Source organism: Numenius arquata, chromosome 5 (genome assembly GCF_964106895.1).
Source record: "Numenius arquata chromosome 5, bNumArq3.hap1.1, whole genome shotgun sequence".
NCBI lineage: Eukaryota > Metazoa > Chordata > Aves > Charadriiformes > Scolopacidae > Numenius > Numenius arquata.
This window is the reverse complement of record NC_133580.1, coordinates 38,726,332-38,863,415: the sequence shown is the minus strand read 5'-3', so window position 1 is coordinate 38,863,415 and position 137,084 is coordinate 38,726,332. Positions and strand designations below refer to the sequence as shown.

Genomic DNA, 137,084 nt, shown 5'->3' with positions numbered 1-137,084 from the left:
TAAACTAATCTTTGTCCTTAAAAGAAAACCCACAGGGAACACCACCTGGTAGTCAGTAATGGAAGCGTTGTGCCCGCTGGCTGAACAGCAGTAACAAGCAGCTGAGACCATACTGCCTTCAAACAGCACAGGAAATAACTTCATGGAAAGATTATTATTTTATTTTATTTGCTTCAGCTCTGTCTGGAGCAGTTCAGCTACTCTCTGCCCTCAGCTGGCTGCTACCGCCCATCTAACGAGCTCTGGAATGGATCCTGTAGCGTTCCCACCCTGCGTCAATCCCGAGTCAGCTGGTTTGGCTTAAACGGCTGCTGCTGCTGAAGCTGGTTTGCAGTAAAGCCAGCGAGCTGCAGAAAAGGAAGTAGTCCTTCTGCTTTACCACCTCAGTCTTCTATGTCTTCAGTGTGGGAGGGTCACATCTTAAGCTGCCACAGCTGTTGCGTGGGCAAGGCAATGTTTGTAGGTAGAATTAACTCTAATAATGATGGACCTTCATGGTTGTAACAACACTATCTTCATTTCAGTGATCTTTTGTGCTCTAGTATCATACCACAGCTTTAGTTTGCTACAGTTTAATTCTCCTTGAAGGAAAAAAATTTCCACTTAATCCAAGGAGGATTGAGCTACAGCAAATATTGATTTACAAATATGGGCCGATTAAATTTGAGCAGCTGATACAATTATCACCCTCCAGTTTCCTTCCTTGCTCCATTCCTCGAGGTTGGGTCCCTGCCACAAGGACAGCTGAATTGGAGTACAGAGATGCTCTGGGAGCACCAGAGTTCACTGCCTTGCGTAGTGGAGTAGAGCGAGACCCACGAAGTGTTGCCTGAAGAGGCAGGGCTGGAGACTTCAGTGGTTTGAAAGTGGATTCCCGTGCTGTTCACCTGCCTACTAAATCAGAGGTGGCCACCTCCAGTAAAGGGGTGGGAGGATGGCTGCTTTCTGGCTGAGCGTGCTGGCTCACAAACAGCTGATCCCTTCTAAACTGGAACACATGAGCATTTAGCATGCTCTAACCAGCATCCCTTGCTTTCAAACAAGGTTGTGCTCGTGTCCATTTTTTACACTAGAAGACTTGGTAGATCTGAGTAGCTGGCAAGGGTCTTCATGACAAAAGAGACGTGTTGCGGATGTAGGAGGTAGCTAGTGCACTAAAAATTTGCACCTTTGCTTCCTTTGTGATAGTGTCATTGTGGCTGCTTCCACAGTCTTATGTGAAGCCATTTCTCTTTTTTGTGTAGGTCAGCGTGTCACTGAGAAGATGGGAAACAGCAGGGGTAGCTAAATATATTCAGGAGAGTAAAAATCTCAAGACTTAGAAATTTCTGTTTGTGGTTTCTGGAAGAAAAGGAGTGAGGTCATGAACATGGCAAAAGAGAGGGGAAGGAAAAGCTTAAGACGGGAACAGAGGAAAGAAGAAAAGGCTCTGAGAGGACCAACAAATGAAGAAGGTGGAAGAACACTTACAAGGTAAGCCTCACACTCACAGTAGGCAGAGCATCTGTAGAGTCCCAAAAATGTGGTATTTCTGGAAACACACCATAGTTGGGCAGTGCTTTCATATGACCTTTCTTGTTATAAAAGTGTTAGAGTGCCCTGGTCTCACAAAATACATGAATGCTGGGTTATGCATTAATACTGCCAGAACAACAGATAAGTAGGTCCATCTTACTTCCCCCCACTATCTTCATGCATGCTGTATCTGAATTCAGAACTTTGCTCTTTAGGCACTGCCTGACCTTGGCAACAGCAGGTTTTGGTTAGTGTTTCAGTGAGTGTGCCTGATTGAACATGATTCACATGTTTTCCTAGTGACTGCATGGGCTGCATGGGACATGGCTGTTTTTCTGAACTTGCTGTGATTCAATGGAATTCAAGCATTTTCACATTGAACATCTGTGACTTGGGGAGGATCCATGCGTTTTCTCAATGAATATGAATGGAACTGGCAAGGGCCTCTGTTTCCTTCTTGCTTCTATGCTTGTAATTATCACAATATAAAAATACACAGAGACTTTCTCAGAATGTGCCTAAGAAGATCTGACAAAATCTAGCTTTTGCTCAGCCCGGTCTCTCTATGTAAGGAGAAAAGTCAGATACAATGGATATGATCTCGAGTGTCTCCCCTCCTGTGCATGCAGATATGCACTAAGACTTCTAGACTTATTTTAGAACCTAATTCTCCCTCTTACTTGGATATGTGGAATTGTTAGGTTCCTTCTCTTCCCCTTCTCCTCCCCTGTGTGGATACATCAAGGGCTGTTGCAGCAGCTTTGCCCCCTCCTTGGGGAAGGGGTGCTCTGGCAGTGGCACTTATATAGTTCCTCCTTGACTAGGAAAAGTGGCAAACAGCAAACCAGCTGCTCTCCCAAGTGCCCCTTCATAGGAGAGGACTGAGTTACAGTAATTCCTCCTGCTACTTTGTTGTCTTTGCCCCGAATTTACTTATCTGTCCTAGGATCAATTTATTTTTCTCTGCCAGCCAGACTCCTGCCAAAAACGTGAAATTAAGTTTGGTAAAGGACTAGTGGGAACAGCAAGAAACTGGTAACTGTTGAAGTATTGTACTTAGCTTTCATGGAAAGGTGGATGTTGGTACTTAGCATTTATATGATGCTGTATATTCTGAGCGTCACTGAAGGGACACTAATTCATCCTTAGACCATTCCCATTTAGATACAGGACTCAGAAATGGTGAAAAAGGAAGGAAATTCTGGTTTTGCTGAAGCTGATGGAAGTTTCTACTTGGAGCTTACTTCTGGCAAAGGATTCCCTGCTGCGCTGAGCGCTATTTACTGATCTAATGCTAGGATAAGGAGCAAAGCCGTTCCAGGGAAAACGAGGAGCAGAATATTAAGGCGAGAAAAATCCTTGCCGCATTGAGCAACCCCCTTTATCCTCGCAGATTTCTGTCCCATTTAAATTCTCCTCCTTCAGGAGGCATGCCCCTGCACCCAGAGGCAGCCCGTGTGCCACTCACCGCTTCTCCCCAGCAGCGGCTGAGCCAGCCTCTCCCCCGAGGAATCAGTTTCGGCCAAGACCTCAGGGTGACTCCAGGGTGACCCTAGAGCAGCGCCGCACCACCCGTACCCTGCGCGACAGGTCCGCCCCCGGGCGCGGGTGGGCGGGCGGCGGCCCGGCAGCGCCGCGGGGGGCGGTGGGGCCCGGCGGGGCGGGGGCTGCGCGGGGCGGTGGGGAGCCGCCCTCCCCGCCCCCTCGCACAGCCTTGTCCTTCCCCGCACCGGCGGCGTGCAGGATTTCCTCCCGCGGCGGCGGGGCGAAGCCACCTGCCCGGCGGCGGCGGGAAGCGGCAGGTTGCCCGCGATGCCGGCTTAGCGGTGGAGGATGGCGCGGCGGCTGCGGGGCGGCAGGTGCCGGGGAGGGCGAGGCGGCGGCGGTCCCCCGACGGGGCGGGCGCTGGCGCTGCTGGTGCCCCTGTGGTGGCTGTGGGCGGCGGGCAGCGGCGCGGCTCCGGTGTACAACCTCAGCCTGGCGGTGGACGAGGGGCTGCCGGCCGAGACGCTGGTGGGGGACATCCGTGCAGGGCTGCCGGCGGGCGCGGGGCCGCCGGGGGGCTTCCTGCTGTCGGAGGGGAGCGGCGAGTCGGCGGTGCTGGCGGACTTCCACGTCGAGCCGGAGACGGGCATCATCCGCACGGCGCGGAGGCTGGACCGGGAGCGGCGGGCGCGCTACAGCTTCGCGGCGGCCACGCTGCGCGGCGAGGTGGTGCAGGTGGAGATCGCGGTCACCGACGTGAACGACCACCCGCCGCGCTTCCCGCGGGACTGCCTGCAGCTCAACGTCTCCGAGCTCAGCCCGCCCGGCACCGCCTTCCGCCTCCCCGCCGCCCGCGACCCCGACGCCGGCCGCTTCGGCACGCAGGGCTACGCGCTGCTGGAGGAGGGAGGCGCGGCGGGGGAGCCGCCGCTCTTCCAGCTGCGCTACGGGCGGCCGGAGCCGCTGGAGCTGGTGCTGCTGCGGCGGCTGGACCGGGAGCGGGCGGAGACGCACCAGCTCGTGGTGGAGGCGTGGGACGGCGGCAGCCCGCGGCGCCGCGGCCGCCTGCAGGTGTCGGTGCGGGTGCTGGATGAGAACGACAACGCGCCCGCCTTCAGCCGCGCCGAATACCGGGCGCGGCTGCGGGAAGACGCGCCGCCGGGCACCGTCGTCTGCCGCCTGCGGGCCACCGACCCCGATCTGGGAGCCAACGGGGAGGTGCGCTACGCCATCAACCGCCGGCAGAGCGACCCCGACGGCTACTTCGCGGTGGAGGAGCGCAGCGGCGTACTGCGCCTCCGCCGTCCGCTGGACCGGGAGGTGCGGGCCCTGCACCGGCTGGTGGTGGAGGCGCGGGACGGCGGCGCCCAGCCCGAGGTCTCCAGCGCCCTCGTCTCCGTGGCCGTACTGGACGTGAACGACAATCGCCCCGCCATCCGCCTGCTCTACCTCACCGAGAGCGGCGGCCCGCGGGTCTCCGAGGGGGCGCGGCCCGGCGACTACGTGGCCCGCGTCTCCGTGTCGGATGCCGACGAGGGCGGCGAGGCGGCGGCGGCGGAGGATGGCGGCGGGGGCATCGCGCTGGCCCTGCTGGGCGGCGACGGCGCCTTCGCGCTGCGGCCGGCCGGCGCCGGCGTCTTCTTCCTCTGCGTGGCGGGTCCGCTGGACCGCGAGACCCGCGACCTTTACGAGCTGCGGCTGGTGGCCACCGACGGCGGCGCCCCGCCGCTCTCCGCCGAGGAGCCGCTGCTGCTGCGCGTCGCCGACCTCAACGACGAGGCGCCCGCCTTCCCCCAGCCCCACTACCGCGCCGCCGTCTCCGAGGCCGCCTCCCCGGGCACCGCCGTCCTCCGCCTCAGCGCCTGGGACGCCGACGAGCCGGGCTCGCCAAACGCCGAGGTGCGGTACGCGCTGGAGGGGGACGCGGTCGCCCTGGCCCTGCTGAGCATCGACGCGCGGAGCGGGGCCGTCCGCACGCGCGCCCGCCTGGACCGGGAGCGGCAGGCGGCGCTGGAGCTGCGCGTGGTGGCGCGGGACGGCGGGCGGCCCCCGCGCGCCGCCGCCTGCCGCCTCAGCGTGCGGGTGGAGGACGCCAACGACAACGAGCCCCGCTTCGAGCGGCAGGTCTACCGGGGGAGCCTGCCCGAGCACGCCCGGCCCGGCCGCTGCCCGCTGCAGGTGAGCCCCCGCCCGACCCCGCCGCCGCCTTGGTGCCCGCCGGGAGGGGCGTCCAGCGCGGGGCTGAGGCGGCACCCAGCAGGCCTCGGGTTGGGGTCCCCGGTGGGCTGCGGCCCTGACATGCAGCGCCTCACGGCGTGGCCGCTGCTGTTCGGCGCTGTGATTGAGCACCGAAGCACAATCAGCGGAGCAGCTCCGTTAATGGGTGTGTTCATAATGCTGTAATCTTCACAGGTGCCCTTAAAAGTAGATTCCTTATCCCATAAAACTTGTAGCACAGAAGGTCAGATCATCAGAGATCTTCTGGTTAAATCCCAGAGGGCGTTAAACTGCCTGTGGTACTTCGGAGGACTTGAGGTGGTCCTCCTGAGTAAGACCCGTCTCCAAGGGTAGGTGTGACCCACACGACAGTGGAGAGGAGGCCAGAGTGTAAACGCAGAGGGACCTGAAATGAAAAAAGTGCTTCCGGGGCTTTGTATAATATTTCCTGAGAGCTCTGCTAATGAAGAGAATCAATTCACTCTACCTTCAGAGAAACTGATCAATGCTAATAGAAAAAGTGCTCTACTTGTCCATCGACCCCCTCTTTATGCATTGCAAGTGAGGTTGAATGGAGGCATTGCAGGGCCGGGAGTTGCCAGATAGCCCCTTCGCTTTTAGCTTGGAAGAACGTTTTAGAATGTATACTTTTATACCTTTGAACCGAGCAAAGGCTTTCCCACCAGTAGGAAATTCACAGCGGTTGACCCTAGGTGAAGGTACCAATGTGTCAGAGTTTGTGCAGAAACTTGCATGAATTTGAAGAAAAAACGTGCTTAAAGAGGAGACCTAGAGAGAGTTGCAATGCGTTTTCTCAGTACTTTTAAAGAAAAACTATTCTGCCTTTATCTGTGGGGGGGCCTACACTATTTATTTATTTATTTATTTATTTTAAAATCAGGAGTCATTGGTGATGTTTGGGACTAACCATCATTAACTTGAACAAAGAACATTAGAGCATTTTACCGTCTTTTTTTTTTTTTTTTTTTAATTGCACTCTGAGCTCAAAAGCACACAATTTGCCCAGCTCTAACAAAAAAACAATCTATAAAAAATTTGGGAAGGTCGAGCTCATGGAGCTTTCTGTTTCACATCCCAAACTGAAAAGAAAATCCCACCGCTGCCCTTTCTTTTTCCCTTCGACCCTGGGGACAAAAACAAAAACAAAAACAAAAAAAAAAAAAAAGAAGGGATGTCCTGCGCAGGTGACCCCGGGAAAGCCCAGCAGAAAGGTGGTAATGTCATTTTAGAAGTTCGCCTTCTCCCGGGGAGGAGCGAGGGGCACCGGGTTGCGCGTGTGCGCGCGTGTGCGCGCCGCCGGCGTCCGTGGTGCTGAAAGGCAGGGAGCGGGACAGGCGCCGCCGGGGTGCGCTGCCACCGCCCGCTACCGCGGCTGGGGTCGAGGAACAGCGGGTTTTGGGATTTGTTTTTGTTTTGTTTTGTTTTGTTGTTTTGTTTTTTCTTTTGATTTAATCGAATAGACGCATCCCGAAGGGTTCCTGAAGCGTTTTAAGGAAAATAACCCGTGGTTGTGGTTTTATTTATTTATTTATTTATTTTCTGGTAGGTTTTGGTATACGAGTAGTGCAGATTTTCTAGCTGGTCAAAGGTGTCTCGTACTGTGGATATCATGCGTGGTGTACTGGATTTTGAAAGCATCACTCTACTGCTGTAACCCTGTTTGGAGAGTAGAAAGAAATAGTTAGGTCCTGGTTGCTGAATGATCAAGTCTGGGATATCGAAGCCAAAAGTGAATAAGAATGAGGCACAAGAGATGTGTAGGAGGAATAGCAGATGAGCATCCCATGGACTGCCAGGGAAGGAAGCCGATGTTTCTACTTGCAGGTTAATCCTGGATCACCATCCAAGTTTCATACTGCCTTGTATAGTAGGCTTAAGCTTTAAACATACCCACCCTTTAAAATTATCCTCATGCCTTTCCCCCTATTTTCCTTCTAATTAACCATTGTGAGCAGGAAAAGCTATCATGAAACAGGTAGCTTCATTTCTGTTGCTCCAGGAGTTGCAGCTAGTTGTAAGAATGAAGAAAATAGGTTTTGGTTTGGCCAAACCATTCTTTTTAGGGCCTGTGGTGTGAGTCCTGTCTCTAACTGGACTCTTGAACTTAAAAGCTAGCATGAAAAGGAGGTGACCCCGGACTGTGTTATTGCTGCTCCTGGAGAACTGGAAATGAACCAAAGCACCAAAGGAGGCTACTCATGTCACTTAGTTTCCTCTGCTCCACAACCCCAGGGGCTGCAGAAGAGGACTATGGTTGTTTATCACACATTTGTGATAAACATTTATGCGCTGTTTTACGTTTAGATTACAACCATAATAGCTGGAAGTCTTCTAAACCATCCAGTCTTTTCCCTCTGCAGGCAGAGGGGCTCTTGCAGTGGTGCATCACTGAAGTCTTGTTCATTAGTAACCTTTGCTTGGGGACCAAGTGGTGATGAACCATCGCTTTATAGATCATGTGTCTAGAGCTTTCTGCCCTAGTGCTTTGCTGTAGCTCTGCCCAGCCAATTTATTCCCTTGGGTTCTTGACTGCATGTTGATAATAGGAGATTTCCTTCCTTCTACTCCTGCTGTGGTTATTACTTAGGTTATCTTCATTCCCTTCCTACTCTCCACAAAACTAGCCAATAATGTGGGCTACATTTATGAAGTGGATCAACTTGCACACGTCTGTCTTTTACCGATCTCTCCTACTCTGTAGGAATTCACTGGTTAGAAGAATTAACTGTGCACTTAGAAGACATAGTTTTCAGCCACTTCTGGAAACACTGCTTTATTCCAGGCATGTGTATGGGCTTTTCTGTGTTGACAAAAGGCGCTCACTTCCAGTGCAGATTGACCAGTAAGGGAGAATCCACCTCCTGAAAAATAAGTGGAATTTGTTTGCATCGGCTAACATCAGGAAGAAATGTGACAATGTAATGACTGCATCACTGGGGAAAAAAACACAGGTGGAGATCAGAAATCCAGGCAGACAAATGGGAGAAAATCTAAATGAGAAAGAGGGAAATTCAATGGGAAAGTAATGGGTTATCGGACATTAGAAAGTAGAGGAAAGGTATGCAGTGAAACGCATAAGATTTTTGAAGACATTAACCATGTTTGTCACATTTTTGTCCATTTTTGGATACTGAATTTCTGGTTTATTACCAGTTGTTGTAGGCACTTGATAAAATTTAAGCATTACTGGTGGGATGATTAAAAGGAAGCAAAACAAAAAAAGATATGAACACAGGAGGAAACGGTGAACACGGTTGGAGAGAAATTGTAGACCAAGGCAATTTGCAGTAACAAAAATGGAAGCAGTAGAAACATACTTCATGGATGATATTTCTAATTCAATTATTATCATGAAATTTCAGCATAATATGAATCTATTTCCTGAAGATCTTGAGCATGACCTAGAAAGGGGATAAGATGGAGGAATGAGTGAAAGCACCTTGGGCTTTCTCCTGTTTTTCTTTCTATGACTTTCATCCCATTCTCAAGGACCAAAGTGATTACAAATGCCTGTGGACTGTTGAGTGATGGTGATGATTATGTCCTATTTCTGCTCTCCTTGGTGTCAGCTTGGCAATTTTAGGTGGATTTAGTAGCTGATGATGTATACCTCTATAATGATTGCACCTCTGTGACCTAAGAGTGAGGATTGTGACAAAGTGTCTCTCTTCTGAGCCATTCTCTTAATGCAGTGAATGAATTAAGGAATAAAGCTTTGCTGTAGACCTGCTGTGCTAACATAGGTTTAATTCTGATTACAAATTTTAGTTTCAAGCTTTTTTAGGTGATTGCGGTGCTTCTCAGTAGGCATTCTTACATTTCTGTTTAGTGCAATATGATTGCAAATTATTGTACTGAGTTACTAGGTTTGTCAGGATTTTCAGTCTTCTAGCTGAAGCAGCAATATATTATCTTTCTCTCTCTCTCTCTCGTCAAGTAAGCTAAAACTTGATCTAAAGGGATATAATTCAGCACATCAGGTTGGCACCAGTTTTCCTTGTGTTCTACCTTTTACTTTGATGGGGTGGAAGGACCCTGTTCAGTTTCGTATCTTCCAAGGACTCCTGCATCAAAGAGTATTTCTCCCTTACTGTGCCGTGCAGAGCTTATCAATGGAAAGAGGTTTGGTGACTGTGGCAGCTCTCAGCTGAACTCATATTTTGAACTCAATGAAGGTGTTTATTTTGTGTTATACAGCATAGCGCATTCTGTATATGTTTGGGGCTTGTAGGTTAAACTTGCTTCCACTGCTGGGGTATGCTGTAGCTTGTAAGGTATTCTGTGGCATAAATGTCATTCACTTTATACTGCATGTGCCTTTTTATGAAAAGTATAATGAGTTATGTACCCATAATTGCATCTTGAAGAAAACATTAGTGACAGACATGTCAGTAGTTTTTTCCTAAATTTATTTTCTTTTATGGTTTATTAGAAAATACATGTTTATTGGCTTTAGTGTCATCTCTGACAGAGCAGAGGAGGAGAAAAAACATATGTTATCTGTCAAATGATAAAGACCCACATGCATTCCACTGTTATGACAACTTGCACTTTTGTGGTCCATTAAGGAGGCTGTTTTAACTCACTGGTTAGAGCTCGTCAGTTCTTTTATTTAAAAATAACAGACTTTCTGATGATGAGATTGTGGGGGGTTTGTAAATGCAATGACAGCAAAGAAAGATTTTGTTTAAAGCACTTAAAGCTAACATAGGTATACCAGAAATTATGGAATAATAAACCTGTGGATTTTTAGAAAATTATATTTAAAGGTATAATATATATAAGAAGAATGAATAGGTTTCAAGAATTTTTTTAAGCACTTATTATATTTGAGAGAAGTGGTTCATTCTTATTTGAAATACACATTTCCAAGAGGTACTTGCAGAATGAGAGAGTTATGAAATGGACTTTGCAACGTGCATCTTTTCCTAATTTTTCTCTGCCTCCTGCAAAAGAAAAAAACAAACTAAGAGGACAAGAAAGGATGGAGGATACATCCCTGCTGTGAGAGATGGAGACTTACAGACTGTAATCTGTCATTGAGCCAGTGAGCAAGTAGCAGCATTGGCTGCAGACTGCATTTTTCTTCCTTTTTGTTCTCTGATTGTTGAAGCAAGGAAAAGGACAGTCCTTCCTCTGATGGTTTTGTTTCTGGGTCATTTAGTCCACACTGCAATTACTGAAACCAGAAACGAAGCCAGCAAGCTAGGTTCACATAAATTTTAAGAGCTATAAAATGCAACTCATCGTAATTAGAGGTAAGAAGAAAAGAAGCTGGAAGAGATCAGGCCATGCATTCCTCCATTGGCTTCTTGAGCTTTTCAGGTGTAATTTTCTCTGCATCCGATTTAAAGAAGTCAGATGCAGAAAAGACAGATTTTTTTTTGTTGACTTAGAATGTTACTGTGTTTTAAATCTGATACAGTTGATAACAGGAAGACCAAACCCCAGACTGAATTACAGTTGCAGCAAATAAATTTATCATCTAAAACTATAAAGCAAAACTATTTGTTTGTTCGTCCAATCTGTATTATTATTTTACTGAGTCTGAAATCAGTTAACGTCATCATTTATCTATTAGGTGTATGATTTTGTAGGAATTATTTCTTTCTAAATTCACAACAAATATCCTTTTGCATGCCAGAAACCGTTCAGTAGATTCTCAGTAGATTATACCAGCTTTGTGGCTATAAAATCCCTTTTCATGGCTATGCACAACTTTCTGTAATCTTTAGTATGTAGCTTTGGAAGTATGGATGGTCTAGGCTCAGAAATTAATAAGTGTCTCTTTGAATCTGTGCAGTAGTCTGCTGATTGCAGTGCAGAGCTCATTGCAAGAAGGGAGAAAAATGAAGAGAATCAGAAACAAAATATATTATTTTGATCATTATTTTTAGGTAACTTTAATAGGATATCTACATATTTTTTTTTGCTTAAGAATTCTAATTATGGTGCCTTTCTAGCTTTTTAACAATAGGAAAACTGTTCCATTTAATAATTGGAATTTTTATGAGTCTGTTTCTTGATGCAGTCTTTTCAGTGCCAGCATCCAACACCGAATGGATGCTTTGTAGATGTAAGAAGCCCTGATCCTGAAAATGCAAGGATGTGAGAAATGAGAGGTAGAAACCTTTGACTTTTGCTGCTCTTAGTTTGTAGTTACTCTTAAACATGGCAAGTGTTAAATTTTCAGTGTCCAACACCTTCGAAAAACAGATCTCCAGAAGTAAGTAAATCCCTCCCGCCCCATACTGAATCTACAGCTGTTTGCTAACTAAACTCACCACTTAGAGAACATATGAAACACTGAAACATCAAAAACACTGACATGGAAACATTTGGCTTTTATTTGAGAATTAAAAATTATGTGAAAGTTTGAGAACAAAAACATTTTTTTAAATTACTGCAGAAAATTACCTTTTTTTCCCCCCCCAGGTCTCAGGGAAGTTTTTTAATTGACGTCAGCAAGCTGGGTCTGGCAAGAGGGAAAGTTTGAAGGCTTGTGTGTGGCTAAGTCTGAAATTGTCTGCACACTTCGGTCTGTAGCCAGGATGGGAAAAGAGACATGCATGATAAAAGTATTGTTGTTAGGGAAATTAGGTGTATCCATAGCTTTGGGGCAGTGGAAGAGGAGTAATGATATTAAATAGTTTTAATCACGTGCTTTCTACTGCAGAGATCTCTGTACTAAAATACTAGCTAAAAGACTACTCAAGAGCACCAGTGGCATACACAGACCCCTTGAATACCTTTGGCTGCTGAGTTTGTAGAGTTTTATGCAGCAAAATGAATAACTATTCAGTTAAGTGACCAGTAAGTCTTCATTCATGGCCACTCACCTTCTGGAGTAATGATTGTGAACTACTTTTTTAGATGGAAAGAATTCCAATTCAGAAATGTAGTGGGTTTTCTGGTGCTCGCTTTTATACAAAGAGCTGACTTCATCAGTTGTCTTATAACACACTCGAGCAAATTATTAATAAGCTGTAAATGGCTGAGTATGGCCTGTCCGTTCATTTATCAGATATTAATGTCAGTTTATCATCCATATAGACTTCCATAAATTGCTCAGTCAGCAGAAGGCTTAATCTTTCCTGGAAGGTTTTAAAGCATTGGGAAATAGATGAGTTAGGAATCTTTTAAGTTCCAGATTACTATGCAAACAGATTGACATGCTGCAGAATGAGCCTTTTTATTTTACTTCGCTGCTCAATTCATTCTTGAAAACAAACTTCTAATTGCATGCTGAAAATATATCAATGATTTACAGTGTCTGCATTTGTCTTTTAAAATGCATGTTTGATTTAGAACCTAGTCAGAAGCTTTATGGCTTCTGTGTGCATGTAGATAGCTTGGAGAAACTCATTCTGCAGTGCATTAACGATAGTTTGTCTGAGCAATCCCCACTCCACATTCAGTGTAAAATGTTAAGTAATATGAACACTACTGTAGTGAGGAGTGCTGTCTGTCCAACCGATTATCCAAATTCTGCTGCAGGCATCGGCGGTATGGAGGTCCAGATAGCAGCTAACAAAGCACACTGGGGAAAATATCACACAGCTCGCTTGGCACAGGTGCTACATGAAAGAGCCTGTGTATGTGTTTTGTTAGACCAATGTCCCATCTAGCCACGTATCCTTTTTCTCATAGATGCTAAAAGCATCTAAGACAAGTGTAAGAAGAGGGCAAACTCACTTGAATCTTTTCCTCATGGTTTCTTGGTGTTCAACCATTTTCAGCTCAAGGACATTCCAAGCAAGATAGAGTTTCTATGCATTTGTAACCCTGAATAGATTTTTTCCTGTGAAACATACTCAGGCCTCAGCTTTTCCCAAGTAGTGTCAGCCACAATATACTGTGGCAAGGGGTGTGCCGATCAGCTATCTGCTCCATGGGGAATTGCCCCTTGGCTTTGAACCTGGAGACAGGAGAATGATTGGTCCCAGCTACCCATGATTTCACACATCAACTCTCCATCTCATTTCCAGTACTCGTTAGCATTTGGCTAGCAGCTACTCTTGAACGCTGAATGCTGAAATGTGCCAATATTTCAACTGGTGAAAATATAAAATAAAGCATTTTTTACAAAGGTGATATAGTAGAATAAAGTTCACATTTCATAGAATTTGATAGAAAATGGTATCCTTGCCCTCAGTCTACGAAGGAAGTTTACTAATCTGTGTAAAAAGGTATTTCTTTTAGGAGGAGTAAAAGATTTTTAAAATACTACTTATAAATCACAATTCGTTCAATCAATTCTAAGCTCTTTGAGGCTCCTCTATAAGAAGCTGTACAAAATCAGGAGCTTTTAATTTCATTGGCACTTAGGTGAAATCATTCTTCTCTGGTGGATGTTGAATTGCAAGGGATTTATGTCATGCCTGGAGAACATGTCCAACAGTGGTGTATTTAGCATTGCAACAGAAGATGTGCAGATACCTCTCAGCGTTTTGTACTGAACTGCTCTCCTACATAAATTTGTATATATGATTTTATATATACATATAAATGTGCAGCAGATTAAACAGTTGTATCCTAGCTAACACATATATGACCAAATGTAGTAACTGCTAGCGTTTACGGTAACTGCTAATGCACTCTAATGCAGAAGGGATGTTTGTAAGGACCCGTGTGCTGGCCAGCTATGCTTGGATGTAAAATCTCTGCTGTTTCCTCTTTATAATTACTTGGTTAGGGTTTTCAGGGTAGATGTAGGAACTATGTGCCAAAGTCAGCAGATTACTGATGAAAATGTGCAGAAAGTCAGTTCCTATTCCTCACTCAGTCCCGTTTAAATCAAGCAGTGTAAATAAAGTTTTAACTAGGCTTTCTTTATGTGGGTAAACCTGACAGTGCAACCCAAAGCCCCACTCTTCCTGGTAGCATCTGACAGAGTTCACACAACATGTTTTAAGGGATGATGGTTATGTTGCAACCTTTTTTTGTGCCTATTTCCTTACTTTCACAAGCTTCCCACTGATATGTGGGTTAATCTAGATGGATCAAATCTATGTACTTTGAAATTGTGTTTTGTTTAGAAGTGGGGTTTTGTCCTGTAACTGAAAGTACAGCATTAGAGATGCAGCTCTAGGTTCTGTCTCTTCCTCTCCTTTGCACTAAATGACAAGCATTACATTTACGCCAGACTTCACTGGCTCCGTTTCCTGCTGGATGTGACTTAAAATAAAAATCAGAATACTGTCATGCCTATTTACTTGTGCTCACAGGCTGCACTGCTTTAAGCATGAAACTGTTGCAGTACCAACAATATTTGCTGTAATAAAAGCAAATGTACTAACTTCCAGCCTTGACAGATGTCTCAGTCTCCTGCACTGACCTGTGTAAAGTGTTTTTGTCTTCCCTTCCCCCTCTCTATCCCCAGCTACTTCCCTCATGCAGAGAATTAGGTTGTCATGCTTATGTCTGCTCCACTTCCACTGGCTTGTGCCTACATCTGGTACTGGGAAAGGGGTAACAGGAAGGGCAGTTTTTCAACTGATGTCTGACTAAACATATGCGAGACAAACAACTTGTGTATGCCCTGCTTTTTTTTATCAGTTATAAACAAACACATATGGTTTAATGCAGTGTCCAGGGAACTGGATGTATCCTGCCAGTTAGAGAAACTGCTGGAGATGTTTGCACGCAGCCTCTGTTAGATTACCTTCTACATGACCTTTTGTTTTCAAATGCGTAAAACCCAATAAATACAATTTTATACTACACATTCAGTTTTTCCTGCTATATGTTGTAGTTGCTTTGAATTTTGAACTTATGTCCAGACAAACCAGAGTAGTGATTTACCAAAGCCTTTTCTCCTAAGTGTCCTTCTGCAGTGTGGCTGCATTGATAATACACCTGTTGTTTGTATGAAACTATGTTTTTCTCATAGACTGTTATCAGTCTCAGACATACTGATATCTTTATGTCTGCTTCCATACACAAGTGGGGTTACATATTAAACATTCTCCATAGATATATAGACACCTGATTATTTTTACTTATTATTCATCTTTTGATAGGCTACTGCCTTGGACTTTTATCCAGTTTGATTCTGTGAGAAATACCCAACATTTTTATTAATTAGCTAATTTTATGGATACATTTCAGTTTGGTGCTTTTATCACTATGGTGCTTAATGACATTTCTGTAGGATCGATCTGGACTTACATGGGCATTGGCTCAATAAAACACATCCGCCGTTCTCTTCTGCAAAGATTTTCAGTTGTCTTAAGGTGCTCCCAAATGGAGAGAATAAGCTCTTTGAGACAGGGATTATCCCTTTGTTAATGCTTACGCTGTGCCTCGTACCATAAGTGCATGCTGTACGGATAGGTTTTTTGGTGTTCTGTTAGAAAATATGTTAATCTCAAGAATGTATCAACACAAAATTTAAACCTTAAAATTTGCAGTTATGTTTGGGGAAGGGGAGCAATAACCTGAATGTACCAACTCAGCGCTTGCTCAGTTTTCAACAGGTTGGTTCCTGTTCTGAGTGTTTTGTGCACTGTACTGTTACTTTTGCTCATGAAGACATGGAACGGAATTTGATTTTACAGGGTTTTCCAAAATTAAATCACTGAAAGCACTTCAGATTTCTTGGGGCATGTTGTGCTCACACTTGTTACTCTAGGGTGGCTCTGGAGTAGCTTGTTAGCACCATTAGTACCAAGGGTCAGTTGGTGTCTGGAGCCCCATCAGGATCCAGTCTCCAGCTCATGGTGCAAAAATAGGATGGGCAAAAATTGCCCGGGCTGAAGACTGGCTGTTTAACTTGGAGCACAAGATTCAGTAATGTTGGATTTTAAAAATGACCAAACCTGGTAATTCCTGCCTGCTTTCTGCTTTGTGTAGATCTATAAGCCTGTGCAAAGTAAGTGTAAAATGCTACCATATGGTAATACTATACAACAACATCTCACCAATTGATGGCTGCACAAGTTGTGAGGCAGTGGGGAACTGGGAGGCTCTTTTCAAAAAAGCTTTTGTTACACAAGTGTACAGGGAGCTTAGGAACATAAGCCACAATGAAATCAGCCACGACGTGTTCTTTGGGGTTTTTTCAGGTTCTCTGGATTTTGGAAATCCCAACTAATTTAAAGTGTGACTGTGGGTTTCTTTGGGGGGAGAGAGGACACTTTATGCATGACACTGTAGGAGCAAGGGGATGAAATAAACTCCAATACAAATGTGACCTGCTTTCCCAGAGCACAGAACTTTGTAATGTAACATATTTTACAACAATATGTGCTGCCATCACTAGTAATGGTAGAATAATTATTTTCCCCAAAAGTTTAATTTGAAAACAAAGTAACAACTTAGAAAACTCTTTTTTCTTTAGATTTACATTTGTATAATTTTTGAAGGATCTAAGAGAAAGCATTTCATTCTGGTTTTAAAAAGAAAGAGGAAAGGCAATTCCCCATATATTTGGCCTTTCTTGTTTGTTTGTTTGTTTGCTCCCTTTTGTTACTATTAAAACAAAACTCCATATCCTGGAATTTGTTTCTTCTTTTCTTTTTTTAGCTGTCTTTGAAGTTGATGTCTTTAGCAATAATTTTGGCAGTGCTGCAGTTTTGTAATGATTTTGTTCTGATACCAGGCTGCTTTTGTGTTATTCCATTGAAAAAAACAAACCCCAAATCCCTTAGGTTTGTAATTTCCAATTAAAGAAGTAAGGTTTAAATTTTCATGGAACTAATCAATAATTACTCTTTTCTTTTTTTCTTTTTTTTTTTTTTTAAATCTCCACTTGTGCCTGTATCTGAGGAGGGGTAAAAGACCTGACAGTTGAAACACACTTTTTGAAAGGCTGACTGCTTTTCATTTTCAAAAATGTTTGTCTGAAGGGAGGATTCAAGCCAATATTTGGGAGATAGACCAGAACATGTGTTACATTTCCAGAACCCTGTGGTTATGGGACACAAGTTATCCTGCAGTTTCTAAAACTCTGTTGTTGAAACGCCATGTTGAAAAACATTTATGTTTCCTGGGAGATTTTTGATGTCTATTGTATCTTATTGGAGGCCGCTTAAAGTGTACTTTTTGAGACTTTGATTTTATGCAATGGCGTTATTCTTACTAATTGTTCATAATGGAAACCATGTATTAAGCCTATAAGCATGCACTAAAATTGTGGTTATTTTTCCTAAAAAGCATGGATGAAAGTTAGAAACATAGCCCAGAATTATCAGATGCAAATCTCAGTACCCACCGTTCCCAAGGGCTCCCAGTGACTACACCTTCCCTTGCCCACCCCACATTTCTGGGAAGCGAAGCAGAACTGCTGCACTGTCTGATATGCATGGGCAGGCAGGTGTTGTCATCAAGTCTCTGGCTCTAGCTGACCAGTGGACCTCTCCTCCCCATCGTCTGTACTCAATATTTTCCAAATAGGAACTAACATGTTATTTGCACAGCAATGTTAATACTTAACTGGTAATATCTCACCTAAATCAGTTTGCATTTTTCTCTTTTTAGGCTGGATCACTTTTACTCATAGTCACCCCTGTATTTTTTTTTTCTCCTCTTCAGTTTCCAATGCATAAATTCCCAGCTTACAGCAAATAAATATTAGTTTGTTGGTATGTAATTTCATATTTTGTTGTTCTATTTTTATTACTTCAGTCTTCTAGTTCTCTATATATAAAGACCCTCTTGATCTACATTCACAGCACTTTCTAGTTTCAAGAACTGGTGAATGTTATTGAAGTGCTTGTATTCTGGGGTTTTTTTTCTGGTTAATGAATAGATTTAACAAGCTGGCTATCAATACAACCAACTCATTTGTTACTTCCTTTTTTCAAGGCATCTTGTTTTCGTTTCTTCTTTGCCTAGTTTCTTACCATATGATTCTTACCATATGACAACACTAGTAGCTGTGCTGTCTGTACTAAATAAAACGTAAAGAAATATGATTTCCATTGGTTGCTTTACTAAATCCAGGTAAACTTACCTGTGTGTCTAGAAAAATCTGTTATTGAAAAGATACTGAGGTACTTGGCAAAATGTTTTATCTTCTTTTCTATCTTCTCTTTATTCTTTGAAACTCATTCTAAAATTTGTATCTGTTTAGGTCAGGCTGATAGGATCATTGTGCCTACATTCAGTTGTTCTCCTGTTCTAAATGTCTCTCCATTTTCAAGACAGATGGTTTCATTAAGATCTAGAATGGTTATGGCTTCAGGATTGTAGTTTTATTTGTCAGTTCTTTAATAGTTCTAGGTTAGGTCCTCCCACTTTGAATGCTGTTTGAATTTTAACTTTAAGATGCCTAACTTCCATTCTTGTATTCTCTATTTATGATGTAAATAGAATGCCTCTATTCCCTGTATCTCTCTGTTTACGATGGCCACAATCATTCCTGATGGCAGAAGTGAGGAAGGTACTCCTTCAGCTCTAGCACAATGGCCAATTTTAACAGCATGCTATCTTCTCATCTTAGCACACCCATTTCTGCTTATTCTCTTCCGTTCATGAATACCTATATATTTTTATCACGATTGACTGAAGTCCCAGACGTCTCTCATATCCAAACCCCTTTATTTATTTGTCTTTGTTAACTGTTCATTTTGAACATTATGTATTTTTCATTTAGAAACTCTGAGATACAGACTAACTGTTGTTTATTCCTTCATTTAATTTAAACTTCAGTTATAATTACATGGTCTGAAGTATTCTTATCCAATGGCTTTATTATTTTCATTGATTTGTGAGTCTCTGAGAAGCAAAAACTCCTCATAAAGAAATTATTTCTGGTGAGATTCTTTGTCCCAGAGCATCATAATTCTGTCTGTATATCTTCAAACCTTCAAACCTGGGGCTGAGAAGGACTATGGCTGATGATACTTAGCTTTCTTCCGTGTGATGCTGAGGAAAAAGTCCTAACAACATATCCTGTGAGCATTAACTCAACACTTCACAGCTGTTAAAATCTCATCTTCTTGCTCTGAGGACTAACCATCTATGTTTCTTTTGGCTCGTAGACTTGCACGAGAGTTCATGCTGGGGTTTTGTTTTGTTTTTTAATAACATACAGGTTAACTAGGGTGGCTAGTGGAGTTCCTCTTCTGGTGGGACATTTCACTGGCTGATGTGTTAGGGATTTATTTCGTTAGGCCATTTATTCTTTAAGCCCCTGGAATCTGAACCTCTGTGGGGTCTCTAAGCACCTTCTGAAGATACCATAAATCTTTCAAGTAACTGTTGGGATTCAGCCCAGCTCCTCTTGGCTTCTGTACCTTCTGACTTTTCTTCATAACAAAGCTTTTCTCACATTTTGTTCTCACATGAATCTGATAGGTCTCCAACTTAATAAGACCACATATTCTTTCTCCTTTCTGAAAATTATGGAGATTGCCCCCTATGTAGGCTCTTCCTTCAGCTCTTTTCAAGCTTGTGTTTTATCCACTTTTGGTGAATCTGGCCTCTCCACTTCCTCCTTGTGGACAAACAGGAGAAAACTCATTCCCGACTTTAATGAGCCTCGCCCAGTGAAGCAATTGTTATTTTTAATGGCCAGTCATTCTGTCTGGTTGGGGTGGTATGTTTGGAAATGGTGTGTATGAGAGTTACTCAATGAAAAAACAATATTTATAAAACAATTCCCAAATGTCAGACAAAGTTAATGAGTCATTTACAGGGAAGATTCCTGGACTGTCACAGTGAGTGTGGATATTCTCACTGTGCAGTATTAAAATGGCTTTTCTTGGGTAGAATTGTTAATGAAGCCTTCAGAAAGCCTCAAGAGGCAGACAGTTATCTGTCATATTCCTCATCCTACTTTTAAAAATGCTCTAGAAAGTTCAGGACTTCTGAATATTTAGAATATCTGTAATCCTTTTTAGAATTAATATTTATTGAATTAAATAAGATGGATCCCTTAAAAGCAAGAAATTTGAACTGTGACTGGGGAGAATAAACTTCTCAGTTGTGTTCCTCTTGCATCTATGAAATTCTTAAGTCTGACTTTGAGGTCTTTGGTGGCTATCATTCAGCCTACTTTTGTCTATAACTTTGCTGTTGCATGTACCAAATGTGAGAAAAGAAGACCCAAGTAATTAAAGTACTAATGGAAGATAGAAAGAGTTGTAAGGTATAGAAGGAGGCAGACTAACAGAGACAGAGATGAGACTGGAATAGTAAGCTGCCATCAGCAGTAGCTAGGAAAAAAGGCATTTTGTCATTATCAAGACTTGGTGGTCAGAAGAGAAAGATGATCAGAGCCAAGGGGAACGTGATGAATTGTCTCTGAAAAGAGTCCTGCAGGGTGTTTACGTTTGTGTGAGGTTTTTTTTTTTTTTTTTTTTTAAATGTGTGCAATTACTGTGCTTAAAATACTTCAAAGGAAAAAAGAAGGAATTTTACTTTGAGGGTGAATGCTGTTGCACGAGTTTCACATGGTCGATAGGATGGAAGTTCTACAAACTACCAGAAATTTAATTAAACTTTCAGAGCAAAATGTTGATTACTTTTCTTTGTATGTAATGTAACACTGTCAAAGTGAAAAACACTCACCCAGAACAATTGTGTTACAAAGTTAAGGATTTGTGCAAATGGTTTGGTAATGAAGTGAAGCTACATATGATTAGCATTAAATATACGTGTCTGCAGACTGATCTATAAGAACACTCTTCTAGCTGCGAGACAGGAACTAACCATCAGTTGCAGCAGACTCTTTTGGAGACAGTCACAATTACAGGCACTTCATGTGCTCAATATATTCTGGTCATTTAAAAGAAAATAATGTAAGAGTGTAGGTATATGAAGCTTCTGTTTGATACAAATTTCTATTGTGTAACAAACTGCGATCTAAAAACAAACTCTGCAGTGAGTGGGTGGGGAAAAGGAGAGTAACACATTTCAGGGAAGAGATTTCCTCTCAAGGAGTAAATATTTTTGTTGCAAACCATAGAAGGAGATATGCTGATAAAGTGATAGACAGTCTGGCTTATTTTTGTTTCTTGCCGTAAAAAGATCCATCTCCAGAGACAGATGTTAAGCTGATATCCCCATTTAATACCGTATACATCTAGAACACTTTCTTCTCTTTACATATCCGTGTGCTTTCTAGCGTGTATACAGTAATCTGTCCATTCAAGATTCTTGCCATATTCTTTTGCAAAAATAAAGTGGTAGTGTTACTTCTCCTTTAAAAGATAATGAAAATAGGATTCAGTCAGATACAGAGCATAAGTTGAGCTCTAGTTATTTGGATAGTCTTGTTTAAAATGTGAACTTTAAGAACACTTTTTTTGATATAACTCCTCTAGAATTATTCAGCCTACTGGAATAGTGCACATCCTCCTCATATGTGCTGTCATCGTAGACCTTCTTGCAAACTGTAATGTAGTACATAGATTTAGATACTGGGAATAACGTGTGTATTTGTAATAATTCCAGGAGGATTTTATTTCTTCAGAGAGTTAGTAGGCTGTAAGCATATTAATCTCTTCTAGCTGTGGCATCAAGAATATGGATAATCTTTATGTGATAAATTATTCAAAAACTTAAAAGACAAACATTAATTTGGTAGAGCCATCTTTAATTTGTTCTTTCAATCTATGTATTTTGGGGTAATTTATCAATTTTCAGTAATTCTAGCACCATCGTTCAGAAGTTCTTTTGGGTTAATTTTTTTGTGTCATCAATATGGTTTTGACATTTAGACCAGCAGCACAGAATAAGTAGTAGCAGGATCAGGCTGTTATTGATATCTTCTCTGGTTCATATCCCCAGAGCTGTGGCTGCTGCTAGCTCTTTTATCACACTTACTCTGGTTCAGTGCTTCAGATCTTATCCTGCCTTGTCTGAGCTGAAAAATTAATACAGGTCTCCAGTTAGAATGAACCTGAATTTCATTTTATTGCTTTTTTTTTTCTATTTCAAATTAAATATGAAATTAACAAGGCTGAATGAAACATTGGTATTCTTTGGAAATAAAGCAAATTTTTTCATCCTTCAAGGAAAGCAAATAAATTAATAAGGTAAATGTTCTCTCTTTTTTTCTGATAGCTCCGTTGTTAATTCACTCATATAGGGACTGAGGCAGAAATCAAGCTCATATTTTCCATTTTCTGGAAGGGGGTGTGTGATATCCATAAGTGAAGGCTTTTCCTGATCATTAAAAACAGACACAATTCAGACTATATTTTCCACAATCACAGCTGTAGACTTGTGCTTGGAAAACATTTCTGGTCTTGAAGGTGTTCTTTGTGATACTGTTCTGGTGAGACACTGTAGCATGCCAGGATGTTTCCCAGGGAACTGATGATGAGACAATCAGATCATGGAATTCGTCTTGTGGAAATAAGACCTAAAAAACAAAAGTTGAAATAGAAGGAAAAGTCCTGGACAGTAAAGCAAAGTCTTTTTTATAAAGGAGAGGTTACTGTGAAATTTCAGTTTTCTTTATACTGTCACTGCTGTTGGTTTATTTCCCCCAGATGCCTATTTAATACTGAAAGCCTGACTTAATTATCTTGAATTAATTAGTTCAATATAAAGCGGAGGACACTGAATATCAGTGGTTGATTTTGGAGGGACCTGCAGTGAAGTTGTAGAAATAGCATAAAAATGTGAAAGCCTTCAGGAACGCTTCTGCAGGAGCACTTTCTGGGAATGGTAACATGGTACTTTGGGGCCTAATTGCTTTGTCCAGCTGCTCATCTTAAAGGGTACAGCCTCAGCTGCATTCACTGTAGTGGGATGTAACACTTTAGGAAGCTAATTGCCTAATAGAGTTAATTTCTGCAGGAGAGATTATTAATGTCCTCATTCCCGTTCCCTAGAAATTTCACCTGTTCAGCATTTAATGTTCTCCTTGCCTTTGCTTGCCACTTAGTGGAGTATTATATCACTGGCCTCTGCGTTAGTCTTTCTTTGGTTAGTATGTGTTCTGAGCAGGAAAAATGGATTACTTGAAACTTAAAACTGTATTGCAATTAAAACCTCAGTAAGTTTAGATAGCATCCTGAATGTCTGTTAATCACAAAGCTTTGGATTTTGGTAGTTGTATGTGGGAAAAGCCTTTAGTAATTTCAGGTACTTGTACACAGTATAAGTCTCACAGACTGTATTTTCCTTTAACAAGGATGGTATTTCAGTGAACTCTGCTTAACTAGGGTTCATACCGTTGTTCCCTGGGACTGGATATGGATGGGGTTTAAGAAGGTAGCAGTAGATGTCTTTAGCCATTTTGATAGTATCTGAAAGGTATTCGTAAGATGTGGTAAATGCATGCCCAGTTTAAAATCCCCAGGTTAGGCTAGAGACATCTTTAGGACAGCATGTTATGATGAGTCTGCTACCATGTGGAAGCAGTCAAGCATTCTGCTGTTCACAAGCTTTATTATTTGATTGGAAAGTCCCCTGGACATATAAATGTCAAGCTGTGGTGAGCCTGCACAGCAAAATTTAGGAGTTTTTACATCTTGGTAGAGGTGGTACCTAGAAAACTTATAGGAGTCCAGCAGATATTTGAAACAGATCTTATGGTGGGTTTTAGACATCCATATTTTCTATAGGAATTGTGAAAAAAACCCACTGATTTTTCTCTGACACTGATGTTTGTAATAAAGGGAATTAAAAATAATATTTAGTTACCTTTCTCACTCCTACCTATGCCAGGGTCTAGCTCTGACCCATCTAGCTTAGTGTAAAGCTTTTCATCTCTAAACCCAGCAATACAGAACATCGAGCGTGCCCAGGTTACCAAGGCTTTTCTGCAGTCCTGCTTCCAGGTAAGCCAGCGGTACTGAGCAGTGAGCGGGATGATTGATAGTGCTTAAATCGGAATGGGAGGGGGAGTTCTTTGCTCTCAGACCTCTACACAAGCTACAAAAACTAATTTTGTTTCTTCTTTTGTATTTTTAATTATTTTATCAAGGTGTGTAATATTTCTACCCTTTGACCATGTGACTAGTTTATTTTTCTTATTTGATTTGCAACTGAAGCTGTTTCAGTTTATTACGTCTTGTACATTCTGTCTGGACAGATACTTTCCTCCCGAAGTCACTCATACAAAATGCACGTATTGCTGCACTGTGCTTTATCCCATGAAACTCTTCATGTTGTAAGCGATAGCATAGTAAACTGACAGATATATGAACTGTGAAGACTGATTTTCATAGGGTAACGTTTCCAAGTATATAAAGAAACTTTAGTTACTTGGGGTTTCTTTCTAATTGTTCGTGTTAAACTTTTGCATTATAATATTCATCAGCTCAGTAGAATTACATTAGAATTTTTCATAGCGTGAGCCAGGATGGTGACTTTTTCTGTGTGCTGCTAAAAAACTTGCTCATGTGAAAAATGTGCTTTTAATAATATAGATGGCAGTAGATTATCGAAGAAGCTTTTAAGTTTGTCAGCAACATTTGCATTTTCATGCTTTAACAGTCAGGAACACTTAGTAACATCAACGTGACAAATATGGAACATTTAGTCCTGTCATGATGCATTTTTGGTGTGTGGCAGGGTTTCTCTTTTTCTAATTAAGTCAACCAAGGACCCTGTTTTGTTTTCTCTTGTCTTTCTGCAGTGTGGTTGGTAAGCCTGAAACAGTATTACCCAAGATAGTGGTCAGTCTGTTTCACTGCTGCAGAGATTTGCTGACAGGTATCGGCAAACTTTCCAAACATCAAAGCTTAGGCTATTAAACATCATAATTCTCTGGTACTGCCAATGTTGTTATGTTTTTATACATAACATAGGTACATTTTTCTCCTGTATTCTTGGCCATGATGATTCTTTACATCTGTCTTGTACATTCTGTCTGTTCAGTAATTGTGGAGTTCACTGTCCAGTCCTATTTCTGAATTCCTTGTCCACTCAAATTGAAAGCTTTAATTGGTAAAAATGAGGTGAAAAGAAGCACTCAGAGATGGTTTCTCAGCCATTTGTTCCTCTTCCTGCTGTTGTTCTTCATTTTCTCTTTTAGTACTGACTTGAAAAGAGAGCATGTATCTTCTGTTGAAGCTGTTGATTGCCCTCATTGGACAATGCTGTCCAAACTTGTAGAGCAAAAGAAAAATCTCTCTTCCAGTCTTGTTCTGTTTTAAGCCCTTGAAAATGGCCGGTACCCAGGGCTTTACCAAAACATTTAAATATCTGTAATTACATAGTCATCTAGTCTGTAAGTATAAAGAAGGATGAAGACCAATTTTAATTTTTTCTCTATTGTTCTCTGATGTCTGTTATAATAATACTATTCCTGTTTATTAGATCTACATAGTGTACTTGTATAGCAATTTAAGCTATATCATTGACTAAGTAATATGAGCCACAAAGAACAGCAAAATTCAACATTCTTGGCTCTGCCATTTAGATTTCCTCTTGTTTCTGGAACTTGACAGCACCATTTTCATTAGTATTATAGTATAAATTCCTTATAATTGTGAGTAACCTTTCTAAAGTTTTCTACTTTGTCATTTTTGCTATTGTGAATTTTTCTCTACATTTCTGTCATACTGTGAAGAGAGTTACTTTGAACAAACTTTCTGATTGCAGCCTGTCTTTAGATGCATCTATATGTGAAGAGCACCTTAATTTCACTCTCTGTGTCCAAGAATGTTTGACATAATCAAAGCTGGAATTCTTTGATAGCAGTATTTCAGCAGGAATTGAAAAACTTTGTGAGATTATTTCAGTTGACAGTAACTGCCAAATTTCCAGGTGTCTTTATTGCAGAAAATTCCACTCCGGCTGTGTAGATTGCCTATGTATCTCACAGATAGAGTTCATTAACAACTGTCTTAAAACAAATTTAAAGCCACACATTTTATACCTTCAGAATGACCATGGGCAGTATTTTATTACAGAATGAAATTTGCTTTCTTCCGGAGCTGAGCAGCTGTAGTGTGTCCAACTGCCTTCATCTGAGGAGCTCCAGAACCAACAGGTCAGGTCCTATCATGAAAAAGAAACCAACCGCCCACTTTTCTTTGTAAAACAGGATACTGACTCCTGACTGTGAAATCAGGGCTCAAAGGAGAATGAGAAATTTAACAGCTGCTTTTAGTTTCTCTTGAGAAGGCACACATGCTTCCGTGAGGCTTGTGTTCATTGTCCTTAGGCAGCAAGAAACCTGACTGCTTGAAAATACTCTCATTCCTTCCATTTGTCCTGGATGTTATTCTCTGTGTCCAGGTGACGACTGTTTCTACAGCTGCTTATCCTCAGCTGTAGAAGTTGGGTATATACGTAGATGAGTAGGTGTGAGTAGACTTGTTTTCACAAGCAACTTTGTTGTTGAGGCTACGTGACAAAAGCAAGTGTAGATTTCTTGGGGGGAAGAACACTCCACAGGGCAGAACTTGAAATAAACCATAAAGAGTATTTTTTCCACGCTGGCATTAGAAGCATGGCAGATGCAGTTACAGTAAGGAAGGAATTGTGCATGCACTATCTTCTGTGCATACAGCCTCTGTAGATGACCTGCTTCTTCTTGGGAGTAGAATGTCTCTACGGAGCACGACAGAGCTCTCGTGCCACCCCCTTTTTCATACCCTTTGACTGGAAGCTTGGTGCTTCCAGATGACATGCACAAAGAAGTTATTAAACTGTAAGATGAGGCATTACTATGTAATGTTAATGACTGGAGATGAAGCACATTAAGCCTAATTTACGAAACTTGTCTGTACTGGGTTTTTGTTAGTGTAAGAAAAAATATCTCTATTTTTCTTAAGCATGTTGAATACTGATACTATAAAAATACTGTTTTCATAATGTATCCTTGTGACATTTTCATTTGTTTCATAAATGCTTAGTTTGTTGAAATGGCCATATTGAAAAGATGTGCTTCTTACCTTCTGCGTAGTGAAGTAATATCTTAATAAGCTTCAAGATCTCCTCATCAGCTTTGTTCAACGTGGTTTTGAAAATGAAGCATTTTTATTATGCCAGTCAGTAAGAATACATGAACTTCGTAGGTAGATAGAGAAGGATAGATAGTGTTGAAAATGTGAGAATTCTGCTCTTTCTCTTCAACATTGCAACAAATTTTCTTCTTCCTATAATGGAAGTCAGCAACACATTTTCTTTAGAATTACTATTATGTGAGGCTTTTCTTTGGCTGTAATTCTTCTTCAGTGATTCTGTTCTTTCCTTTCCCCCTCTCTGTTTATGCACCTGTGTTATCCCTGAGTGTCCCCAGACTCTCCAGAATCTGCTAGTGCTTCTGGGAGCCTCCATGCTTGCCATGTGGGACCTGAGTGAACCACAGCTGTAGATTCTTCCCACTGCATGCTACTTCAGTGCTCATTACTTTGTTGAGAAGAGGAGAAGTTCTGTAATCATCTGGAAGGAATTTAATTTTGTTCAAGGGAAGGACTTGCATGTCTGTCTCTTTCAAAAACCAGTGATGCATTTGGCCATGGTGCTTTTTTTGCCTAAGGGAACAGAGATATGTTTTTTTCCTTTCTTTTGATGGTGTTGACAAAATGCTGCATACTTGGGATGGGGAGAAGGACGGGGAGGCTTTGTTTTAGCTGTTACTGTCAGAAAAGTGGTTTAAGGAGATGGCTTTTGCCTTCTCTTTGATAAAGCTAAGGTTTGTTGTTCTCATCCCTTCTGGAAATTATCTCAATTTTTTTTGTGTCCATTAAAAATAAAAAGCGTTTGAATGTGTAACTTGAAATTGATGGTTCTGTCACTTTAGAAAAACAGTTTCTCCTGTATGTGAGGCATTTCCAATGAAGAGGTCTAAAGATAAGGATGGGAACCTTGAATTTGATCTGTTATTTAACGGAGAGTTAGTCAAAGGAGAACAAACTGGGAGGAGATGTGCTGAGTGACTGTGGCCACTGAGCAACTGCCTTGCTGCCTTTCAATCTGGTTGAAGCCTTTCCAGGATTTGAAGCCGTGGTGCGTTCAGTTACCTGCTCTGTTGCAGTTGAAGTTGTGAGGTCTAAAGGTGAAAAAAACTTGTGATCATTGTGGTTAAGTCCAACTGTGGCAGGAATGAGCTGCTTTGGCCTTATGAGCGTTTGGGAAGAATGATAAAATCAGGTGAATACCAAAACAGGTAGCTTAATGTTCTGTAGAGAGATTATATTTGATATGGGTGATACTTGAAATGTGGTAGGGCTTTTTAACAACTCTTTTTCACTGGCACCACCTTAGGATTGCTAGGGTCAGCCAGCTGTCTAGTATCCACATGCAAATCTTACATCTTGGATACCTAGAAATAGCGCTCTTATATTTGATAGCAGAGAGGGATGTTAGCAGTATATAAGCCATTATATATAATTTTTCCCCAGTGGTTTTGTGGAGACGAAGAGCAGGGATACTTTATGATTTTCCAAAAAGAGCTCTGAAACCAGCTCGGTGCAAACCCTGTAACCCCTGTGAGGTGTTTATGGTAGAAACGTCTCCAGCCAGGAGGAATCCCACTTCTTGGCAATTCCTGCATAGACTTGGAGGCAATTCTTGTCAAGTCTCTTATTTGGCTTCCTCAGGAATTGGGAGGTTATATTGCAGATGGTAAGTAAATAGAGAAGTTGAATAAAGGGAGGGTCAAATATGAAGTGCTTCAAAGAAGACTCTTCTCAAAAGAGTTTTAAAAGGGAATATGATATAATTGGAAAACAAGGAAGAACTTAAATTTGTCCTTATCCTACAAACCCAGATAGTTAGCAACAGCTTTGTAGCACGTTACTACTGAATATTCTTACTCTTTACTCTTCCTTAGCCTTCAGGAATGGGACTGAATGTCTCAGGCTGGTTATTGCTACTTCATTTGTCTTTGTCACAGAAACCCCTGTGAAAGAAGCCGCTTCTTTTGGAAGCCAAGCATAAAAAGTCCAAAAGGGTACAGATAGTGAAACCTCTGTATGAAAAGCATGTTCCTTTGTGGTTGGTGCTGATACACATCAACAGGAACTTGTCCTGTCAGAGAAGAGAAGGGTTTTCATTTTGCCAGTGCTGATAGTTTGGGGCTCTTATGGGAACCAAATGTATGCTAAGGAAATATCTGAGAGTTTCCCACAAAATTCATAAAGTCTCATTACACTTGTTTACATTAAAAGGTCCAAATGCAGTTGTTCGTATGACATTTGGTTGCACACAAAATGACTGCTGTGTGACCTTTCATATTTGATAACAGTAGTATGCAATTGTGGACAGGTTAAACCAATAGACAAAATAATAATACTTTACTGAGTGATTAAAGCCCAAAAAAGAGGGAAAATAGATCTGTTTAGATATTACCCAGCTAAAGAAAATAAGGACCAAGACCTCAACAGTAGCTGACATTTATTGGATTCTGATGCTCACTGAAAAAAAGGCCTTATATCAACTATATACTAGCTTAAAATGAATTCAATATTTGTAACTTTACATCTATATTGTAACTGTGTTTATGTATTTAAGCATGTTAATGTGAGACAGCTGCTACAGCTTCATACAGAGATGAAGGCCACATGATGAGCCATTTTTGCATGCAATAGAGAGTACTCTTCATAATTTAAAGTGTTGTAGAAAAATGCTGTTTCACCGCAGAACTTTGTCTTGGCACTAAGCAAGCAGTAAGTTGTATCTCAGTGCAGGTTTTTCTGATTTCCACTAGCTCAAAGTTCAAAACCAAAGATGCTTGTTATCTGCAAACCAGCAGAAACGACTTACTTTCCTAACTGCTATTGGTAACATGTGAAGGTGAGAAACTTTTAAAGATTACCAAGGTGTCTATCAATGACCAATATACCCATCGATGAAGTCAGATGGTCTTTGAAGTTAACATCAGCAGCGCTAATTCCTCAAAGAATGCAAAGAATCTGCATGTAAAGTAAAGCAGACGGAGATACTGCAAATGCACTCACCACAGGATTTGTTCAGTAAAGACTGTGCTTTTCTACACTTGATCTTTTGAGTTGTGTCATTTGCTGCCATGTCATTCTTGCTTTTTGAATTAATGAGTTTGCAAGGTGAGATCACTGATACACGTTTATATGATGAGCAGATATTCATTAAGGATTTAATTCTTTTGTTGAGGATTTTACTTGCTTGAAGAGGCTTTGAACCACTGTATTTTGCAGAAAGAGACATTTCTCACTTCAGTCATGAAATGATCCCATTCAGTATCGACATACCCTCTTTGCTTTGATTGCTGGAAGTCCAGAAATAAATAACTATAGTATTGAGTTTGAGAAGGCGAGTTTTTACACTTAATGCATAAGTCCTACAGCTTGTTTAATTCCTGAAATGCATTTTTTTTCCCAGTTCTGTTCAGTATTTGGTCATTGGGAGCCTGAGCTGTGGTCAGGACTCTTTGTCTGTAGTATTATCATCCATAGCCACAGTCATGCCTGCCCCCAGCTGCCTGGAAGCAGAGGGCTCTGAAACACCTGGTAGTTCCAGACTTCCCATAATTATTTATTTTCATTGACTTTGGGAAAATTATCTTGACGTGATTGATTTGGGCACAGGTATGACTTTGCTTACATTTTATCACTCAAAGTATTGCCGTGGAGTGATGTTATTTTCTATACTAGGTGTGAAATGAGCCTTGATAGGGTCTCCATTCCTTTTCCTTTAAAGCCAAAGGTGATGAGATTATAAAGCTAATGATCATTTTTCTGAAATTTCCTAGTCTAACATATTAAAAAATAGTGGAATTCTTTGCAAGGGGAAAGATTATTAAAGGAAGGTAAATATACCACGGCCCAGTTTGCCTCAACTTTTCAATTAAATGTATTTTTATTAATTCCATAATAAACAAGGAATTGTATAAGAGTGTTTAAGAATTTTGAAACACTGAAGATGTAATTCTCCTGTAATTAAGGAATTATTGAGACTGGAGGGAAGCTAGAGCAACTAGTAGTTATTTTTCATCATGATATAGATGTTACAGATTAGATGGCAGGACAGAAAGGAGACACTTGCAGGGAGGAAAATAATGCTGAGAAAGATACTTTGTTGTGCATGCTGGCCTCCGTGAAGGGCTTTTCTTTTGTCTGGAACCCACAGGTGGTGACAGTGGGGTTAGTTTCAAAATGTGTTAAAGTGCAGTCATGGTCAGTTCAAATCAGTCCCTCAGGATTTCATGCCGTAATAGAGAATACTGCCTACTCTGGGAAATGGATTTTCACACACATTTTGCAAATGCCGTTGCATGCTACTGTGATAGTGTTATTAAAATCCTGAATTCCTTGTGCTGCAGAACAGTAGGAATTCACAGCAATGTTGCCATGTGTTCTTTTAATCTTTGGCAAAGACGCTATCATGTTGGTTTTATCATTTTTATCTCTGTAGTAAAATTTTATATTAATTTTATAGTGGAATTTTTAAGTTTTTCCTGCCCTTTCTTAGAACTGGATGGAAAAAAAACTTTAAATGTATTTCTTTCGTATCATGTCTCATGGCTTTAGAAAGTGTTTTTATTTTTTTTCTTCAGAGAGTTTCTACAGTTTTCTTGCTGTCCTTTCTTTGGTCTCAGCCTATCCTTCCTTTGCTGCCTTCTATATTATGTACTTTAAAAGGTATTGGTGTGTGGCCATATATTTACAAAACAAATATTAGCTTGAATTTGCTCTTGGGATCTTGAGTTTGCTGTGTGGAGCTGCACATCTTCCCAGAAAAGCTGTGGCAAGCAAGAAGCATGCATAATGCTGGTCTTTCATGTATCTTTACATGAAAGCTCGTTCTTCATCCCTTCAATTGTTTCGGTTCTTTAAGCACCAGCAAAATTTGAATGGAATTTGCTCTTTGACTTATTCAATTTATTCTATTCTTTTGCTTTAGAGCTGTCTTTCTAGGTACTAAACTTTCTTTTTCCCTTGAACTGGAGAGGCCACCTTTTCCTTTTTTTTTTTTTTTTTTTTTTTTTCCCCTCCTCCTGTGAGTAAGCTGAGATGGAGGGACCATAATGATTTCAGAAAGAGGATGTTTTTGTCTTGGAAATCATCTTGGAAATTGATGTTGTTTTTTATGAATGGGTGGATTACTCTAATTTGGTGGAAATGCATCTTTACAGGATCAGAAAAGAAAGACCACTGCATCTGGTGCTGTAGCCAGTATGATATTTGTATTGAAGGCAGCTTTAGTAGAAAGCACTGTAGTACTTGGTACTCACGAGGTATTATCTGTTGCGTTCTCTGAAGGCTGAAGATCTGGATTTCTCTGATCACCTAATTTTCCCAGAGCTTTGTGCTGAGTTTCCCCTCAGCTCCTTTTCTGCTTTTGTAATGAAATTGCACAGCATTGTGTTCCATAGTGCTCAGACCATTCATTGATGTTCTCGTAGCTTATATTCATTATCACTAATCATAATAATTCAAGTCTTGGTCTGTCCCACGAAGTATGACTGAGCATCCTGATTTTGATGTATTCCCTAGTATTTTAAGCAGTGCCTATAGAAGATGCCTATGGAACTTAGTGGAAATGAAGTAAGTACTCTTTAACAGAAAAGAAGGTAAAATACCACAGGATTTAGTAGAGGATCAGTTTGCAGTTGCAGCTTTTTAAACTGTCATATATAGAGTAGCTTTTTATAGTTGTACAGGAAATTATATAAGAGGCTAGTAAATAACATAGAGGAAAAAAAAAACCTGATTTTTGTTATATTTAGTAGTTTTATTCTCATTCTAGATTTTATTCTGAAAATAAAAGGAAACATTGTTTTAGCTACTCTTTAGTCATGTCTTTCCAGGCCAAGTATAGTATGGCATATGTGCCATGATCCTGCTATGACACAGGAGGGGTGGGAACAATTGGTGACCCAAAAATCCCACTGTTACTCTTTGAACAAGACAACTGAGCCTTCTCACCATTATCTATAATTAAAAGAAAGGTAAATTCCGTTCATTACAGGACAGAGGAACTGGCTCTCAGTACTTGCCTTTATTGTCGTCCATTCTAGTAACGTACAACACATGGTGCTCCAGCAGATTTAAACTTGACAGACAGTTTGGGAATGACTGTGTGCGAACAGAATACTAGTGTTGTCACTGGGAGTTGCACAGCCAGTGTTACAAACCTTTACTCTTTAACTGGTGTGACTAACCACGGAGAGGTAAATAGAATCCTGCAGAGGAGGAGTGAGTGAAAGGGAGAAGGTTGCAGCAAATGAGACCATGATGTTGGCATTGGACAAGTGACAGAAGAATCAGATGATGTGAAGGGTCTTTTAAGGATTAGTTATGTTTAACTAATGAATCTGTCTCCTTTGTCTTTACTAGAGACTGCTCAAATAGTGTGCAGGAGTTGATAGCCAACTTCCATTAGCTGTGTTCCTAGCACAAAAATTAGGCAGAAGCTCTCAGCACTTCCTTGCCTTTTCAGCTTGGATTTTATATTACAAAGTACAGTAGTAGTAGTGCATGGTGAAGCAGTGTATTTATTTGCCTGATATTTTCTCCTGATAATGGCAATCTGTTGTGAGTAAAGAATACCACAGTTCCTATGGTCAGTTTTCAGACACAGAGAAACCATTTTAAATTGTCACTAGTTGGAGAAAATAAACGTAAATCTTACTGTTCCATCTTATACTGCCTTTGCAATCTGCCTTTCTGGCAGATGAAGAATGCATTGTAACTTCAAAGAATGTTTTTCCCCTCAATGAGAATACAGAAGTATTGGGTTTGTTGTTGCTTATTTTTTCTATAAATCTCTTTAACTTGCTTACAAATCTTTTTTGAGCATATCCCCCAGCCTAGCAGATAGTTTTTATAATCAAGTACTTTGCAAGCATCCCCTGCTGTGTGGCAATCCTGTTTAGCTCAGCTGCTGTCAAGAAGGAGCAGTTTCTTTTTTACCATGTAGGCTATTTATGAGTGTGTGTTAATGGTAAAGTAGCTCTACCAAGAATTATTAAAGACAGCTCACTGTTCATGAGCTTCGGCTGCCACTTACACAGTCACTGTGTTCAATTATTTCTAGATGTACCTCCAACCCATTTTGCATTCACTTCAAAGCACACTCATTTTATATCGTCCCACCTGTGCTCCTGGTGCATGCAACATGCATGACATTACCAGATGTATGTTCAGGCTGGGCTGCTGAAGCATTAGGTTACAGATGTGAAAGCAGCTCAAATGACAGAGTAGTGAATCTTAATGGAGCACAGAGCATGGTGGCTATGTGGAGATCATGTTTCTGTTTCCTGTCACAAAAAACTGCGTCTGCAAAACACAGTAGTTGACTGCTGAAGTGCGCAGACTTCTCTATGTGTGCGTGCATGGAGCTGGTGGGCCAGGTGGACTACACTTACTTTGTGGTGGAGCAGGTGCTTTCCCACCAAATCCCATCACTCTCAGTGTAATTTAGTCTTTCATAAATTTCTGAAGTCTCTTTTTTAACACCTTATAAGAAGAATCACATTTAAAACTGTTATTTTCCTGCCTTTTTCCTGTTAAGATTGCTCTTCTCTCTTTTCATTCTTAGTTTCAACTCTTTCTGAAAAGTCTAGTTCTTTGATGGTAGCACACATGTATATTCATGGTAGTTTTGTTTTTTCCCTTGGAACTGACTTTTTAAAAATGTCAAATTTTAATTATGACTTCTGGAGGAAACCCAGTGTCTTAGCCGCAATGCCTTCTCCCTGCCTCACCCCTCATGACTTCTCTGTTGGAGTTAATTTGAGCTGCACAGGTGCCATGCTTGCTTTAGGCCACATGTATTCTTCCATTATTCCCTAATATCAATTTATGTTCTTTAGCCTTTCTGTCAGTTGATTTCAATTCCATGTACCATTGTTACATCCTACTTTTAAATCTGCACACTGAATGCTTCTAGCATTACAGTAAATGGTGTATTTCCAAATTTGAAGCATCTACCAGTTAAGCAAGTTCCATACTTTATGGTGAAGTGAATCTAAAAGTCAGAAGTTGTTGTGGACGTATGCCACAGTGGTGCCTGTTGATGCCAGCTCCCACAATGATAAAGATCTGAAGAAGGTAGAGCAGCCAGCTCCATCTTGCTCCTTGGCAAAGGACTCTGGCACATTGATTGGGGTCTCTCCTTTAAGAGATCACTTCATACCTTTTCACCTTTCATGAGTAAGTGATCATTAGCAATGACTAGTTATCAGTTATTACCAGTATTCCCACAGGCTCAAGAGACCTTACTGCAATCCCTGTGGACAGAAGCATGGATGGACATCAAGGATTACTAGTTCATCATCAGTGGAGAAAGATCTTCACTGGCACTGCTCCACCATTTTCTAGGACACTGTTAGAGGCTGAGGTTTCCCATTTCTACAGCGCTGACCAATGTCAGCTTCATACTCAAGGGGATGGAGTGGTTTTAGTGGTGGATGGTGGGAATCTGCAGATCCATTAGCCCAGCTGTTCAACTCAAGCTGTGAGTGATGTTAAATGTTTCCCATTTGAGAAATGGGAAATAGAAAAGAAAGATTGTTCATCTTCTGACCAACATAAATAATACAAAAGGGACACAGTAGAGAAATTATGAAATAATGAATAGTTCAGAGTAGATATTAGAAGCTTTTCACTCCTTGTCCAACAACATAAGATACTCCATTAAGTTGAAAAGGCATAAATTAAGAAACAATAAGATAAAATTCTTCCTGAGTAGAAGATTTGTAGCCGTGGCTTGTCTTGGTGAATAGTTTAACATCTTTGGAGAAATCTTGGACATTTATGCACATAACAAAAGTGAAGTCAGTTCATTCAGAAAAGTTTGGGAAAGAATAAACCCCTGACCTTTGGATATTAGCTTATTTAACTATTAAACTTATGTTGAATCCTTCATGGGGGAGGAGAAGAAAGGAGAGGGGAAAAGAGTAGCTTTATTGACTGTGGGGTTCTTGCATCTTACTCTTCAGGCTCTGGCACTGGCCATTGTCCAGGAACGAGGTCCTGGACTAAAGACTCAGTTGTCTGCTCCAGTCTGGAAGTTTTGTATCTTTATAATGTTCCTCCAAAAGCTGCAGTTTCACTTGGGAAAGAAGGAAGGGGAAAAAAATGAGGTTATAATGTGGCAGGACAAACTAGGAAACAAGCTCTGATTCTGTGCAGTGGAACAAGATCTTGAGAATAAAATATGCTGGTGCATTTACAAGCGAATTGGAAACCAGTGGTGCAAAGTGGAAAGAGCACACACTGTAGCCCAGATATCCCCATCTCTCTACTGTATGCTCTCCAGTGTCTCTTGTGTGGCTGAAATATAATAGCTCTGTTGTGAAATTTTAGCTGCTGTGATTCCCGTTTGTGTAGTTTAATAGGAGCCAGGTCTCTGTAAGAAACTGTTTGTTTAAAAAGTTAAATGAAAGGACTGTTGCTATGTGTCTGCTGTATAGCTGCTTGTGAGGGGGAGCTGCCACTCTCTGCAGAGGTAGGGGAAAGGATGGGATCAGGGCTAGAGATGAAATGACATGGCAGAGGTTGGGAAAAACAAGCTAACTTTTTGGCCAGATGGTGAAAAGCTGCAATAAAGGCAGCTGAGATTAACTAGCATCATGGACAGGTACCAATAATATGCTTGAGAGATGGAAGCAATTGAGAACAGAATCTCATTATTCAGCAGTTCCCTATTCTAATGTGTCTTTTTAGTTTCTCCAGAAAAATGGATGAACATTACACAGCAATGAAAATTAAAGAGCTACAAATTTAGCACATAGATGTGACAAAACTGTAGGGATCCTTTTGGCTTAATAAGAGTATCTGCTCTGTTTATAGTTTAAATACCATGCTACAAATGGTCTCACCCATTAGTTTGAGGAAAATGTAATGAGGAAATAGTCAATAGATTGTCTAAAAGTAGCACATGTGATAAAGTGATTTAGTATTAGAGACATACTGTCTGAATATTCAGGGAGGCCTCAATCCTCCCTAAACATATGGATGTACAAATTCTGCATACACTAAGTTGGACATACACTTCTTTTTGGAGTTGCTATGTTTTTAATTTTTGTTTCTGCAGAGCAGATACTGAAGAATGCTTCTACTTGCCAGCACCATCTCACTTTTCTGATCGCTGAAGCTGAAATTCATTCCAGTTAGCTGTTTTGATAGCTGAAGGGGCTATATTCAAAATCTTCAGAACCAGTCCCCAGAACAGAGTGTTTTCTTTTCCTAAGAGAACGCAAAAGACTTTGGAGAATTCTGGAGCTGAGCAAATGGACCTAGCCATCTGGTTTTCATCATCTCCCACTTCAAAACAGCTCTGACTTCTTCTGCTGTGCAAGAAGAGCAGTGTAGGACTCCAGTGTCCTGTTTGTGGGTGAATTCCTTATTAGAAAAAAAGGGACTCTTCCGTCTGTATCACTGATGTGGCCAATTTATACCCTGTCAGCCCTTCTCATTTCCTTCCTGGAACTTAATCCATCTGTTGCTTTGACTAATTAAGATTTGCTGCTAGTACACAATGTGCTTTCCTTATATGTTACATGATAAAACTTAGCCGCATTCTGTGCTTGTAGATGTGCTTGAGCTACGCCCACATGCAATGTTCTTTTTGTTATGTGGTTTATTTTGCAAAGGCTTAAGGTTCGTCAGGTGTTAGATCATGCTATTTAAAAGCTCTCAACTCATGCAGCAAAATATATTGATGAATAAAGTAAATGGAGTTTGTAATGGATCAGCTGTGATGGGCTGTGATCCACTTGTGCTGCAGGTTCATGGCTATAGTATTGGCTATTCTCTCCCCCTTCTCTTTGCTGTGACCCTGTTAGTTGGCTCTGGCCTGGAAACTTTTGTAACTTGGCATTTCTCAACTTTTCAGCTGTGCAGTTTGTATGGTCCAGCAGGGCAGTCTGCGTCTGGGTCCTCCTCTGATGAAGGTGCATCTGTCATGTTGTCAAGTGAAAAGTGCATGTAAGGCACCATCTGACTGTGTATCCTGGTTGCAGGCATGTAACATGCTGGTCTCATGGCCATCATGTAATTGGGGTTGTGCACAGAGGCCACACGAATGGAGATGAGTTGTAGGAGAAGGAAGGCTGGTGCATATCACAGTTTAATTCAGACATCCAGCCTGGTCTGCAAAGAGGGTAGAGGTACTTCTGGCCCCATAATTCTGAGATGGTGTTGTTAATAACCTAGATGTTACTGTGTTCATTTGAAGGTCTGCAGCTTGTGAAAGGGTGTGTACACACAATTATTTTCATAATTGATATGTAAGGCTTAGTTGGCATGATAATGCATAGCAGGTCGATTTTACTAGCCCTTCGCTGAACAAAGTTTTCATTGTATGCATGATAAGTGTAATTCTCATAATACTAATTAGGATTTGTAGTTTTGGAGCAGGAAGTAATTTATAGTAAGCTTTGTTTAGAGTGTTTAAAAGCTCTCTTTTTAGAACAGCTTGTGTTAACTTTAGAAGGGCGGTGACTTTGGTGCTTCTGCATGTCATTCTTAAGCATCGTGAATCACAGGTGATGTCCTTTAACTTTTTGGGAGTGGCTCTACCACTTCCACATATTCAAAGCTGGGCCATCTGAATCATATTTGTAAAATATATAGCTAACTTAAATTGAAGAACTTGCTGATGTAGTTAAACATATTTATTGTGCACCCAGTGGGTTTTGTATTTCAGACCAAATAAAGAACTAAAGGCTTCCTTTTTGTTAGACAGTATCCCAGATATTGCTTTGTGTCATGCGATTTGACGTTAAGATTTTTGCATGTTCTGTGTCTTTTGATCTCTCTGATGATTGCTTATTGTTGCACACTGTAGTCTGCTAGCCTCCGAACTGTGAGTCTTATATAGAGCAAAAATAGCCAGAAACATAGACTTGCAGTGTTGGAGAGTTAGGAAACAAAATTGGTGTGTATATGAAAAATTCATTTAGAGGGAAGGAGGGGAGAAATGTCTTTATACTTTGTGTCAGACTTCATTTCCGCACCAATGATTAGAAGATATATAGATCCCTTGCTAATTTTTTGTCTACAATGAACAAAATACAAAAATATATTTTTTTAAGTGCTATGAATACATTATTCAAGCTGTGAGTTTGGCCATGTTTTAAATTTTCCATAAAAGCAGAAATGAACTAAGAGAGCCCTCATCTGCTTATTTCCAAATATAAATTGGCTATGATTTATAAGACTCCAGTTACACAAAATATATTCTTTCTTTAGGAGAGAGTTTATTCTTCTTTTTAACGCTTAGTGACACAAATTTTACAGGGAATAACTGAAAGTAGTGCAGGCCGTATTTCTGAGGGCCAGCTAAGGTGGTCATTGATGATCAGAAGATGTTATTAATAGTGTGATTTTGCATGTAAGCACATTAACATATATTCACAGGGGGACAGGGAAGTAGGGGCCAGCTTTCTGAAGAGATTCAAGTACCCCAACCTGCAGATCTTTCCCTGTAGGATTTGCAAAGTTCTGTGACTTATGTGGTCACACGAACACCTTAAGAAGAAAAGAGAAAAAACAAAACAAACCAACCCTGCCCCCAACAAACAAACTAATCAAACCCTACCACCCCCCTGTGATTCTAAATGGTGTCAGACTCCTTCAACAGAAGGGTGAAATCGTGACCTTGCAGGGCAAGGAGATAGAGAAAAGCTCATATTTTCTGTCGTCCTAGCTGCAGCAGGACAAGGAGGATAGTCAGGATCCAGTGTGTAAATGAGCAGTGGTCTGAACAGTGAAGGGCATTTGATATTTATTAGTATTTGGCAGACTACTTGAACAAGCATTCAGATTCAGAGCGTTAGAAGTGCATGGTGATAGAAACTTCTGCCTATCTATGCGATGTGTCCTGTAGAGCTTGTCTTGAAGTGATGCTGTTGGATCTCATCATGCTGATTAAAACAAGAAACAAAAAATCACAGGGTGATGATAATGATATCACTGTTATCTGACCTATATTAGTACCATCAGCTACAGTCATCACAAGATCTGAATCAATGGATGTGAATAAAATACTGTTTTTTCAAGGGTCTCTGGATGAGAGTAGGTAAATGAAACAAATTTATTGTCACTTAACTCATTGACTCAGGAAGCAGTCAAAAAGACTTGTAAAAGAAGTACTGGTAGAAGGAAACCCACCACTAATTGAAGAAATAAACTGGAATGGCAGGTGAAAAGCTGATGCTGTGAGGAATGCAAAGGAACCTGTCTAGCTTTGATCAACTTACTTGTTTTGGGTTTTTTGAGGAGAACTCCTTCTTGATTTGTAGAAAGGTGGTGGCCAGTCAACTCGCTGCTTCAGAAAACACCCATGTGCACTGCATAGAATAACCACAGCTGTAAGACAAGCATAGGAGGGAGTGGGCTCTGGGTGGGGACCCTTTCTGAGACCTTCTCTGGGCTCAAGCAAAGCTGTACGTTTTCTGAGGTAGCTTCTGCTAGGGCTCTTTGGGCCAGTAATGGTATCTCAAAGATTGCTTTTCCAGTGACAGCAGCCCTCCTGTTGGCCTGCCACGCTGTCCTTTCCCCTGTGTTAAACCACCTCATTGATGCAATGAATGCAGCAGTCTACAGGTGTACTTGTAAGTGGCAATTTAGGCAGCCCACGCATGGTCTTTGTTTACTATAAAGGTGCAATAACAAATCCTTTTTCTCTGACAGCAAAATCAATTTAAGAGATTTCTACCTAGTTGCTCATTGGTGTGACTGTGAAGTGAACGAGGAAAAGAATTTTTGAAGTAATCTGGCTAAATACAAATAAAGGTTCTTGGGTTTTATTCTGGTTTTTTCCATTTCTTTAAGTGCAGGATTTAAGCTCTTAGTGATCTTGTTCACAATCTGGTTCCATAAATAGTTGTACCAGTGTAGCTAGGAGTATTGGTTGGAGCGTTGTGGTTTGTGGGCAGGAATTAGCAGCCGAGACTGGTTTTGGGGGTTGGAAAACGTTTGCACAAGCATGTGTAAATGTGGTTTCAGCCGTCTTAAGTCCATGACACTGCTGAAACAGCTTTTAGACTCTACCTGGACTGCATTTTCCTGCCACTACCATTTGTCCTGGGGCCAGTTGCATCAGGAACTGACTGGGCTGGAATCTAATGCGGCACCAATAACAAAGTTTTTATGATGAGCTTTTACTGGATCAACTCCCTGATCTGACTCAAAGTCCAGCTGCACAAACCTGTGTGCCACAAAGGAAGGGGCAGCAAGGTACAAGGTTGCTTATTCACTTCTGCAGCTCTTTTCTCCTTTGTAGGATCCTCCTGTAATTTTTCTGTGAGAGCAAGAGTATAGTAGAAAGATCTTTTTATGATTAGTGTTCAGTTTTAAGGTCACACACCTACTCTGCATTCAGGATACATATTGATCATTTAGGCTTAGTTAGCTAGTATATCACATTACAGCTTTATAAATACAGTGATTATGTTGATTGATCTAAGCAAAAAATTGAATTCCTTTAATTAATTTTAATTCATGTCATAATACGTGTTGCCAATAAAAGTCATATTATTGATTTATTATTCATGGTAAGGCATTCTAATCAGAAAAATGACCTAAGCAACAAGATAGCCAGTACCTTGAGTCATGCTTTCTAAATATTCTTGTTAAATATAGTTTTAAAATGAATCCTGCCACCAAACATGCTCCAATGCAAGATGATTAAAATAACATGTTCTGTACAAAATATTTCTTTATGTGATAGATATTCTAGGTTATTAAACCCATGAGTCCTTGCTTTATGCAATTAGCACAGAATAGGGAAATTTTTGTGCTCTGCTGTTGCTTGGCAGAGGCACTCAGACTTGGAGCTCTGTAGCTTACTAAAGTTAATGAATAAAAATGGATTTGTACTTAAACTCTTAACAGTGCATAGCAAGGTTTTAGCATGTTATAAAATGTAAAATTATAGTAGAGTATGTGAGCATCATTAATGAATGGATGGAGCTGCTTTGACTGAAAAATTGGGGTCTTGACTTTGATGATTAAGTAAGGCTTTAGTCCCGCAAATATTTGCTAGTCACTATGAAGATTAGTTTTCCTTCCTCAGAAATATGTTCTCTTTTTATTTCTGTTCTTCCAGTTTACATAGGCAATAAAAATAAATTATGTTCTATTTGGTTATATTTGCACGATGAGAAGGAAGGCAACGTAGACCAAATAGGCTGAGAGAGTAGATGGTCCTTTTAGCAGACATTTTCAGTGCTGGAACCTGTTTCCTACTCCTAAAACACATTTTACAACCACTACTCTACCATGTAATTAGTAGGCAATAGTAGCACTGCTGCTTGCTATGAATTCAGACATGAACAACTATAATTTGTGATGGTCCAGATCCAGTTGGTGTGGTAAGAGTGATAAGGGCACGCCTTTCAGATCAGGCCTGTGTCCTACACTTCTGGATCCTGGCTAGCATCAATGGGACTTAGCGGGTCATGCTGTTTTGTGGAGGGCATAGCAATGAAACTGAAGGCCTGTGAGGAATTTTGGATTAAATAGGAATGAACTGAGGCTCTGGCTAGCATCAGGGCAGGAACTGCAGATTATATATGGACTGAAATGCCCTGTTCTGCCTGCATCTGGACTTGACTTGCTGGATGATGCCTGGTTTTCAAAATAAAAGCATGATGCTCTAATGTACTTAACGCTGTTTTCTCCTCCAGTGATTTTCATCTTTCTTGCTTTCTATAGACTTACTTAAAACAGTAAATCAAAGATATGTCAATATTTTTATTGGCAGGTTTGCTTATGGTCATCAGTTATATACATAGAAAAGCAGAGAAGGCAAAAAGCTAAAATCTCTTAATCGTTCATCGAGGAAAATGTTTCCTTTCATTTACTTGTCTCAGGGAAGATACAGAACATTACAAAAAAACCCAATGTGTTACTAAAAAGATAAAAATCAGTGTGCTCTTTTATGAGAGATTCATATGTGAAATAAGGCTAGTCTTACCTGATTTTAAAATCTTGTAGTTTATTAGGGCACCCACAAGTGAAAAAAAAAATGCAGTAAGCACAAAATACATTTGGTGAACCATTTCATAACTGTTTGAAAAGCCAAAACCAAAAGCCTTATCATAATTGAGAAATGTAAAGCTTACTTGAGGCTACAGTGAATAGCAAATTCCACATGCTGTCATTGAGCACATTGTATGATATTTTGCACCTCCTAGCTAAAGGAGTTGAATTCTCACTCCTTCAATTATCACCCTAGTGGATTGTAGGGAACTCGGCTAAGAAAAAGTGAGTTGCTTTCCAGGCGTTTATATTAGAGGGGTTTGTGGTTTTGTTTTGTTTTTTTTTTCCCCTCAGGCCAAAGGTGCTGAGTACAGAAGGAAAAAGCTGGGTGGGAACAGGGTTGAGCAGCTCTTCCTCTCCAAATGGAGTGACATGGCTAAAAGTTTCCTCTTGTTTTCTAGGTGTTGTTATTTTGGGGACTAAGCTACCTATGTACTTTCTAAGCAGCCTGAAGGCCATTCCTGATCGTATGGTTGGTTGACGTCTCCAGTGAGGGAATTGCGATGAGTCTCTTGACACCCTTGTACGCTTGTATCCAACCCTCTCTTGTATCCAGCCCTCTCTCTCTGCTTGTGTATAGGTTTCTGTAATTTTAACTTAAAGGGTTTTGAGATTTAATTAATTAATATGTCTGAAGAGACTTTGAATGAAGCAGTTAGGAGCACCTTTGGAAAACTGATGACGGTTCTGGGAGTGACATGGGGAAGGGAATTGGTATCTGCTGCAGGAGAGGTTAGCAAGGTAGTGTCTGTGTAAAGTTTCCTGTCAGTTGTTCAACTATGGTAGTCTCTGTGCTGCAGGAGGTGAAAAGAATGCAGAAAGACTGACGTTAGTCAAGTCCATTGACCTGATTAGTACAGTGGAAACATTTTACATCAGAGCAAGGATGAGGATAAGGATTTCGTTATTCTTTGTTTTTGGAGTATGTGGTACCTGTGGTGGTTGGCAAAGTGATGTCAATGCCAGTTGAAATTTCACATTAAATGCCAGATTTTATTTTGGTTTGTGGCTTTCCGGGTAGGGATCTGTTTAAGGATGAGGTGTGGGGATTTCTCTGTTGTCACTGCAAAATGTTGTTCAAGGACAGGCTGTTAAGTCCTCAGGCAGAGTTCCTGTTCTTGAAATCAAGGCTCCTGCCTTCAGGACTTAAGCAAGTAGATCTGAAGCTTTATTCCTATTTCTGTGCATTTAAACCTGTAGTACCAGGAAGATGGGCAGTGATCAAGCATGTTCAGACAAACAGATAAAAATCCAGAGAAGAAATGTATTTATTAACACTCTTTTCAGGTTTGGTGTCATCATTATTTTCTGCACTGCCTCAGGCAGCTATGAGGTGAAGGTCATTGGTTTGTATTTTTTACACTATTTTCTTGCCAAACAGGGTTATAAGTGAGGGCACTGAATTAGAGATATCTGATGATGTGTGTTCCTGGCAGCTCATGTGCTAAATTCACAGGCACAGTTATACCCAAATGACTCTCTCTGGCCAACATCAACTCCCAATAATTCCACCTCCAGTACTTCTACAACCTAATTTTACTGACAGCATGCCACCAACAGAGGCTGCTCCTCTCCTTCCCTGTGGCCAGGGACCTGGCACAAAGATCTGGCATAGAGGATTTTTCCAAAATACTGGTGGTCAGCCGTTCTGGGGGGGTCTGGGTTGCCTGTGGAATGCAGGAATCATCTGGTAAGGGTCTGCCATAGGACATTGCCATACCACCGTGAGCAGGCCTGGTGTCCTTCAATCCTTTAATTGGAAGGATGTTGGATTTTGGTTGGTGATGTCTGCAGGACAGGACCATTCATCAGCAGCAAAACTATAATTGAAACATTTCCTTTCAGTTTCCTGGTAGTTTCCCTGTGTCTGTATCCGTCTGATGTGTCCTGTCTTACATTTTGATGATGAGTATTTTGGAGTAGCAGGTTATGTTTCCATCTACCTTACGTTCTCATTTTCTTTAAAACTGACTGCTTGAAATTAACTTGCTTGTCACGATATCAGCAAAACTGAAAGAATTAAACACACTTTTTATGCACAAAATAAAAATCTGTCTCATGCTCTGACATTAAGGGTCCCCCTAACAGATTTTATGAGCTATGAAAGCTGTGTCTTGGTTAGCTGAAGTCAAATGGAGTAAATGTGACAAAATATGTGGTATGGGAGCAATTCTTAAGCCATGAAAAAATGATTTAATATTTTTTAGTCTCATTTAATTGCTATCAGAGATGACCACTGTCATGAGTTATTTGGCCAAACTGCCTGCTCTTTCCCATTGTACTTTTATTCTGTTGATCTGAAAGCCATAAAATTAATTCTGATCACCCACATGTGAAATTCAGCATTGCAAAGCAGTCAGCTTTAAGGCTGCATGCTCTAAATCCTAGAAATGGTCTTTACATATGATGCAAAGTGCGTGGCCCTGAATTTTTGATCTGCACAGTTAATAAGATAGTATTTTCTGATGTGGTTTTGTGTGCACAGGTCATTTCTCCTCTTTTGCATATAATTTAAAATATTTGCTCTGCTCTTCAAAATATATTCAGTTGTTATAAACCAGGAAATAATGCCTAGGAAAGAAAGAAGAAACAGAAGAAACTTTTTCTCTGATGGATTTGCAGTCTAGGCAGTGTACAAACAGGCTAAAGGATGTAGGCTACAGAGAGCATGACTGACAGAAGAAGTCCAGTCAGTAACTGTCCATACCATGACTTTTGTTGGCTTTTAAACATGTTTCTTGGGGAAATACTTTGTCCTGTTCTTCTTTATTCCGAAGTTTATACTCCTTAATAACATGTCTTCACCTTAGTGTATTGAAAACATATTTAGTGAAAGAATGAGAAAGAGCATTCCTTTTTCCCCCCTCTTTCTTTTCTCCTAGATTCCAATCTCATATTCAGCCTAACTCTTACAACAGAGGTATTACAACTTGGTACTCTCTTGCCTCCTGTGTCTCCAAGGCATATAAATCCTTTCAGCTCTATCACCTCCATGATATTGCCGACACACAACACTCTTGATCAATCCACTGTGAAAATTCCTGCTGCTGCCTTCATTTCCTCCTGTTTGGACTGCTGTAATTCACAGCTCTCAGGCGCTTAACTGCTATAATACTCTGTAGGTTTGGTAGTAGTGCAGTACGCTGTCATAACCCGACGTGTTTTGAACCATGACTACCGTGTGCTTTAATTTCTAAAATCTGTGGTAACTTGTTCTCTTCACCTGTATCTGAAGACTTGAATTTGTTAGTATGTTTTTACTGGGTTCCTCCTTCTAAATCAGCTTACAAGGATGATAGCTAATTGCTTCCCTGGCTTCAGATGTAGTACCATTCAACCTCGTCTCTGTCTGCTACAGTAGATTTTTTATTCACTTTTAATTCCAGATTCCTCCCTCTTCAAATCAAAGATTCCATGAGCAAAATTACTTCAAAACCAGAACTATTAAGTGGGTGGAAATTCAATGGATGTGAAGGAGTTGAACATGGAGAAAGATTATATTTTTATAAATGCAGAAATTGATGCCACTTAGTTCTGCTGCCTGAGAGCCGATTAAAGTAATTGAAATTGATCACAATTAGACCTTCAAATTTGTATTGCTTTGAACTGAAGCATTTTTATTTAAATTCATCATTCATTATTCCTTTGCATGTACTGTTAAAAGTCTGAGGACTGCATAATTTACAAGAAAGAAAACAAGTCACTGGACATAATGGCCTAAACTTCTAACAATACCCTCGAATTTCACACCCACAATTAATCACCCACGCTCAATTGCAGACATAAATGTTAGCATTACACATGTAACTGCATGCAGGCACAGGGAGACAAAACCTTTCAGTATTATCACCCACGTTAGGTTTCAGGAAAGAAATACTTTTCTTATAAGAGCCAAGTAAATTACTGTCCCATAACATCAGGGTGGCAGAATACCAAGAGCACACTAGGCCTATGTTTTAATATTTTTTATGATAGAAATAGCAAAGTACAAGGCTGGTGAAATATGTGTGCTGTAGACTTGATTTATATACAGCTGTAAAGCATTTTTAGGGCCAGATCTTTGTTCCACTGAAGTTGAGTGTGAGTTTTGCCTTTAACTTCCCCGGAACGAGTGGTTGGACAGGGGTCAGGAGAGGCTGCGTGTTCCACCCTGCGCTGCAGCCGTGGGATGCAAACTGCAAGGGCATGAAAGGACCATGAAGGGCCCTGTGACCATAGGGCTCCCGTAGAGGGGTTTTCTATTTGCAGCACCAGAAATGCTGGCATAATGGCTGCCAGTAATCTGAGAAGCCATTTGGAAATAAAAGGGGGGTGCATTGGAGTATGTGGCAAATCACTATAACAGTGATAATTCTTCTGAAATACAGCAGATCTCAAGCATCCCATGCAGAAGTGGAGAAGTCCACAGGGTGCTTAAAAGCAAACAAATGAACAAACAAAGAAATGCCAACAAAGAAAAAAACCACACCTGACTGAAATAACACATGTATCTTTTGGGCTGTCCATCATTTTAAAATACTGATGTAAGTAACTGAGTAACAGTTTAGAGTCTCCGGGTCTAGAGTAAGTTTTAGCTTTTTAATTTGCCTTGGCACTTTTTCCATGGTTTCCCTTTCCCCACTTCTATGCTTTTCAGCCTTCCCAAGCCATGTTTTCATTCATTTGGTTTTAATTCAGTCCCAGTTCAGTTTCTGAACGCCAGAACAATTCCTCTATGGGCAAAGAAGTGAGCGTGTGATGGAGGCACTGAATGATCCTTAAGGCCGTGTTTGTACTAGTAAGAGAAGCAGCCAAGGGCTGTTCTGGGGCCCCAAGGCCAAATGACCTGGCACAGCTTTTGTCTATGCAGCTAAATTCATTTACATCCCCAAAACAGGATGACCTCATCCAAACTTATTGCTAGGAATAGTCCTTAGCCTGTCCTGCTTGGTCTTTTTTGAAACCATGCCTAAAACTGTGCCAGATCTTTATCTGTACAGGCAGTCACGTGCAGATCCCTGCCTTGACCTGTCTATGGTTGATGGCTGCGGGCCTCACCTTTCCAACTTGGGCCAGGTGCAGGCAATGGCTGGTACAGGTCTCCTCTGAACTCCCACCAGGTTTCCGAAGCTCCATTAAGGTCATCAGGCGTTGTACTTGCATAGGTAAGCTGATGGAAAAAACACAGGATTGATCTTCTTCAAGAATAAGTAGAAAATGAAACCAGTTAAGGAGGAGAAATCCCTTAAGTATCTCCAATAATGACAAACTAGAGAACTAAAAATGCTGGCTCTTTTAATGTATACTTATTTTTGTAAGTTATTTTCTTCTGAGATCTTTGTAAATTTAAGTGAAAACTTCCACAATGGAACATGCCAGAGAAAAGCCAAACCCAGCACGAATTATTTTGTTATCAGAGAGCTGTAAAATTGAAGGTGCAATGGAGAAAACTATTCTGTTTATCAAATACTTATTTAACCAATGGAGAAAACTATTCTGTTTATCAAATACTTATTTAACCAATCCACCCCTTGTCCAAAGAGCAAGAGTTTCACACTTGAGCATCCTGTTGACTTGACTTTTGGAGGCTGGTGAAGCAACACAGTTGTGTAGCAGTTATAACATAGCCAAACATTGTGTTATTCCTTGGCCCTGCTGGGCATGGAGGGGGTGGTGCAGTCCTGGCTGCTCAGGCAGTGTCCAGTTGGGTCTCAAAATTCGAGGACAGAGACCCCAGCCTCTCTGGCCAGGGAGTCTCTTCTAGTGCTGAATCATCTTTGTAGCGAAAATATTGCCTTAGGTCCAGCCAGTACCTCTCCAGCTTCAGCTTGTGACCGCTGTTTCGCACTCTCCTGCTCTGCACCTGAGGACAGAGCCTGGTGCTGTCTTTCCAGTAACCTCCTCTTGGGCACTGGGGGTGACTATTAAATCCTTGCAAAACCTTCTCTTCTCCAGGCTAAACAAGCCAGTTCCCTCCATCTCTCCTCACTCAGGGCATACGTATATGGTATTGGTAAAACCTATTGGTGCAGTAAACAGTTATTAGAATATTTTAAGGGGTATGTTGATTTCTGTCTCTCCCCATGTGTGTTTAAAAAAAAAACAAATAACTTAAAAAAAAATTTCAGGTATGTTCTGTTTTAAAATTTAAAATCACCTGATGGCTTTAAATTATTGGGGTTTTATGCTTTCTAGGCTAGTCAGTGCCTTAATCATGTGCTCAGCTAAAGAGTATTGACTCCCTACGGTTTGTGTAATGCTTTGTGAGTCCTTTAAAACCCAACTGAGGGAAGGTGATGCGGCATGTTGAAAGTCACCCCACGTTTTCATAGGCTTCTGAAAGCATCTTGTGTACATCTAGCATATTGGTCTAGTCTGATCTATTGGTAATACAAGCAGACTTAAGCATAGCTGGAAAGAAGGGGAGGAGCTCATATGTTTCTGTTTGGAAATAGCCATTTTGTGCCTGGGATCAGGCTTCTCTGCCCCATGGCTACCATTGCCCTGTTACAGCCTCTAATCATCACCCATATTTGTTTTCTCCTGCCACCCATTTTCCTTGTCAGATAGACTTACTGTATTTTTTTTCCCATTTGATGCCATGTGGTTTCAGAAGAATCTCACTCTGAAGGAAGTAGTTCTTTAAAGTAGTTATTTAAAACAGAATTCACGCTGCTTTTTAGATGTATTTAATATAGCTGAAAAGAAAATATGTTAGCCTTGTTTGTCATTCAACAGGTATAGCTACGTGCAAGACTACACTGACAAGGTAATTAAGTCTGTCACAGGGACTTGCTCCAATCTGTACATTTCTTGCTTTGGGCTGTGCATGCATGCAATGGTCACATTTATTTGTGTTGGTAGAGTTGTAGCTCCTTGGAGAGAAGACTGGAGATTAAAACCCCCTTAAGTCCTTAATTTGTATGGATCACCATGCCACCAAACCCTCTTTCCAATTAAATACTAAATTAAGCTCTGGGGAGTCTTTTAGAAAATACATTAGGTAAGAATATCCTGCAGCACTTTTCTCATCTACATGTGATGTGGTCTCCACTGGTAAAACAACATGAGGGAAAAGTAGCTTAAGGCATGGACTAGTTTGGCTTAATGTATATGGCTTGTCCAGTCATGGGAGGTCCGCTTGATTGAGATAATAATTGACAGATGAACAAGTAATGTTAAAGACAGGTCTAATCGATCTTATATGCTTGTTGCAATAATTACATTGTCAGTAGCTGAGTCGTCATTTTAAAAACCTTAGAGAGACAGCTTAGGTACCAGAATGTGGTTGTATTTATTACATGTATGTGCATTTGCTTTTATAACACAAACAGATAACTTTAAAACAAAGAATCATGATTTTTGAATGAATGAGTAATAGTTTCACTGGCTTCATTTTTTTCTCTCTGTTGTTTCTCTGCAGGTCAAGGCAACAGATGCAGATGCTGACCAGTTTGGTGAAATTGAGTATTTTCTGTACGATGGATTTCATTACTATGAAAAATCCAAAGCCTTCCAGATTGACCCACGTACTGGTCAGATCTGTGTGTCTCAAGACATTGACAGAGAAGGAGATCCAGCCACTTATGATCTCTTAGTAAAAGCTACGGATGGGGTAAGTTTCGCCTTCCCATACTGCCAGATTTGTGAATGCATTTGCAAATTTGGATGTGCTGTATACTTTTAAATGAGAGTGTAATGACTATGTAAAAATTGTGTGAATCTGAATAAAATTTCTTGCCCCTACAGAGGGCATGAATTATGAATTTTGACTCAAATTGATAAAATTGGCTATGAAATCCCCAGTTACTCTTAAATAAGTTGTTGATAACCACTTCTAGGATGTGTTAGTCCCTGCTGGCTTTCCCCTCCTCTTGGAAACAGTGGACTCCAGGTTACCTCTGAATTTCACTGAATTTTCACTGAATTTTTTAGAGTTGGAAGGGACCATAAAGATCATCTAGTCCAACTCCCCTGCCGAAGCAGGATTGCCCAGAGCATGTTACTCAGGACTGCATCCAGGCGGGTCTTGGAAATCTCCAAAGAAGGGGACTCCACAACCTCCCTGGGCAGCCTGTTCCCGTGCTCTGTCACCCTCACCATAAAGAAGTTTTTTCTTGTATTTGAGTGGAACCTCCTATGTTCTAGCTTGTGCCCGTTGCCCCTCGTCCTCTCACTGGCAACCACTGAAAAGAGTCTGGCTCCCTCCTCCTTCAACCCACCCTTTAGATACTTATAAGCATTGATAAGGTCTCCCCTCAGCCTTCTCTTCTCCAGGCTAAAGAGTCCCAGCTCTCTCAGCCTTTCTTCATAAGGGAGATGCTCCAATCCTTGAATCATCCTCGTTGCCCTTTGCTGGACTCTTTCCAGTAGTTCCCTATCCCTCTTGAATTGGGGAGCCCAGAACTGGTTGCAGTATTCCAGTTGTGGCCTCACCAGTGCAGAGTAGAGGGGTAGAATGACTTCCCTCGACCTACTAGCCACACTCTTCCCTATGCAGCCCAGGATTCCATTGGCCTTCCTGGCCACAAGAGCACACTGCTTGCTTATTGTCATTTTTCTGTCTACCAGCACCCCCAGATCTTTCTCTTCAGAACTTGACTCCAGCAGGTCCACACCTAACCTAACCTCTGCTCACTGCTTTCAAGATGACAGCTGCAGGCACAAACCTGTAACTTGTGCTAGAGCTGTGTGGCTACTGTGGGTGCCACAGTAAAATTCCTTGTCCTTTCTAGTTAGCTGATGCCACTGCTGCTGCTATGGCTGGGTACAGCCTCCCTGCAGCTGCATGTCTGAAAGTTTTCCCACTTTACAAGATCTGGTGCTTGGAAGTGGGTATTCATGATACAGCAAGGGCAGGGCAGTTGTACGTGCCTGAAAAGGTCCGTTTCAGATCTCTGTCTGGCAAAGAGGAGGAGGAGACATTTGTTATGGAGGGAACACATTGAGATGTCTGGGTGTGCACATTTGGTCTGCCAGGTGCCACATAACAGAAGATTTTGGTAGTGTGACTCCTGGAAAAGAACGGAAGAAAATAATTCCTGGGTTGATTTTGTCATGAAAGTATCCAAAGGCGATTTGCAATGAGAGGCCCAGAAGGAGACCAGCTGGTACTTTTCTTAACTTTATTCAGCTTTAGAGGTGAACTGTGAAGAGGTTGAATAAAAAGGTTACTGGTTGTTGCAAATGTTAAAATCAACATTTTTAAAAAGTGTCCTTGTGTTATTCAGGTCACAGTTTGCATCATGATTTGAAGTGAAAAACATTGAAATTAAATTATTTCAGGCTCTACAGTTTTTATTTCACACTTTCAATATTAGCCTTGCATTTTAGATATTGTCCTAAGTTCATCTAAGTTAAAAAAAATATAGTGGTGCTATAAATACTGTATTTTTCATTAAAATGCCTGTGCTTTTTGTTACAGTACACTGAAGAAACTTGGTGAACTCTGACTTCCATATTCACGAGTAGATGAACTTAAATAGCTGCAGTTGATGCTTGGTATTTTTGAGAATGTAGGAGTTGAGCATACGTTTGTATGCTGTTGAATCTGGATATATGTGTAACAGTTAAGCAATGCATCTGCTTCTTTTCTTTAGCTATCACTATTCAGTGTTTATTTCACAAGCAATAGAAGCATTCTCTTGTGTTAATAGTGCCTTCAGCAGTATGCCCTTTCTTCTCCATAGATTTCTTTTGAGGAGAAATGATTGGATAAGAATATGTATTTTTTTTTGTTTATATGTTTGCTTCCTAACTTATTTGAATGTCTAATAATTAAGAATATAAGTCTTTCAGTTAGCATAGTGTCTGTCATCTTTCAGCAGACATAAGTCTATATGCTCATTTTGGAATTTCTCTGGTGATTTCTGTCTTAAATTCCTGTCTTGGCAAAATGTTGTGGCATACACTTGAGTACAGATTTCCAAGCCTTGAAGAATGAAGCAGCAGTATTACAATGTATAACAGCAGAAAATTACATATTCTGCTCTAGTTCATCTTTACTTTTTTTTTTTCTCACATACATGGTTTGAAGTTGTATAAATGTAAAGAACACATACACGTATCTGGAAAGTCAAGATTAGCCTTATTAATAAAGGTGAAGTTGAGAGCTGGACAATAGGAGCGAAGTTCTGAGAAGTTTCTCAGATATCCAGTTTGCTCCAGAAGATTATTTTGAAAATGTGAAAGAAAATAGGTTTATATGAAAAAAAACTTGGTGCATTTTTTGGCTGAATTATTGCTCCAGTGATAAATCTTGCATCAAAAATTAAAGGAAAACAGCCAATGCATTGAAACCATAGATTATTTCATTTTTAAATAGGTCTGTCATTTATCGTCATTTAGCAACCTTTTTTCAGAAGTTCAATAATGGGGAGAGGGGGCTCAATTTTTGATTGCCTTGTCTGTGACAGGCAGGACTTGATCTTCTCACTGGAACTCAGCACTTTGTAGATCCCATTGATTTCTCCTCTAAAAATTAGCTAATCTAATACCTAAATGCCAAAGCACCTAAATTCAGTATTAGCTTTTCAAAATGTTCAGTATATCTCAACTTATGTGTAGCTACTCTTCACCTTTACAGCAGAATTGTAGTAGGATATTTTATCTCCTGGCATACAGCTGCTGGGTTTGATGGATTAAAGACGTTAGATGTGGGGTTCAAAGTAGGGGCTGTGATCAGGGGAGAAGTGTATGCAGAAAAGAGACAGGAAGAGTGAAGGGTCACTGTTGACAAAGGGAAGGGAGAGAGATGAAAAGGAAAGAAAATAACAATGTTAATTAAAAGTGAGGAGGAAGAAAAGCATTTTCCAGGTGGTGGTCAGTTTATCTTACAGCAAAACTGTTTCCTCCACCTGTTCGTGCCTACTCCATTACATGGTTTTGGAGCTTGTTGGTCATGTCTTTTATGCATTGTGTAAAAAGTGTAATGGGAGAACTGAAACTGCACATGAGAGGCAAGTGGAAAACAGATTCTGTTAAACTGGTGTTAGATAAACATCCCGTGAGAGCTTATGGGAGCGCCCTCCCTAATTCAGTGGGGACAAGACTGTTCATAATGTTAGTATTAGCCTTTTCAGCTAGCAGTACTGATATCGGTCCCAAAGTCATTTACTTCACATACATATTTGGTGATACTCCTTGAAATGCTTTTATATGAAATCACGTAGCTAGGGTTATAGAAAGGTGTTTGCACTGAATCCCACAGCATCTGTGTCTAGCTCTCTTCTGGGGTCTCTGTCGGGACTGTGGCAGACTGAGAGCTGCTCCAGCAGTGAGGGTGACCCTCCTGTGATTCACATGACAGCTTTTCCTGGGACAACCCCTGCTAAAACAGCACCCTTGGTCTCAACAGTTGTATTTCTGCACTTGTGACAGATCAGAGACAGTTTCAGTAGGCATTTGGGGCATCTTTGAATTTATGGTCAGATGACATTTCTTATAATGATGTTAAAAAAAGTATTTTTTTCTCTCTCTGGAAAAATAAGGAAGTCAGATGAAGGTATGTTGCTTGGGGAACCTTCACAAACACTTGAGAGATTTAGATGAGGTGTACTGTGAAATCAGCTCTTGTAAAGAGGAAAATATAGGAAAACAGGAATTCTAATAAAAGTATTTGCATGTTCTCACAAGCAGTATAGGGGACAAAATTCCTACTTTTTTATTTTTAATATGTGCAAATTGGGCCTGATATGTTTTAATTCTTCTGTTTGGCTGTTTTGTTTGCTTTCACAATGTGACTGAAATGGACACTCTGTTGTGTGTTTTTCACTATTTGCTTGGCAGGGTCTCCAGACTGCTACATATGTAAATTTATGCTTCCTTTATGCTTGTTTTGTGTACTTCTGCCTTAAGGAGTCTTAACGTGAAATCATTTTCATAGAGGAAACCTTTGTTTTTAACAACATTCATTTTTTTCTACTGTACAGTGGCAAATTTTGTTGCTATGTATCATGCATAATTCAATCTTTTTGTTAATTCATTTGCATTTTTTATGATGCCCATCATATCTCTCTCTCCCTTTCTCTTTCAACAAAGTAAACAATAATGCCTGCAGCTGTTAAAGTAAACCTGTCACAATCCAGAGAAATTTAATTGGAATAATGTTAATTTAAATTCTGTGTAGTGGTATCTGTACCATCTGCTTACCGACAACAATTGTCTGGCCTTCAAAGCCAAAATCTGAGTTGCATAATCTTGCGGTGGGTGCATAATGAGGGACATTCAGGAGTGTCCAGCCTTGAGTCTGGAAGGAGCTGGCCGCACAGTTTTCTTCAAAAGCTGGGGAAGACCGGATGGCCTATGCTTGTGAGAGCTGCTACCAGGCATAGACCAATTCCAGCCACAAACATCTCTGTAGGTAACACAGTGCATGTACCAGCATGTCATCTCTTTTCATCAGTGTGGCAAGAAGTTTTGAAAATTTCAGAGCACAGGCAGGATGTTCTACTACTCCTTGTCCCCCACAACTGCAAGGAGTGCCACACCACATCTGTATACCCTACTGAGATTCCAGAAGTTTGGGTTTGTGGGGTTTTTTTGTCTATTCCCTTTGCAGAGTGGACTGCCTTAGTTTTGTTTTGTCCAAGTGAGGTTCTTGAGTGCTGTGATAGGACTGCCCTTAATGATGATTTGAAGGTTGCCATTGAATGGTGGTGGGAGGCTTTTTTGAAAAATCTGTGTTTGTTTGAAAATCTGTGCCCCAGTGTCTTTTTGTCATTTTGCCTGATTTCACACAATTTGGCTCTGTTAGGCTCTGGTTTTGGCATATCCCAGGATCCACTAGCACATAGTGCTTCGGGTACCTTCTAAATGTGTCCATGCTCCATGGCTTTTAATGTTGTCCGGGCTGAAAATACTTCAGAGCACGTCTTTCATCCTAACTTGTTGGCAGCATAGAATAGACTATTTCAGCTGGAAGGGAACTACAACAATCTTCTAGTCCAACTGCCTGACCAATTCAGGGCTGACTGAAAGTTAAAGCATGTTGTTAAGGGCATTGTCCAAATGCCTCATAAACACTGACAGGCTTGGGGCATCGACTGCCTCTCTAAGAAGCCTGTTCCAGTGTTTGACCAGCCTCTTGCTAAAGAAATGCTTCCTAATCGCAGAATCACGTAATGGTAGAGGCTGGAAGGGACCTTCGGAGATCATCCTTGTCCAGTCTAAACCTCCTCTGGCACAGCTTTAAACCATTCCCATGCATCCTATCACTGGATACCAGGGAAAAGAGGTCAGGATAAAGACTTGAGGCAAAAACTGCATGGAATGCCTCTGCTTTTTCTTTCTCCCTATTAGTCAGATGATCACCTTCAACAAGTGTCAGGCCAATGTTTTCTACAGACCACCTCTAGTAACATACTTTAAAAAGCCCTTCGTGTTATCTGAAACAACACTGTCATTTTCAACTCTAATTAAGCTTTGGCCTTTTATGTCTTCCTCTTCAATATACAAACCACAGCTCTGTAACCTTCCTGCAAAGCCTGATGTCATTTCCAGAGATCATACAATTTCTTTTTCCTCTTGAGCTCCATGACTATTTCCCTGTTCAGCCAAGCTGGTCTTCTGCTCTGCTTGCTTACAACACAGTGGAATTGTGCTTCTAAAAGGTGGTTTTTAAAGAGACCTCAAAACCAGATTCCCAGGTTTTGAGGGAATAGGTCTCTGAATAGCTTAACGTTTGCTCTCCTGAAGTCCAGGGTAGCAGCTCTGTGGTCCTTTTTTCTTGTTATACTGAAAATTGTAAACTCAACCATTTCATGATCACTGTGGCCAAGACAGCCACCTATCATCACCTCTCCCAGAAGTCCTTCTCTATTCATAAATAGCAAGTCTAGGAGGGCATCTTCCCTAGTTGACTCACTGAATACCTTTGAAAGAAGTTGTCTCCTACAGACTTCAAGAACTTCCAATATATGCTCGACACAGCAGTATGATATTCCCACTTGGTGTCTGGGAAGTTGAAATCTCCCAAAAGGACCATGGCTACTGATCCAGAAATTTCTCCTAATTGCCTCTAGAATAACTCATCAGTGCTTACAACCTGGCTAGGTGATGAGTAGTAGACACCCACTACAACATCTCTTTTCTTTTCCATCCCCCCAGTCCTCACCCAGAGGATCTCAACCACACTGTCACTGACTGTAAGGGCTCCGCAATCAAACCTCTTACATATAGTGTGATGCCTCCACCTTCCCCGCCTTGCCGATCCCTCCTGAACAGCCTGTAGCCCTCCATCCCAGCACTCCAGTCATGGGTCTTGTTCCACCAGTGTTTTTCTCTTCCCCCTGCCCACCTGTTAGCCTTTGTGTGGAATAAGATCTGCTGATTTTGGGCCATATTTTCTCCAAGGAAAAGGGCATCCACATCATCAGACAAAACCCATGGAAGTCATTTCTGCTGGGGAATGATGGAGAGAAGCAGAAGAGCATGCAGCCTGCCTTGGCTCTGGAGTGTGGGGATAGAGCCCTGCAGCCCTCAGGCAGACCTGACTGTCTGACCTGGGGATGCAGCACAGAGGGACACTATCCTGTATGTTCATCTGCTAATCTGGGATGCTCCTTCCCATGTCCTCTTGTTAGAAGCTGCTGGTGGACAGCAACACAGTCGCAGAACTACTTCTGTATGTGCAGGCTACGGGGCACATCTGGTACTCGGGTTCAGAGAGTGCTGTGAAGATCTTATGAGTGCCACAAGGACTTACAGGGTATCTGTTGTGGCTGAGGTTGTTCTGTGCAGCACAGTATGAAAGTGCTTTTGACAGCAGGGAGGTGGTCTGCAGACCTGCAATGCAGGCAGTTTTGCTTGAGCGAAACAGCCTCCCAGTGGTGTATTGAACCTTTTGCAATGATTGTGCAGCAGCTGAAACACTGAAGACCTGGCATTCCCTATAAAAGAAACAAGAATGCTTCTTTTCATCACCAGTTGATTAGTATTAAGATAATGAGACTTTTAATTGCCATCTTTTCTAGATTTCTATCTTTGTGAGTCTTAAGTCTTTTTATCCTTTTCTGGAGGTTGGTTTTTTTTTTTTAAAAAAAATCAGTGTTTTTGTATGCTGAAAACTACTTCAAAATGCACTTGTAGAAACTAAAATAAGAAACTAAGAATTTTAAATATGGTGCTTTAAAGTAGATCATAAGTTGCATCTAATTGCATATACAAGCACATCTGCTAAATATGAAGGTACAGCTATATAGAGGATTGTGATCACATCTGTACTGTATGCTCAAGATTATCACTTACTGACTTTACTTAGGATGATGTGCTTCCTTACACAGATGGGTGTTACCACTTCTTGTTAGGAAGCAGTCTTTCAAAATTCAGCTTAAATGCTTTGAGAATGTTTGCATAGGCAATTAAAGTGCACATATGCAAAAAAAAAAAATAAAAAAGAGACGAAAGACTGAGCTTTAGCTTTAAGTATTTTAGAAAAACCAACCTTGCTGTCACAGAACACTTGGCTAAATCTGCCTCATAGTATTGACTCTGATACTACACCTGGGTTTCTTCAAAACCACGTATTTTGCATGTAATTGCATGTAATGACTTTCAAGGTCTGTTGCTTAGAATAGGAGCAAGGAACAAGTAGGTAAGCGTTCACCGAAATAGTAAGAGTATTTTTTCTTTCATGAAGGTGTGTTTCCTTTTAAAAAAAAGAACAAAAATTAAACAGGCATAATTCCCAATTTGACGTGATGAGGTTGTTAAGTGCAAGTTTTATCGTGGAAAGAAGAGACCAGGCTTGGGTTTCAAGGCTGAAGTGCAATTTTGGGGGGAATTTATAGTGTCTTCTGAAATCTTGCAGCAGATTATGAAATTGCCTATCAATGTAGAGTATGACATTAGCACCTTTTATGTTACTGCTCATCTTTAAACAGGTACTGGAATAATTTGTTAAACATGTAAACTCTGCAAGTTACATGGATTGGTATTTAGTTAGGTTCTGAAGAACTTCTAATTATACTGAAACCTTAGTGACTCTCTTACTGCCTTTCTGCATAGAAAAATACTTTGTCCTTCATCTCTTTCTTCTTGGTAAACTACACTGCTGGCCAATTTTCTTTGTCTTTTACACTGAAGCCATTGAAATGTAGAGATAAGAGCTCAACACTCACAGGCAAAGCTTCTGAAGAAGTTGAGGCTTTTGCAATAATTTGTGGTGTTTCTTCATTTTGGCAGCATTATGACTTCAAGGCAACATATCTTTTAGGTTTAACACCAAAAAAAAAAAAAAAAAGTCTTCACGTCAGAGATGCTGTATATCACAGTTTAGTTTGGAACAAAAATTTGACAGCACAATTCACTGACAAAATCGTTGGAGGCTGTCATGAAAATCTTGATGGATTCTTAAGCATTTTATAGCATCAAGACAAAGAAATACAGCTATTTGAAGTAACACCATTTCTACTTATTAACCTAAAGTCTCTCATGCCAAAGGCAGTATAATTTAATTTTTTTTGAGACATGATAAAGAGGTGTACTAATAGCTTTATATTTTCACACAAATTTGGTCCTGCCAAAGTAAAGAAAATACTACTTGCTGTTATTTTGACTTAGTGGCAATTTCCTGTGTCCCCTTTTTGTTCCATGGGAGAGACAACTCTCAGGATTCTGACAAAGAAGCTGTTGTAAATGTGACTTGTGCTGCGTCAAACAGCACAACAGTAGTTAAAAATACTTGAACATCTGAGAAAAGGGATTTTAAAATGAACAACTGTGCCTTTCTGTTGCTTGTAACATGTTTTGACAAGTGTGACTTTTTGTCAGCAACAGACTTCTTTAAATCAGCCTTCATATTTTGGAAGATCTACTATGTGGTGCTTGCTTCTGAGTAGATTAAGTATATCCATGGGTTTAGAAAGAGAAGCAGTTAGTTCCTTCTCACCTGGGATAATACTTAAAAATTTTCATAGCCAGAGCAAGAACTGTAACATAACCAGTTAATATCATAAGTTAATATCGTACTTGACTCATGTGAGGAGATACCTTGCTTCTTCAGGAAAAGAAGGATCTGTTTCCGTCATAAAATTTCATTGATCTTCTGAGAGATTAGGTAGTTAGTACGTCTCCAACTTGCTTCCCCTATATACTTTGAATTAATCCATTTCCAAAGACTTTGTAGTCTTTACATAACTCCATAGGATAAATACAAATTGGCTGGAGGGTGGTTTTTTTCCTTCAAGTCTGTTTAATAATAATAAAACTTGGAAGAAGGAGCTAAACATGACTTCTCATGAGTTCTTGTAGCATGTTGTTCCAATCTTTGCCTCTTTTTAGATGTTTTTTATTCTTGACCTCACTTCTTTCTTGGCTCTCTTTCCCTAAAAGTGTTTCCAATTCCTGTCCTAAAGTACCTAAAAGCTGTGGAGCCGCGGAGCATCTTCTGACAATGGGCTTGGAGGGAGCACATAGGGCTCCCCTTTTAGCTTCTGTGCAGGGATTTCCTTCCTGCGGAAATCAAGGTGTTGGGGAAGGGGCTCACCGTGAAGTGGGGTTGGGGTGTTGTCAGAGAACCCACTAGTTCTGCACATTTCCACTTCCCCATATCAGCACAGGATTTGATGACTGTCTCAGTAGTTTGAGGCTGGTGCTAGCCCATTGCCCTTCACAGTTTTGGTCCCCAGACACGTGGGCTGGCTGCTGGCTGCCTCGGCAGCCTGGAAGCATGCCATGCCTTATTTTCTTTGGAAGTAAACCCAAGCACACCAGGAGGATGTGGGCCAGATCTCCTAGTCCGTGGGTGAAACATAGACACATGTGCACAAGATCATCTTAATTTTCCACATACTTGAGCTTTCACAGGAATGTCACTGCCACCCAACAGAGGTAATATTACTGCATAGATGAAAAAAACCAAAAGAGAACAAAGAAAAAAACCCCTATGGAAATGTGGGTGGGTGTGCAGATAGTATTTTTGCCCAATAAGTCAGACCCTAGGGATATGATAAGCAAACCTTCAATAATAGTTTTGAGGGAGATTGTCATGCTGCAGGACAAGTTTTTCACGCTGCAGGACAAGTCTAAGGGAGTAGTATCCAGTCTGAATCATTGGATGGTTTCATGAAGGTCAGGTTTAAAAATAATTGACATGAACAATTACGTTGCAGAAATATGCAACCTAGTTATTTTTTTTTATATCATAGCTACTGTGACTGCAAAATTAAGTTTGGACTTGCTCAGCATAGCTTGTCATGTGTATGCACCAACATCTGATCTGCGTCAGCAGTTTCGGTAGGTGACTAATTGGTACAAGCACAGCACTCTCAATGTGACTTTGAAGAGTGCAGGATTCTTCCTCAGTCTGTATCTTAAAGTACTGCGTGCAGGATATGCAGGCTATACAGACTTGTGCTCCTTTGTGCCTCTGTTGTACTCGTCAGCGTCCCAGCATTCACCGTTCGCTGTGCCACAAGTAGAACTGCTTGCTCGTATAAATGTCTGTAGTTGTTACGGTTGTAAAATAACCTTGGAAACATGAACCCCCCCCAAACTGATGAAGGGAGTCCACAGGAAGCACGAGGTAGTGCCTCTGAGAAGTAAATTGCCATTTGTTTCACTCAGGGCCCTGGGGAGTCTACACTTCAGCACCCACAGAATTGTCTTGTTTCCAGATTGTCACAACATTCAGTGCTTTGCCACGGAAAATTGTGATTTTGCTGTAGAGTGGTTTGATAAGCCAGCGTGCAGTTGCTCCTTGCTTCTCTGGATTCACTGCAGAGCAAGGCTAAACGTGATCCCATGGCTGCCTGCCTGGTATTTCAGTGGGCTCTTGGTGGCCACCTGTAACAGGAGCTTCAACCCTGTGGAGAGCAGCGCAGCAGTTGGGCTGAGGTCACAAAGAGGTACAGTGATGAAGCTGCAACCAAGGCCTGGCTCTTCTCCCAGCTCTTTCTGTAGGGAAAAGAAACAAGAGCAGAGAAATTGAACCAAGCCCTCTAGAAAGCATGGTGAGATGTCTTCCCCTGTAAAATCGCGAACACGTTGGAAATAATTTTATATAATCAGTTATGAATTTTACATCAGCAGATTGTTTCAGCTATGTGCTTCAGTTGAATTTGGTATTGTTCTGTCTCTGTGTACACAAAGTGGAGGTGTGGGGAGGTAGACAAGCACACGTGCATACATAAATATATATACACACACACACATGTACACAAATATATGTATGTATAGACACGCACACACTACATGAGTAAAACTGCTTAAACCTGCCAGGATGGTAAATTGAGGATAGGTCTTGCAGGCAGCAGACTGACAGGTCAGCTTTGGCTGTCCTACACTGTTCTGCTCTCAGCTAATCAATAGCTGAAAAAGCCTCATATTCACTGTTATGATGGTCACGCTTTAAATCTGAAAGACTCATAGACAGAAAGAAGTTATTCCCGCTTTACGGGAGCACCACAGTCACCTGAGGGGCATGTGTTTCTGGGGCAGAAAGCCCTGACTTTCATCTGCAAAGAAATAAGTGGTGTGTAGGTGATTACAGTAAAAACAAGTGAGGTTAGACTAGCAAGGCTTTGACATGTGTAGTGCTCATTAGTATTAACAAAAATAACTTTGTGTTCAGGCCTCACTGCCATAAGAAGTTGAACTTCTTTGTGTACTCAGTCAGCCCACTGGAGTTGTTCTGAACAACTGCCTAAATGCAGGATTTTGGGGTATTACAGATACTGTAAGTAACATTTTCATTGCTCAATATTGTTGCAGCATATTTCGTTTCCTAATGATGGGCTAAAGCCTGATGTGCATCATTCTATTGTGTACACTTTTAAAATTGACCTTGTATTTTGTTTTTATCTCTCTGATTTATCCAACAGGGTGGGCTGAGTGCCCAAGCTTTTGTTCGCATCGAGATAGAAGATATCAATGATAACCACCCTGTTTTTGAACAAGCCGTGTATGTGACAAGCATCAGCAGTCACACACAGCCAGGAACAGAGATCATCAATGTTGTTGCCACAGACAGAGATTCGGGAATATATGGCGTTGTCACATATGAACTGGTCCCGGGAGAATTTTCTTCTTTTTTCACAGTGGATACATCCACAGGTACTGTATGAGTTTTTGATTCAGAGAGGCCATAATTATACAACATGTATCTTTTCCTTTATGATATTTTTTTTTATTTGGAGTCATATCATTCAGTTGAAACTTAGATTCTCCTGGAGAATAATTCTAGAGGAAGATGGAGGATTAAGGTTCAACGTGAAGCCTTTGCATTCACTGGAATAAAAAAGAGAATGGGAAACATAGCACATGCCAGTACAATACAGGACAAGCCGTATGTCACTTATCCACTATTGTCAGCCATAAATCTATTCATTATTCTAAGAAATAATCCAAACATTATTTTTACAGTAATATCTGAATTCCTGAAATATTTAGGTCATACTTTTGAGGAGCAATAAAAGACCCTTCCAGGAGCTTGTCTTTTCATTTAATCTCTTTGTTTCTGTCCTAATCTTCTTTCCCCACACTGTGCTAAATAAGTCCCCATTCTGATCACAGTCTTATAATATGCCGCTGTCTCCCTGTTTGACTCAATGATGAGCTTTATAAGTGTCTTTTTCTGCCTTTTACTTCCTGATGTGACTCTCGCCTGGTTTCTGGAGAGAGGCTCAATGAAGGAGTGATGATGAGAACAAGGAAACAATTATGGCAAAAGCAAATCTGGGTGAATTTTTTCAAAGACAGGTTGAATCTCATAGATTGATTTACTTTTCCTATGGTCACAAAGGAGTCCCTATAGCCTGCTTTCTAACCTTAAAATAGTTTTCAAAGTCAGCTGGAAAGAGCATGAGCAGTATATCTACAAATGTCCATGGTGTCTTTAAGCAGCTACCATTGTACTTGAGAGCCAGCCCTTGCATATGAATTTATCCTGATCAACGGTTTTGCTTCATGATGGTCATGGCACAGTAGATTATTTTATATGTTTTAAGAACTTTTTGGGCTGTTGTATGTGTGTATATATAAGCTGTTTGGCATACGAAATGTTGCAAGTTTGTATTCTTTCGAAAGGGTGCCTGTTTTCACTTTCTTACAAGGTCTGCAAAATATTCTAATGAATAGGAAAAACTAATCTTCTTAGGAAGTCATCTGCTTGTCTTGGCTATTTCAGATTTTATTTAACTGTGGACTCTTAACTGCCTGTCAAATCACATTCTCTGGGACATAACTGATGCCAAAAATATATAGGTCAATCAATAATTGGGGAGCTGGATCTCCACAGGTATTTAAGTGGTCATTTTAAATCTGCCCCAGCAGGCTTGTCAGAGAGAGCCCCTGTGGATCTCACACTATCAGCGCTGGCTTTGCAGCAGTCCTCTCTTTTGAAAGGTTTCTTCCTCGTATTGTGACCTTTTGGCCTTTTTTCCCAGTTTTGGCACTTTGTATAGGAAAAATGTCATGCTTAATCATGAAGACCATACAAGTTTATAAGTTACTATTATCTTGCAGATCTACCATGATACTTTATCAAAGGCAGACCAAATTCAGGGTGAAGTTGCTTGAGGTCATTATTGCTGACATTTCATGATGAGAAGAGCATTTAGGTCAGAGACACTATTCCCAGCATTATAGTGCTTGGAATCTGATTGCACTTAATCAGATCTCCTGGGTCATTCACGAGGTCTGACTGTGTCTAATTTTAACTTATTAATATTAATGGTGTGTGTTGGAGTTTTTCCTGAAGAATACACTTTTTCCTTTTGTATTCTTCCATGTCTACCTAGAATCGTGCTTCTGCTCAATCACTGGCAAGCAGAATGATTTTTAGACTCTCAGCAAAAAATAAACATTATAAACAAAATAAACATTTAAATTGCCAACTTGTCACACAGGACTTTTACAATCTTTGCAGGTTAAATAGCTGCAAAAGCTGTTCAGTATTCAGAGGAAGAAGCTCTTTCTCCTTACTTCTTGTTAGGACACCGACTTTTTTCAGTTTTTATCCTGCTAAAGCTGTCTTCATATGCTGTGATACCTGGCCTAATTTACATGTGCCTCTCTGAAGGTTACGTGAGGGACTTTATCTAGTTATGTGGGCTGAATTTTGTGAACAGAGGGCAATGGACAAGTATGACAAGACATAGGAATTCTTCAGGAGGTGGATCTCCAAAGCCATAAGCCAATCAAGATGATATTACGGTTTTGGTCTTTGGTTTTCTGATCTTGTGGACATGAAGTCTGTTACTGATGTGTTCTGCAGTTTTTTCTATTCACAATATGGCATAGTCTGTTTTATCTGCTCTTTTCACTATTTGAGGACCTAAAAGGAGGCAAAGGGATGGTGTTGGAGTCATGAATTTGCCTTCTTGATAAATTTTATTTTTTTTAAATGATTAACTTTTCTCACAGATAGAACATTTAGACACAAGGAATGAAAATCAGTGCACTAGTCTTTTTGACTTATTATGTTTATTGTAGCCCTTAGTATTATACATAGAAGCGGACAGAGATTTTCAGTATTATGAGATTTAAATTAATTAGTAGTTAACCATTTGTCACATTACACTACAACACATTAAAATCATATGCAAGATGACACTGTTCTCTATGGCATATGTAATTTCTATTTTATGGCATCTAGATCATGGACTTGAAAATTTATCTCACTATAGTTTTCTTCAAGGTGTTTTTGGAGTGTTGCACTCAGAATATTCTCTAAAGAGTCACTTTTTTTCCCCCTTCCCTTTTTTATTTTTAAAAGAGAAATTGATAAAATAATAAAATAAAAACTGTAACCCAAATTCTTCACTGCTTCTGGCTGTTGCTTTGTTAAAGCAATTGTATGGATGGATCAAGAAAGCTTTTAGCTTTGCGTAGTGAATTGTGTTCGCAATACAGGATTTCATACCAGCTGGTCAGCCACTGACTGTATAGAATATATCAATGGTGCTTTTGATATGTAGATATTATGAGGTTGAGCCACATCCAAGCTCCTTGAAGGGACTCCATCTTTTGTTTCAACCACTGTGACATGTGGTTGTTGTATATTGATAAATTCAATGGGAGAGGGAAGAGCCTTTCATTGAGCAGATAATTATTCCATTAAAAGTTTTTTGGATTCTAAACAAGTCTTTTTTACTGGTATTTGTTTGCTATTTCAGCTTTTAAGTACTGCATTTATTGTTTGTGATATGCTCTTATACTCGTAAACAACATATACTACATTTCCCTTTGAGAAAAAATTGAAGTATTTTTCATTTGATTGATGATAGACTGTCCACAAAAAAACCACTATAAGAACTGCGTAACTAAAAAAATGTATGGTTAGGGAACTGTAAACCAGTTCCTCTGCTAGTTCGTGACTCTTGCTATCGTTTGTTTCTAGTGTTGGTGTAAACAACATCTTGGCTTCATTATGTTTCCTTTTGTATTTATCTGAACCATGCATGATCTATGAACAGCACTCGTGAATTGATTAGAACAGAGCAAGTTGAAGAACAGTTCTTCTGGCTAAGAAACTGTTTGAGATATGTTTGCTTATTTTCCCATCATTACCTAACAAACTATCTGAAAGACAGTGTATTTATAGCTATAGCTGAGCAGGTAATTAAAAATGTAAGTCTTAGGAAACAATCACAAGTGTGGCAGAAAACCTATACAGCGCTCAGCTTTAAGACTTTGGGATTAACAATTGAATTTCTAAACATTCATTATGGTACAAGCATTAATATTTTCTTTCACTCAAGGGCATATGATTCATTTTTCCATTGATCTTAGTAAAACTCTTCTTGAGAGCAGGATAAAAAGATGTTATCATCTTACTATAGCCTTGGTTCAAGGAAGCTGTTTCAAGTGAACAAAATTAATAATAGTCTTTGAAAATTATTTTGTGTTAGTGTGACTTAATCCTGTCAGTCTTCAGGTACAATGGTCCGTTCATATTCTGAGAACAACTCCCCTACCTAGTCACTGTGTACGAAGAAAACTCTCATGAATGTTAAGTAAAAGGCAGCAGCCATTGATTTATGTTTATTTAAAGGTATTAGTGATTTAAACCTAGTCTGAAAAGAATGTAGAGAACATAGCATTCACACAGTGTACATTACAGCAGTACAGGAATTTAACTTACCTTCTCTGTTTGTTTCAACTATATAAGATACTTAAGCAGATTTTAGTCTAGCACGTTATCTTTTTAATAGTGCCTGGTAATGGATATGAAAAGAGGGGCTAAGTGTAGAGCTTGTACGGAACAGTCCCTCCACTGATATATCTGATATATTTTTCTTGTTTTGTCAGTGTGCAACTTAGTGCTATACTGCTTCCATTACTGTACTATGTAAATGCGATTTAATGTCAAACTGACTTAAAATAAACTTTTTGATTTGGTTCAGAGTACCAGAACAGATTCATTCCAGTTAAGGATGTTGACAAGTTTTGTTTTATTGAAGAACATTGAAATGTTGTTTAGCAGTCACATCTTAGGAGTTTTTCATTGCATGAAAAAGTTTGGCTTTATTTTTATTACAATACAGGTTGAAAACAAAAGTTGAAATATCAAAATTTCTTTTTTGGGGAAAAAAAAAAATTCCAAACTTTGCTTAACTCCATACAGTGTTTAATATATAGCACATTGTAATATGCATCAAAGTGAAATTGGGATGCATCCTTTTTAAAGAAAACAAGGCCATTTTTATGATGATTAATGATGTTTTCATATAGTATTGTAGGAAATAATAGTTTATTTTTAAACTACTTTTGGCATTTTCATACAGCATGTAGTACATTTGCTAAACATATGAAGAGGTTCACATAAATAACATTTAAAATTAGGAGTGTTTTATTTTGGAACTTTTTTGAGGCCACTTTTTTTTTAAACTGCAGTTTATGCAATTAGTGTTTTTCTTTTCTTTCATATGAAATTGATAGCATATTCAGAGTGCTGCAGATCAGATGAGTATGTCTGAGACATTGGTTTAGCTCACTAAGTTTTCACTGAGTAATTTGTGGACCTTTACCTTCTCTGAGACCTCATCTAATGAGAAATCTAACATAAAGAATACAGGAAACAGTATATTCTCCTTGAAGCACACAAAATTTGCTGTAGTAAGTGTGAGAGTGCAGATTTTGGCCCTGAAAGAAAACTATGCAGCAGAACAGCATGAAAAAATATCCACAGTGTCAGCTCTTAATGTATGCATCTTTTTTCTTTTATTAATAAAATCTAATACATTTTAACATACTCTAACATCTACAAAGGGAAAAATTCCTACAAGCTGTGTGCCAAAAACTCAACCATGCAATAGTGTGGCGACATGTGTACTTGAGGTTCGTTGTGCATGATACAATGCAAAGTATTTACAAAAATGCTCTAGCCCAGCCCCTTTCTTGTAGTTAAGTCAATGTCAGACCTCAGAAACAGAAGAACCCACCAGATGAGACAAGGAGCGAACTTCTGTGGCATTGGGATGATGTGGGCTGATAACAAGAAAAATGGAGAAAAGGAAAAAATTAGACCCAAACCTACCATCTTGGAGGAGAGGAGTAATGTGAAATTTGTACTGTAAAGTTCAGAAAATCAACACTTTTATTTGATAGAGACTGTACGTGTCTGAAGTACAGATGTGCTTCATGTTCTCAGTTAACCTAAAGAAAAGAAGAAAACGGAACATCACACAAAGAGAGCAGATAACCTTGGCAAAATGCCTTCTATTGGACTGTTAAAAGGAATGTAATAGAGGAGTGTATTTACTAGAAAATCAGTTTGTGAGGACTAAGATGAGCATCTGAAATGTTTCATAATGCTCTTAATATAAGAACAGCAAATAAATCTTATTGGGCTTATATTTGGCTTCATTCTGTACCTGTGCTGGAAATATGCATCTTTTCATACAGTGCCTTCAAAGAAATATCATCTCCGGTTACCGTGGCAGTTGAGTTTTGTTACCAGGTTGTGTATTGAGCTATTTTTGGATCTGGAGGCTGGCAGCTTGATTAAAAAGGTCCTTGATTAAAAAGATGTTTTTGGAAAACTTCAATGAACTAAGCAAGCAGAGGTGACGTGACAGTGCTGGAGCTGTGGAGATCGCACAGGGAAGGCTCTGCCTTTGTCTTTGAAAATACAGCAGTTCACCAGCCAGAGTCCTGCCCACTTATTGCTGTATGCTTTGACTTTTGGTGTGGGTTTTTTTAAATTTCATGTTTTATGTGCAAGTGTTCTCTTTGTATGCAACCAGAGAACAAGTGCACTCTGAGTTACTGTTATGTCAGATTAAAGGAAACAAAACAAGGTAAAACCAGAGGAAATCTCCCTGCAACAGCAAATTATGTCTCTTCAGGTATATGCTCCTTTACTGAAAAATTAGTGTGGTTTTTTGTTGGTTTTGTTTTTTCTGTTAGGGAAGAATTAGTTAAACATGTAATAGTACAATACAGAGAAAGCTACATCAAAGTAATACTTGTTTTTTTCTGTATTAAGTTTAGTTTTGATGTTCTATGATGAGTCATAAAACATTTGTTGTACTAACATTAGCATCGTGCTAAGCAAAAGAACTCCCAAACCCTAGTTCTGTCCTGTGAGGTCTATAGTAGGTTGAAATAATGAAACAGCAAAGGATTAACATGACAGTCAGTTCGGTATCTCCAGGTTTCTTTTCATATGTACTGTAGAAAATGAGAATTTTTGAGGAGCTGAATGTTAGATTTGACTATTCTGAAGAATATACAGAAAATATAAATTTGTTGACAATTTGAGGGGATTTTATGTTAAAATGGGAGGAAAAGGGCCAAGCAAAATGTTTCATTTGACTTGGAGGTTAGAAATAAAGGAAACAAAGCAAGATATTCACAAGAAAGTGAGGAATAGAAATCCTTAACAATGTAGTAATTGCGTGGTCACCAGAAAGACCTAGTTGAGTTCTTCCTTTGCTTTGAGCAACATTGAATCTATTTGCCTTCTGCTGGTGGTTACACCACCTAATTAAACTGGGAGTTATAGGACCCACATTTATTTAAGCATTTTGGGCAAAGCAGAGCAGCTTTCCTGCTCAGAATAGCCGTATGTTCTGGGGACTTCATAGCTGAAGCACTGTTTTCTTGCTAAATGGTGAGCATGGGGTCATTCTGCTGCCGGTTGCTTGTTCAGACTGCTACTGCTGGGCTTGTGGCTGGTGGGGGCATGTTCAGCTCGCTCTGCTCACTCTTCATTGAGGGCTTGTTCAGTGAAACACTCTTTTTAGAACAATGTAGCGGTTTGGAAAGCACTGAATGGGTCTGATCCAGCTTCTGGACGACAGCTCTCTTTGATGGGCTCTTACTGTTGCATACCTTTTCCTCAGGGATTCATCATCCCTTATGACATCAATAAGCAACTAAACTTTTTAAATACAATAGTATTAATTGGTAGAACCATTGCTCTAAAAATTTTGCCTTCTTTAAACTCTCAGCTTTTCAAGATCATTGGAAAAAAGCGTTACAAATTTGTTTTGTCTGTTTGCAATTTTTCGTAGGATTCATGAGCATGGCTTTAGAGTTGTCCAGCACCTGAGAACTTTTACAGAAGATCCAATATAAATAAGTTTTTCCCCTACAAAATAAACAGTCATCATGCTACCTTGTTGTGTAGTAAACTGTGGACCATGCATAGAAAGCACTACTGAAATATTAATATTGCCTGTAATTTAAATTGTAAAAAGAAAATAATTTAGAGAATTTAAGATTTTGGTGGTGTTCAGATAGAAATAAGCTAAACACTTCATCCAAAAAGCTGGTAATACAAATGTAAGTAACACTTCTTTAAGTTCTGTCCTGCAGCTCATTACTTCTGAATATGAGCCAGCAGTGTGACCAGGTGGCCAAGGCAGCCAAGAGCATCCTGGCCTGTATTAGGAATAGTGTGGTGAGCAGGACTAGGGAGGTGATTGTCCTGCTGTGTTTGGCACTGGTGAGGCAGCACCTTGAGTACTGTGTGCAGTTTGGGGCTCCTCACTACAGGAAAGACATTGAGGTGCTGGAGAGTGTCCAGAGAAGGGCAACAAAGCTGGTGAGAGGTCTGGAGAACAAGTCTTATGAGGAGCAGCTGAGGGACCTGGGGTTGTTTAGCCTGGAGAAAAGGAGGCTGAGGGGGGGAGACCTTTTCGCTCTCTACAACTACTAGAAAGGAGGTTATAGAGAGGTGGAGATCGGTCTCTTCTCCCAAGTTACAAGAAATAGCACAAGAGGAAATGGCCTCAAGCTGCACCAGGGGAGGTTTAGACTGGATATTAGGAAAAAATTCTTCACCGAAAGGGTTATCAAACCCTGGAACAGGCTGCTCAGGGAAGTGGTTGAGTCACCATCTCCGGAGGTATTTAAAAGATGAGTAGATATGGTGCTGAGGTGCATGGTTTAGTGGTGGACTTGGCAGCGTTAGGTTAATGGTTGGACTCGATGATCTGAAAGGTCCCTTCCAACCTAGACAATTCTATGGTTCTATGATTCAAATTGCATAACTGTGTTTAACCTATTCACAGTTAAATGGCAGATGGGAAGGCTGAAAGAGACCAGCTTCACATGTTCCTTTACCTGCCCCTTGAGCGCTAGGAGGCATGTGACCTCCTAAAGTGGTAGAGTATACTCTCTAGAGAGAAAAGAACTTGCATGCCAAATAGTGCATTGCAAGACTTCGTGTGAAAAGCACTTAAGTAACAGAAAACTGAGCCTACCTAGATGATACAAAAACATTCTTATACTTTATTGCCTGACATTAGAGGCTGATGCTCAGGTGGATGTTCTACTTGTAAATAATGGAACTGCCTTAGTTAGAAATGCATATTTTGTGTGTTGATGAATACTTCTTAGCTAACTAAAATTGCCTGTAGCCTGTAGTATTTAAAATAGTATTTAAAATAGTAGTAAATAAAACAGTATTTAAAATTTAACACTGGGAGAACCACAGTGTTAAAACCATATATATTACCTTATAGATCCAGGTACTGGTTCCTTATGTTGCAGATTACCAACCTGGCTGAATTTGAATGAAGTGCTCTGGAACAGACTTTCATATGCTAAGCTAAGTCTTGTGATTAAACACAGTACGTTTAAATAGTAGTGGTTGTAAACACACAGATTTTTTTTATTATATTTCCTTTTTTAAGAAGCACAAGAATCTGCTAGAGAGGGCCACTGTTGAAAGCGTTTAACAGTGCAGGGGTATGAGACTTCTGTGAAGTACAAATGTAGATAGGAGACCGATACAAGTTGTCAGTTATTTACTACAAAAACATTAAGATACTGAATAATTTCAAACTTGCAGTACTCCTCTTATTTACTGAAACTCAAAATAGGGTTTGTGTCATCAATATTAAGCTTTTTAAAGCCTTTTCCTATAAGCTGAAGCTGCACATATTACAGTAGGTAGACTGTAAATAACAATGTAATTCCTCATTAATTCTTTCCTTTCCCCTGACAGTTATTAAAACAGCTCTTCACACAGTGCATTTTGCAGAGTGTTGTTATGGTTACTATCAAGAATGCAGCTTCAATAAAAAAGGTGCATTTTAAATACAGGTAAATTGCTAAAACCTAAATGTGATGCTTAGATTAGAGGATGGGCAATGAGTCAGATAAAGTCAAATAGAAATGTCAAGCGGAAACACTATTGTTGTTCTCTAGAACAATGTGATTTTAACGTTAATGCAAGTCTACACCTCCTAACTGCATTCACCTCTTGGAGGATCACCCTGAATGTTTTTCTGACATGTAAAAAGCACGTAAAAACCAAAGTTGTACGTGCATCTCAGCACTGAGAAGCTGGCCATGCTGGGTTGGGCGAGACATGTTCTGAGCAGGTCAATGGGTCAGCACTGACCTACGCAGTATTAAGCATCAGGTCCAGCAGCCGACTTTGAAGGTGAATTGAGGTAATGAACTCTACATACCTTTTCTGCCATCTGCTTGCTGTCTGAGCTGTGTGTCAGGTCATGCCAGCTGACCCATCCTAGGATGTCTGCTGAAGAAATCCTGCCGTCATTTAATGTTGATAGGGCATTCAGTTTCATGGTCGTAGAGAACACTATTGATAGCTGTTGATTTTATTCCTCCGGCTGTGTTTTAATGTTGCTTTTTTTATTTCATGAGCAATGAGAAAATAATGGAAGCTATTTAAATGAGTACGCATTTCTATGCAGTCCAAACGTCATTACTGAAGTTAGTGTGTCCTCATTTATATTTTTGCCTCTGCAGTGCTTGACTAATGGAAAATGTTTTGCTTACATATGAACGACTATTCATGTAGGGCTGTTTTTTGTTATGCTTACGTGAGTACCCTGTGGAAAAACAGACACATTTTCAAACTGGCCAGCTAGAGGTATGGGTGGAAATCCTGTTGGGATAACCAGTACTGTTTCCGCCATATAAAAAGTGCTTTTGGTGAACGAACCTACTTCAGTGATCTATGCTGCTGTAATGTTAGGAATGAACAGAGGATTATGAAGAAGATCATATATGTATTTTAAAAGAATCATTATATGCAGGACCCTGTCTCCTGGCTTTAACTCTTGAGAAACAGCACTTAGCAGCTAACACACCTGTGGAGCAGGGTGCATCTCCACAAAAATAAGAACAAAAAAATCCCGGGAGAAATTTTGTCATTGCCAGAGGATGGCGGTTGCCTCAGAGTCTTGTCTTTCACTCATGCTTTTGCACATTCTGGGTGAACATTGGCTTCATTTTACCTTTTGTTGTTGATAAGCACAAAGTGGAGAGCAAGAACTTCCTGGAAGTTAGTGCCCTAGCACGTACAGTGAGTGAGGAAGGATGAAACAGGTGAAAGGGCTGATAGTCATGATTTCACCCTTCACTAACACTAGCCCTCACAGTACACTGAATCCCTGAAACCGTTGTAACAATTTGCACTAGCCAGTAAGCACAGGTTGTTCTGCAGCAAAATCCCTGTAACTCTCCATGTGGCTGTGCAGAGCTCATCTGCGCTGGTGCAGAGCTGTTCCCAAACCCTGGCCTGTAGTGGCACTTGTTATCATGCAACAAGTATTGCAGATTCTGTCTAAAATGAGTACGCAAATCATGACAGGCAATCTCTGGGTCATGTTTTAGATTTATAAAGGTTAGTATCTGAAGGCAGTTATACCCATGCAGATCTAGTCAAGAAAATGAGCTTGCCAAAGTGTAAGTGAGGCTGGATGTTAATGCTTCATCTGGTGTGTAATTAGATGATTGTTCACCTGTGAAACAGAATCGGTTCCAATTTTCTCTCCTGCAGAATGAGGAGTTACCAGAGGTAAAATCTTCAAGACACTGCGGTAATATAAACAATAAATTAAAAAAATGGGAATTAAATGCTATTAAAGGCAGCAGATAAGGCTGCCCATATATATGGGGAGCTGAGCTATTAGAAAGAAGGTGGCATTTTTCATGCAGTGACTTCTTAAAGTGGAACCACACTTGTGTCTGTGTGGTCCCCTGCTAGGAGTTTTGGTCTTGGTAAAACGTTCCTCAAAGAGCAGCCATCTCATTAATCCCTTTCCATCATTAGCTTCTCTACAAATTGTTTTTCATAATGGAAAAATATATTCTGTACCGTAGCAATCTAATTGTCTTTTAAGTTCTCTGAAGCCACAAATTGCAGGCTGCAAGTGACTATAACAATAATAAGCCACTGTCTTGTCTTAATTACAGAACAGGAAAGAAAGGAAAACTGTGACTCATCTTCAGCCTGTTTTTTAGCAAGGCATACCTCTGTTGAGTTGCGCACACCCAACGTGTGACTTAAACAGCTAGTTCCTGACATCTGCTTCTTGCAGTTAGCCCCGTGTAGTGCTAGGGGATCTCCTGCACTGTACTTCAGCAGATCAAATGCAGCCAGCCTGCTCTGAGGTGTGTTGGCAGCTGCTTTTGACCGAAGTGGTTATGACTGTCCATTTTAGTCCCGGTATGGTGTTTTTACCTAACCATATAGTCAGTAGGATCCCAGATGCTGCTTACCTCTACGGCTTCTTTCCTGTCATATGGTGCCGTAATACAGCCTAATGTGGCATGTTCCCCTACGTATGGTAGAGCTGTCTCAAATGTCTGTATAGATTATGTATCACCAGACGCAAAGCTAATGCCCAGTCCTACAAATGCTAAAAGAATCAGAATGTATATAATTAAAAGTCAAACTGGGTTATAAAATTTCCTGCACATTACAGTTCTGAGGCTGGAAGGAGCCATATGGAAGACATATACTTTTTACTTGGAACCTGCCACTGTTCTTAGGGTGTCCCTGGTCCTGCAAGAGAGGACAGAGTTGGCAAGATGTACTTGCCTATTCCCTTTCCTCTCTAGGACACAGCAAAAGAATGAAGAGAGAAAGCAAAATCTTTATCCATTTTATTTTCTGTCTGCTTTCTATAGCTGAACTGGCATGGGCTGTGCTGTAATCTGTCTAGGTCAGCAGGGAAGGAATTTTTGTTTCTGAAATATTTCTGTTCCACCAGGTCTTCAGAGTTCCTGGAGTGGAGCACTGTTTGCTCCACCCTTGCTAAGGGATGTTCTGGAGTCATTAGTTATTGCTTTGAGAGTAAGAATTTCAATGTAATGCTTTTTTGTAGAAGCTTTCCCACTCTTCACATACATCCTGAAGTATCCAAAATGGGAATGAGATATTTTTGGCCTTGTCCATAGAAAAATACCCAATTGGTCAAGTTAGTAAAAGGCAGTCCATTTGATTGGTTTCATTTAATTTGACAGCAACAGTGTTTAAAATCCATGTTTACACATTTAACCTCTGGGAAAAAATGGCTTAAGCCCTTTTTCCTTCAAGCTACAGTTGCTCAGATTACCTCAGGAAATGCCAAAAGTTTATGTCCTTGGAAGACTACTTTGTTGAGCTGTCTAACTAATCGTAAAGCCCAATAATCAGAAGACAAAAAAAAAAAAAAAAGAAAAAAAAAGGCCAAACTAAGGCTGACTCTTGGAAGTGCATCAGTTATTGGCATAGGAGTTGGATCAGCGGTGAATTCTGAATCTGTCTGTATCTCTGTTCTGTTTTTACTGTGGTTTGTCACACTGGAATAAGTGTCCTTTGTTAGTGGAAAGCATTCTTCCTTGATCCTGAAGACCCTCTGAATGCATTTTAAGCATGTCAAGACACAGTTTGTTGTTATAATGTCCTGGCAGTATAATTGGAAAGTATACCACATGCACATTTGAATATTTATAAGGATTTTATATATTTTCCATTATTCTGCTTAAAAATGCATTGTAGCAATTTAGTGTTTGTGGCTTCACACTAAATTTTGAGAAGATTTATTGTAGTTGAATCATGCACTAATTCCCCTAGGGCACTTTGACTTAAATCTAATTTTTACCCTGTCTGACAAATAGGACCACTAAATGTCTGACTTGAATACCAGATATCATCTCTACTAAACCTGTCTTGAGAGCCAGGAAACCACAAAGGTAGCTCAGAGTTTAAAGGTTTGTTTTTACTGAGCTGCTAGAGGTTTTGTGTCTTCACCAGCTTCTACAAAACCATAGAGGAATTCTTAAAAATATCTGTTGGTATGAAGAAAGTTGTCCCGATTAGTTGAATCACTTGAGTTTACTGCAACCTTACTACTTAGCTCGCTGCAATTTTAGCATTTAGTGTCTATTTAGTTAAACTCAGTCATTGCTAAGAATTTTCTTGTGTTTGATCACCTCTCGTCTTCATTTTCATGTTGAAAAACTTATTTTACAAATAGTTCTCTGTGTGTTGCAAAATCTGTGACCACCAAAGGATGTTAGAATATTGATGTATTTCTGTCACCTCAGAATAAGTGAAAGTGTTCTTCCTCCTCCTGCTCAATGGTAGAGAAGAAGCTGCAAAGGATAAGACAAATCAGTATTAATGCTCTCTAGGTCGTAATTACATTTCCTTATTCCATCTTTTACCTGGCTGAAAGCACCTGGTCTTCCACTGCGCACCTCAGGTTTTAATTAGTTATACAATTTATGAATTAACAAACATACTGTATTGCTTTATGATCCAGTGCTTACCCCTACCTTTTTAAGTATTTAGCTTCACTTCATCTAGACCAGACATTTCAGAGTGCTCTGAAGGCTAATGATTAATTTGTGGGTTTGTATCTTCATTTAGAAATCCTTAATTTGCTTGCAAAGGACAATGAATGACTGTCTCTCATGGAACCATTAGCAAGTATCAGTTTTGGATAATTGTTGTGGACCGTTATGAACATCCCATAGAGAGCTATGGTTTGGATGTAATTCTCATTGCTGGGACTGAAGTCTTCACTCAAACAAAGCTTGCTTTGAAGTTCATCCAAGCTTTTGCTGTAGATGAAGATGGGACAGGATTCATACTATGTTCATTCTTTCTACCCATACGACCATCTTAGGTAATAATAGCTAGATGTGGGTTTCTGTAGTTATAGAGAGAGTATTTGAAAATTGGGCATAATTATCTGATATTACTAAAGGCTTATTTTAGCAGTCAGAAGAGAATGTATTTGGAGACAGCTAGTCTCATTCATCAGAGTTAAAGGATGAAAATGTATTTATCTTGAGGAAGGCACATCCAAAGTGCTGTATTTCTGGACAGAGAATTGCATTTTCTTTTCAGAGAATTACTTGTTTCATATCATTTATATAAAATATAATAGTTAGCAGCTTACAAATTAAAACAGACCTTAGAATTCACTACTAAAGGATTTTTTACCAGAAACTTGTGATCAGACAGCAGGTGATTGCTTCCCAGATACTTTACACAGAGCCCACTGATTTGTATTTTGGGGCTTCAATCCCGTTTGTGTGGATGTTTTATTTGGCGACTTATTCGAGCAGAATGTCTCTGCAGCCTGTTTGAAATAAAGTTAACTTTACTGTTTGCAAAGATAAATTAGTCTTTTGTAACAATAAAGTATTTTTTCTTCCCCTAACGCAGTTCCAGATTCCTATAGACTAATACTGGTAAAAGTGTGGTTTTCCTAACATTGTTGAAAACTCAGAATGATTCTACTGACTCAATGAAGTTGTTAAAGATAATCAGAATTAAGGACACTGTGTTTTGACACTGTGTGTCAGTGGCTTTGTGTATGGGGAAGATGATATAATTTGAAAAAACTTGGCTCTCAAAAAGCAATTGGGAGTGCTGTTTTTTGTCCATGTTGTCTGGCCTTCTCTTCAAACAGTGATACAAGTTGAAACTATTTTGACAGCCTGCTGAATTTTAACTGATTTAATTGCTCTTTTATTTCTGTGTACTTTCAGGAATTATTTACCTGATCTCAGCTCTTGGCCACCTGGCACATTCTGCGCTCTTCCTGACTGTTTCTGCGCGGGATGGGGGTGGCCTTCCCTCTGCTACCAATGCAGCTGTCACAGTCAACATCCTTCAGACTGCTTCAGCCCCTGCCATATTTGAGAGATCCCGGTACACTTTTTCAGTTCCCGAAGACGCACCTGAAGACAGCCCGATCGGCACTGTCAAGGCCAGAGAGCCTCCAAGTAAGTTGCATGCTCAGTCAGAGATTGTATTGCATTTTTGTTGTGACAATTAACTGCAAATATCTGCAGATAATTCTTTTTTTTAAAAACTTCCATATTATTCATTCAGTCTGTCGAGCACTAAATAGTATTTACTGTTGATATTTACAGCAACTGGTGTAATCACTGCTGTATCAGGACGCTCTTCAGAACAGATGGAGGTTTGTGGTACTCCCCTTGGTGGTCCATGGGGATTGGCAACTGCCTCGCTTTTCTTCCAGATGGATTTCTAAAATTCTAAATGGGGAGATGGGAACCATGTTGTGAAAGTGTAAAGAAGGGTTTTTGTGACAGTGTAGCTTGTGTTAAAGCATTAGCCATGCAAGACAAATCTCAGAGCAACAGTCATGATCAGAGAATATTCAGAAGTTTCAGAGAATCTATATGAAGTGCTGCTATTGCTGCTGCAAAAAAAACACACCCCGAACAAAAAAAAAAATCCTCTCTCCAAGCCCAAACAAACAAGCCCCGCCACCCACACACACATTTTCTCAAATTACATGGTGAAGTCCAGATGAATATTTATGGGAACTTTTGAAAATGTATTTAATCCATTTGGTTTTGTTATCATTTTTAGAGGGAAATGGGTTAGCTCCTACCAGGCTGTAGTCATAAAAGACGCTGTCGTGAGTCCACATACCAGCTTGATGATGGATCTGTACGTGTAAGGTGGTAGAGGCAGAGGTTTTATATAAGTTTGATTAGTCAGGTCCTCCCATTGTCGTCTTCTTGGAAGGACAGTGCATTGACCACTGTCCTCAGGGTGAGATAGTACCTGCAGAGCAGCCTTGGTAATAAGCCTGAACCTTTAGATAACTTTTGCTTTAGGTAGCATCTGATGTATAAGTATTATAGCAATGGTCATCCATGAACTAAGTTCAGTAAAATGCAGTTCTTTCAGAGAACTGCCACCTGTTTCATTCCTTGCTATAGTGAATGCCTGTGTGTAGTGAAATTACTCCCATAAGACTAATTTATAGGAGTGTTTTTTCCATATTTTAGATCAGGGGAAAACAAGAGGCTATTATACTGTTTTCTGTATAGAGTTTTATCATACCAGTGAGATGAAAATCAAATGGTGTACAAGTGGACAAACTGTATACAGTCATATTTTACTGAAGGGCTCCCAGGAGAGGAAGTATAAAAAGCCCAAGAAATTCAAACATCTGTGTAGCTTACATTTGTTCCGCTGGATTTAACAGCATGCATTCTTCACAGATGTTCTTACCAACCTTCATGTTATCACTTCATATTTTATTACATTTTTTTGTCGTTATTTCCATTTCTAGATTCTTTAGAAGTGGTTTCTTACAGAATTTCTTCTGGTGATCCACATGGAAGATTCTCTATTGACCCCCAGTTTGGTATCATCCGCACCAAAAACCAGCTTGACCATGAAACTCAGTCTGTTGTGGTGCTCACTGTTCAGTCGCAGCTGGGAAACTCCCCTGTCTACAGTAGCACCCAGGTCAACATATCTGTGATAGATATTAATGACAACCCTCCAGTATTTCTTACCCAATCGGATAAGGTAACTATTTCACATACTCAGCCTCCTGGCACTGCTGTTTACATTGCTCATGCAGAAGACAAAGACAGTGGCCTAAATGGGGCAATCAAATATAGTATTGCAAGCAAGCAGTCAAATGCATTCAGCATTGATCCAAGCCTTGGAGTGGTAAATCTCACCAGGACTGTGTCTGCGGATAAACGGCAGGAATACACTCTACACATAGCAGCTGAAGACTGTGGAAGTCCTCCTCTGACTTCTTCGTTGATGTTGACAGTGATTATTGAAGAGCAGAAATTGGTCCCTACTTTGGTTTTTCAAAACTTGGTGTATCAAGTAGAAATCAGTGAGGCTACCTCTCCAGGTGCCCAAATCCTTCAGGTTCAAGCTCACTCACTTGATCCACACAGCGTTACCTCCAAGCTGACGTATTCCTTAGAACCTAGCACAGATTCTGTTGCATTTGGGGTTTGCTCTGTCACTGGCTGGATTTATCTTCGGAAACATTTGAACTATGAATGTGCACAGATACTAAGTTTTAGAGTCCTGGTCAGCATCTCTGAGCATGAGAACCTCAGACAAAATGCAAGTACATCGGTAATAGTTAATGTCCTGGATGAAAATGATAATTCTCCCATGTTTATGCATGAGAGCTACTTCTTTGAAATGGAGGAAAATCCAGTTCCTAGGGGTGTGGTTGGCACCATTACAGCTGTTGACAAAGACTCTGGAAGAAATGGACAACTTTCCTATTTCCTCCTGTCTGATGGAAAGTATTTCAAGATTAATTCCAACACAGGTAGCATTTTACGATTTCTAATCTGCCTAATATTGCTTTTGGAAAGCAGCCTTCCCTAAGGGTATGGAAGTAAAGTGTAAAGCTTTCAGGAACTGCTGTGAATCTCTTGGGTTGATATGTGAATATTCTAACTCAGAGCTTCACAATGCGGGGAATGAAATAAATCTAATACATGTTCATGAAGAATGAACTAACCCTTAGGGTTTGATTTTTTCATGCCTTTTTTCTGGTCACTTGGTCATAAGTTTCGGTGTTTGACTGTAACAAATAAAAAGGAGTTTGAAGTTATAGCTTTAATAGTTCATTTGAGGAACTTAATTGCCTGTGATCAAGTACAGTTGAGAAGTACAGATCAGCCATAAATAACTGTAAAGGTAACTATGACATTTAACAGTTACAGTGATTTAAAATATTTGTGAAAACTTGTGTAAGTTACATCATAACTGGGTTCATGTTGTACATGGCACCACAGATATCAAATTGGCTCAGAGAAGTTTTGCAGGATACAGGGTGTACTCTGCAGTGGATCCCAAATGCCTGGAGTAATAGGTACTGTGTCCACATGGTATAACACCACAGACCACAGCATGGAGAGCCCAGAGGAAGAGGAAGGGATCTCTGTAAGGAACACAGGCAGTGTAAACAATCTGATTTAGCAAAATGATAGGTAGTGAGCAAAGATCTGCTGTTAAAAATTCTTTTTCCCATATGTCCTGTCCTCATGGGGAGTGAATAGGGTCTCCCAGAATTTCTCTGTATGAATCTCAAAATAAAATTGTCATTTCAAACAGGTTTATGTTGCATACATTTATGGAATTTTAAAGGCAAGTAGAGTACTAGGAGTTGACCAAGAAGATCTGAAATAATATGTGGTTATCTGTATGAAGGACTTTGGTTAACCACAAATGTACAGCTATATTGAGTGTGGTTGAGCAGATAGAGAGAAGATTGGGTCAGATTTATTCACTGCCTTAACTAGAATGTATAGGAGACATCAGGGTTCCTGATTAATATACAGACATTGTGTTGAGAATTTCCTATCCCAGGGGCATAATAAAGGCCATTTGACAGCAGTTAAAACCCTGTGCTCATATATTATCTGTCCTGAAGTGTGGTGAAGAAAAGGCCAGATGGGTTTCTTTGGAAGGTCAGTGCCTTGGTTCGTACTGTTTTATACCTTTGCTCCAGGGCATCCACTGTACAGTAGAGGATGTAATGTCGTACTAAAGTTCAGGTGCAAGCAGTGATTGACAGAACGTTTCTATGGAATGGAGCTTGGAAAGCTGAGGTTTTAATGTCATGAGTAAGGTGTATCAGAAGACATGTATCATTATTTCATGTTAAATGTTTAATTGCATGTAGTAAGGTGAATGCTAGCATAGAGTAAATATCAAACTCCCTTTGTCCTGCATTTTCTTTGTCCATCAGGTGAAATTATAAACTGGGTTGCATTAGACCGTGAAAAACAAGCTCACCACCAGCTGATCGTGCTAGTGACTGACCATGGGTCCCCGCAGCTTAATGCCACAGCAGCTGTGTACATTGCAGTGAAGGACCTGAACGACAACAAGCCCCTCTTCCCCCAGGCAGCGCCCGGGCGGGAGCTGCGCCTCAAGGTGGGTGCTGCTCGTGGGATGCACTGCCTGGCTCCGAGCACCACCCTGCGGCAGGAACCCAAACCCCCCGCTGTGAAACAGTAACAGTATGGCCCCGAAGCAGAAACATAACCTGTTCTTATCTGAGACTTGGGTATATTTGGGAATTTCAAAATTTATCAAATGATTATGCTTCTTTGCCTTGTATACTGTTAGATGTAAAGAATATACATGTATAATTTTACCTATGTATGCAGTAGAATCTCTTTTAATTTCTCTGACACCTCAGTAAAAATTTTTGAATTAGCAATATACAGAGACTGTAACAGAGGATTGCTAGAACTGTATTATTTAACCATTTCCTGAAATGCTCTTTGCACTGACCTTAAATATTACTGAAATGGAAAATAGAGCAACAGATAAATTCTTGTGTTATGGCAAGGAATTTATTTTAAGAATCACTGTTTTCCATGTATATTTGCAAATTATTTATAAACTGCTTGATGACAGGTTTTGGAAGGACAGCCATCAGGAACACTTATTACCACTGTCTTTGCAAAAGACTCTGATTCTGGAAACAACAGTATTGTATTGTATTCAATAGAATCAGGTAAGAATTAAAAGTGTTATTTATAAGAAAAAATACATTGAAATAACTAGAGTTTCAGAGATGCCATGTATACATACAGGACTTTATGTCTATTTTGTCTCTGTTAGAATAAAGGTGCCTGTGTAAATAGACATCAGGACTGTCATACATCTTACGGAGTATCTGAGGAGGCACAAGCAGCTACCTTTCCTCCTGTCCTCCTCTGCCCCGTCTTCCCAGGGGTTTCCTTGCTTGTGTGGCCAGTCAGAGAGCATTGGAACAGCACTCAGAAAATATTAGGACTGTGATCTTGTACTGTACAGTTTACTGTTTCAGTCAGTTGTTTAACATCTTAAAGGAAAGATGATCTCCCTTTTCCCATGACCAATTGAAAATTTTCCTGCTAAAAGAATGGTTCATGACAGTCTGAGACAGGGATCAGAAGGATCAGCAGATAATCTGGGCAAGCAATGAGGCTTATGGTTTTTAGTTTGTGTTTCACCCTTTGTTTAGCACTGTGTTATCCTGGCATAGCGTGGCCACTTAAAAACACTTCTCCTCTTTAGTTTTCCCAATAATTCCTACATGTAGTAGTTCACTTCTCCTGTAAACTATAGAATCCAGTTTTGTTTGCAGTGAAATCAATAACAGAGCAGTCCTAAATTGGAACACGCGTGGGACTAGGGTACTAATACTGGTAAGAGACATAGATGTTATCTCTGTTTTTGCCGCATATCACTTGCTGTGCTTTCAAACAAGAGGGAACTCTGTCTGTAATTAGTGAGGAAAACATGTCTGTTCCTCCTGCTTTGCTTCACTATTGGTTCAAAACAGCAAGAGGAGCCAAGAACAGACCTATTTTTCTTTATTTTGATGCCTGCGGTATTCTATCAGTTTAATGTAATCAATACCTTTTAAGCTTGTTATTTATAGTCTATGATAATTTGCATATAGACCATACTGTTTCATCAGAGCAAGAAAACACTTCCAGTATTTCCATCCACTCAGTGCATTTCCTCAGGTGTTCTTTTCTGCGTAGGCAGAGCTCAAATGTGGGCTTGGTTGGTTTAAATTAATTGCAATTATTTGTCATTGCAGAGTAAAGAACAAAATACTGCAAAGCTACATTACTCCTCACTCTCTTTAAGAGCAAGGGAATCTGTAGCTTCCTCTTGCCCAGACTGAAATTACCAAAAAATTCCTATGGATTATGTTATACTGTGTCTTTATGTACCCTTTTGACTTCTATGGAGTAATGGAAGGACTTTGAGATCCAAATCCAGAAGGGCCAGGGAACTAACTTTGCTCTCTTCCACCAAGAGATGCTTAAAAAAATGAGACATTCAACAGCTCTTGGAAATTTTGCAGCTGAAATGTATGTAGATAATAAAAGACTGTAGGGTCAGTTTATGGCCATAATATTATTCCCTTAATTTGGATACAAGTGACTGCCTCTTCCAGTGGGAATTGGAGAGAATCATGGACTTCTGCATTGTGAACGATAATATTTTGCACAAAATGATTCCCTGTAAGAAAAAGTAATACCCAACCCTTTGTTTGAAGGGTGATGGCCAGGCAACATGGGAAGTGTTCTTCAGGGGTCTCTGCCTGTCTGTATATCTAACTATATCCCCTTCCTTCAAACAGCACATTGGATTTTCTTACTGGCTTCACTGTAGAGCCCCAGAGGGGAGTAAGTAAGAGTTCAAATTATAAAAATTACTAGCAACGCAAAATATAACTGGTCTTGTAAATGCTGTCTCTAGAAAGAACAAAAGGATAAAAACAGCAGCAAAACAACCCACTAAAAGAGCCCTCCCAGCCTTGGAACTAGATATTTTTCCGATAAACAAATCCAGAAACAGCTGAGCTTCTCTGATACTAATTTTTGTTGTTGTTGTTAGTTGGCTCATAGCCTTTAACATCTGGTCTTCAGTTTCATGGTGCAGTTCTTTCCTGGTTTATATTTAAAATAGTATTTTCTAGTTCTGGGACATTGTTCAGTACTAAAATATGAAGAAGAAATATGATCTGATACAGCCATATTTGTTAAACACAAAAACATCAGGTTAATTGGACGACTGCATGCAGACCACTGCTCTTTTCAGCAGTTGAGGGACTGCCACAAGATTAAGAGCTATGAGCATCAGTGTCAGCTGTTAAGCTTGTAAGAGTCACTGAGTAACTTTTAATGTTCTTGAGACCTCAAAGAAATGCCAAGATAGCAACAATAGATTAAGCTATGCAGGAGGGCTAATGACACATGCCAACAAATTATGTAAGGAAAAATCTTTAAAAAAACTGAGGTTTACCCAAGAGATGAATTTCAGCTTCAGAGAAGTGTTTCCTTCAAAATGCCCCTCCCTCTTCCCAGAAAATTAAAATAAATTGTCCTTAAACATCCATGTGTATGGAATGCATGATCATATGGCCATACCCCCACTTTTGTGTTGTCATTCAAAGAGTAACCTAATTCAGAGGGAGGTGAATCCCAGCTATGTGTACCATTCCTTAGTGATGCTGGCAATTGCAAAGTGATTTGCCTGGCCTTCTTTATGACTATCAGTAGCTTATAGCATTTATAACAATAATTAGTCTGTATTTATAGCGCATCATAAACTATTGTTTTGTGTGTTAAGACCAGCACTGGCAAAGTAGAAGCTTTTACAGTTATATTTGGACCAGTTCTGCGGATGCATTAGCACTTGAGCACCAGACTGCTAGGAGAAGCCTAGTTTACATTGCTAACACACACGAATTGGCAAGTGTTGTATGTATGCCTGTGGACAAGCACTTGTTCTCCAGGGTCATTTTCAGGGGCATTCCTAACTTGTAGAGGGCTGCATTTCTGCAGCACCCCCGTTGTGTTCAAGCTATTTGGTAGCCATGGCATTGCCTTCCTCTTTTTTTTTTTCCCTGCAGTCCATGACTGCAGTTTCTGTGGTTGTGTTTGAGAGCACAGAGTTGAGAAAGTGCCTGGGCTTTGGAGAACCTCATGTAAATGGAAGCCTGGCCAACAGGTTGGACAATTCAGAGGTGGAAAATTTAGATGAAAAAGTGTATCCGTTTATTGATAGAGTTGCAAGCATAAGAAGAGACTGGGGTCATTAAAATCTAGTTATCGAGAGATTTAATTTTTTTCCATTCCATGCTTCACTTGCTCTTCTCAATTTCCTTCTTTCTTATCCATATCTCCTGTAATTTCTTGCTTTTCTCTTCATACAAAAAGGGACATCTTTAGGGTGTGTGATATAAGCAGCAGTTGCCTAATTCAGGTGACCTGCAGAGATGAAAGTTGAGCAAATGTTTCTGGAAGGGCAGGGAGCTTTTTGTGCAAAGACCGACATGTTCTTTGAGTGTAAAACTTAAAACCACCTTTTCCCTTATTCCTCATTTTGAACTTCTGAAATAACGAGGAGGAGGATTTGGAGTGTATTTAGAAAGCGAACAGGCTGTCACTCACATGCACTTGCCCTCAATAATCTTGACCAAAAGTATTCAAAAGTGGTCTATCTCTTCTCTTAGTACATGTCATCTATTAAATCAGATGAAAAGCAAGATCTGTCTGTAGCTAGGCTTTTGAAATTCAGAAAATGAAGAAATTGCTTTAGCTACAAAATGTAGTATAAAAGTTTGATTAGTGTGTCTGTAGATGAAGGGAGATCCATTTCATAAGGCTTTTTTTTCCTTGAAGTTTTTTCTGATCTGGAATTAAATGGCTACTCTTTGAAATTGTCCATGAATAAATTAATAATAGACTGATAAAAATACCAGAAAAATAGAAATAAGATGTTTCAGTTTTTACTGTCTTTATAGTGCAGTGCCAGATAAGAAAGATGAAAATAAGAAACACTTTCAAAATGGAAGCCCCAAGGGGTTTTGGTTTTATACAATATCTCTTTCCAACATTATCAGACTTTTCTGTTACTTTTATTGCCACCAAAATATGCTCAAAATTGACTGCTTGATGCAATATTTGGATTTTAGTGGAATTGTAGTCTCTAGTAAATAATGCTATTGGTAATTTCTTTTCTGACCAGCTCTCTTTTATTCAAAAATGTAGATTTTGACCATTTCTTTCTCTTACCAAATAAGCTTCAACCCTTCAGAAGCTCTGTGGACTGACACCTATGTCAGTTGAGCTTAGCTATCTATGTTCGACCTCTTGAAACAGAAAAAGAAGTATTGGTCTTTCTGCTAAGAGGTACTGAATATCCTCATCACTGCTGGAGCGAGGGCGAATCCTCATAGCCTCATGCTCAGATTGTAATTATGTACTTACAATGTTTTTGTTCTCTGATTATTTTTTTTTAAACTAATTTTTATTTTTGGTTCAGTTTGGTAACTGTATCTCCATTTTGATAGAAAAATGAAGGGAATAGTTTTGTGCACTTCTGTTTACTGTTTTTGGGGGGTTTTTTTGTTAGTTCTACCTAGCAGTTATTTTAAATGTCAGTTTTAGCAAAACATTAAATATATATGCATGCAATTCACATTATGTGTTCTGTTTTTCATATCTCCTCTGCCTTTTGCTTAGCTGGGATTTTGTGTCATGAAACATTACATGGAACAAAATAGCATATCTGTGAATGTAGACATACTGTTGGGACCTAAACCAGGAAAGTAACCAACAGCTATTTATTAAAACAGTAATATAACAGCATTAATATTTTGAAACTATCATGAAAAATGCAGAATGCAAGACTGTCTCATTCAATATAATTGTCTCTACATATTGTTTCCTTTTGTTGGCAATTTCCTCATTACGTTCCAGACTGTAAGAGTCAACCCAGAAGGGACTCATGGAGCATTAGAAACCTAGTCAGTCAAAAATAGCAGAAAAATATTGGAAAAAACTCCTATTTGTTGTTTGTGAAAACCTTGTTTTCTAACTATCCTGCTCAGTGTTTTTTCAAATTCTACAAGTGCAAATATTTTACAGTTGCAGGTGAGGTGATTGGATACAAAAATGAACATCTATATGTGCAGCTAACTAATTTGCATGTGCAGATTTGGAGAACATAAACAGCTTCATGGTCACTCAGATGCCTGTAGAAATATAGCTCTTTATGGGTGTTTTGTGTACTACTGCACTAAATTTATTTTTACCAGAGTTCCTTATTAGAATAGCAGCTGTTATGATGCATGACTTTGTTTAACCCACTAGCACACCTTATAAAAAATTCACGTAGCAAGAAGTTGTTTGCATAGTGTTTTAAGAGAGAAGTAGTTATGGCAAATTAGATTTTCTCAGTTTCTGGTAAGGTATACCAAGTAATAGATACTTTCCCATTTTACTAAAAATTGGAGAGTAATTTGTATTGCATTCCTTGAAAACGGGGGAGGTGGGTGTCGGTCTCTTTTCCCAGGTAACAAGTGACAGGATGAGAGGAAACGGACTCAGGTTGCACCAGGGGAGGTTTAGATTGCAAATTAGGAAAAAATTCTTCACTGAGAGGGTCGTCAAGCACTGAAACAGGCTGCCCAGGAAAGTGGTTGCATCATCATCCCCGGAGGTATTTAAAAGAGGCGTAGATGTGACATTTAGGAACATGGCTTAGTGGTGGACTTGGCAGTTCTAGGTTTACAGTTGGACTTGCTGATCTTAAGGGTCTTTTCCAACTCTTCTTATGATTCTAAGTCACAAAGAGCTATTTACTTTTCTGTCATAGAATTTTTCGTTGGAATTCTAGAATAAATGTAATATGATGTAGCTGCAAGTAGTAATTTTAATTAGAAGTTGCTTGTTATTAGCATGTGGCCAGTCATTGATGAAGGTTGTACGCATAATTTCCAATACTCACATGTCGTTCTGCAACAATATACTGTAAGATTTTAGCTAGCCCCAGTTAGCTTCTGGTTCAGAGCACAGGCAAGGCAGGCAGCATCACTGCAGCTGCGGTGTCTGAGGGGTAGATAGGGCTCTTTGCTGACCCATATTCTGCAAGGGACGTGAGCCAGCTGTGTATCCAGCATCAATTACTTGACCCTTCATGCCAGTTCAGAGACTAAAACTTCTTTCTCTGGCCTTGCCTGCCAACTTACGTTGGAAGTAGTAGTGCCAATCCTGGGGTGCTTGCTGTTCTCCTGATGCACACGCCACTGGTGTGAGTAATGTTAGTACAAAATTGAGCAGTTACTTTTGTACTCCATAGAATTTCCCTCTGTAGCTTTCTAAATCCAGAGTAAGTGGTTTATAATAACTACATACTTGATGAAGGAAGAAGTGAACCAAATGAGCCAGAGAGATCCAAATGAGTGCAGCAGGTTCACTTTCCTCTGGGTTCTGCTGTTTCTCACCGTTAATTACAATGTTCAGTATTATGGAGGCGAGCTGAAGAGATCTGCAATAACTCATACCCATTTTTTTCCCCATAGAAGAGGATGTAGGATACTTCCAGATTGATGCTGTCAGCGGGGAGTTAAGAACAACCCGGTCTCTGTCACATGCTGAGAGATCAGACTACAGAATGATGGTCACAGCCAGGGACCAGGGGATGCCTTCACTTCAAGGACATACTGCTGTTTACATCCAGGTACTTATATATTTTGTATGGATAGAACAGTTATGTTAGATTCATAGTTTCTTTGAAAAAACAATTTTGAGAGATGCTAGGGAAAGGAAGAAGTTCAAAATTATAAGCACTTTGTTTCATGGTAATTTTCTTTAGCCGTTTTGCTGTTGAGGGAGGAAATGAGAGGGCAGGCTCATTTTCATTTGTTAAGAATACACAAGAGCATTCTGGGCTGTCTTGCAAATAGATGTTGGTGCTTTAATAGGAGGTCATTATGAACACTGGAAAAGAGAAGGGAAAAACCCGGGTAGGCAGAATTAAAAGCAAATATCAGGAAAGACTGAAAGTGGGGGAGAGAGTAGATAATTCTTTTCTCTACTATGTTACTCTCTTTTCTAAATTCTGTCTCTGTAACCCAGCATAAGGATAGCTTATTCCTTTGTGCTGGTTTATACAGGGCTGCTCTGCATGGGAGTGTGAAATCCAGCGTGTGCTCTTTCCACAGCCAGCCACCTGCTGTTCATCGAGCCACAGTGGGGCTGCTTTGTCCAGGCTGCCTGTGCGCTCCTTTATCAGAGGCTGAATGTCACTGAGACTGCTATTTTCATGTCACCCAAAAGAAGGTTAATTTTAGATAGCTTGGGAAAAAAAAGCTTCAGTCAAGACAAGGCAAATGCAGTTCCCACAGTTAAAGAGATTCATTTTAAAACATTAACTTGGAACTCCGCAGCAATCCCTGATGAATGAAACCCCGTAAGGACATAAACAACCCTCAAAAAAATGTGGCTGGTTGTGTTTGACAAACAGCATAATGTACAGTGCTTTCTTTGTCACATCTGTCCCTGTGATGCTGTCCTGTGTAGAAAGACAGTTGAAGTGCTTCAGAGTAGGAGCAGAGATAGCAGTGTTCCAGTTGTCTGTCTCTGGACCCCTGTGATTCAGAGGGTGAGGGACAGTCTTGTCCCTTTTTTTTAACGTGGGAATGAAAGATAGAGTTATGGAATGACTGGCCAAGGAGCGTTTGAACTCTTACAGAGCATGTTGACTTTGTTTTGTGGCTTTGAGGCATACTTAGAGTAAATATAGTCACAAATAATAAATGATTACACTTTCAGTTAAGGGAAACAATTTTCATTACACTACTCATAATAACAATGGGAAAATATTGCAGTCTTTGTGCTTTTGTTGCAGGTAATCCCACTTCCCAGTGGAGGATCTGTCTTCTCTCAAGATTTCAAGCACTTTGTAGTACCTGAAAATTGTAAACCTGCGCAAGTGTTGAATTCTCTGAAGTGGCCTGATAATCATCTAACAACTAACAGGAAACTGCATTTCAGTATCGCTAAAGAAGATGATGATGCTTATTTTGAAATAGATAGCTTGACAGGAGACCTTTTTCTTTCCAAGGAACTTGACTATGAAACAGCTTCTCACTTCCTTTTGCAAGTTATTATAAAGGATTATAATAATAATCCTACACAGAATAACACTGTCTTTCTAAGTATCGATGTGGAAGATCAGAATGATCATTCTCCATATTTTCAAGATGACTTTGTAGTGATTGGCATAGAGGAAAATGCACCTGTTGGCACTCTGGTTTACACGTTCAATGCAAAAGATGGAGATGGCAGTTTTCTGAACAGCAAAATACAATATTCCCTAGAAATGAGTAACATGGGTGAAAATCCATTTCTTATTCACCCTTCATATGGCACCTTGACCACAGCTTTTCCATTAGACAGGGAGATTATTCACTCTGTGATCCTTACAGTGTCTGCGGCAGACCAGGCAATAAATCTGACTGATCGCAGGCTTGATTCCCTGGCTGTGAAAATTGTTATTCTAGATATCAATGACAACAGTCCCAGTTTTACGTCTTCACCTCTTTGCTATGTCATGGAGGATGTGGAGGTCGGCTTCCTTGTGCACCGCATAATTGCAGAGGATCCTGATGAGGGAAGAAATGGAGAAGTTACATATCACATTCTTTCAGGCAATGAAAACAAAGCATTTGTATTGGATAAAATCACAGGTACTGTAACTTCTGTTCTCTGGAGTTTCTTGTACTGTGCTTCTCACAGTAGTATTCAGGAGTGCACACAATGCAACACTGAAATACCCCATTACTATGGTACTCTACCCAGTTACTTATTGTCCTCAGGGGTGATTACCTTGGGCAGAGCACCACACAAGCATGGCAGTACTACATGCAGTAGGCAAGCTCAGTGAGACTCAGCTCAAAAATTTCTGCATGACACTATTACTGTGTTGTGTAGATGTACTGGAGCCCCTTCCAATAGCACATTAAGGAGTGCGGGAAGAAAGCGTGTGCAGTGAAATACTTCATTCTGGTTTTTGCATGGTGTGTACTTGAACCCAGTGCACACACATATGTTGCTATATGTACACACAAGGAAAGGCAAAGTCAAGATCATGGAATGTGCATTACACTGTGGGTGGAACATGTTCAGTGGAAGCTCAAAGTGCTGATGAATTTCATTCTTCAGCCCCCTGAAATTCTCTGGCTCCTCAATGAGTTCTGTAACTCTTATACCATCTGCACACAAATCCAAATCTCACCCTAATAGTTGCAGTATTTTCTGGTTCTTATTCTGGTTTTTAATCCACTATGTGATACAGCTGACACTGATTTGTAAAGCTCCTAATTGCATAACTTAGGTGTAAAAGAAGACAAATATTTAAGTTAAAGTTAAAAAGTTAAACCCAAAGTTAAATAAAAAGGAATCTTTGAATTTCACTTGAATATTCCATGAATCCCAGTTTCCCTTGATGTCAAAATGAGTATTTCTGGGCCAATTAACACTCTAAAGGGAATCGCAGGGAATTCCAGACTCCAAAGTCTGGAAGCCTTCAGCAGGGGCACAGTGTGCACAGTGATGCTACATTGAAGCTTGTGAGTGCTAGAACAGCTGGGGTCCTAACCTGGACCAGAATACATTTTTAATACCTTCTGTCTTTAAAATAGGACTCTTAACTGCAGCCCAGCTTCTGGACCGTGAGATTCAGGACCGCTACAGTTTGACAGTCATAGCTCTTGATGATGGCAACCCAGCTCTCTCCACCACGCAGATTCTAACCATCGTTGTTCTTGACGTGAATGACGAGACACCGATATTTCTGAAGCAACTCTATGAGACTGCAGTTCGTGAAAACCAAGATCCAGGGGAATTTGTCGTAAAGGTGGAAGCTGTCGATAGAGATGCAGGTAATTTCTGTCCTTTTGTTCTGGACCATAGTAGATTGATCAAATCTTGCTGCCTGCTATGCTTGCGTGTACAGCTGTTGTGCTTTTCCCAAGGTCATGTATGAGTTCTGAGTTTCAAAACATGGCTTTTTGTTCAGACCCTCAACCTTTATTCAAGGCCTGGGGGTATTCTGACTTGCACGCTGGGGTAGCTTCGTCTCTGACTGATGTATTAAATGTAAAATGTGTGCTTGCATGATGCGGAGCGGCTCAATGTACTGTAGCTTTCACGGGAAGATAGACAGCCCGCTCTGGTTCTAAATCAGCAAACAATGTTCAACTCAGTCAAAGTTAATATTTGAACTTTTTTTTTGCTCTTAATCAGAGCGTTTTGAATAGTTTTAAAACTGTTCACTAGACAACAGGACCAGCAAATATGCACTAATCTTTTCTGACCAGAGAGGGGCACTGTCATCCAAGATTTTCCAGCTAGTTGAGCTGTGAAGGGATCGTGGAATCTGCTCTGGATTACAAATAGTTTTTTACATACATGAGAATGTTAATGCATTTGCTTTTCAAACATACATGGAATGGACGAGTAAGAAGGGGTGGTTCATATGCTCTTAGAATCAAAGGTAAGGACTAAACGTGGGAGAGTCTTTGCTAAGCAACAAAAAATTCCCTCCAGTTCTTCAACTACCTGCTCTATTGAAATGCATACGATGTTGCAGGTAGTCTGTGTGCTGGAGAGACCACGCGCAGTGGTGTAACATGAAGCAGTTACACAGAGTCTGTGGTAAAAATAAAATCTGGAAAGAGATTTAAATATTACAGTACTACTGCAATTGGCCCAAAGTTTGTCTCGACCTTGTGACTTTCTTTTTACTTTGGGTGCACTTTCTGCACATCTTTAGAATTGTTTAAAGTGGTGCTATCCAAAAAATAGATGAAACAATAGATCTTTTTAGCAAAATAATTTTCTGTGTTCAGTAAGATTTGTTGTTTTAATGTAGAGCACATATTGATTACAAAAGGCTGACGTGAGCTCAATAGAAGTGCTGTATAGGAGAGACATTTCCCCACAAGCATGTAAAGTATTTAGAACTTAGGACTGGGTGGGTAGCCCTGTTTATGAAAATCTTCATGACAACTGAGCAGCATTACAGTCTACCGCTGTACCTCGTTCTTCCAAGTATTTTCTTTCTTTCGTGAACCACACTATTAAAAAAACAAAACAAAACAAAAAAGCAGCATTTGAAGTAAAAAATTGCAAGATAATAGAGAAAAGAAGTGGGAGTTTGCTTGAATTCCTCTCCCTCCTTTCTCCATCCCTTATATTTATTTATTGCATGTATTGTGGGAAATACAACAGAAGGGAAATTTTGGGAGCCATTAGAAGGAGGGAGCAGGGGTGGCTTGGCAGGGTGGAGAGGAAAGACATTCCAAGTGTACTGGGTGGCACAGTGTAGTCCTGCCTGTGCAGACGCTTTGGGCAGGAACACTGTTGTGGTTGATGGTTCCTTCCTGCTTTTTTTTCTTTTTTTTTTTTTTTTTAAAAGTACATTTTCCAGTCCTTCTGTTGCGTCTTTTTCTCACATTTGCCTGATTTGGCCTCATGTCATGTCTGTGTAACAGCACTGTCTGAAACAAATACTGAAATGATGCTCATAATGTAAGAATATAGGATTTATACAGGAGTCATATAAACATAATGCTACTCTTCTTACATTTTTGGAGCAGAATTTTTGAATAAGACGACTCCTTTCATGCTGTACTTTATTTTTTACATCACTTTTTTTTTTTAATTTTTATTTGCTCTTTACATTGCAATTCCTATCCCAGTAATATTTGCATAGTGTCAGTGGAGGACTTTCTTCCCATCTCAGCTTTTTTTTTTTTTTTTTTTTCCAGTTCATGTGTTCCCTGACTGACCACGGGGAGGAATCCTTTTTACTGACAGTATCAGCCATCATCAGCCTTTTGTTTTATTTGTCTTTTTACTTCATTCCCTGTAAGGGAAGAGGGAGAGCAAACAGCCATCACCTTCTTTGTGTTTGACCCAAGATCCAAGCTTTAAACTTAGTTCCAGCTTGAAATGTCATCTTTTTTTTTTTTCTTTTGTGAATCACGACTAAAATTTTTGCTTGTAATGATTTTCTTTCATGTTGATCTCAATGTGGATGTCTTATCATATGGATGTGGGAAAGCATACAACACATGGGAAAGATACAGCGTATTTAAGATAGGTCGGGGGTTTGTCTTGATATACGTCTTTGCAGAAGCTCTGAACGAACCTAACATTTGTCAAGGTCTGCTATTAAGCTGATGTGCACCTCTGTGGTTTGGTAGTTATGCCTGCAGCCTTAGAAGAAAAATCTCAGAAGGTTTATAGGGACTGACTGGCTTAGTTACAAGACAGGGCTCACTGCCATTCACCGGACATTTTGTCTTGCTCATATTCATGGATTATCATGGTTTTAGCAATACTAGTATTACAAAGATGAGACTTGAGCTTAGATTTTGGGGTAGGGGAGACATTTGTTCCCATTGCTCTTCACTGGTGTTGGCACTAGGCATATCCACAGTGTAATGCCATGGCTGCTGCTTCCAAGAAGCTCTGGGAGCACAGGGGCTGCCTGTGCTGTGGTGGGGGAACAGGAAAAGGGGCTGGAGCTCTTCCCTGGCTGCAGCTCAGGCACCACACATCCAACCTGCCATTTGGCCTGCAGGGAAAGGGGACCGGTGGCAAGGAAGGGGCTTAGCTCCTCCTCCAGCTCGTAATGTGTGGGACAATAGTTTGTCTCTTATTTCAGTTTGTAATTTCAGCCCCCAAAATGTGACTAGCACTACTGAATAATTAACCAACAGGTTGGAACAAGTGCAAACGTGTCACCTGCTGTGCCATGGTATGTGACTGTCTAGAGTCGTCACACTCTTCTCTTGGACAGGCTGTGCAGCTTTCTCCTACTGCCAGGTGAATGCTCCTAGCAGATAAATATGAGAAAACAAGCAGTAAGTGCTTGGTAAATAAGTGTAATGAAAGTGTCTCATATCTGTGCCCTCTAAGAATTAAAAGGTTTCATTTCAACAGTGTGTGAGTAGTCAGCTTGCATGGCACCTGTATGCTTTTCCAGTTTTTACAGTAATCTGTAAAAAAAGTCCGTTGTGAAATCTGGCAGTGAAGGCACTGGATTGAAGCAGTTCAGTTGCAGGAGACCAAAGGTTAATAGTTAATATCAGCCCTGCAGTGTCATGTGTCTTTTTTTCCATCTGTAGCATTGTTGATTAAAGATAGATAAACGCAGGCAGAGCTATGAATATCTTTTTAAACGTAATTGGATGGTATCTAATATGGGTGGATCAGATAGTGTGTGTTGGTAACCTTAAACTTTCAAGGTATTCTCCTTGATTGTCCTTACTGCTGTGATTTTTCTCCTTTCTTCTGGAAAGCTGAAAGGATTTCTGTAACTCATTTTTCCTACTGCTGTGTATTGTGTGAATATGTCCCTCAACTTCAGGAGTAAATGCATTTACAGTAATAATTCTCTTAATTAAATTTCAGTAGTGTTGTCAACTACTTAGCAAAGCTATTCAAAGGCAAACAAAGGAAGTCATGGATGTTAAAAACTGTAGGCTCTGTTTCTTCTCTCACACTGGTGTTTCTCTGTAAAGTCCAGTGCAGATTGTCCTGTTTTCAACTGCAGCAGATGAGAACAGGCAGGCAGTGTTTGACTCTGAATAACAGTTTTCGTATGACGAGGAGTGCTGTAGTTTTCCAGGTGTGCCAACTGTCCCTACCCCACTAAAAGACCAGTTATTGGTTGGAAAAACACAGAATGATTGAATGAAACTTAGAAAAACTTACAAAAAAGAAAAAAAAAAAAGCACAATAATACAAACACTTCAAGTATAATGTAAAATTAAACTCATTACAGTTAGTAATATGTGTGATGGAGATAACATTATACTTTCCTCAGGAGGGTGTTGAAACTAGAAGAAATATGAAAGAAATTATTTTATAACCATAATAGGCAAGATTTTGGAGTCACATTTCTTGTTTGATTCAGGCGGGCAACTTTGAAAGAAAGGTTTTTAAAAGCCTGTACAATTTTAGCCTATTTTCTAGAGAAAGACAGGAAGGTTAATATCCCTATACTATTTACAAATGGTAGGTCTGATTAGGAACTGAATGGAATTGGCATTCAGAAAAATTTGGATGGAAAGAAACTCTTTAACCTTCCCTTCTGGAAATCCTGCACAACTTTATAAAGCCAAGCAGTAGCATTTCAGAGACTGGCTACAAGAGGGAGTAGTCTAAAAGACCTGAGATGTGCTGTGGGAATGTCCACCAAATTGGCTTTTCTGTTGAAGACAACTAGTAAATGGCTGCCCTGTGAGCCCTGATGGGACTTAGGCACCTGCTTGCTCACTATTATGAATATTTAGAATTTGTGGGCATGCCAAGAAGTGGGTATTTTCGCTGAATGTTTATACTGTTCAGTGTGGTACTGTATAGAGACACTTGCATTGGTTCTAGTGAGGTTAAGTGGAGAACAAGAGCAGCTCGGTACTCTGCCTGACATCCTGTTGAGAAATTAACTACCGCAGGGAGATCAAAAGACAAACACACGGTTTCCACGGTCTAAGTTAATGCTGTCTTGTACCACGTTGATATGTCAGCGTGTTTGGAGACATGCCCTGAGTACCTAGAAAAGTTGCTGGGTTCACTTTGAGTGGCTGGAAAACTTGGGCACAAAGCAGCATCTGGACAAGGATTTTGAAGATCCAAATTTTAGATTTGGATTTTTTATGCTAATTAAGAAGCAGTTACTCACTGCATTAAAAATAATAATTTCATCCATAACCCATTTCCCAGAGGGAAGAAGGGACAAATCTGTGGACCTGAATGTGAGGAGAGTGGCTTTGTTTTACTAAGGTTTCTGATCTCTTTTCAAGGACTGAATTCCTTGCTTCGGTATGAAATCTTACCAGGAACTGGTTATGAGAAATTCAAGATGAACCTGGACAGTGGAGAACTCGTAACAACTGCATCACTGGACAGGGAAACCCAGGAGGTTTTCAGTATTAAAGGTAACAGTGTGAAATATCTATGAGTGCCTGCAAAATGTGAAATGAGAATGGGTGTGGTGTTACTATCAGTGTTACTTTTTTTTCATGCTGTCTGAATAAGATGGAAGGGGTAAGATTTTCAGGTACAGAAGAGCATATGCTTTTTGCATAGCACAAATAACTCTCCTATTCTGCTATTAAGGAACATCTATTGTTGCACCCACAATAATTGGATAAAATTTGCTTTCTTTTTATTAATCTTAGTTTTGGTTCGAGACAGTGGAACCCCGTCGCTGTCGAGCACAGTGACAGTTATCTGCACAGTGCTGGACGAAAATGATCACTCTCCCACATTTCTTCTTCCCAACTCTGAGATCCATATCCCAGAGAACCAACAGCCTTCTGTCGTTTACATTACCCGGGCTGTAGATATGGATGCTGGCAATAACGGAGCTCTAAGATATAAAATAATTGGTAAGTTACACTCCATCATTTTCGTTAGTATAAATCAGGAAGTATATAAACAGGATTATCCACGTTTTAAACGAATCTTGAATTTACCAGGCCTCCCTAGCTCCCATCTTGTCCACATGCTTCTTTCATGTGGGAAAAAAAAAAGATCTTTCACCCCTTTGTCAGCATTAATAAGCACTTTCCAGGCATACTTTCAGTCTGCTTTTTGGATTTGAAATAGTACAGAAAAGAAAAACAAAAAACTACCAAGTGCTGGAAGGAGGCATTAATCATGAAGCCATAATTTTGTCCTTTTTGTTATAGTTGTGGAAGTTCTGAATGTAAATATAGCTTTGCAAATAAGTACAAGAATTAATCTAATTTTATTTATTTAATTTTATTTATTTAATTCAATTTCATGAGAGCTTCTTTCACCCAGCAATTAGTAATGTCATACTTGGTTTTCATATTGCCAAACTCTCCCTATGTCTGCTATGCCAATGTAAGCTCCGCAGCTGTTCAAAGCCTCCTGTAATATCTTTGCACAAATACAAGTTTGCTGTGCTTCCTTTGGTTTGGGGCTCTCAGTAATAGCTCAAACGTAGGCAGATAGCTACTGTGGTAACAGCCAACATTTTTCTTTGAAGAAATAGTTATGAATTCCTTTATGTTTTCTTGGTTTTAATTTCACAACCTTTTATTATCTTTAATTTAATTACTTTTGGTCTTTCTACATGTTACAAAGTATGTACGCCATTCACTTGTTACTAAAAATGCTGACTTTTCTGTCCACTTTTTCATATTTACCTTCCCCTTCCCATGCCTCCCAATTCAAGACCTTGCAAAACTATTCACTTTCAAGAGACAGGCTTGTAGAAGAGAACAAGAAGCAAGTAATTACAATTGTCAGCAATACTTTATAGGTTTCTGGAATTTGTAACTAAGGTTGGGAAGAGGTCACTTTATGTGACAGCATAGTTGCAGGAGATCTTATAAGGTGTGCTGCTTTGGGAACAAAAAGACAAGCGTCTGGCAAAATAGCCACTCCGTAAATTGATATGACATTCTGTATTTACTGTCATTGCCACCCATTGATTTAAATGAAATGCAGGTTTTAATTCGTTTAAGAGGAATAGAATATGTGAAAGGCACATGAGCACAGCAGCTGTATGTGCAATTGGATCATGTTATTGCAATTAACATAGTGGTATTCACAAGGGATTCCTTTTTCAAAAGCAATTGTTTGTGATAATTTTATTTTTTTATGTGTTTGAAAGGTGGAAATGTTGATGAATACTTCACACTGAATAACACTTCAGGAAAATTGCTGGTCACTCGTAGCTTAGACAGAGAAGATGTCAGCAATTTCACTCTTGTAATTGAGTGCCGTGACCTAGGCAGTCCCTCGAGAAGCTCCACTGCACAGCTCCATCTAACAGTCTTGGATGAAAATGACCACAACCCGTTGTTTGCAAAGACCCAGTATCAAATCTCCGTGAGAGAAGACCTAGAGGAAGGCTCAGCCATCCTGGACCTCTTTGCTTCTGACAAAGATGATGGCCTGAATGGTGAAGTTACATATTCCCTCATTGATGACACCTTCGGAGCATTTGCTATTGACAGTGTAACGGGATCTATAGTTACTACAAAGGCACTGGACCGGGAGACCAAATCCCAATATACATTTAGGGCTGTGGCGAGTGACTGTAGCACCCATTTGCCAAGAAGCACCACTGTCAGTGTCGTGGTGCACATTGATGATGTCAATGACAATGATCCCATTTTTTTGCAGAATCCTATCAGGGCCTTTGTGCCTGCTGAAACCCATGTGAATGAGACCATAGCCACTATGAGAGTGGAGGACATGGATCTGGGATCAAATGGAGCTGTTGTTTTTAGTTTGATGATAGCGGAAACTGTATTTCAGATCAACACGAAGACAGGTGACATCATTCTTCAGGAGCCCTTGGCTTCCAAGGACTTCAGTACCCAGCTGCTAGTGATGGCTTCAGATCAAGGTATCTCACCTCGAACAGCCACAGCTATGGTCATTATCTTTACAGAAGAACAAGAGGAGGAGATTTCATTCAGCCATAGCCTATATGAAGCAAGCGTACCTGAGAACAGTGCAGCAGGTGGGTACAATATCCCAATTTGTGTTCTTGCAGGTGCTGATGTCCCTTTCTTTTGGAACGGTAATTGTAATGAGTAGCATAGGGAAAACTTTTTCCTGTGCAGTGGCAGGAAAAAGTTAATTTGGATGTAGCAAATACCCATCTGCCCTTTTCCAGTGCACCAGCATGAAAAAGAAGCATTGTCTGTTAGTTGGAGGCATTGTCTGGATATTGAGTTTGCTGCCCTTGTACAACAGTGATGCTCACATTAAACAGAAAGCTCTCTTGTGGTGTGTTTCCATCCCTCAGCCTGGAAAGATCTGATCATCAGCGGGTTCACTTTCTTAGCAAAATAACTTTAGTGGTGGATACCATTTACTCATTATTTCACTTGTTAATGCACAAAAGATCAGATGAGATGAGTGGTGTGTACCAGTTGCAACATGACATTTCTTTTTTTTGCAAAACCCTTCATGAACTGTAGTAGATTTCAGAGATACTCTAAAACCTTACTGAAGTTTTCGATTTTGCAGAAGAAAAAGAATGGGGGGGTAGGGTGAGGTGAAGGGGAGAGAAGTTCGGAGGCTGTGGTACATTGTCACTCGAACAGGCTTCTACAGTGTATCTCCAGGTATAAGCTGTGCTACCTATAGACAAACCAGCTTCAGTCACAAGGTGCTTACAGATTTCTTTATTTTTATTCTGTATAATGAGAAGAATTACTGCTCTACTTTTTATCATTCAGAGAATATTAGCGGTTATGCCTCCTGCCAATTAGGTATGGTAAGTACCTTTTTCTGCTTCAGGGGATCGTCTCATCCTAATGAGGGGCAAAAAGGAGTGCCTTTCACATCTTTCTGCCCACAAATCTCACTGTAGAATTGACCAGACATATTTAGAGATCTGACCTGCACTATATTCTTGGTTCAAACACTGCCTCATGAGGTTCACCTTGAACAAGTCATTTATCGTCTTTATAGTTCACTGAATTTCACTGAATTTTTAGAGTTGGAAGGGACCATAAAGATCATCTAGTCCAACTCCCCTGCTGAAGCAGGATTGCCCAGAGCATGTTAGAGCAAGTTCAAATTTCCCTCAGCAAAATGAAAGCAATATTCCTTTATATCCTAAGGGTATTGTGAGACTAGTGAATTCTTGGATCTTGAATAACAGCCTATATATTTATTAGGAATCAGTAAAAAATAAATGTGTTAATAATTTTGGAAAACCAATCAATATTCTTGGATAATTATGAACAGAATAGAGAATGAAGGGTGAAGATGGGTGTTGCAGTAATTACTGCTGTGATTACTCAGCCTTTCCTTTCTCTGTGCCTGTTTTGAACCACAAGCCAAATTTTCAGCAGTGTATTTTAAGAAAAAGATAATGCTGTGAGTACTATGGATGTTTCAATTAACAGACCAAAACTAGGCATTAAGGCAATTTTTTTTTTTAAATTAAGTGACTTTTTTAAACCATAGATGAAATATTTTTGTTTCAGGCTATTTTTAAAAAGCTGTGATCAGTGATCAAACCACCAGGTTAGAGCGTCCTTCTAGCTCTCTACCTGTCTGTCAAAAAACATGTGAGGTTTTGGAAAATGTGGAAGGCTTCCAACAGGAAAGACTGGAGCGTGCAGTAGCCTGGTGGTTAGAACACTCCCCTGAAATATGAAAGGTATAGATTCAGGTCTCCTCAGGCAGAGGAGCATTTCCCTTTCACTCCATACTGAGTACTCTGAGTACAGAACCTATGGGTTAAGAAGTTCTTTTTTAAACCGGTGCTTCATTTATTGCTTCTCTTACAAATGCAAAAAAAAAAAAAAAATCCTAAATACGTTTGTCCTGACATTTAAAAAATACTTTTTATTCCTTGAATTTGACCAGGATTTACAAGTTGTTTTGGACACCCTAAAACTGAATTTTTCTGTGCATGAGTCACAGATACCCAGGCCTTCAAGCTCTGTTTTACTAACGTCAGCACTGTACAGTAATTAATTGTGTCACTTTGCAAAGGAGAGCCTGCCCTGGGGGAATTGCTGCTTCCAGAAGATACAGATCAGATGTCACAGCATGTGTGTTAATCTCTTGTTTTCTGTTTTACCATTGATGTACCCATTGAGAGTCAGCTGTGGTGATGTATGGGGGTGCTCCATCCTAGGTGTCTGGAAAGCGGAGAGACCCAGGGTGTTTCCAGAGGTGAGCCCTGGGCTCTCAAATTTTGTCTCTCCCTTGCTGTAGCAATCCTGTATTTTCAGAAAGTGTCGTGAGAACCTATTTGTCAGCCTTCCCGGGGCAGTAAGGTCAATACCCTGGAGTTTCAGTCTTTTCAGGGGAGATGGGCTTAACCTGCATTAATCCTGCATTAAAATTTCTTTCTAGTTAAGAAAAAATAATAAAAAGGAAGATAGATTTTGTTAGGAAACAAGTATTGGTTTAAAGAATGAACATAAATTTCAGAGCTTTACAGCAATAGACAAGCTAATCTGATCCTAAATTTTCCTAAGTGTATATACATTCGTGAGTCAAGGTAGATAATCCAGCCTGAAATTAAGGAGATGCCCCAAGGAACTGAGATAACAGAATGTTCTCCCGTTCCGTCTATAGAAAATGTAAATAAGATTCTATTTTAAGTTGTTTTGATTAAAAGAAATTTAGCAAAGCTTCAGGGTAAACATTAGGGTTTCATCCCAAAATTTTAGTTTGTATATTTAATAAAATTCTGTTTGCTAAGAAGATCAAATTCTTTTAAGAGTATGAGAGATTTTACCAAATACTAATATTTTTTTCGCTCTGTTTGTAGTATTTACTTATTTATATAAGCATAAGTAAATATCAGTTATTTTACACTTCCGTGGGGAAAAAAGCACGATTATAATTAAAACTCTCACACAAGTTAGCGTACAGGATATATGTGATCCTGGGACCCCTACAAGTATGAATGGTACCAGTGTATGCAGTCCAGGGGAGATTTACATTACATACTGATTATTTGTAGAACTGGTATTAATAAATGTGGCTTTTCCTCCTAATTTTCTTTCTGCCTTAACTAATAGAGTGGGAAAACTTTAAGTTTATTTTAAAAAGAATAAAAAAATCTGAATAGTATAAACGATGAAGGCCAAAGCCAAGGGTCCTTAGTTTTAATTTAGTCTAAACTTGTCAATTGGGTGAGTGCCTCAGGAACTGGTCCTTGTGGTCAGATTTTCTTTAAGTGTTTGACCTCCAAGTTTAAGGACCTTCAGAAAGCCCCATTCTTCTACTTTTTGTTTAATATTAAATATTTAATGTCTTTAAATATTATAAAACTGCATTACAACAGGCACTCAGAAGCCAGTCAATAAATAATCAAGTCACTGCAGTCTCCAGAGGGTAAGAAACCGTTATTATTCACCGAGCTTTCACTTGAATGGTTGTTTGCATAGCACTTCATTGGAGACAGATTCACCAGTAAAACTTGTTAACTTATTTGTTTGTGGTTTTTTTTTAATAGATATAAATTATGTCGCCTCTTATTCTGTAAGTCATCTCTTACTCTTTATGCTCAGTTAGCTTTTTCTTTCATTAACAATTATGACATCTCAAGAAGTAATGGCAAGGATGAACTGGGGTTAGATGAACAAGGAGGGAAAAAGAGATTGCTATAATGAGTACAGAACAGAGAAAAACAGTGATATAGATTATACAGTAGCTCAATTCTGGTGTGCATGTTATATCCGAACACAGAGTACAGCAAAAGTATTTGAGTCTGTTTGGCCAGTTAGGCAAATACTGCCCATGCTGCCATACTTCAGTTTCAAGTCAGTAGGCATAACGTAAAGGTTATGTTCGCTATTTAAAGCGCTTAAGATATTTCCAAATGCAATCAGGTTGTCTGATTGAACTGGAAAATAACCCTAAATACAAACATTTTAAATCATTTTTCACTTCCTTTAATATTCTTAACTAATCCATAAATTGATTGCATAGCGTTTCAAGCCAACCTGACTGCGTTCTGCTATGATCCTGTTCTCCCTTCTTCCTCACTAGCTTCAGTGCTGATCTCATCCTCGTCATGCTGTTTCAGTGTGCTCTGCAGCTATAAAAGCTGCCTTTCTCCTAATTTTCTGCAGTTTATGTGTCACATGTTATGACCTCTGCTTGAAGCAGTATTTGAATCGTGTACTTGAAATTGCGAGCTCCGGTGGATGGGTACTGTCTTTTGCTATTTACCTGTATAGGGCCTGTTTGTGTCACAGCAGACCTCAGAGTTTGGTTGTATTTTTTTGACAACGAACTGTAAAAATATACTGCTTGAAGGAGTCATTTTCTGTGAAAGGTACCAGAAACAAGAAAATTTTTTCTGCCAAAAAAGAAGTTTCAAACAATTTTGAAAACAATTCATGAAAATATGAAACTTAAAGGGCTAGGATTTGAGGGCCCAGTGCAACAATTTATTAACTGAACCCCTGAAAAACATGGATTCAAGTAGAAGTGCTCCTGCTTCCTTTACTTCTGCTAGTTTTTCTTCTTAAATACGCAAGCAAACAAACAAAAAATCTGCTGACAGTATTAGAAGATAAATAGTGACATTCTTTGGACCTTGAATTTTTTTCTTATCTTTAACTCTGCTCCTGAGGATGGTTGCCCTTGCAGGCTTCTGTAGTAAATCAAACTTGCCCAGCAATGAAAATTCAACCTACAACCACCTATTTTAATTCTTAAAAAAACAGTGCAGTGTTCATATCAGTCTTTATCTGTTGGAAGGTTGGATCTTACTTCTAGAACTTTTCTAGTAAATATATTGACTAGTACAGAAAATTATATCTATCAAAATCAGCATATTTTTGCTTTTGACAGTCAGATTTTAGGAGCAAATGACAAACCACCTAAAAACAAAATTTCCTGGTTTTAAAAATTAATAAGTAATGAAGCTAAAATAAAAAAGGTAGCAGATAGTTTTAAGAGGAATGTTTCCTCTCATTTTTACGCTAAAGTCCTTTCCTCCAACGTCCAGGACACTGAGCATGAACAACATGCCCTTTGTAATGTAATAAAATAGCTAGTTGTCTGTAATGCTCTTTGGAAGAGTTCAGGTTGCACAGTAACCTCATTCCATCACGGTTGCATGGAATCAATTACAATTAAATTACATAATTAAAATACTTTAAAATCAATTACCATATATACTAAAGAAGTTCATAACTTACTTGAGAAGAATATTTTTTTTGAAATATTGATAATGCTTTTTAAACTTGCTACGTTTTTGTTAAACATGATGATTCTGAGCAGGATACTGTAGTCTGTTCCACATTTTTCCTCTAATCCTGTTTCAAACAGGATTTTTTTTCATTTCTCTTGTATTCTATATTAAATCATTGCTCTTTCCATTGAATTTGGATTCTGCTTGAATTGACACATAGCTATGCACGTAGTTTCATCTTTTCATTCTCTCTGTTAGATGGCTAATTAAAATTTTAAAGAATATTTCATTTCAAATGTTGTTTAAAAATCCAAATTGAATTCAGATAAATGAAGGATAAATAAACTTTTTATCGTGATTCAGGGGTAACATGCATTCCTATGATGCACAAAAGAAGGACTATTTTCCTTAAAAGAATTCATGAAAAGGTAAGATTTAAATGACCAAAGACAGCATAACCTGAATAAAAGGAATACATATGACTTCAGGTAAGAGGTAATTCTATTGGTACATGGGAGTTTGCAATTAGGAAAAGTTAAAACTCATCCTTTTATTTAAGCAGGTCATGAAATTATGATCAGATGAGTAATTTACTGGGCAAGGAAGGATTGTCAGTGCCTTGCCTATGAAGTTGTAATACAGTGAAAGTCATGGAGGAGTTGTTTTTATTTGTCTACTATTTTAATTCATGAATAAGCAGCTAGCCTAGTATACAGGAGTTTGGCTATGCATCTGCTATTCATCACAGTAATATAAAATTAGCATAAAACCTTCTAAAGTGGACATGATGAAAATGTCTTATTGCTTCCATAGGTACACCACTTCTAACTGTAGAAGCTTATGAACACAAACATACAGGAGAAAACATAAAATACAGCATCTTCAGTGACAAGGAAAACATATTCTCCATACACCCCACTACAGGTACGTTTTTATAAATATATTTTTTTTCAATTCTCTGTGTGTAGCTTAAAGAGTGTGGTCTCCAAAATATAGCAAGTTCCTAACACAAGAAGAAGGGATAGATTTCTTAGAGTATTACTCTCCTGTTACATTCGTAAAACCAGGGATATGGAGAGACCTGCACTATTGTAAACTTGACATGGAAAGAAGTTGTACACCACTATACCAGTTTCAAATGCTCAGTTCTGATTAACTAATGTTCACCAGGTATTTGGAGTTGATAAACTGCTGCTTTGTGATCCAAGCTGAGACTCCATCTTGTGTCTCATCATAAAGTTGCCCAAAAACTCAATAAACATAATCCTTCAAAATACTCCTAATGTAGGGAGCATTAGACCCTTGTTGAGTTTAATGCTCTTTGCACTAGGCAAACCTTGACAAGTCTGAAAGTCATGTTTGTTTATTTTTTTGGTGATTGTATTTGTGTTCTGCAGCAGGTCTGTGTTCACCTGCTCCTCAGTGAGGAACTTCTGATGGCAGGAGAGTAGTGTGTTCCCCTTGTGCTTTTACGTGCTCTCATCTAAGGCATGTAAGAAAGCATAGCTTCTCTGGTTGCCTCTCAGCTCCTAAATATCTGCAGCAAAAGAGTTTGCTTTCTGAATAGCTGGAGTCTTTCTGGGATGGCATAGACACTGTCAGTGGTTTTCCTTGGAGTCTAAATAGGTTGTACGCTTAACAAATGGCTTTCTCCCTGAATTCCTGGAGGCTTTAATTTCTGATTATTCTAATGTATCCAGGCATCAAGTTGTGTACTCCTGTAAAGTTACCATGTTTGATGCTGATGGACAGTAAAAATAATTTTGTTTTTTTTTAGATGAGGGGCACTTAAAGTGCATATACTTGATTTCCAAGTCCTTCTTATTTCACTGAAATAAAGCTGGAAAGATTAATCTTAAAGAACATCTTAGAGCCAGACAAGTTTATGCCCAGAAAGTGAATCTTCTGTGGTATCACCTCCAAAAAAAAGGAAAAAAAGAATCAAAACAAATTTTCTTTTTTTTTCTCAAGCCAGTCTGAAAAGAGTTTACATGATGTTTTTAAGAGTCTCATAAGCACTGTCTTCACAAACGATCATGGAATTTCTATAGCAGTGGATGTCAAAAGTCTTCTTTTGAGATACTTGAGCCATTGAGGTTACTTCAGTTTCCTTTCTTCTGAAACCTGTCTTCTGTTTCTTAGAAAACATTATTTGAAGTGTAGCCCTTCAGGACTTCTTAAGAACAGTTCTTACCTCAGCATTAATTTCAACACCAGTAACTCTCTACCCATTGTTTTTACAGCAGAAGTATTTTGAGCTATATCGATGCCCTTTCTATCTTAGCTATTCTAAACAGCCAAAGGTGTGCTCTACTTGTCTTTTCAAGTGCTGATGTTAATTAACCCCATTTTGGAGAAGATTTTGTGCTATTTTAGGGGATTTATTATAATGTAGAGTCATATAAAGCATGTAGGAAGTGACCCAAAGACATGAACTAATCTGTTGTCTGACAGAGAAAAGGAATCAGCTCTGCGTAAATAGACAGAAGTTCGTCTATCGTGTTCTTAAAAACCTCCAGTGACAGTGATTCTGCAAACCTCCTCAGTAGTCTGTCTTGGCAGTTGGAAAGTTTTTATTCATATTTATTTGAATGTGTATTGAAAGAATTTAAAATTATTACTTCTTTTTGGTAGAATAACAACTGGAGGGAGGTGGGGTGTGCTCACTGCATCAGAAGTCAGTGTTTTACCTCTATGTCAGTCAGATACAGAAATTGGTACAGCTATTGCCTGATTTGGGTACAGATGGAGAACTAGATGTGGCATTCTCAGATGAGGACCCAGAGTCTCCTCAGACACAGGTGCCACATGTCAAGGAGCACATGGCACACAGCCAGTTTCTTCCTTTCTATCCCTCTATGAGTCAATCTGCTTTGTTTTAGGACATTGCCAGTATAGTGGCTGGTCAGTGAAAACTCAGCTGTCTGAGATTTGTACAATAACTAGCGTGCAGGGGGTGATGTTAGGTAGAGGAAAGACAGGGTGGGAAGCTTGCTGCAATTCTGTCGTGTTCAGTGAAGGAGACCACAAACATTAGGGATTTCATAACTGCATTTGTGGGTGTTTTCTCCTGACTACGTAAGGCTTATATTGATTTATCTGATTTTATTTTTATTGTAATAATCCAGGTGCAATCACAGTAAACAAGCCAAAGTCTCTTGATTATGAAGTTAAGAGTAAAATACATCTTTCAGTTTTGGCTGAAAATAGCTTGAATTCAGCACTCTGTGGAGTGACAGTTTTGATTCAAGATGTGAATGACAATGTACCTAAATTTGAGCAAAGCTGTTACAAAGTGTCAGTATGGGAAGGCCAAAGTCCTAAAACAGACATTTTACAGGTAAGTAGAAATATATCTTCCAAAGCCTAGTGCTGTACTTAAAAAGAAGTTTGATTGATCTGTTCGTGACTACAGTCCTGCTAGGTCTATTCTGGACTACTGTAACTCTGCAACTTAAAAATTGAGACTGGGGTTCTTGATGTTGCTACTGCTGTGCTTGGGTATTTAAAATATTCAATGATATTTTTTTTTCTAGACCACATTTCTGATCTTTCATTGGGGTTTGTTAAGTCGAAAGAGAACTCTCTGTCTTCTTAATAGTTGTGCAGCTGGACTTCAAAATTTTTTTTTTTTATTTTTTTTTGATTTTGTGTTTCTCTCTTCATAGTTGAAAAATACCATACAAAGCTGCGGTTCTGGTTACAATATAGGCTGGGTCTTGCATTAATGCATCTACTGAAAGGGCTATAGCAATAAAAAGAATACTTTCAACTCATCAGACCAGTAGAGTCAAACCCAAGTGTTCAATTTAAAATCTGATGCCTAAAGAGCAGCTTGTCTCAATTTAAATGTGCAAACACTTCTTCCTCTGAATGGATCCATTCTCCAAAAGTGTTTCCAGCTGGCTGTGTTAGAGCAAACGAAGACATCAGTTGGCCTAGAAGAACACATAATTTCCTCAGTACATGTTCTTGCATTGCAAGTCAGGTCACAGTGAGGGTCATGTCAGGTACTAAAGATATTCCTCCTCTAGAGAATAAATAAATGGAAATCTACAAATGCCTCCAGGGCAAAGTGATTAGAAACTGATGGACATTGTATTTAGAGAAACATATGTCCAGGAATGAAGAAAAATCAAAAGGCAGTCAACCCAGATGTGTAGTCAAAATTTTATGACAGAATACATTCTATTATGTTTCCTTTATTCAGTCTGACTAGTTGCCTCTGCTATGGTTTGGATCCTGTACTCATTATAATGCTTGTGCAGCAACCAGAAAAATACAAAGACAACTCTTTGAAGAGTCAGAGGGGTCTTTGAGAAACCTGTTCACTGCTGTTGCATGTTATTTATTCTTTTGGGTTTATAGCTTTCCTCTGCCTTTTTTACATTTTCTGGTTCATATTTTAAAAAGTAATTAATGAATTATTCTATGAAAGCTCTGAAAACTTAATAATTTAATTATACTACCCTTTGTCCTTTTGTACAGCAGTAATACTGGGGCAGTCCCAGACCCCTGAGAAAGTGCATTTTTATGCCCTAAAAAGAGACAGCATTCTAACAGCAACCTTTTAGTAATATAAGCAGTGTGAAATGATTACATTCAGCCCTGGTGCTTTATGTAGCTGAATTTCAAATTACTCGGGGAAAGGATTCATGCACATCCTATTGCAATTCATGAGCAGATTTTGTCACCTCACGTGACATGTTTGGGACCAATATGATTATTTGCTTAAATCTGTGCAGTTGAAAGGAAAGCAGCCAGAAACTGTAGTATAAGGGTTTTCTTTCTGCAATCTTATTCTGCCATTTTGAATTAAGCCTCAGTTTTGCTCCCAAACAGGTATATGCAACTGACCTTGACAGTGGTCTGAACGGAGAAACTGAATACTCGATTTTATCTGGTAATGAAAATGCAACATTTCTAATTGATTCAGCACGAGGGATTTTAGCAACTAATACAGTCCTAGATCATGAAAACACTTCATCTTACAGGTTTGTATGCAAGGGTCTTATAAAAGCGTATTCTTCTTTTTGTTGACTTTAACTTGAGGTTGCTCTTGTTATGTATTTTATAGTTTTCTCTTGATATTCATTACCCACAGAGGCTGGGTACAAGCCAAACAGCACTGAAAACAGCACTAAAGCTGCCCATTTGTACCATGGATTCTTGTGTACTTCTCAAATTTAGGGGAAGAAATATAGTCTTGTTTAATCAATGGCAACACTTACTGATATAAGTGAGTGTGATAATTTGCTATAGGAATGGTGAATTTTAGCTTATTAAGAATGGTACAGCTACTCCCTCTCTGGAAGCTCTCAAACCAAATCCAAGAAACAGCGACACGTTCTGTTCTTTAATTAGAATATAGTCCAAATTTTCTTCTCCATAATCTGATAAAGATGCTTCTGTAAACTGTTTAAATCTTTAAGATGTCTTGTATAAAGTCTTAATTTTTTCCTGTTTTCCAAGAACCTGTGAGTAAATATGATTAAGTGGACATAACAATTTTTCTTTACAGATCATGCCATAATTGGAATTACAAAGCAAATAAATCATGCCTTGAAGAGAAAATATGAGTATGCAGATTCATTAATACTCCCTTTTTATGTGTTACAATCTGTGCAAAAAGCAGATTTCTGTGTATGTGTCTCAGAAATTACCTTTTTTTCTTCCCCTTTCCCATATGGTTGTGGCATCAGTTATAATATTTGCAAGTTTTCTTATCCTCTGGGGCCTCAAAGTTTTAAACAACCAATCAGAATTCTTATGAACCAGAACAACTCTTAGAGAGCCACATCAAGAAGATCAACAGAATATGATTTTTTTTGGTAAATATCAGTGTAATTTGATAATAGTGTCCTAAAGGAAATACTTTGTTTTAACTTAATATACAGAACATTTCATTTGGATTTTATTTTTCAGTTTTTCATTGAATCGAAAACATCAGTTCTGATTTTCAGATATTTAAATATAATACATTTTATTTGTAACTAGTACTTTAAAAGAATGCCTAGAATAAATCCTTCAAAGGAAGGATGTTTACTGCTGATGAAGCGTTGAACATGTAAGCCTAATAATTCTCATATCTGTCTTTAACTGGGAGCCTGATTTATTTCAGTATTTGTGTTGGAATTCTAGCCTTTTAAATTGACCATTTGTTCGAGGAATCTGAAGCTTCATATTCTTTCTCTTTATTAATATGCTTTAATCTGTACATTGTTAGGTGAGAAGTGAATAGCAAAAGAGGCTTTCAAAACTGTTTTCCTGTTTAATTTCAAAATATTACCACTGGTTCTTTCAAACTTGCAAGGAGTTGTTTATTTTATCTAAATTGAACATTTTCATCCCCAGAAGTTCTAAGTCCCTTATAATAGGAATTATAATGAAAGTGTTGACAGAGCCTTAATTTTAATGCCTTGGCTGAAATGTTTCTATGAGAGTTTTTTCCTGAAACCTTAGAAAGTGATTATTTTTAGTAAAATATTTCCATATGTATACCTTACCAATATTCATTCTAAAAAAAATACACTTTCTATATGAAATTATATATGGTCACTGATTGAATACTAGCCTACAATTCAAGTTATGTGTTCTGTCGGTGACGGAAACCACAAGGACACCCAGAGCAGAACTGGTGTGGTTCAGGAATGGAAGCGCTGCAATCCAGGACTTGAGTTTATAGCCCTGCTATTCCATATTGTCATGTGGACGTTTAGGAAGTAATATCTATTTGACACTTTAAACAGAAGCTGTGACTTAGAAAACATGAGAAATAAAGCATTCAGAAGATGTGCAGGGAGACCCAGAAAATATGGCGCAACATGCAAACAGTTGTTAGTACGCAAAGCCTTTAATTGAGATGCCAGCCTTTGACTTTATATCCTTTCACATAGCTTGATGTTTTCTGTTTTTCATCTGTTCCTTTCTTTAGAACACCTGTTGAGTTAGAATTAATTTTGAATTCCTTTCTGGTTAGTTTTAATAGCGGGGAGGGGTAAAGTCTTCCAAATTATCTTTGCTTACCATTAACATTTACTCTTTATTGTTAGGAAGCTAGTTCCCACAGAGTAAACATCCTTTTATCCCTGTTTATCACTTTGTTATTTACTGTTTTCTTTGCTACATTGTTTGTGGAAATCAAAAGGTTATTAACAGAATCTACTAGCCATCCTTATGCAGGTGTAAAATGGCAGCATACAGGGAAACTCTCTTAATCTGACAGTGAGATTCTGATCCCACTAAAATCAGTGGGAACTTTGCCATTGTCAAATGATGCATGTATTCTGCACACAATTCTGCAAATGTCTGCAGACATTTTGGTTGAATATTACTTTGGATGTTTTCGTCCCAATTTTGACATTTCTGTTGTCGCTTTATAAACAACAAAGAGAGTCAGGTTCCTCCAAAGGACAATTTAGTGCTTAAATTTTAATCCCTGCTCTGAATTACCAAGTGGAGAAACGTGTCGTATTTGAAAGAGTCTTGCTAGCTTGCTTAACCACTTACATTTGGTATGAAATTTGGTGAAATGAATACAGATGAATATTTCCTTCTCTTCATATGATTTTGTTATGTTTTTACCACCTAGAATCTCCTGGACATTTTTACTGCAAGACACAATAAATGAAACTCTAGACAGTCAACCTTACAGAAAGAAAGGTGGAATTTAGGAGTTGCAATGTGGAACAGAAAGGGCTAATCTTTTTGTTTGTAATTTTTCTTTTCCCTTGGTGGATAATTCTGTGATTTCTGACCTGTAGTGACAATTTCTGCTTCCTTTAATTGTAGGTTGGTTGTACAAGCTGCTGATAAAGGAAACCCCAGACTTTCTGCTACGAGTATTGTGAAGATACAGGTGTTAGATGTTAACGACAATGCTCCAGTTGTTCAACCACTAGGTGAAGTGGAGGTCCCAGAAAGTAAGTGTGATGGTACAGCTAAGTTTTAAGATTGGGATTTGTCAAACAACAGCAGTGCTCTTGGTGATTTGTGTAACCAAGCAACTGTAGTAAAAAGGATAATGGTTCATATTAATACTGAAATGTCAAAGTAAATTGTGATCTGCTTTTGTTCTCAGAGGCATTATTCTTAATCTTTAGACATTGTGTTTAAGAATAGTTTGGAACAAAAACATAGGCAATTCAGAAAGAGGAAAGCAAACTCTGCAGAAATACATCTGTAATCTGTTCATTTTGGACTCTAGTGTCATCTTCTTCAGATGTCTTCAATTTCTGCTTTTCTCCAATAAAAATACTTGGTTCTAAAACCAGCATTGCTAGAAATTAGACATTTTGAACTTCACTGTGATGAAAGAAATAATTTCTGTAAATATGAATGAAGCTTTAAAATGCTCCATAGCTTGATCCAGTTGATGATCATGAAGAGGAAGACCCAGGACCTCCTGAATTCTCACCCAGCATACATCTGTTATGTTGTGTGACATTAGCTCAACATTTGCAGACCTTGAGTCTTAACCCTAGTATTTTCAAATACAGGCATCATACATGTGATGCACTAATATACACAGCAGAAAATTTATTAAGATTTAGGTGCTGAAATTCCAGTACTCCTGTTAACAAAAGATATCAAGTCTGTCTTTCTAGTGAAATTTTTAGCCTTTCCTAATCTTAACTCCTACTGATTATAACAAGTACGGGAGTCATGGATGCACAGCAGCTGTAAACTACTGGCTACTTGTTTAGATTTTTGTATTCTGTTAAAGACCACTTGCTTTAGGACATTGTACAACATTTTTCACAGAATCATAGAATGGTTCAGATTGGAAGGGACCTTAAAGATAATCTAGTTCCAAACCCTCTGCCCACGGGCAGGGACGCCTCCCTCTAGACCAGGTTGCTCAAAGCCCTATCCAACCTGGTCTCGTTTTTGAGGTTTAATGCCCCAGGTATGTAAACGGGAAATGGTTTCATTTCTGTTAGCTCCAGGCTTTCTTACATGATCACTAATAGGTTCTGTTTGCAATCCCTGGTACTGTTAATTTGGCACATGACATAAGCTTTCTGTATCCAGTTTCTCAATCTCATAGGACTATACCTTGAGCTCTTAAGATTTTTGTGCCATGTAGGTCTTGATGGAGGTCTCATTTCTCTCTAGTGGCCTTCTCCTTCTTTGGAGAAGCTTCAGAATTGCATTTGCTAGCCCTACGCAGACCAGGGTACTCTGATGCTTCAGTTAAATATTCTTGTGGAAATTTGTGCCACTGTTAAATAAACTCATGTCACCTAAATGCTTGTGGAAAACCATGGAAGTTCCTGTTGCTGGTGAAGAAACAGTTATGCCTACACTGGATTTGGGAAAGCTTAAAGAAAACCCAAATTAAAATTGGGATAAAGCAGATACATTTGAAGAAATGCACTACTGTTTCTGTAGCATTTCTGGATATTGATCTTATTCTAAAACACAAAGTCAAGATACGCCAAAAGCTAATACAGAAAGATTACATATGTCTAAGATTCAATATTACAAAATTGGCAAAATCTTGAGAAATTTTAATATCCTCTTTTAGCTATGACTTATTCTGAAAATTATTGTTTCAGATGCCCTGCCTGGTTTTATAGTGACTCGGGTGTCAGCAAGGGATGCAGACTCCAGGCCAGCACTTCAGTTTGGTTTTATTTATGATGATAGTCCTGGAATGAAATTTGCCATCGATCAACACACCGGTGTAGTCACAGTGGTGGAACCATTAGATTTTGAAGAAACTGTTGTGTATAAGCTGAGAATCATAGTTTCAGATTCTGTACACCAAACAGAAGCAGAACTTACCATCCTTGTTTTGGACATCAATGATAACCCACCAGTGTTTACTCAGGATTCATATCAGGTAGGAACATGGCAAATAGACAACAAACATGTGATGTCTTTCCGTATATGAGGATGAATAGTAGGAGTGCATGTTTATATTTGTCTGAAAAATGCATTTGAGCACTGGGAAGGAAGGTCTCTGCAAAATATTACTGAGCAGAAACAGAACAGAGAACTCTTCTGGGAAACCCTAGCCCCTTCCTAGGAATTCTGCTAAAAGGACTGAGGCAATTATTCAGTTTTCATGTTTGTGGCTTCTGACTTCAGAAGGAAAGTGGTGTGAATGCTAGCTGTACTCCATACACCATACATTCATCACTAGGAGTTGCTGGATATAATCCAAACTAGTTTGGGGAGCAGGGTCCAGTGTTTAGAACTTCCTTCTTCTGAGAAAATTTTAAACAAGTTGGTACATTTATTCTGGCTCTGTTACTATGGCATGAATTTCTTCATTTTCAGTTACACAATTTCACAGAGGTGTAGCATATGGCCCTGTGGTAAATTATGCACATATAGTTTCTAATGTGTAACCCTGCGATATAGCAATGGCACTCCATAGGGAGTGAGAAATATGAGTTTTGATCTCCTCAACATTCCCTGCTTAGACTGATAAGGGAACAAAGCTCAACTTCTGGACTTCTGGACAAGCATTTGAACTGCTAGACTGCTGTAAAAGTCAAGGTGTCCAACAATGTTTTGAACCAAAGGTGTTTTGATAACTATGGGCCACTCAAATGATTAAATGAATTGGAACATATAAAAATAGAATAGACTATTTCAGTTGGAAGGGACCTACAACAATCCTCTAGTCCAACTGCCTGACCAATTCAGGGCAGACCAAAAGTTAAAGCATCTTGTTAAGGGCATTGTCCAAATGCCTCTTAAACACTGAAAGACCACGTCTCTAAGAAGCCTGTTCCAGTGTTTGACCACCCTCACACTAAAGAAATGCTTCCTAATGTCCAGTCTAAACCCCTTCTGGCCCAGCTTTGAACCATTGACACACATCCTATCGCTGGACATCAGGGAGAAGGGATCAGCACCTCCCTCTCCTCTCTCCCTCCTCAGGAAGTTGTAAAGAGCAATGAGGTTGCCTCTCAGCCTTCTTTTCTCCAAACTAGACAAGCTCAAAGTCCTTAGCCACTCCTCATAGAACATTCCTTCCAGCCCTTTCACTAGCTTTGTTGCGCTGCTCTGGACACATTCAAGGACCTGAACACACTTCTTAAATTGTGGGGCCCGGAACTGTACACAGTATTCAAGGTGAGGCTACACCAACACTGAATACAGCTGGATAATCACCTCCTTTCGCTGGCTGGTTATGCTGAGTTTGATGCACCCAGGATGCAGTTTGCACTCTTGGCTGCCAGGGCACACTGCTGACCCACATTAAGCCTGCCGTCAGCCAGCATCCCCAGATCCCTAAAAAAATATGGAACACTTCATGAATTGGCCTATCATCCTTGCACAGTGGCCATGCTAATCTTCTCTGTATCGTTCCAATTTTAGTATATGTGCTGCCGAAGTGAGCACAGTGTCATCCAAGGCTCTCAAGGGTAGGCTGCCTAAAGGATTTTGTCCTGACTTCATCAGCCCTAGGTCTTGGGCTAAGGCCCAGCATGTGTAATAGCTTGGAGTTAAGGTTAGGGATGGGAGAGAGACAAATCCTGGAGCTCCAGGTGAAGTTAGACTGCAATAAGACTGTCACAGGAAAGGTGAGGCTGTCAGAGGAGGTGTTCCTTAGGACTTGTTTGTGTGGGGCTAGGCTGTGGGGCTTGGGCTGAGGCCCAAGAGAGCCTAGAGCAAGGATCATTCAGCCTGGAAAATAGAATGCTCAGGGAGGATCTTACCAATGTGTGTGAATACTAGTGGGGGGAGTAAAGAAGACAGAGAATCTCCTCTGTGGTGTCCAGTGACAGGACAAGATGCAGGGGGCACAAACTGAAATACAGGAAATTCTGTTTAAACATTAGGAAGACTTTTTTTTTTTTTTAAACTCTAACAGTGACTGACTACTGGTACAGGTGGCCCAGAGAAGTTGTGGAGTCTCCATGCCTGGAGATATTAAAAATTCAACTATGTACCCTGCTCTAGGTGACCATGCGCTGAGCAAGGGTTGGACAAGATGGCCTCTGGAGGTGCCTGACAGCCTCAGTCATTCTGCAGTCCTGTGAACTGAGCTGTTTGCTTGACTTGGTGCTTTTCGTGTGTGGTAGATGTGCTCAGAGCCAAAAAATATGAGGCACCACAGAAGACTTGGATTTAATAATGCTTCATTTATAAATCTCAGACATATTTAGTCAAGAAATAAGTCTAAATATTTGGCTTAGTAAAAAAATTTCAACCTCTGAGCATGTGCAGGAACAGCAGTTTAGCCACTTAGATAACTATGGGAGAGACTGTAGGTACCTGTGAAACTTTCAGGTGCCTGAGTTGTCAGGATCTGTGTAAATTGCCCACTTAAACTCACAAGTCTAAATTCTGGGAAAAAAAGATGCACTGTTAATGTTCAAGGGATTTTTAGACCTTGCTTTAAGTTTTCCTTAACCCTCATATGGAGAACAGTTTAGGCAAGTACTTGCCTGTGCAAGTGCTAAGGATTTTTTGGTAGATTGGAGCAGATATTAAAGGCAGGATTATTAACTGATGCAAAACAGTGTAGCTCTATGGACTATGCCAACGTAAACAGCTGAGCTTTTCTCTCTACAATCCTGATGTTTTTATGTATTGCTTGGACAGTAAGATACACTGCTTCTCTTCAGTTGATGATATGTGTAATTCCTTATTCACCATCCTGTAATTTTTACCCTTTTATTGTCCTTTCGAAAGTTTTCATATTTATACTTTTCATATATAGCCATTATATATGGCTATTATATACATATAATCACTCTGTTAAAATTATTTAAACTAACACTTGAAATTACGACAAAGGTAGCTGCTGTATCATACTGTTCATTTGCAGTTGGATTTATAAAGCGGAAGGAAACTTTGGTCACAAAAGTACTGTATCTGAACTTCATATAATGGAAGCCCTTAAGAAAGGAAAGGACTTCCTTGGTTCCTAGATTATATGAAGAAAAAATGGAGCATTTTTAATAACTAAATTATAGGAATAATCCAGTGATGATTAAGTGCTCTGGTGCTGGAATTTTCAGGGTGCATGTGTTGTTTTTTTTTTTATGGTCAATCATATACTCCAGCTAGGGACTGCAGACTGTATTCCATGTACAAAAATCAAGGTGTTTCTGAAAGCAGGGAGAAAAGCTAATTTTAGTTGCAGTCCATTGTAGGTATTCCTTCCATTCATTAGTGTACTATTGAAAAAAGAAATTCAGTGATTCACTAAACTCATTGTCATAATGAACTGGAACTAGATGGATTTTACTACTGCTTAAACTAGTAAGTTTTAGCTCTATTGTATGCATTGTTTTCAGTATCTCAACTCTTTATAGTTTTGTCCCAGAAAGAAAACAGCTAGGTGAAACTTTTTCCAAAGCTGGGAACTGTGTTTGTTGTTTTCTAATAAGATCAAATGAAGGAAATTTTGATGTTCAAAATCTTTTATTAAGCTAAATCAAAACTGTAATTTTGCTTTATATGTCAGGTGACCTTGCCAGAGCTCATTTCTATGGATGCCATTGTTCTGACAGTCTCTGCTGTGGATAGGGATTCGAACCATAATGGAATGATTTCCTATAAAATCCTCTCTTCCTCTGAGGGATTTTCCATTGATCACAAGAATGGTGAGTCTGTAAGCATGGTTTATTATTTCAGCTTTTTCAATGGAAATTAAAGAGTGCTATTGCGCTTCCTCACCTGTTGCCAGTGATCACTTGAGTTCTGAAAGTCTTTGGTGTCCAAAGTCTACCATATGCTTTGGCTAAATCTGCCATTACTGCTGAAGAAGTGATCACATCGAAGACTGGAGTTATCAGTTTGTCCCTGAACAACGCACAAGGCAGCTAGTCACAACATCCTATAGGTGCCATTTGTCTGATGTGATTTGATAGAAAAGTTGCTGTACATTTTGTGTTGATTCAGCTCATGTATTACATTTCATTCAATTTAAGTTCATACTTACTATTTTTCAGTATAAGTTGAACCTATCATAATGTAGCTTCTCTACAGCTTGGGCGGTATGTTTTTAGGATTTCTTCTTTAGAGAGCTTATATTATCCTGCAATTCTAAATGGAATTTAAAAGTTTTCTAAATTGAGAACACTCTCTCCAAAGTACATAATTTTCTTCAATAGTTAAGAGATTTACTCATTTAAATTTTCTTGCCTAATGTAACACTGGCAGGTAGAAAACTACGTGTGTCTCTTTCTTTGTATGGATGTGTACATAAGACTTTGGGGAATATCAGCTTCAGAGATTACTAGATACTGCAAAAATGATGTGTAACTGTTGTTCAGTGAGCAAGTTCTTACTGCTTATTTGCCGTTCCCAGGTGTTTACATGAGATGAATTTTTGAATGCAATCTTTGTTGGGTGATGGTAGCTACAAACACTGAATATGCAAATGTCACACCCAGTTAAAGCTGTTTTCTTTTTTATCTATTTGTTACTCTGTGTTCACCAACCTGTCTTTATGTTTGGCTAGTGGCTGTTTTCAGCTGTGACAGAAAGTTGTCACACAGTGTTGTCTCTGTGGTGCTTAGCTATATACTGTGAAGAATGAAGTAGACGTTTTATGAACATAGAGTCGTTGAATGGGTTGGGTTGGAAGGGATCTTTCAAGATCACCTAGTCTAATCCCCATGTTTAGATAAGCAATTTGAATGAAAGGTGTTTACATAACTTACTGGCAAACCTATCTAAATAACAAAACAGCCCATAATACTGTTACTGGATTGCAAGCAAAACGGGAGAAATAACGACCTTCAGTAATGAACTCACACAGCATAGCCATCTCTAATAAGGATCCTATATTTCCTTAGCTTTGTTTTGCTTTTTATTTTATGCAGTTTGTATGTTTGGCCCGTTGCTAAGAAGAGAAATTTTTGCTGGTCTAAATGCATTATGTGTATTTGATACTGCATCATTGTGGGTAGGCCTTGGCTTCACAGCGTTAGCTATGATTTCTTAGAATAGTTTGGATTTTAAGGGACCTCTGAAGGTCCTCTAGTCCAACCCCTCTGTAATAAGCAGGGACATCTTCAAATAGATCACTGGAAAATGTGATGTCCAGAGGAGGGCATGTTTCCAGGGAAACATGCCCTCCTCTGGACCCATTCCAACAGGTCCATGTCTTTCCCGTGCTGAGGGCCCCGGAGCTGGACACAGTGCTCCAGTTGGGGTCTATGAGACTGGTATAGAGGGAGAGAATCACCTCCCTTGACCTGCTGATCACACCTCTTTTGATGCAGTCCAGGATGTGGTTGGCTTTCTGGGCTGTGAATGCACATTGCCAGCTCATGTCCAGCTTTTCATTCACCATTAACCCCAAGTCCTTCTCCTCAGGGCTGCTCTCAATCCTTTCATTCCTCAGCCTGTATTGATGCTGGTGCTTGCCCTGACCCAGGTGCAGGACCTTGCACTTGGCCTTGTTGAACCTCATGAGATCCACACAGGCCCACTTCTCAAGCTTGTCCAGGTCCCTCTGGATGGCATCCTGTCTCTCATGTGTCAACTGCACCACTCAGTGTGGTGTCATTTGCAAACTTTCTGAGCATGCACTTGATCCCACTGCCTATGTCATTGAAGATATTGAAGAGTGATGGTCCAAACACGGACCTCCGGGAGACACCACTCATAACTGATCTCCGTCAAGAAATTGAGCTGTTGACTACTCGCTGGATGTGAGAGTTACTTTGGGGTGTGCAGCTATTACAATTTAGTCATTTTCAAATATGACTGATTAGATTCAACTTTTGGAATGATGTTTACTTGCCTTAGTGAGTGTGAAGTGTGGGCTTTCATTAATTCTGTTTTATTTTCAGGTTCAGTGTTTACTACAGGACCCGTGACACAGCTGGAAAAGATTTCCATTATTCAGCTCCTGATAGAAGCCATGGATGGTGGCAGTCCCGCTCTGAGTGCAGTTACCTCCGTAGAGGTGCGTGTAGAAGATGTAAATAACTGTGCCCCTCAGTTCACAAGGGTTCTGTACAATCTTAGTGTGAGTGAGGATGCCTCAGTTGGAGCAAGTGTCCTCACGTTTTCAGCCATCGACTATGATTGGACACATGAAAACACATATGTTGAATACTCTATTATTGATGGCAATGCTGAGAATTTATTCACTGTGGAAACAAGTGTTATGGAGTCAGAAACATCCTACAAACTTGTTGGCAGTCTTGTTTTGAGCAATGTTCTCGACAGGGAAACGGTTTCTTCTCACCGTTTGGTTCTCCTCGCCTCTGATCGTGGAACACCTTCCTTGAATTCAACTGCTACTGTGCTAATAACTGTGCTCGATGTTAATGATAATTCTCCAGTATTTAGCAGCCCAGAGTACCATATTCACATCAAAGAAAGCATCCCTGTAGGTAGCCATGTCACTGAAGTTTCAGCAAACGACCACGATGCAGGCACTAACGCAGAGATCACTTATGCTATCATCTCTGGAAATGACAGGGGACATTTTCACTTGGATGGGAAAACGGGATCAGTGGATTTGATGAAAACGCTGGATTATGAGGATACCACGAAATTCACTTTGGTCATCCAAGCAACAGATGGAGGAACTGATGTAAAAAATGTGGCTTTTTCTGTTGTTCTTGTTAATGTCCTAGATGACAACGATTATGCCCCCCTGTTTTTGTTTCCCAGCCTGAGCTGCATTGTCAGTGAAAATCTCCCTACCTTTTCTTTTGTGTGCTCTGTTAATGCACTGGATTTTGATAAAGGCTCCTATGGACACCTTACCTACTCCATCCAGTCTTCATGTTTGGCTCATCGTGAAGCTCCTAGAGACCATGACATGTTCTTCATTGATCCTTTGACAGGAGATATTCATACAAAGCAAATGTTTGACTATGAAAGTCAGAATAGGTACTGTCTCATAATCCAAGCAAAAGACAAAGGTGACTCACTGGCCACCGTTACAGTTCAGGTAGATATTGAGGGGAGAGATGAATTTGACCCAGTTTTTACACAAGATCAGTATTTCTTTAACGTCCCTGAGAAGAACGAAGCGGGCCAGTTGCTTGGCAGAGTGACAGCATCAGACAGCGATGGTGGACTGGATGGAGTTGTTCATTACTCCCTGATAAAAACTTCTCCATTCTTTTCTGTGAATCAAACCAGTGGTAATATTTATTTGACTCAGACTGTTCACAGAACAAAAAATGGCAGCAAAAGGAATGATGACACTCTGGAATTGTTGATAAGAGCTCATAGCCCCAAAATTGAGTCAAAGTTCGCAGTATGTACCGTTTTGGTAAATGTTTCTGATTCTACTGAGAGTTATCCCATAGTGTCAGCATACAGCCTGACCATTAGTGTTTCGATCTCCTTGATAGTGTTCCTACTGCTTGCAGTCAGTCTTATTGCACTTATTCTGAGCCATAAGAGGAAAGAGCTGATGAACTCTTGTGTGAAAAAAGAAGCAGTATCCTCCTCAGCTACTGATGTGAATTCATCCAGCGAAGACAAGGACTGCCAGAAAATCCAAACTACTGAGAGCAGTATGCTTCCCATGGGTACCATAGCGGAATGGCTGAGCCTAGCAGGAATCAGAGAGGGGAAGGATGATGGTGTCCCCTGCAGGCATTCAGACTCCAGTGGGCACAGTTCTGCCGAAGGAGAAACTGCAGAGGATGAGGAAATCAAAAGGATCAATGAACATCCTTGCAGAAAGAGTGCTGGCTCAGCACTGAGCGAGTGTGGCTCACGGGTGCCAGATTCAGGGATCCCAAGAGAGTCTGATCGGCTCTCCTGTCAGTCTGGAGAAACAGATGTTGTGACTACCATGCAAAGCATGGAGAGCTTACAGGCCATTAAAGGAGAAGGCAGAGAAGCCTGTGACACAGCCTACTCGCATAAAATGTTGTCTCAAGCACTAAAGAAAATTGGAATAGAAGAGAAAGACATAATGACAGACCTCACAAGAGAATACATCTTGGTGTCAGATAGCCAGGACTCTGGGTATGATTCGCTTGCAACTCTTGGCACCTCTGATGAGGCTCCCCGAGGTGGTTATAAGTGGGATTATGTGCTCAGCTGGGAACCCAGATTTCAATCTCTTGCCTCAGTGTTTAATGATATTGCAAAACTGAAGGATGAAAACATATACATTCATAGCTTCCCTAAGGAGAGGAAATCTCTTGTTTTCCCTCCTCCCTTGATAACATCGGTAGCTCAGCCTGGCATAAGGACAGTGCCACCGCGAATGCCCAATATAACATCAGGACAAGCATTTAAAAAATACCCTCGTTCTCCCCTTATCCATAATTTCAGATACCCTCCACCAACCATGACCCCTAGTTTTTCTCCTTCTCTCTCTTTACTTACAGTGCAGACACCTACTGCTTCTCCAGTAATGTCTGATGGGAAAATGATAGGAACATGTCTTATTGATCCAAGCCATGAACTTGCAACAGAGGATGAAATTCCAGTCTAGGTTATTAACTGACAATAGTTTATAGTAATAAACACGGCTTAAAATGTATTTTATTATTGTTTAACAAGAAAAAATATGCCTGTCAGAGCTATATCACCAATATTATTTCTGTATTCATTAGCTGGAAAAATTAAAATATCTAATAGCCACAAACTTGGTAACTATCCAGATTGGTCTTCCCAGAATACACTGTGAGGCCATGAGGCTTCTCCCCTTTCAGCTCCCAACAACTGTGGATTCCTATGTAAATTACACAGCCAGATGCCTGATAACCAACTTGAACAATTCTACTGTTTTTCTCATAAAATATGTCAATAACAAATAAATAGTAGTAATTCTTTACTGTGGAAAAATGTTATTAGCATGCTGGTGGGTTCTTACCGCTTCTGTGGTGGTATTAGAAGAGGGTACCAGAGGGACCTATAAGTATGGCAGAATTGGGGATGGGCAAAGAATAAAGCAAGGATTCCTGTCGAGCTCTTTCTCGAGCGTTTGCCCAGACTTCCCACACCTCAGCATCTGGGTCTCAACAACCTGTTGGGCCTGCTGCAGTTCCATCATCTGCTATGGCTCTCTGGTGGGCTTTATTAGCTATCTTTGTGCTGTGGAATTCCACTTAGCAGTTTCTGTGCACCTTTCATTTATCTCCTGGTGTAAGCCCCGCAAGTCATGATTATCTGAATAATAATGGAGCACCCTTGGAAAACAGAATAACCAGTGATAAGATAAAAACAACCATCTTCTGTCTTACTAGATCTAAAGTAGATACCTGTTGTCTTTCTGTCCTGTTACAGAAGCTGTCCTGGTCCCCAGACAGCTGTAGGAACAGACCATGTCACAGTTCTGAAGGGCTTGTATGCCTCCACCCTGGTCTTTGATCCTGTGCTTGGGCATATCTCTGCAAGACCAGATAATCTGGCCTTGTTTGTTGTATGTATCATACATATGGCATTTTGTGTATATATGTGTATCCAGATACACGCACATGCCTATACTGCTGTGTATGCTTGTATATTGTATCAGATCAATAAAATACACAGAAAATACATCTAGAGTAACTCTGGTTTCTCTGCAGTGTCTATTTAAAAGTCTTTTGCGTCATGTGTATTCAAGCTGTGCTATAGGGAAGGGTCTAATTGGTGCCCAGGCATCTGTTACAAGCTGGATGTGTACAGAGCTATATATTGTACAGGTCATAACAGGTGGAGGAAAAGCATACAGTGTGGTTAGAATGAATGATCTTGTGGGGTCAGCATCATGTCTGCAGTGGCTTTTGTCATTTCCTCAGTCATGCATGTCAAGATTCACAGCCTGTGGGCTCATAACCTGTCTTTGAATGAGGTCCTGTTTCTAAGGCTACACCTGCACTGTACTGTCATGCAACAGGATCCATGCTGCTATGCAAGAGTGCTTCTTTTAAAGCTGACATTTGTTCTTTGTAGTGCCAAGGAGTATGAAATGAGATGTAATTTGGGAATTCATTGGGATAGACAAACGTTACTAAGAAAGGAGACGGGATGATAAGTTTTACAGTCAGACAAAAACCGGTGCCAGGAAGAGGAAAGCAAAGAAGAGGAGTCATTCCCAGTTCATATCTGAACATGGAATATCAATTTACTGTCATTATTTCAGAGTAAATATTTTTCTCTACCTGTTAAGATTACGCTATCTACAGCCTGTTCACTTTTGACTTATGTGTCTTAATTTGCAAAGTAAATTCTATTAGAATGAGAGGTGTTCTTTGTGGTGTTCAGTTCTGTGCAGTTATAGATCAGGAGGCACACATGGCACACAGAACTACCTTTTCTATATTGTCAACAACTTAACTAATCTGATTTTAGTTTCAGGTGATAATGAACAAGTGGTAGCTATTGCTCTGAGGAGCAATGAGCACACGCTGCCCTGATAGGTGTCACCTTTCCAATAGGTGATCGATGGAACGATAAATACTTCAAACAGCAAAACTGTGTTTGATCTTTCACATTGATGGATATGAAGTGGTAGCTAGGGCCCCATTTTATGTATAGAGTCTAGATGAATGGATGAATAACTTTTTCTTCACTAATACTGCTGTTGCAAATGGAATACTATTCGCATAGTATTATTATCATTAGAAAGCATTCAGTCATCATATTTAGCACAAGATTTGGACCTCACCAGGCTAACGTGTGCCCACCTCCTATACTTCTGCTTGAAAAGTGAGAAAACACTGTTTCTGTTTGTGCCCTTTTTGCTCCTTCAAATGCAGCTTGGTTTTGATGCCTTTCTGAAAAGATTTTATATGATTTGCATCCTGTTTATCAAGCATATGATATAACCAATGCATACTCTGTGCTCCTCTTGTTACAGCAGTCTTTTCCTTGTCTCTTAGGTATTTGCCCATTCTGTATCAAACAGGAAATAACACCTAGCTGATATATCATTGATTCATATATAGTCAAGCTTAAAAATGTGACCATTGAAACAAGTGTCTGCAATAAATCATGAGTAGTTCTTTTAACCTTACTGTTTTTTTTTCCCTAAGTAAACAGTATAACTTCTATAATTTACCATAAGTTTAATATTAGCTTGCCTGGAAGAGGCTGTCTTACTTTGCAATTCTGCACACCAGTTTTAGCACTTTGGAGAAGGTACAGAACTTGTTAGTGGAAAATCATATTAAGCTCAAAATGCATAAGCTATAAAATAAAAGACAGTTGTCTCTTCTGGAATCTTGGCTTCCTGCCTTCTGGATTTGCTTGTTGGCAGCCTTGAAAACACTGGTGTAAATCACTACCAAATGGATATCAAAATTCCATCTACCAGTAGTAATCATTAAATTGATGTTGAAGCAGATTCCTGTGCAAAAAGGAAAAACCTTGATATATTTAGGGAATCATCATTTGCAGGTTATAAATATACATATATATATATACCTATTTTCTAAAATGACACTAAAACCACTAGTTGCCTACACAAGTCCATATTTAGTTTGTATTTTATCTTCAACTGAAGACAGGTATTGTTCCTAGGGCAGTTTTAGATAAAAGTAGTTCCAATAAAAATGAACCCTTGTTGCTGTCTACTGCACTGCCAATTCCTACTATCATTTATATTTGGTTGCCATCAATTCTCTGCACTGTCACTTGTTTTCTTTAAGTGACATGTAGCTTCCTGAAGAACATTGTTTAACTCTTCTCTTTGGGAGACCTATAAGCCAAAAAATGCTACCCTGACAAAAAATGTTACTAGAACACCAGCTAGCACCAGACTGATGATTGTGCCCACATGGCTTTATACTTCTACAGCTCATGGAGTCAAAGGCCAATTGGCAATCTCATTGGCCATCATAGGCATGTGGAGCCGTTGGGATTAGACCTCCTCCCAATATGTGATGACTACATCTGTCCTTGAAAACCAGCCCTCTGGGGGTGAAGGACACAGAAGGAATCCTTGCAGGAGGGAACTGGCACTGGTTGGCTGAGGATGGAGAGTGGTGTTCCCTAAAATCCTGTAAAAAGTCTAATTGGAATAGGAGGCAGTTGCAACTTTGTAATTGAATATGCTGTGGTGGGAGGTTTATATTTAGAATTTGGCTTACTTTGCAAGTGAAATGGCTTTGCAGCTTCTAGCTCTCGGTATCTGGCACAACAGAACCAACTCACTATCTGGCAGTATCTGGCTTAGTTCCCTGTAGATGATCTGGTTGGAATAACTAAAGTGTTGCAGAATCAAATTGAGTATATTTTTGGGTGTTGCATAGCTGCTAGCTCTGCTAGCTGTTTGCTAGCACATATACAAAGCCTAATGTATATTCAATCTGTGTATGGATTTGGATGTTCAGATCTTGTTAAAAAGAGCTGCAGTCTGGCATCCAAACCCTCTTGGTGGCTTTGAAAATTCCAGCATAAATACATACAATGTTTTAAAATGTTGGGAAAAACATGGACACCTAAACAAAAGAAAAGGGGCCTTATGGAAAGGAAAACTTTCTGGTTTAGACTTGAACTTTACATTGCTGCTAGGGCTTATTCCTCATAAAATGTCAGATGTTTTTCTTCTGACATGTAATAAAGGTAATAGAAGAGCATCTGTAACGAATACAGAGAGGCATCAGGGTAGGCTAGAATTGAGAAATGGTTCTGTTTCTTGACACATATGAGTTACTTGAGCAATATAGAAAATACAAAATCCTTCAGCTGATGATAGTCACAAAAATCAAAATTGCTGCCCCATTACTGTATAAATGTTTGACTGACCCATACAAGTCCTGTGATGGAGGAAGCATTAGATGCCAAACCAAGTGACTGAAATTATCCACCATGGTATTCAAAACATCAGTTGAAAATCTCATTACAATTAGAAAACTCAAATTTCTTTAATATTATCTTCAAAACAATGGATTGCTGCACTAAAAATTACACTTAAAACTGTCAGCCATGTCCATGTCACCTTATCCACTTGAAAATAATCTTACATTTAATGCTTTTTTTGAAGCTCAGAGTATTTAACTCAATCCTGGTCATCTTCTCTAATATTGTATGCTAATTGCCTATGAAAAGTTCTTGAAGATGAAAGTTGAGCTGTTGATTGTGAGAGCTGATCAGCCAACAGTAGCTGTTATATAAAGGTGACATTTGAGAATGGATGGGGCTAGATGATGTCCCCTCGCTAGACCAACCTGGCGGAGTACCTTACTGTTACTTATATATGTCTATAGCATTTTGTTGAAAACGTTCAAATGGGAAATTCAGAAGGCTTTCTAAAATGGTGTTACTGGTGCCCTAACAAAAAAACCAAAACAAAACAAAAAGTAGCAAGTCAAGCTTGCTTGCGTTGACCTCAGAAATTCCTGTCTCAAGAACCGTCTAGCTGGGTGTAGACTCATTTCCAGTATCTACTTTTTAACAAACTGTAGGGTTCATTTAATTTCAAAAGGTTTGAAAATACTGGGTTCTGATCCAACACCCCAAGACTTCTCCCACTGATTTCAGTGGGACTTGAATAAAAAAAAACGCACCTGGAAGAAATGGACAACACGTGTGCCTTCCTGGTACTGTAACAAGAGTCACTGGCAGCAGAGAGCTGGCTCCCACAGCGTGAAGGGCTGTAAACCAGCAGGAAAGAGCATTAAAAGAAGGGAAATCAAGAGCCTGGAAAAGAGAGTAGAACCAGCATGGGGTGGGGGAGAGACGATTTGGAGAAGAGGTTCCTCTGTGCTTCATGGTGATTGATGCAAGCCTTGCTTTATATGCTTATTTTGGAGTGACTTTTAGAGAAGTCTGAGAAGGTCTGTAAGGGAAAGGTCACTTACTGTTTCCTCGTTCTACTTTTATGTAAACTAGAGTCTGCTGCCTGATTTGCTACTGCTTTTACTGAATGCACAGAATAGTCATGCCCTCAGACAGGGATTTCTCTACTTCTCTTTGTCTTGTAGACAAAGACGCTTCACCTGAGTTCGAGTGCTGGGTAGAATTAGTCTTCAAACTGATCCTAATAACCATTAATATTAAGGTAACCAGGAAAGGGGTGGGGTTTGTTGAGTGGGTTGTTGAGTGGTTGGTGGGGTTTTGGCGTTTGTTTGAGTACTGGGGGGGGGTGTGTGTGTGTGTGGTTTGGGAGGTGCATGTATTTTTTCAATTTTAAGCTGAACTCTGCAGTCATATAGCTTTTGCGCTTTGAATTTTGGCTTCTGTCAGAGTAATGGAGTATCTTGTGCCATTGGCTGATCACACATTCACTGTGTAAAGATAAGTTTCAGCAGCCTTCTCAGTTCTCTTGCAGCACAATTGCAGAAAACTACATGTAACTTTGTTGCTGAGTAGCATACATTGTGCTTGACCAATGATACGTTTGAAGTCACCCACTTTTCCTCCAGATTTTTTCATGTCTAGCTAAAATGTTCCAGTGTCCACCATTTTCATCCCTCTTATGTTTCTTGTAACTTGGTTTTAATAACTGAAAACCCGGGATTCTGATCCCTTATCAGTTGAGGTGTGAAGCCAAGTTGTGGATGTTTCCTATTAAAAGAATATGGTATGTTCCATCATTATGATTAGATATAAATGAGGGTTTAGTAACACAAGCCTCCTCTTACCAACAGTTTCTGCATGGGGTTTAATGAGGTATTTTGTGACTTAAATTGAGTTACGTAGTGATGTTTATGCCATAGAAGCAAAAAGCAACAAGGAAATTTGATTACTGCAAGTAGTATAAAGATGAAGCGACAAAGCAAGGACATCTTGATAATTGAATTTTAAAACACAAGACTGAGTAAAAGGCACATCCAGTTCACCCGCCTGCTTGAGATGTTAACTGCTTAGGAAGATCTCGTAAATAGTCAAGACTCCTATGTGGTGCTTTGGGGAGTGTAGAGCTGATGGTCCTTTGTTACAGCTCTTTTGTTTTGTAGCAATGATAATGCTCACGTGTATAAACAAAAGTGTCTGGTATCATATCCCATGGCAGAATCAGTGATGCTTTGTGGTGATAGTGGTGTTCTGGTGGAACACCATCGAACCCATCACCTGCTGAGCTGCTTAATTTACAAAAAAACTGTCACAAATAAATAATAAAAAAGATGGATTGTGCCTAAAAGAGAAATTCATTATGAATAATCTGAGCAAAACTCTTTAAGTGACTGCTGATTACATGCTTCTGAAATGTGTGTACATTTGTCTATTGCATGTATCTCTTAAGTGGATGCGTGTTGTGATACATGTTGTGAGTCAGCGATGAACAAAGAGGGTGATATGTGAAAGTCTATGACATAGAAGAAGGGATAAACTGCAGTTGAAAGGAAGAGCAAAGATACATACAGACATGGAGCAGATCTCTGCTAGTGAGGACTCCCTGTTAAGAAGAACACTTTTTTCTTACCATGCCTGCCAGCTCACTCCAGAAGAAAGTGTTGTATTGCCTGCCAGGGACAGAATTACATGCTAAAGACCTGACACTGAGAAATAACCTCCGAGGAACAAAAAAGCTTCCTTTGCTCACCTCTGGTCTCACAACAAAAGAAACTGTCCGCTGGAGTCTGTCAAGGATAGTGATGAGAGGCTGAGGCTTCACGACCTTGCAGCCTAGGTGACCTTCAGCAGAGTTCTGCTCGTCTGTCAAGAAGGAGAAAACGATAGGGGAAAACAGTGCAGAGAAGGTCAAGGAGGATACACATAATATCTCAAGCCTGGTTCTATCACATGGAAGAGAAAAATCAGGTAAGTGAGGAGGGGGGAAGGGAGAAAGGAGTCACAGAGGCAAGGGGAATGTACAAGGGATTTGGAGATTTGCAAAACTAAAAGGTGACCCTGATCAAATTGTTATAACTTTGAAGCTCACACTGCTTTGAGCAGGAGGTTGAATTATAGACTTCAAGAGGTCACTTCTGCCCTAAATTATTCTGTAACTCTATTATGGTAAGAAAGAAGCATTACCACCAAGAATAGTGATCAGGTAGATGATGCAGTGGGTGACAAAACGTCAGCTATGGTATTGAATGAGGTTAGACAGACACAACTGAGGTTCCTGTATGTTTCTCAAAAAGGTACTTTGCAGCATGGTGAAACTTCAACTGCTCATGCAGGATGTGAAATCAAGTATAAAAATTACAATTGGAACATGAGTATCAAAAAAATGTGTGCTGTCCAGGGAGAGTAGAACTGAAGGCAAAAGGTGATGCTGCATCACTGTACATTACTAAAGTGGTAGGCCTTAAAGAAATGGGAAGGGACAGCAAAAATAAAGCTCTTTTGGATTACTGTCACTTTGGGAGAAGGTAGACAAAGAGCTCCTTTTGGTTTTGGTTGGGTACAGAGCCTGCTGTATTCTCACAGGTATATACATACCCATAGGATGTTCTGCAATTCTACTGCTGGGATGTTTCTCTGTAATAATATATGCATGGCTCATGAACAGATATTACTAATCATGCTAGGACTGTTTAGAGCTAAAACATTTATTCACACAGTTAATTACTATATTAATTTTTATTTTGATAAGTAGTTAACACACTATGGAAGACTTGACTGTAGAAAACAAGCCTGTATCTGTAATCAAAAGTTTTGTTTAAATTTTTAAAAAATACCTGTTCAGATAAAAGGAAGAAATAACTAAGAATTATGTCTACACAACAGTATCTAGCCAGCAAAGAGAACCAAAGTAGTTCTGAATGTGCTGATTTGAATATCTGCAGCTGTACTGCCACATGCTTTGCTCTGGCTAACAGATTCAAAGTATATTAGCTCAAGTGGAACATCATGCTGACATAGCTACACTACCCAAAATAGCTTTGATCATATTCCCTACTGTGTCATGTAAGATAAATTCTAGGATTACCGACTTCAAAGAGCAAACTTTCATAAATACAGAAGTGAAGACATTGGGACCCAGCAGTCTGAATGCTGAGGAAGTTTAGAATTCTATCAAGCCAAAGACGTGGACATTAGCTGGAACTGTCTGGATAGCAGAGATTATCCAAGGCAAAGAAAACAGAGCATGGACTGTCCAGTAAGGAGTGTTTGTGTTTTGAAGAGTAAGGATTGCAAAAAGTCAGTGAATAGACTTAAGAAAATTACAAGAAACTGCCAAAAGTTCTTTACTCATAGAAAAGGAAGAAAAGAAGTAGGATCCCAGAAAAAAAAAGAGGTAGAGGTTAAAAATAATCTCTCCTGTATCAAGTGAAAGCATTTTTTAACCTTAATTTGCAGTAAAGCTAGTGACAATGTTGACCATGGGATGAATGACAGGACAGAGCTGGGAAGGGAAGGAAAAGAGACCACGCATAAGGTGAAAACATGCCTCTAAGATCTTAATGCACTCAGATAGAGGGGAGAGAACAGTCCTTGTCCTAAGAGTGTGAAAGAGTATGTGTGTGTGGAGTTAACATGCCCAACAACATGGTGTGGCATGGCATTTAAATAATTTCATCAAGGAAGGCATGAGAGTATGCCACTAGAAAATCATGATGCAGGTCCCCTAGCAAAGAAGGGGAAAATAAAGTGATTCACACAAACCTCAAATGGTTCCCTCCATTGGATTAGAATAAACTTTGGAAAAAAATCATGACACACGGATGCAATAGTATTGTACATGGGTTTCAGGGTAGGTCATGTGCCCGAACCCTGCAATCTTTGAGGAGATAATTCAATAGATAAATTCAATTGAATTAATGTATTTGAGTTTCAGAAAAGCATTTGACACAGTGCCAAGTAAAAGTTAATTCTGGAATTACAACATTATACATTTATTGCAGAGCATATTGTCAGTTAAATGGATAGTGCGGTGGGGAGAGCACTACTAGAGAGGGAGAAAAGGGCGACCTTTAAAAAGGGAAGAACAGAGCTGGAATAAGGTCATGGGTAGAGACAGATAGATTTTTCTGGATTTTTTTTTTTTTTTCCACAGATAGATTTTTCTGGATTGCTTAATATTTTCCAATAGAGCCAGTGACAGGAACAAGCCTGATTGGAAGAGAACTTGGTCAGTTTATAGGAGGAAATTTTGATTAATTTCATATATTAATTTGTCAGGCTTCATCTTCCAGCTATTGGTTCTTGTAATACCTTGTTCTGCTCTAGATTAAGGAGCACCTGAATTTCTGATATGGTTGCTCACCGTAACCAAATATATTTTCATCTCTTTTTTTACCTACTAAAAATATTGACCTTTCCTACTGTCAGACCATGAGTCATTTTCTATAGTCCTTGAGTATTTTTTGTGGCTCTCATCAGAACCTACTTTTTCAGCAACTTGAAATCGAATTCAGTTGTTATTCCAATATTCTTATAATACCAAAAATTATTGCAACTTAACATTATTAGACCTGAAGCGTTTGCAGCCATTTCTTATTTTATTCTTGAATGCAAAATACCCCAGCTGTTAATTCAGCTGTATTCATCCTCATATGTGTTCTCTGACCTTATTAAGATTACCATTCCTCTCACTTACTAATGAACTGGATAATGCTCATTGTCTCTAAATAACATTGGAGGTTCTTCATGTTTCTTCAGTAGTACAAATCAGAAAGATGTATTGAACACTTTTGAATTAATAGTGCTTCACACAGTTGTATTTGAAGAAAGAATTTACCTTGATTTGCACAGAGAAAGAAAATACTATCATTTGAAAAAGTTGCATAAAACATGAATGCAGGTACAAAAGAGAACGTACTGTGATGGTGGTGTGCAGGATCATGAGTATTGGCACAGACTTCAGTACTCTTAAAGACACAATAATTCACAGAACTCTGTTTAATCCATTAGGCTATCTAGAACTTCCATTCCTTGATGTGAATTTTGGATCAACATAGTTGTTTCAAAATTTGCCCAGGGATTCAAATATGTAAAAATATTTTGTTTGAATTTTCCTCAAGGTATTTTCAAATGTAATAGAGATGATCACATTTAATAAATAATGCATGAAAATTCAAAGGCAGGCACATTGTATTTAAGCTTCCAATTTCATGAATCTACCTCTTTTTCCTCTTCTGTTTCCCTGCTTCTGTTTCCCACTCCTCACCTCCCCCCTGCCCTGCCAAATATCTCTCCTGCCAAAAATTGTTTTGGGAATTGAACTCAAGTTGGGGAGCTGTAGTTAGATGACTGAAAGAACATTTTTCTATTAAATGTTGCATTACTGAATCATCTCACTCCATTTTAGAGATGTGAAAGTAAGAGATAGACGTATATGGAATATAAATAAAGATTGTAACATTTACGGAATGTGGTCTGAAAAAGTTTTGCAGCGTGTATTGGAAAGATGCACTATTTCCGAGTGAAGGTGCTGTGAGCAAGTTATGTAGGTCATATCCAAGAAGCGACAACAAGGCCTTAAAGAGTATTTCACACCACAGTGTGTAGATGCCTGGTATTTTACAGCAGCTTATTCATAAAATATTTTATTAAGTTTTAAATTTTTATTGTTTCTATTTTTGTCTTTGCCTGTAAAGCCAAGCTCCATTAATGCTACAATTCCAACTATAAAGAACTCTGGGAGAGGAAAGGAACTTATAAATAATGCATTTAGAAACCTCTGAAAATGATTTGCAGAACTTTTGACACACTACTTAAAGAGGAATATCTCATGATCAGCCACAGACAGAGATTTTTTTGGCTGTAGGCAGTTAGGTAGGAAGAGCTTCCTGGCTTTTAAATGGAATTAAGTCTCCTGTTTGCAGCCTAGGAGGGTCATGAAGCTTATCAGTAGCTTATATTCATAGCAGGATAATTCCAAAGGGGAGTTTCATAGTTTATTTTGGGGAGAGGAATCCACTTGGGGAAAGTGGCACCTTGCTTGCAGGAAATGGGGTCTGAGCAAACGAAACTCCAGCTAGATCCCAGGTTCCTGCCTGCTGAAAGTCTACAAAGTGTCATCCGTGGCCCAAGAGCTGAGTCAGTCACTGGATGTTATGTATTAGTGCCTAAAATTTGAATGGTTTTCTGTGGAAATTTTGGAAGAAGCGCCCTAAACCTAACAGTAGTATCTCCTCCCCGGGAACTTTCCCAACAGGTTTTGCTGTTGTTTAAATGGATTGTTGGTGGTTTAATTAACTGTGTTTTTTCCTATGGATGTTCTTCCTGGTCGGAGCACTGCAATACAAACACAATACAAACAGTTCCCTTACTCAAATGGCTTTCGAACCAGGGGCCTGTTTCTGTGATGGGACACACGAGAGAGAAGTCCCACTTTTTTTTTTCTTCTCTCTAACATCTTTTGTGCTTCTTGGCATCATCGACAAAGTTTCCTTCTTTTCAGTATCTGTAAGTATAAAACTGTAATTTAGCCATCTGGGAATAATTCAGTTGAATCCAATTCTCTCCAACAGCTTCAGTGGGAATTCTTACACAGGATAGTTCTCTCAGATACATGGAGGAGTGAACCCAACATGAAAATTACATCATTTTATGCTTCCCTCTGCAATAAATCTATTGCTTTATGATTTTCTCAAAAATTGCTACTTAGAACCCAAATTTATGAGTCAGAAACAACTTTAATGAAGACACTGTAGAAGATGTAGAGGAACAAGAAGAAAAGAGGTAGCCTTCCTGTGGGGGCAGAAATTGCCAGCGGTTGAAACGCCTTTGGATTCATGTGCTTAAATCCTGTGCGATTTCATATTTAGATCTAGAAGCTGTAGCTCAATGTAACTTAAAGAATTTCAAGAATTAATTGCTGGCTTTCACCAAAGGAAAAATAAATCTTTAACATTTTGTTTCCCTCTCTTTCTTCTGTTGTAGACATCTTGAATGCTTTTCTCACTTTTTTGTCTTCCGATTCCTTGGTTTTGAAGTATTTCAACACTTGTAAAAGCATCGTCAGTATTTCAGCTGTCCTAAGGAATGGAGGGCCAGATTCTTTTCTCTGTTACATTCCCATAAATGTTAAACAGTTCCTGTCATTTGCACAAATATAGGCAAAACAGAATGTTATTAAAGGAATAACTCTTTGTTTGACGGCGGCTGCTGAAGAGCAAACCCGGTGATCTTGAAGGGGAAAGCTGGAGGCTGGACAAACAGATAAAAGAGGAAGTGAGCTGAATGCGCTCCCAAATTCTGTGGTTGTCAGATGGCTTGGCACAAGTGTCAGGTTTCTTTTTTTGGTGAAGTCTGTGAATTGCAGCTCAGAGTTCTAAGCCAGGTCCTACAATTTCTGTCTTTGGAATGTGCTTTGTTCTCTGGTCGATTCCTGAGGTGATCCACCCACCGCTAGGATGGACTTTAAAGTTGTAATCCAGTCTTCGTGGGATCAAAGGCAGCCCATCAAAATGAGAGAGACTCCTGAGGATAAATTTCTTATTCAGTATCTTGCTACTTGCTACCCACTTACTGTGAAACCATTTAGCACATGATCAAAGTCTTTCCATGTCAAGTGACAAAAATTAAGAACTCAGCTAGTGGGATTGGAAGCCCATAAAGGAAAAGGTAACTTAGGGTTTCTAACAGAAACAATTATATTATGTGCCAAAGGATTTCAAAGCTGACTCTTCTTGGGTCTGACTTGATTCTTGCTTGCCTACAATGAGGTGCTTCAGAATATTCTAGTCCTTCCTACACTGGTAATTAGAGGTTAATTAACCCAATGTTAAAATATTTTTTGGATGTTTGGGAAAGAACACACGAGTTGCTGATTTTGTATCAGATACTTATTATACTTCCATCTGGAA

At 39.6% G+C, this 137,084-nt stretch overlaps 1 protein-coding gene and 1 non-coding gene across 2 annotated transcripts; one reads left to right on the top strand and one right to left on the bottom strand.

Moving 5' to 3' along the window:
* Positions 1 to 50,416: 50,416 nt before the first annotated feature.
* DCHS2 (dachsous cadherin-related 2) lies at positions 50,417 to 123,946 on the top strand. The gene is given in 20 exon segments (XM_074147883.1): positions 50,417 to 50,443; positions 50,446 to 50,661; positions 62,867 to 63,098; positions 78,243 to 78,479; positions 79,808 to 80,827; positions 82,256 to 82,443; positions 82,933 to 83,032; positions 89,390 to 89,547; positions 90,718 to 91,558; positions 92,513 to 92,752; positions 97,688 to 97,822; positions 98,066 to 98,275; positions 99,532 to 100,389; positions 106,363 to 106,473; positions 108,678 to 108,889; positions 110,392 to 110,543; positions 113,341 to 113,471; positions 115,110 to 115,396; positions 118,985 to 119,123; positions 121,323 to 123,946. Coding segments are annotated over 20 exon segments (8,118 nt in total).
* LOC141465148 (U6 spliceosomal RNA) lies at positions 116,804 to 116,910 on the bottom strand. Its single transcript, XR_012463277.1, has one exon. It is a non-coding gene; the product is annotated as a U6 spliceosomal RNA (small nuclear RNA).
* Positions 123,947 to 137,084: the final 13,138 nt, after the last annotated feature.